At 41.3% G+C, this 130062-nt stretch overlaps 2 pseudogenes; both read left to right on the forward strand.

Moving 5' to 3' along the window:
• Positions 1–30204, forward strand: part of LOC108633331 — a 54691-nt pseudogene extending 24487 nt beyond the window's left edge.
• Positions 44592–121556, forward strand: LOC102185252 (annotated as a pseudogene).

Here is a 130062-nt window from a genome sequence, read left to right on the forward strand (position 1 = left end):
CTACGACCAAAACACCTGTATGATCTGTGCTGACGCCCCTGTTCATTCTTGGTGTTGTTAGCTGCATTTTCTCTCTGCTCTGCATTAGTGTTGCTCAGTGTTCATCAGTTTTCAATGAGCCACGTTTAAAGGGTTTTCTTCTATATTTTCTATTTAATGCTTACCTTCTTTATTAATTTTTGTTCCTTTCTAAATTAACCCCAACATTCTATATTCTTGACTTTCTCATCTAGTTTCTTAATTGGAAGCTTACTTTTTTTCACTTTCAGTCTTTCCTCTTCCCTAATTCTAGGGTATAATTTTCCCTTAGGCACTACTTGAGTTTCATTAGAAGAATTTATCATACCATTATTTTGTGTTTATTATCGTTATTTCACAATATTTTGTAAGGTTTAAATTTATTCCCAGACTCAGGTGATGCTTGGAAGGACCTTGCTGAATTTCCCCAAATAGAGGTGGCTATAAATATTTTCTTATTAGTTCTTAATTTTATTCCACTGTGGTCAGAGTAAATATTCAAAGTATGAATTCAAATATTCAAAGTATAAATTCAAAGAGTGAAAGATTTTGTCCTATTATGTAGTCATTTTGGTAAAAGTTCCGAGTGCATGTACAGCAATGTGAACTCTTGCGGTGTTGGGTGCGTTGCTCTTTGTGTTACTTAGTTAAACGTGCTGACTACGTTGTTGTACATCTACTGAATTATTCTCTGTTTTTTGTATGTTTGGTCTGCATGCTACTGAAAAAGATCTGGTAATAATCCCCCATTTTGATTGTGATTTTGTCTATTTCTTCTTTTCACTCTGTCAAGTATGTTTCAAAGTTATGTTCTATTACCTTTCTTGAATTTTGTTGTCTAAAATATCTTTATTAAGGGTGCATCTCATTATAATCATGAAGATTCCCTCTTTAATTCAATTAGTGTATCTTGACTTAAAGTCTACTTTCTGGGACATCGATATAGCTACTCCAGTTTTGTTACAGTTAGTACATTTTTTCCATCATTTTACTTTCAACCATTCTTTGCTTTAATAATATAAGGAGGGCATTTTGCAAGTAACATTTGTGTCAATTTTGTTTTATCTTAATCCATTCACTGTAAATGCAATTACTGATATTGATGTGTTGGTATCTGCCATTTGTTTTTAATTGATCCCCGTGTTTTATGTTCCTTTTTGTCTCTTTTTTTTCCTTCCTTTTGTATTAGATAAATCTGTTATTATTCCAGATTTTCCTTTTTCCTTTTGATTTTCAGCAGCTTTACTAGGAGTGGGGGTTTTCATACTCTTCCATTTATTTTTTTAAAAAGTTCTCTATTGCTACATCTTTGGATATTACTTCTGCAGTTCTGTCTCTCTGTCTCTTATCTCTTCTCCCTCTCCTCCTCCTCTTTCTTCTCTTTCTCATCTCTCATCTTTAGGACTCCTCTAAATCACTATATTCTAAGTTCTATATAAAATTCTTTTAACTTATTCATTCACTTTTTAAACCTAGATATTTTATTTTAGGTTGGCAATAGTTCCTTAGACATTTTCATTTATTTATGATTTTTTTTCATCTTTTTACCTGTTTATTCTCTTCTTCTCTCTTTTCCCCTAAATACATTGATTGTAGTTAAAATCCTTATCTGCTAAGTCCAGCATTTCTATCATAGGTGTCTCTGCATTCTCTTATCTTTTTTCACTTTGGTCATTTGTCATGTTATCCTAGCTTCTCAAATGTCTTGTCATTTTTTATTGGATGCTACAAATTATATATGAAAAAGTAAGATACTCCTGATACATTTTCTAACACATAAAAGTATTTACCCTTTGTTTTCCTAGGCAGGTAGGGGGAAGGGGTGTGTATCACCCAAACTCCTAAATATAACCTAAAACTGAGCTATAACAAGTATGGGTTGCAGTTTTGGTAGCACTCAGTCCACCTCTGATTTCTCTGTTCCTATGACATAGCCTTTCAGAGATTTCAGTTCAGAGCCTATATTCTTTGGTAGCTAAGTACCCCAAATAATGAAAAAGACTCTGCTTTCCAAGTCTTTTTTATATAGTTCTCTAGCTTCCTGCCCTTCACAGCTTATATACTGGGCAAAGATCTGAGGAGAAAACCTGCTGTGTGAGAGAGGCTCTCAAGACTCTAATTTTGTCTCTCCAGCACCAGGTAACCCCCAGATTATGTAGGCTTCCTGTCACAACAGTAGTCCTCTGCTTGTCGGAGCCCAGATTCTGAATCATTAAATTATGCAATGAACTGGCAAATTCCCACAGAGAAAAAGAAGCTATAGATCCTGTACTAACATTGAAATACTCTCCACTCTTTAGAATTTTAGCATATTTAGTCCATGTTGTGTTAACAAATGTTGAATACACTTACTATTTCTTAAAAAACATTTTCCAGCTTTTAAAGTTGTATCCAGAAAGACCCAGCAAGACACATTGGCCTGCTGTGAACTCTATTCTCCCTGGAAGTGGAAAATTTTAGGTTTAATTCTCTACTTCATTATCCACTTAAAGTGCAGTACTGATAAACATTATTTAACCTTTGTTTACCTACTTTTTTTTTTTAACCTTTCCTCCTACTTTTCAACCTTATTAGTTCTCTTGCCACTGCTATAAGAAACCAGACCCAGCAGCTGCCCCAGTGCAATGCTGCTGCTGCTGCCAAGTCGCTTCAGTCGTATCCGACTCTTAGTGACCCCATGGACTGCAGCCTACCAGGCTCCTCTGTCCATGGGATTGTCCAGGCAAGAGTACTGGAGTGGGTTGCCATTGCCTTCCGCACGAGTGCAAAGACTCCATATCAGAACCAGCAGTCTGCAGCCTCAGAGGAGAGCGCCTCCTACTGCTCAGGTGAGGGTCCCACAGGGCAGAAGACCCTTATTCTTCAGGTCAACGCCCCGTGTCCCATTTCTCTCTCCTCAGGTAGCAGACAGCTCCGCCTGGTGGACGGGGGCGGTCCCTGCGCCGGGAGAGTGGAGATCCTTAACCAGGGCTCCTGGGGCACCATCTGCGATTACAGCTGGAACATGAAAGATGCCCACGTGGTCTGCAGACAGCTGGGCTGTGGAGAAGCCCTCGATGCCACTCGCTCTTCTTCCTTTGGGGCGGGATCAGGGCCCATTTGGCTGGACAACGTGAAGTGCACAGGAAAAGAGTCCCACGTGTGGAGGTGCCCTTCCCGGGGCTGGGGGAAGCACTACTGTGATCACAGCGAGGATGCAGGAGTCATCTGCTCAGGTATGGTCAGTTCATGCCCACCAGCGGGGAGAATGGAAAGTTCCAAGAAAGCTGGTGTCTGATCAGAGGGACAATAAGGGACAGGTAGGCTAGAGAGGACTGAGACAACTACCCATCCTCCCTGAGTGCCCCGTAGCTGTGAGCAATGAGCTTCATACACTTTCCTCTTACAAGTCTCTGCTTTTCTTTTCTTCTCCAGTGCTCTTACCTGACACTAAAATAGCTTTATTTATTCTCCCAATTAAAATAAATCCTCATAATTTTTTTTTCATAATTCACTATTTGTAAGAGTGAAACATTTGCTAACAGCCACATACACACTCCATTTGCACAGGAAGGCTATGAGAGGGAGGGACAAAAAATGAGGATGTACTTTCCTGGGTGAAGTTGTTTCTATACAAACAGTGTGAGACCTTATTTTGCACTAGGTTAGTATGAGTGTTAGTATGAGTGGAGGCTACTCCTACTATATCATTTATATGTATAGAGGGTATCCCTACAGAGGATATCATTTAACAGATCAGAGATTTTTATGGATTTGTGCCAGATTTCAAGTTTCCTTTGCAAATTTAGGCATAAATGTTCATAGTTCTTTTATGGTAGAGAATTGCTTATGGAATGCTCTGAGTCATATATTCTTCCATTGTTACTAGAAAAGTCTCTCTCTCAAATTTTTCCTTTAAAATATCTGTATAAATGCAAACTTTGGAAGAACACTTAGCCATGCACTGACAAGTCAAAGGTGGAGGTAATAAAACTTGAATTTCTGTGTTTTATGTTAAGAGATTATATAGTTTATATTTGATGACTTCAGTGACATAAGAGATTTGCATCTGGGGGCTTATTTGGAGTAATTGGACAAATATATATATTTTTTACAAATGTAATTTTTAAAGAAGTTGGAAAAGGTTTTATAGTAGCTGGGAGGAAGGCAAATGGCAATGGGAGCTGATGGAGGTAACTGTAAGGTTCTCTGAGCAGCACTGAGGGGCCAGGTGTGGTGTGAAGGATGCTACATGTGCCTAAGGACACAGGATGTGTACACAGCAAGAGACCAGACAAGGGTATGTCTTTACTATATTTAATATCTTCACTCACATTGGCCTTCTATTTAATAATTTTCTTGGAATTGTCACACACTTATTCTTCCATGTAAATTTTAAAAATCAAGTAGAAAATAAAAAAGATATACCATATCTCAGATCTCTATCCTGATATGTATAAGACTTTATTGAGTATTCAGCATATATTTGAATATTTTACATGTATCAGGGTATATAAAACAGAATACAAGAAATACCTTTTTCTTGTTCTTTCTAAATTTTTAATCTCATAGAATTACTGTAACAATATCAATAACCTCAGATATGCAGATGACACCACCCTAATGGCAGAAGGTAAAGAGGAACAGAGGAGAGCCTCTTGATGAAAGTGGGAGAGAAGAGTGAAAAAGCTGGGTTGAAACTCCACATTCAAAAAACTAATATCATGGCATCCAGGCTCATCACTTCATGGCAAAGAGATGAGGAAAAAATGGAAACAGCAACAGACTTTATTTTCTTGGGCTCCAAAATCACTGCAGACTGTGACTGCAGCCATGAAATTAAAAGACGTTTGCTCCTTGGAAGAAAAGCTATGACAAACCTAGACAGCATGTTAAAAAGCAGAGACACTACTTTGTGACAAATGTCCGTATAGTCAAAGCTATGTTTTTTTTCAGTAGTTATGTATGGACGTGAGAGTTGGGTCATAAAGAAGGCTGAGCGCTGAAGAATTGATGCTTTTGAACTGTGGTGCTGGAAGACTCTGGAGAGTCCCTTGGACAGCAAGGAGATAAAATCAGTCAATCCTAAAGGAAATCAACCTTGAATAACTCATTGGAAGGATTCATGCTGGAGCTGAAGCTCCAATACTTTGGCCACATGATAAGAAAAAATGACTCATTGGAAAAGACCCTGAGGCTGGGAAAGACTGAAGACCAGAGAAGAAGGGGACAACAGAGGATGAGATGGTTGGATGGCATCACTGACTCAATGGACATGAGTTTGAGTAAAGACAGGGAGATAGTGAAGACAGGGAAGCCTGGAGTACTGCAGTCCATGGGGTCACAAAGAGTTGGACACAACTGAGTGACTGAGCAACAAAAACAGCCAGTTAAATAAAAATGCTTTAATTTTTAATGTGTAGCCTGTGACCAAACTCCCAGTCAGAGGAGGCTAGGGGTCCTGACCTCGGCCTCTCTCCGGAGATGGAAATGGATAAATAACAAAAGGCAAGCAGATCATCCTCTCCCTCATCATTCATTCTTGTATCAGTGGTCAAGCTAATCCTTCAATTATTTAATTTCTGTGGTGTCTTTTCTGTTCTCTCCTGCTCTGTCTAGTAGATTTTTATTCTGTTACATCATTCTTTTTGAGACTTCAAAGTTCATATACTTACACAATCAGAGTCCTTTACCAGGACAAATTCCACCATTACATACATAACCATGAGCACACTCAGAAACCAGGCAAATTATTTTAAAAATTGTTCTTTATGATTTGCAGGGTTTTCCCCCATTGGATTACCTTTTCTCTGTCCAAATATGGTCCCTGAAGAATCAAATCATGATCATGAGTCTTTTCCTTGGTCTCTCTCATACTCCATCCACTCCCCATTTAACCTACCACTCACCCCACCTCACTCCCTACAGAAACTCTTCCCTTTTGTAGTGTCCTTTCCATCTATTTGTAGCTCTTAAGATCATTTCTTCTTTTCTGCATTGGGGGAATTAGGAAAGGGTAGCAGTGTTAGGTGAAAATGGGAGAAGCATAGGGGATAAAAGGTGTTAAAATCTTGTTGAACAAGTATTTGGTTTCCAAATCTATGTTTCAACACTACTGAGGCTTTTGCAATGTAGAAATCTCTAAAATATATACGGCTTGTTTGCTCTCTGCTATCGTCCTCTCACTGTCCTTTTTCGTAGCTTGCTGGCTTCTTATCTCAGAAACCCAAATAGGAAAGGAATATGCAGTTCGCATATAGTTAGGGTTAGAATACATTAAATTCTTATCACTCATTCACATTTGCTAAGAATCTCATGTCTAGGATGAAGTAATCAACTAACTCAGTTGTCTTGCATAATCCCACTGAGACTTCACTTTCTCTCAGGTGTGTTCATAAATCCTAGGTTTTTAAGAAAGATGGCTAGGATCATTCCCTCCCTCTCCTATGACTCTCTGAGCTTTCATCATTTCCAAACTTATCGGTGAACAACTTCTTTCACAATTAGGTTACCTAATTGTGACCTAATGCCTGCACTCAGATCCAGCCCGCATGATGTTCCCATCGCCAGTGACTTGAATATTGGCTCAGAGAAAATTGCCCAAAATTCTAGCCCCAGAAATTTCAGGATGACCTTCTAAACTTCTCTGGCTCTTAGGCCTCTAACCTCTTGAATCCCATGATCTTTTTCCACTCTCAGTTAGTTCAGCTCTGCACTCAAGTTTGAATGTTTACCACTATGCAGTTTCTTTGGGCCTTGTGATTTCCAGGCCCCCAGATAAGAATTAACATTCCTAACCAATATATATTCTCGGGATTCAGCCCTTACAAACTGACCCTGCAATCCTTCTGAATATCTCTTCAGAAATTTGCTCATGAAAACGCATTTTGACAATGACAGTCAAATTCTATCTTCTTATCCCCTCTTATTCCACTGCTGGAAAGAAAAGCTTTCCCACTTTTGCCTGTGAGGTGTTGTTTCCAATTGTCAAGCCAGGTTCATGAACACTCACTGGGTTTGTTTCTCTTAGGATTTGTGCGTCTGGCTGGAGGGGATGGACCCTGCTCAGGGCGAGTAGAAGTGCATTCTGGAGAAGCCTGGATCCCAGTGTCTGATGGAAACTTCACACTCCCCACTGCCCAGGTCATCTGTGCAGAGCTGGGGTGTGGCAAGGCTGTGTCTGTCCTGGGACAAGTACCCTTCAGAGAGTCCGATGGCCGGGTCTGGGCTGAAGAGTTCAGGTGTGAGGGGGAGGAGCCTAAGCTCTGGTGGTGCCCCAGAGTGCCCTGTCCAGGGGGCACTTGTCACCACAGTGGAGCTGTTCAGGTTGCCTGTTCAGGTGAGATGCATGTCAGAATTTAGCCTCTGTGTACATTCACTTCAAGCTAAAAAAGAAATAAGATTTTTCTGAAATCCTGTCTGTTTCTATCAGTGTACACAAATGTCCGGCTCTTGACAAATGGCTCCTCTCAGTGTGAGGGGCAGGTGGAGATCAACATTTTTGGACGATGGAGAGCGCTGTGTGCCTCCCACTGGAGTCTGGCCAATGCCAATGTTGTCTGTCGTCAGCTCGGCTGTGGAGTCGCCATTTCCACCCCAAACGGAGCAGAAGGAAGTGATCAACTCTGGAAAGCCCGATTTCACTGCTCAGGGACTGAGTCCTTCTTGTGGAAATGCCCTGTGACTGCCCTGGGTGTTCCTGACTGTTCCCATGGCAACACGGCCGCTGTGATCTGCTCAGGTAAGAGAGGGAAGGGCTACTGTACCTAGGATGCTCCTGGAGTGAAATTTCCCCAGAGCAGAGAGTAAGGGAAAACAGACTTAAAAAGAAAGATATTCTGTAGTGAAATGTTTAATCTTGGTACTGAACTCGGGTTTCAGCTGCTCATTACTCAAGAATCCAACACTGAGGGACAGTGTGGGGTAAAATTAAAGACAGCTTTATTGAGGATACCAGCAGTTCTGGGGAGACAGAGGACTAATGTACCAAAGAACCAGCTCCTCCTTGCTGATCACGGGTGAGTGTTTTAAATGGGAATTTCAGGAGTGCACAGGTGGAAGTCGAGGACAGTTTACCTGCAGAATAGCACAGGTAGCTCCGACAATCTTCTTGAAATAGGTCTGATCAGTATCACCTTTATTGTTTGAAATACGGTTAATCATCAGCTCTAGTGTCGGTCTGTTCCCATTTCCTTGAGAATTGTGTAAGATGAAGATTATGAATTTCCCTGTTGCCTCAGATGGTAAAGAACCTGCCTGCAATGCAAGAGTCTCAGGTTTGATCGCTGGCTTGGGAAGGTCCCCTGAAGAAGGAAATGGCACCCCACTAGTCTGGTCATCATATAATTTATTGCTACCACCTGTTTCGGATTTTAGTGTCTGCAAAATAACTCAAAAGATATGGCTGATAATGTTGTCCATAGCCCATGAGAAGGAACTAAAGGTCCTTGACTACTTTAGGGCTAAGCTATTATTATTTTGTCCTATTTGACTGTTTTCCTTTGTCTCTGATTTTTTTTTTCATTTCTATGATCAAATTTATTCTTTAGCTAGGTTTTTCTACAAACAGAGGCAGGTGGAGGACATGACGGTGGTCTGTCCTGAGAAGGCTCTGTAAGGTCCTGCTCCATAGCAGTCTCATTGTTCACTCATTTTTTCAGGGGAAAGAAATGCTAAGAAATGTTAAGAAGTGCTATGCCAGGGAAAGAAACACCTAGATGAATACCATTTTTTTAATGAAACATTATTATTTAAGGATAATAATAGAGAACAAAGTACAAACAATAAGTGTACACCTAGGTCATGTTCCCCAGCCCAGATCTACACAGAGAACATTCCCAGCACCACAGGATTACTACTGCCTCCCAATAGCCGTGTCCTCCTCCTCTCCAGGGAAGACTGCCTACCTAAGACTTGTACTGCCATAGAATATTTTTGTCAGTTTTTGAACTTTATGTAAAAGCATGCTGTATGTTTTCTTGTGTGTTTAATTTCTTTGACTCCAAACTGTGTTGAGATACACTCATGATGTTTATGGCAACATTTCATTCATTTTTATTATTATAGAGTATTCCTTTGAATGATCACATGACCATGTGTTGAACCATTCAACTAATAGCAGATATTTGAACTTATTTCCAGTTCTTGACTATTACAAATATAATGGTGCAAATTATCATGACGATGACTTTGGCAAAAGTGTTTATTATGATTTTTGTGTGTTTAATTCTTGGTCTTTTATTCTTATTTTCTTAATGGTATGCTGTACTTCAATGAGCCAAGTTACTCATCTTAGGTTTGACTTATCAACTTTTTTTTATATCCATGTAATGCTCTTTCAGACAGTCAGTTCCATTCAACCACTCAGCCATGTCTGACTCTTTGCAACCCCATGGACTGCAGCATGCCAAGCTTTCCTTTCCTTCACTATCTCCTGGAGCTTGCTCAAGCTCATATCCATTGAGTCGGTGAAACCATCCAGTCATCTTATTCTCTATTGTCCCCTTCTCCTCCTGCCTTCAGTCTTTCTCAGCTTCAGGGTCTTTTCTAATGAGTCAGTTCTTCCCATCATGTAGCCAAAGTATTGGAGCTTCAGCTTCAGCATCAGTTCTTCTAATGAATATTCAGGACTGATTTCCTTTAGGATTGACTGATTGGACCTCCTTGAAATCCAAGGGATTGTCAAGAGGTTTCTCCAACATCACAGTTCAAAAGCATCAATTATTCAGCATTCAGCTTGCTTTATGGTCCAACTCTCACATCCATACATGATTACTGGAAAAATCATACATTTGACTAGATGGTCCCTGCTTTTTAATATGCTGACTAGGTTGGTCATAGCTTTTCTTCTAAGCATCAAGCATCTTTTATTTTCATGGCTGTAGACATAATCTGTAGTGATTCTGGAGCCCAAGAAAATAAAGTCTGTCCCTGTATCCCCATATTTTTGCCATAAAGTGATGGGACCAGATGCCATGATATTAGTTCTTTGAATGTTGAATTTTAAACCAACAGTTTCATTCTCCTCTTTCAGTTTCATCAAGAGGCTCTTTAATATCTCCTCACTTTCTGCCATAAGGGTGGTGTCATCTGCATATCTGAGCTTATTGATTTTTCTCCCAGCAATCTTGATTCCAGTTTGTGCTTCATCCAGCCCAGCATTTCACATGATGCACTCTGCATATAAGTTAAGTAAGCAGAATGACAATATACAGCCTTGATGTACTTCTGTCTCAGTTTTGAACTAGTCCATTGATCCAGTCCCTAGAACTCCTTATATTCTTCTAAAATGAACTTTGTCTACTCCAAAATTACAAAAATGTTCTCTGAGAGTATCTCACAGAAGTGTAATTACTTTTTTTTTTCATATAATTGTACATTGCTTCTAGGATTGACATCTGTGTAGGATAAGAATCAAGTGTCCTATTTTCATATGGGTATCCAGTTGACTCAGAATCTTTTTCTGAAAAGACTATTCCCCACTGCAGTGCCACCTATGTGATAAGCAAAAGGGCACATATGTCTGAATACATTGTTTAGACTCTCTATTCTGTTCCACTGTATCCTTTTTCTCTCCTTGCACCTGTACCACATTTTCTTAATTACTGTAATTTTATAGTAAGTCTTTAACTTCTCTTGGTGTCTCAGAGAGTAAAAAATTTGCCTGCAAGGTGGGAGACCTGGGTTTGATCCCTGGGTTGGGAAGATCCCCTGGAGAAGGGCATGACAACCCACCCAGTATTCTTGCCTGGAGAATCCCCATGGACAGAGGAGCCTGGCGGGCTATAGTCTATGGGGTCACAAAGAGTTGGACAGGACTGAGTGACTAAGCACACATAGTAAGTCTGGGTAACTTTAATTTAAAGAAGTTATGTTGTTGCTTTTCTTGCCAACTGCTTTGGTCAGTCTTGGTTTTTGTATTTTGTATACATTTTTGAGCTGAAGCTCCAATACTTTGGCCACCTGATGCCAAGAGCTGACTCACTAGAAAAGACCCCGATGATAGGAAAGACTGAAGGCAGGAGGAGAAGGGGATGACAGAGGATGAGATGGTTGGATGGCATCTCTGACTCAAAGGACATGAGTTTGAGCAAGCTCCAGGAGTTGGTGATGGACAGGGAAGCCTGGTGTGCTGCAGTCCTTGGGGTCACAAACAGTCAGACACGACTAAGTGATTGAACAGCAAAGTAAATTTTGAATCAGCTTGTCGGGTTTCAGACATGCAAAAGCACAAGGGAATTTCATTGAGGTTAGATTTAATCTGTATATAAATTTGAGAATGACTGACTTTGACAACATTGAGTTTCCCAATTCACTGACAAAATATATCCCTTCATTGAGTTAGGTCTTGACTTTCTCTCAGATGTTTTGCACACATTTAACTAGGTTTTCTCCTAGGCATTTTATGGGTTTGATGTTATTAGTATTTCTTTTAGTGAAGGTTTTCTAGGAATGAACTATCTCTGAACTTTACCTGGATTCCCTGAATGTTGGATTAGTATTTTGCTTTAATCCTTCTTTCTTTCTTTTCTCTCTCTCTTGCTCTAGCTTTCCCTTTCTCTCCTTATTTGTCCCTCTCCTGCCCTGTTTTTCCCTGAGTATGTAAAATCTTTCTGGATTAGGTTGCAGACATGATGCTCCTTTATCCTTCCCTCCCAACAACAACAAAAATACTTCTGGGAATTTCCTTACATAACCACAGTTCAGTCAAACTTTTAAAAATGTCAGTCCCAGATGACATCTAAATGCAACCACATGAGAAACCCCAAAGATAGAACTGCTAAGTTGAGTCTTTCCCAACTTATTGACCCGGGAAATCATGAGCAAAATTTAAAAATAAATTCCTTTAACTACTAAATTTGGAGGGAAATTTTGTTATATAGCATTATTAACCAGGCACTTACCATAGGACCAGCATTTCTAAAGAGCGGAATATTTATCCTCTGATTTTTCCATTTTACTGTTTCTACTTTATGTTGATCTAATGTGCTGATATGCTCATTCTCTAGTTCTTAATTTCGGCTGTTAACTTTTTCAGCTGTAGAATTTTCACTTGTTTTTGTTATGATTCCTCTGCCAAGATACACATCGTGTCAATTAATTCTTTGTGCACTTTAATCATGGCTATTTAAATTCTCTGTCAGACTATAAAACTCTTAGAGGAAAACATAGGCAGAACATTCTTTGACATAAGTTGCAACAGGATCTTTTTGGATCAAATTCCTAAAGAAAATAAAAACAAAACAAAAAAATAGGATCTAATTAAACTTAAAAGCTTTCATATATTAAAGGAAACCATAAACAGAACAAAAAGACAACTCTCAGAATGGGAGAGAATATTTGCAAATGAAGTAATTAACAAGGGATTAATCTTCAAAATACACAAACAACACAATATCAACAAATCAAACAATCCAATGAAAAAATGGGAAAAAGACCTAAATAGACATTTTTTTCCAGACATACAGATGACTAACAAATACAACATCACTAATACTTAGAGAGATGCAAATCAAAGCTACAGTCAGGTAATACTTCACACCAGTTAGAATGTCTATCATTTAAAAAATCCACAAATAAATGCTGGAGAGGATGTGCCAAAAAGGGAATCCTCCTACATATGAATATGTAATTTGGTACAACTACTGTGGGTTGCCATGCCCTCCTCCAGGGGACATTCCAACCCAAGGATCAAAGCTAGGTCTCCCACATTGCAGGTGGATTCTTTACTGTCTGAGCCACCAGACTCAGAAGCCCTACACTATTGATACAAAGGATAAAATAGATATTGCTTGGAGAATCCCATAGCCATGGAGCCTGATGGGCTACAATCCATAGTGTCACAGAGTCAGACACGACTGAAGTGTCTTAGCAGGCATGCACACAGAAATAGACAAATAATAACTTCTTTATAGCACAGGGAGCTGTGCTCAGTGTTCTGTGGTGACTAAATAGGAAGTAAATCCAAGAAAGAGGGCAGATGTGTGTGTGTGTGTGTGTGTGTTTGTGTGTGTGTATGGATATATATAAATATAAATATAAATAGATAGATAGATACAGTTGTTGTTGTTTAGTCGCTGAATTGTGTCTGACTCTTTTGTGACCTCATGGACTGCCATGCTCCTTTATCCATAGGAATTCCTAGGCAAGAATACTGGAGTGGATTGCCGTTTCTTTCTCCAAAGGCTCTTCCCAACCCAGGGATGGAACCCCAGTCTCCTGTTTGGCAGGAAGATTCTTTACCACTGAGTCACCTGGGGAGCCCATATGTATATGTATAACTTACTAAATTTGCTGAACAGCAGAAGCTAGCACAACATTGTAAAGCAATTATACTCAAATAAAAATTAATAAAATTAAATAAAATAAATTCTCTGTCAGGTAACTTTAAGAGCCAGATACCCTGGGACATTTTTTAATGTTTCTTTTTGCTCTGGTGTTCCATGAGATCTCTTTTATATCCGTATTATTAAAACCACAAACATTGTAGATAAATAATTGCACAACTCCTTCAGAAAGGCTTTTTCTTTGCTTCTTCTATTTAGGGGTGGATTAAGGATGGAACAACTTGTTTACCTCATTCTTAGGGCAAAGCTTGGCTTAAAGCAGGAATCATGCCACTGTCAGGACCAGGGCTCTTCCTGCAGAAAGGGAACACCAAGATTCTGGCAACTTTGCCAGTGTGTTCCAGCTTTCATCTCAGCTCCATCACTAGGTCAGTTTTTTTTTTCTTTTAAACTTTCTACTTTCTATTGGAGTATAGCTGATTAACAATGTTGTTATCGTTTCAGGTGAACAGCCAGGGACTCGGCCATACATATACATGGATCCATTTTCCCCCAAACTTCCCTCCCCTCCTAAAAGTTATTTAATTTAACTGAATTTCCTGTCCTTTAACCCTCCCAACCCTCTAATCATCACTGTTTCTTCAGGAAACCAGACCCAGGTGCTGCCCCAGTGCGACCACTTTGTGTCTGAACCAGCAGGATCTGCGGCCTCAGAGGAGAGCGCCCCCTACTGCTCAGGTGAGGGTCCCACGGGACAGAAGACCCTTCTCATTCCCCAGGTCACCGCCCCATTGTCCCATTTCTCTCTCCTCAGACAGCAGGCAGCTCCGCCTGGTGGACGGGGGCGGTCCCTGCGCCGGGAGAGTGGAGATCCTTGACCAGGGCTCCTGGGGCACCATCTGTGATGACGGCTGGGACCTGGACGATGCCCGCGTGGTGTGCAGGCAGCTGGGCTGTGGAGAAGCCCTTAATGCCACAGGATGTGCTCACTTTGGGGCAGGATCAGGGCCCATCTGGCTGGACGACCTGAACTGTGCTGGAAATGAGTCCCAGGTGTGGACGTGCCCTTCCCGGGGCTGGGGACAGCATGACTGCAGACATAAGGAGGACGCGGGGGTCATCTGCTCAGGTCAGCACCCCACACTGTCCACAGGCTGGAGAAGGGGTGGGGACCTGGAGGATGGGGATCTGAGCCCTGAGAGAGAGATGCTGAAAGGACCAGAGGAGGCTTCCTCCCATGGAGCCTTCCTTTCCTGCAGATGTAAAAACGAGGTGCTTTCACTGCCTTCCTGCAGCAGCTGAGGTTCTGGTCCTTTCTTCTCAGTAGTGTTTCCTGGCAGAGCCTTTTCTCACAGTTTTTCTTGCAATCAGGGCTCACCCTTCTTGTACATAGAGCAGAGAAGTCTTAAAGCCACTGTGCTAGTTTTTGTTTGTTCTATAACAAATTGCTACATTGTTAGTGATTTAAAACAACATATTTATTTCCTTACACTTCTCTAGCTTAGATGTCCAGCAGGGATCTCACTGGACTGTGATAAAAGTTTCAGCAAGGCCACGTCACTTCTGAGTCTCTGGGAAGGAATCTGTTTCCTGTCTTTTCAAGCTTCTAGAAGCCATCTGCCTTCCTTCACTCATAACCCCCTTCTGTTCATCATCAGACCAGCAACGCTGCACCCCTCTGACCATTATCCATATTCACATCTCCCTCTAACCAGAATGAGGAAAAGGTTCCACTTTAAAGGATAGTGAGTCTAAGAATGTGATTAGACTGTGCTCAGGTGGTTAATCTGCCCACATTTCAGGTTACTCTTACCACCCCAAGGACCATACCTTAATCACATATGTAAAGTCCCTTTTGCCAGATAAGGAAACGCAGACACAGCTTCCATGTAGACATTTGTGGGTCCATTATTCTATCTGCCTCCACACTGTCCACATCACATCCCTTTCATACACTCTCTTAGATGTTTTGTCAGGAAGCAGGTGTCAGCTCCCTCTCCCTGCAGGTGTCCAGGTTGGTCTTCCTCTCATATCCACTACATCATGGTGGTAGAAATATTTAGAAAGGCAGACACAAATGGACAATGTCAGGTGAAGAGGAGACAAGTTTCACTCTGGTCATCTAATGGATTTGCTTCCTCAGCCTGGTCACAGATGAATGTTCACAATTTTGGGGAGAGAGGAAAATCCAGAGCACTGAGTGCAGTGCTCACTGTGTTCTGTCTCCTCTCTTTTGGTCTTAGAGTTCCTGGCCCTCAGGATGGTCAGCGAGGACCAGCAGTGTGCTGGGTGGCTGGAAGTTTTCTACAATGGGACCTGGGGGAGTGTCTGCCGCAGCCCCATGGATGATGTCACCATGTCCATCATCTGCAGACAGCTTGGCTGTGGGGACAGTGGAAGTCTCAACACCTCTGTTGGTCTCAGGGAAGGTTCTAGACCTCGGTGGGTAGATTTAATTCAGTGTCGGAAAACTGATACCTCCCTCTGGCAGTGTCCTTCTGGCCCGTGGAAATACAGTTCATGCTCTCCAAAGGAAGAAGCCTACATCTCATGTGCAGGTGACTTATGTCTGTTTCTGTGTCTGTCCCAACCCTGTAGGATGTTATTAATGAGATTTGATATTTCAAAATCTAAGTGATGGGTTTAAGTTGAGTTTATAAAATGAAGTTTGGATGGAGCTAATTTAATCTACATGTTCCAAACTTGCTTTATTAAATTTTTAAATTGATATAATTGATACATTATATTTTTTGCTGTGTACAACATAATGCTTATATGTTTGTGTGTATTGATAAATGATCACTACAGTAAGCCTAGTTTTATCTATATTTATGGATCTGAATATATAGATCCATATATATGGTTAAATATTTTTCTTACATGGTGAGAATGTTTCAGATGTATTTTCTTGCCATCTTTCAGATAGACAATACAGTATTCACTATAGTCACCATGCTGTATGTTATATCTCTTCACCTATTAATTTTATAATTCAAATTTATACCTTTTGATTACCTTTGCCTGCACCATATCCCCCACTTCTGGCAGCTGCCAACTACTCAGCATCTCTGAACTTGCTTTTTGTTTTAATATTACACATATAAATGAGATTACATGGTATTTTTCTTTCTCTGTCTGATTTGTTTCACTTAACATAATGCCCCTTGAGGTCCATCCATGTTGTTGAAACTGGCAAGATTTTCTTCTTTTTTATGGGTGGATATAAGTCTATATTACATTTTCTTTATCCATTCATCAGTGAAGACTTACATTGTTTGACTTACATATAAGACTTACATTACATATAGCAAATATATATTGCTATAAAATACTAAAAGGTAATATTGTTAAAGTGCTGCAGTCAATATGTCAGCAAATTTGGAAGATTCATCAGTGGCCACAGGACTGGAGAAGGTCAGTTTTCATTTAAATCTCAAAGAAGGGCAATGCCAATGAATGGTCAAACTATCTCACAATTGTGCTCACTTCACATGCTAGCAAGGTTATGCTCAAAGCTAGGCATCAGCAGTAAGTGAACTGAGAACTTCCGAGATGTACAAGCTGGGTTTAGAAAAGGCAGAGAAACCAGAGGTCAAATTGCCAACATTTATTGGATCATAGAGTAAACCAGAGAATTCCTTGACTACATTCCTTGCTTCATTGACTACATAAAGCCTTTGACCATGTGGATCACAATGAACTGCGGAAAATTCTTAAAGAGATGAGAATACCAGAGCACCTTACCTGTCTCCTGAGAAACCTGTATGCAGATCAAAACTCAGCAGTTGGAACTGGACATGAAACAACCGACTGGTTCTACATTGGGAAAAGAGTCCATCAAGGCTGTATATTGTCACCCTGTTTATTTAATGTATATGCAGAGAACATCATAGGAAATGCCAGGCTGGATGAATCACAAGCTGGAATCAAGATTGCTGTGAGAAATATCAACAACCTCAAATACACAGATGGTACCACTCTAATGGCAGAAAGCGAAAAGGAACTAAAGAGCCTCTCATTGAGGGTGAAAGAGGAGAGTGAAAAAGCTGGCTTACAGCTCACCATTCAACATTCTGAAAAATAAGATCATGAGCAGTTCAGTTCAGTTGCTCAGTCGGGTCCAACTCTTTGCGACCCCGTGAATTGCAGCACGCCAGGCCTCCTTGTCTATCACCATCTCCCGGAGTTCACTCAGACTCACGTCCATCGGGTCCATGATGCCATCCAGCCATCTCATCCTCGGTCATCCCCTTCTCCTCCTGCCCCCAATCTCTCCCAGCATCAGAGTCTTTTCCAATGAGTCAAGACTTCGCATGAGGTGGCCAAAGTACTGGAGTTTCAGCTTTAGCATCATTCCTTCCAAAGAAATCCCAGGGCTGATCTCCTTCAGAATGGACTGGTTGGATCTCCTTGCAGTCCAAGGGACTCTCAAGAGTCTTCTCCAACACCATAGTTCAAAAGCATCAATTCTTCGGTGCTCAGCCTTCTTCACAGTTCAACTCTCACATCCATACATGACCACAGGAAAAACCATAGCCTTGACTAGACGGACCTTAGTCGGCAAAGTAATGTCTCTGCTTTTGAATATGCTATCTAGGTTGGTCATAACTTTTCTTCCAAGGAGTAAGCGTCTTTTAATTTCATGGCTGCTATCAACATCTGCAGTGATTTTGGAGCCCCCCAAAATAAAGTCTGACACTGTTTCCACTGTTTCCCCATCTAATTCCCATGAAGTAATGGGACCAGATGCCATGATCTTTGTTTTCTGTATGTTGAGCTTTAAGCCAGCTTTTTCACTCTCCTTTTTTACTCAGATCATGAACTCCTTATTACCAAATTCCAACTGAAATTGAAGAAAGTAGGGAAAACCACTAGACCATTCAGGTATGACCTAAATCAAATCCCTTATGATTATACAGTGGAAGTGAGAAATAGATTTAAGGGCCCAGATCTGATAGATAGAGTGCCTGATGAACTATGGAATAAGGTTCGTGATATTGTACAGGAGACAGGGATCTAGACCATCCCCATGGAAAAGAAATACAAAAAAGCAAAATGGCTGTCTGGGGAGGCCTTACAAATAGCTGTGAAAAAAAGAGAGGTGAAAAGCAAAGGAGAAAAGGAAAGATATAGGCATCTGAATGCAGAGTTCCAAAGAACAGCAAGAAGAGATAAGAAAGCCTTCTTCAGCAATCAATGCAAAGAAATTGAGAAAAACAACAGAATGGGAAAGACTAGAGATCTCTTTAAGAAAATTAGAGATACCAAGGGAACATTTCATGCAAAGATGGGCTCCATAAAGGACAGAAATGGTATGGACTTAACAGAAGCAGAAAATATTAAGAAGAGGTGGCAAGAATACATGGAAGAACTGTACAAAAAAGATCTTCACAACCCAGATAATCATGATGATGTGATCACTCATCTAGAGCCAGGCATCTTGGAAAGTGAAGTCAAGTGGGCCTTAGAAAGCATCGCTATGAACAAAGCTAGTGGAGATGATGGAATTCCAGTTGAGCTGTTTCAAATCCTGAAAGATGATGCTGTGAAAGTGCTGCACTCAATATGCCAGCAAATTTGGAAAACTCAGCAGTGGCCACAGGACTGGAAAAGGTCAGTTTTCATTCCAATCCCAAAGAAAGGCAACGCCAAAGAATGCTCAAACTACTGCACAATTGCACTCATCTCACATGCTAGTAAAGTAATGCTCAAAATTCTCCAAGCCAGGCTTCAGCAATACATGAACTGTGAACTTCCTGATGTTCAAGCTGGTTTTAGAAAAGGCAGAGGAACCAGAGATCAAATTGCCAACATCCACTGGATCATCGAAAAAGCAAGAGAGTTCAAAAAAAAAAAAAAAAACACATCTATTTCTGCTTTATTGACTATGCCAAAACCTTTGACTGTGTGGATCACAATAAACTGTGGAAAATTCTTCAAGAGAAGGGAATACCAGACCACCTGACCTGCCTCTTGAGAAATCTGTATGCAGGTCAGGGAGCCACAGTTAGAACTGGACATGGAACGACAGACTGGTTCCAAATAGGAAGAGGAGTACGTCAAGGCTGTATATTGTCACCCTGCTTATTTAACTTCTATGCAGAGTACATCATGAGAAACTCTGGATTGGAAGAAACACAAGCTGGAATCAAGATTGCTGGGAGAAATATTTATAACCTCAGATATGCAGACGACACCACCCTTATGGCAGAAAGATCATCAGCACTTCATGGCAAATAAAAGGGGAGAAAGTTGAAACAGTGACAGATTTTTTTTTTTTTGAACTCCCAAATCACTGCTGATGGTGACTGCAGCCATGAGATTGAAAGAGTCTTGCTCCTCTGTGACAAACCTAGACAGATTATTAAAAAGAGACATCACTTTGCTGACAAAGGTCCATATGTTCAAAGCTATATTTTTTCTAGTAGTTATCTCTGGACATGAGAGCGGGGTTATAGAAGAAGCTAAAAAGAGTTGATTCTTTTGAATTGTGGTGCTTGGACGCCACAGTTGAATTGAGAGTCGTTTGAGCAGAAAGGAGATCAAACCAATCAATCCTAAAGGAAATCAACCCTGAATATTCATTGAAAGGACTGATGCTGAAGCTGAAGCTCCAATACTTTGGCCACCTGATGAGAAGAGCTGACTGATTGAAAAAGACCCTGATTCTGGGAAATATTGAAGGCAAAAGAAGAAAGGGGCCACAGAAGATGAGATAGATAGCATCACCAGTTCAGTGGACATGAATTTGAGCAAACTTTGGGAGTTAGTGAAGGACAGAGGAGCCTGGCATGATGCAGTCCATGGGGTTGCAAAGAGTTGGACACAACCTAGCAAATGAACATATGTTGCTGCAGTGAACACTGGGTTTTTAAGTTAGTGTTTTTGTTTTCTTCAGATAAATACTCCAAAGTGAAATTGCTAAATCGTATGGCAGTTCTATTTTTAATTTTTGATGCACCTCAATACTGTTTCCATAGGGGCTGCATAAATTTACATTCCCTCTAACTGTGCAAAAGCTTTCCTGTCTCTTCACATTCTCAACTCCTGTTATTTCTTCTTTTGGATAAAAGCCTTTCTAGAGGATATGAGGTGATATCTCATTGTGATTTTGAATTGTATTTTCTGATGACTAATAGTGTTGAGCACGTTTTCATGTAACTATTGGCAAGTTGTATGTATTTGGTAAAAAAAAAAATGTCTATTCAGGTTCTCTGCCCATTTTTAAAAAATCAGATTGTTTGTTTTTTTGCTACTGAGTTGTATGAGTTCCTTGTGTATTTTGGATAATAATCCTTACCAGAAATATAATATGCAAATATTTTCTCTTATTCAATAGGTTGCTTTTTCACTTTGTTCATGGTTTCCTTAATTGGGCAGAAGCTTTTTAGTTTTATGTCATCACAACTGCTTGTTTTTACTCTTGTTCCCTTTGCTTTTGGTGTCAAATCCAAAAAAAACATAACAAAGACTAGTGTCAAAGATTTTATTTTCTGTGTTTTCCTGTAGAAATTTGATGGCTTCAGGACTTTTGATCAAATCTTTAATTTATTTTGAGTTAATTTTTGTGAATGGTGTGAGTAGTTGTTCAGTTTCCTTTTTTTGCATGTCCAGTTTTCCCAATGCCATTTACTGAAAAAACTGTCCTTTCCTCATGGTACATTCTTGGCTTCTTTGTCAAAAATTAATTGACCATACAAATGTGGGTTTATTTGTGGACTCTCTATTCTGTTCCATTGATCTCTGTGTTCATTTTTATACCAATGGCATACTGTTTTGATTAATATAGCTTTGTAATATAGTTTAAAATCAGGAAGCATAACACCTCTAGCTTTGTTATTCTTTCTCAAGATTGCTTTGGTATTGAGTGTCTTTTGTGGTTCCATGCAAATTTTAGGATTGTTTCTTCTGTATCTGTGAAAATTTCCATTGGAATTTTGATAAGGATTGCAGTGAATCTGTAGATTGCTTTGGCTAGTATGGGCATATTAATAATATTAGATCTCCAAATCCATGAGCACAGAATATCTTTCCATTTATTTGAGTCATCTTCAGTTTCTCTCATCAATGTATAGTTTTCAGTGTACATCTTTTACCTCTTTGGTTAACTTTATTCCTAGGTATATTATTCAGTTTCATGCAAATGCAAATAGAATTGTTTTCTCAGTTTCTCTTATAGCAGTTTGTTGTTAGTGTAAAGAAGTGCATATGATTTTTGTATTCAGATTTTTCTTCTACAACTTTACTGAGTGTATTCATTCTCATATTTTTGCTGACGTCTTTAGTGTTTTCTACATATAATATCATGTAAGGGAGTTTCTTTCCTCATGACTCTGATGGTTGAGAATCTGACTGCAATGCAAGAGACCCAGGTTCAGTCCCTAGGTCAGGAAGATCCCCTGGAGGAAGGAATGGCAACCCATTCCAGTATTCTTGCCTGAAGAATCCCAATGGACAGAGGAGCCTGCCAGGCTGCAGTCATTGGGGTTGTAAAGAGTCAGACGCGACTGAGTGACTAACACTTTCACTTTTCAATCTGCAGATAGTGTCAATTTTGCCTCTTCCTTTCAGATTTGGATATCTTGATTTTCTTTTTATTGCCTGATGGATCTGGACAGGACTACCAAAACTAAGTTGAATAAAAGTGGTGAGAGTAGACATTTTTGTCTTGTGTCTGATTTCAGAGGAAAAGCTTTTGGTTTTTTACAGTCAAGTATGATGTTAGCTGTGTACTTTTCATATGTCCTTAATTATGTTGAGATGCAATCCTTCTATACCTACTTTGTAAAAAAGAGTTTTTACTGTAAGTGGATGTTGAATTTGTCAAACACTTTTTCTGTGTCCTTTGAGGATATGATTTTTACCTTCATTTTGTTTATTTGGTGTGTCACATTGACTAATTTGTGAATGTTGAACTTTTCTGTTGTTTTTTTTTGTTTATTATAGATTTATTATTTTAATTGGATTCTTTTAGTGTATTGTCAAATTCAGTTGTCTAATATTTTGTTGATGATTTTTGCACCTGTATTTATCAGAGTATTAGCCTGTAAATTTCTTTTCTCATGGTGTCCTTATTTGGCTTTGGTATCAGACTAATGTTGGCTTCAGAAAATGAATTTGGAAGTGTTCTTTCCTTCTGTTTTTGGAAGAGTTTGAGAAGGCTCCCCCACTAAATACTGTTACATTGGGAACTGAGATTTCAGCAATAAATTTTGAATGAAATAAATAAATGTTGGCGAGGGAGACAAATAGTCAAACCATAGCACCTTATTCCTTCAACATTTCTCTCTCTGTTTCTCTTTTCCTTCCCTCCCCCTCCACACACACACACACACACATATACACACACACACACACGCACTCCATTCAGGTACACCTTGAATGGTATGCTGGATGTTGCCTGAAACCCATAGCTAAGAGAATGTGGGATCAGATACTTCAAAAGCAGAGGCTCACTCCCTTCCTTGCCTCTCTTTGCTCATCTCTTTGTCTTTTTCATTTGGAGGCCAAAGAGGCATTAAACTATGAGACTTTTTATTGATGATGTTTTTCCTACAATTAAACACTGTGAATTGAGAGGTGGTAAAGTCTTTGATCATGGAAATGAGCAACCTGCCCACAGAGGTCCTGCCATCATTTTCTCAGAGGTTCTCTGCATAGAGTGGGTAGGAGTTTTGATAGGATGATCTGGAAAGAATATATAAATGTTGATACTTTATGACAAGTACTATTTACCCTTCTGTTTTTTAAAATTTATATTTATTTCTGTCAGCTTCAATTCTTTTATATATATATTTTTCAGTATTTTGTTTATTATTTCTGCATCTTCTCAATACAAATTTTTCTCAGTAGGCTTTTTTTAACTATTGCAAAAATTTCTGGCTTACTCAGTGTGTACATATATGTGTCCATATGTCTTCTCAGAATTCTACTAAGTCTTTCCTGTATACTTCATTTTTAAGAGATTCTTAACCAACACTATGGGCTTTTCTGGTGGCTCAGACAGCAAAGAAACTGCCTGCAGTGCAGGAGACCTGGGTTTGATACCTGGGTAGGGAAGATCCAGTAGAGAAGTGAATAGCAATCCACTCCACTATGTTTGTCTGGAAAATTCTATGGACAGAGGAGCCTGGTGGGCTGCAGTCCATAGGGTCACAAAGAGTTGGACATGACTCAGCAACTAACACACACACACACACACATAACCAACACTACATTGTGGGGCAATTATCTCCCAATTAAAAATAAATTTAGAAAAGAGGGTTTCCTTTTACAACAGTAGTCTTCACTTGCCCACTTGTCACACTGAATAATAGGTAAGAATAGTTTATAAACTATTTAATACTTTTCCATTAAAATTATGTACATGAGATTTTGAATATAAATTGACTCTGTGCTTCTGGACTGATTATTTTTAATGTGAACTATTATCATAGACTGTTACCATTAATTTATATTTGGATTACTATTTCACTGTTTAGTATGAATTTAAAAAAAGAAATGTTATTTCACTGAATTTTATTTGTCTATTCATTTAATAAATATTTTCAAGCCCCTATGTAAGTATTTAGAAAAGGTTTTCCATAGATATTTGTTGAATGAGTGCACACAATGTGCAGACACTGTCCTAATAGCAGAAACATGGCACATATAAGATATACAAGGTCCTTCTTCTAATGGAACTTTCATTCAGAGGGGTGTGTGTACATTTGTAGATGGCTGTGTTTATATTTGCTGTGGGGTGTGAAGACTGATAAACAAGTAAATATTTAAAGTAATTTCAGTTCATGATCAGATGCAGTGAATGTTTCAGCCCAGGAAATAATGAGCCTGTGTTTTCATTTGCCATTTGTACTGAGCCATGGACCTTAGATAATCTTATGTGGGGACAGGACCACCCTCAGCTGTTCCTGATCCACTGTTTCCCTATTGTTTGTAGGAAGAAGACCCAAGAGATGTCCAACTGCTGCCCCCTGCACAGGTACGTCAGCCTGCCCCCTCCCTTGTGGCTCCCAGGGGCTCCTCCCTCCCACCAGGGCAGTCACAGGAGGGGCTGCTGCCTTTTCAGACAGAGAGAAGCTCCGGCTCAGGGGAGGAGACAGCGAGTGCTCAGGGCGGGTGGAGGTCTGGCACAGCGGCTCCTGGGGCACCGTGTGCGATGACTCCTGGAGCCTGGCAGAGGCCGAGGTGGTGTGTCAGCAGCTTGGCTGTGGCCAGGCCCTGGAAGCCGTGCAGGCTGCGACATTCGGCCCTGGAAATGGGAGCATCTGGCTGGATGAGGTGCAGTGCGGGGGCCGGGAGTCCTCCTTGTGGGACTGTGCTGCGGAGCCCTGGGGGCAGAGCGACTGCAAGCATGAGGAGGATGCTGGTGTGAGGTGCTCTGGTGAGTGAGGGTCTCGGGGTCCACCCTGGGTGAGCTGGGGCAGTGCAGGGGCAGTGGGATGGACCAGGGGTGGTGGGGAGTTTGTATTCAGACAGTGTCCAGGTCCTGGGGCTCTGATCTAGGACGGGGGAGCTGGGAGGATGGGACACTGATGTTGTGGAGACTGAGGGGTGATTTCAGGCTCAGGAGGGAAAAGGTTTGCCTGCATTCTGGCCAATTCTTCTTCCCCACACTACTGTTTTTCTCTTTAGGTGTAAGGACAACATTGCCCCCGACTACGGCAGGTACTGTGATCCATCCATGGGCAGGGGAGAATACTCAAATACTGGGGACCTGTTCTGTGGGCTCTCTGACAACTCAGAAGAGGAAAGAGTCTGAGGAGCCGTGGCTGTTGGGGAGCAGCCAGGGCATTACACTGGGCAATCCCCTGCCTTGATGTCCACTGCCAAATGTTCTCATGCCCGGGGCCAAGGAAGTCTGGTTCCCATGTTGGAGAATCTAAGGAACTCCCACTTGCCCCTGTGTGTTGCTCCTCATCAGTGAGGTGCGGGTCCCAGGACTGTTTGATGCTCTGTCTCCTGAAGCCCAAGGAGAGGGGATGAGCTGGGTCCTCAGAGGCTGTCTCTGCAGGGCAGCTCCCTGACAATCCCCAGCTCTGCCTCAGGGCCACACTGGCCAGAGTGGAGTTCACTTGTCTCAGGACGAGACCCGGGGGAGCCCTGACACTGTCTGAGGCTGAGACGCCATTGTCCGGAGCTCCTGAAAATGCTGACACAGGAGATTTTTCTGTGCCCAAGACTATCTCCAGCTGTTTTTCCTGTTCTCCTTAGGGACCTCAAATTCTCTCCCTGGCATCTTCTCCCTGCCTGTGGTCCTCTGCCTCATCCTGGGAGCCCTTCTCTTCCTGGTCCTCATCATCCTGGTTTCTCAGCTGCTCAGATGGAGAGCAGAGCGCAGAGGTGGGCTGCAGGGGGACCTGGGGACCAGGGAGAGTATGGGCAGGCAGGAGATGGGGCAGGTGTGAGGAGGGGAACCTGGGCCAGGTACTGTTCTGAGTTGCAGACTCCATGTGCTCCGTGCTGAGCTCTAAGGGCTGAGTAGACAGAGGTTCTTAGGACTGGGGTGTGAACTCTCATAAGTCTTGGCCTCTCCTGTGAGAACAGACAGAGTTGGCACTGAGCTGTAATCAGGGTCAGACTAGGGGAGAAGGCACTGACATGGTGCATGGATAGGAGATGATGCTGAGGTCCTGGAAGCGCCCATGTGAGCACCAGGGAGATGAAGGTGGGCTGGCTGGATTGGGGTATCTTGGGAAGCTTCTCTGACCTGCTGAGTGATCTCTCAGCCTTATCTAGCTATGAAGATGCTCTTGCTGAAGCTGTGTATGAGGAGCTCGATTTCGTTCTGACACAGAAGGAAGGTCTAGGCAGCCCAAGTGAGTGCCTCTGTCTGCCTTCCTGGAATCTCTAGTTGTCACCACCCACTGGCTGTGCACATCTTCTCAGCATCTGCAGACCCCATGTGTGCCCTAGGCTCACAGAGACGGCTCCTCCAAAGGGGCAGGATGTCCTCTCAGAGCCCTGTGATCTCCCTGCCTCTGTCTACACTGCAGAAGCCAGGCCTGTCCCTTCTCAGCTTTAACACAGATCCCGTGGGTGTGGGGAGGGTCATTCTGTGTGTTGTGTGATGTTTGTCTCCACATGAGGCTTTCCCATCAGATTTCTTACTGACTAAACTGCCGTTTTACACCAGAGATGGTGAAGACAACAGTGACTACAGATCCGCTCCAGGAATGAGAGGTGGACCAGCCTCAGCTGGGCTTTGGGGAGGAGAGTTTCCCTCAGAGGAGATTTAAGGGGGATGGTTTTCCTTTGGTGGACCAGAGGCATCCCTTGTGTCCAGATGGGGTTTGTCCTTCTTCTCTGGCTGTTCTGTGATGTCTCACGTCGGGGCTGGTCTCTGTGTCCAGAATCACCACCGGCACACAATGTTTTAAAAACATAACATCTGTAAAGCACAATTTGTCAAAGTCCTTTAGCAATGCTCAAGGGTGGAAGAGTTGCTTTGAGATATGTAGTTTCCATCAGAAAATATTAAGATATCTAAAATCATGTTTTGGCTTATGGACACATCAAAATGAAACATGGTCTTAGAGAAAAAAGTCTTTTGAAACAAAGAGTGACTGGTGCCTCTATTCAGAAACTCAGAAACTCTGGGTCAGAAGGTATCTTAGGTATTCCCCAGACCAACCCACTTACTGTGGTTTCATACACTCCCTTGTCTGCTCTTGGAACCCCCAGATCGGACTGATGTCCCTGCTGAAAATTACGATGATGCTGAAGAAGTACCAGTGCCTGGAACTCCTCCTACTTCTCAGGGGAGCGAGGAGGAAGTGCTCCCAGAGAAGGGAGATGGGATGAGGTCCTCTCAGACCGGTGAGTGGGGTCAGTTGATCTCTTGCAATCTTTCTATCTGGAAATAGTGAATTTGTGTTCCTCAATGCCCAGCCTCCCTAGAGATTCAAAATATAAGTAATCTCATACATTTGGTAGCATCATCTTGACCATATGCCATATTTAATGCTGTCAGACTCCTTGCAAGGAGTGAGGAATCACTCTGCTTTTGGCATTTATGTCTCCATAATGTGACATAAACTTATCACTTTATATGTGATATACTTGCATGAAGATTTATAGATTAGGGAATTTCCTGGTGGTCCAGAGGTTAGGATTCTGCACTTTCACTGCTAGGGCCTAGGTTCAACCCTGGTCAAGGAACTATCCGGCAAGCATTATGTCATGGACGAAAGAGAAACTTATCAATTAACCCTAACCCAGTAATTTAAAGGAAATTAATCTTGAATAGTCATTGGTAGGACTGAGCTGAAATAGAAGCTCCAATACCTTGGCCAACTGATGTGAAGAACTGACTCCTTAGAAAAGACGCTGATGCTGGGAAAGATTGAAGGCAGGAGGAGAAGGAGATGACAGAGGATGAGATGGCTGGATGGCATCACTGACTCGATGGATATGAGTTTGAGCAAGCTCTGGGAGCTGGTGATAGACAGGGAAGCCTGGTGTGCTGCAGTCCATGGAGTCACAGAGAGTCAGGCATGACTGAGTGACTGAACTGAACTGAACCAAATTCAAATGTGGAACAAGTGTTTTAATAATATCTTTGCACTGTCACATAAATGAAGGCAAACCATTCAATATCACAGTAATCCAGGTCTATGCTGAATCAGTAATGCTAAAGAAGCTGAAGTTGCCATTCTATGAAGACTCTCATGACCTTTTAGAACTATCACCTAAAAAAAGATGTCCTTTTCATTATAAGGGACTGGAATGAAAAAGTAGGAAGTCAAGAGATACCTGGAGTAACAGCAAAATTTTGCCATGGAGTACAAAATGAGGCAAGGCAAAGGCTAATAGAGTTTTGCCAAGAGAACGCACTGGTCATAACAAACACCCTCTTCCAAGAACACAAGAGAGGACTCTACATGTGGACATAATCAGATGGTTAGTACCAAAATCATGTTGATGATATTCTTTGCAGCCAAAGATGGAGACGCTGTATACAGTCAGCAAAAACAAGACCGGGAGCTGACTGTGGCTCAGATCATGAACTCCTTATTGCCAAATTCAGACTTAAATTGAAGAAAATAGAGAAACCCACTAAACCATTCAGGTATGACCTAAATCAAATACCTTATGATTATACATAGAAGTGACAAATACATTCAGGGCTTTAGGTCTGATGGGCAGAGTACCTGATGAATTATGGATGGAGGTTCATGACATTGTACAGGAGGCAGGGATCAAGACCATCCCCAAGAAAAAGAAATGCAAAAAGGCAAAGTGGCCTCTTTAGAGGCCTCTAAACCACGAGGAGGCCTTACAAATAGCTGAGAAAAGTGGAGAAGTGAAACCAAGGAGAAAAAGAAAGATGTATCCATTTGAATATAGAGTTCCAAAGAATAAGAAGGAGAGATAAGAAAGACTTCCTCACTGATCAATGCAAAGAAACAGAGGAAAACAATGAAATGGGAAAGACTAGAGATCTCATCAAGAAAATCACAGATACCAAGGGAATATTTCAGGCAAAGATGGGTAAAATAAAGGACAGAAATATTATGGACCTAACAAAAGCAGAAGATATTAAGAAGAGGTTGCAAGAATACACAGAACTATACAAAAAAATCTTCATGACTCAGATAATCATGAAGGTGTGATCACTAACGCAGAGCCGGTTATCCTGGAATGTGAAGTCAAGTGGGCCTTAGGAAGCATCACTACGAACAAAGCTAGTGGAGGTAATGGAATACCAGCTGAATTCTTTCAAATCCTAAAAGATGATGCTGTGAACGTGCTGCACTCAATATGCCAGCAAATTTGGAAAACTTAGCAGTGGACATGGGACTGGAAAAGGTCAGTTTTCATTCCAATCCCAAAGAAAGGCAATGCCAAAGAATGTTTAAACTAATGCACAATTGCACTCATCTCAAACACTAGCAAAGTAATGCTCAAAATTCTCCAAGCCAGGCTTCAGCAATACATGAACCATGAACTTCCAGATGTTCAAGCTGGTTTTAGAAAAGGCAGAGGAACCAGAGATCAAATTGCCATCATCTGCTGAATCATTGAAAAAGCAAGAGAGTTCCAGAGAAACATCTATTTCTGCTTTATTAACTAAGCCAAAGCCTTTGACTGTGTGGATCACAATAAACTGATATTTCAGTAGCTGTGAGAAGACACTCATTGTCTAGAAAAGAGTGTTTCTCCATCTGAGGGCCTGTGTAGTTCCTGGGGAGGAGATATCTGTGGCTGCCATTGTCTAGAAAAGAGTATTTCTCCATCTGAGGGCCTATGTAGTTCCTGGGGAGGAGATATCTGTGGCTGCACCTGTGATACTATTTGTGGACATTTGGGAACAGGAGTCAAGTCAACTAAGAGCAGACTTGGGTTGTGAGTGAGGAATTCAGATTTTTCCTGTTTCCAGTCTCCCTCTTATTGTGAATTTGCATCTATCGCCTGTGAAAGGAGAACATTTAAATTCCTTTTTATGATTCTTACCATTGCTGGGCATCTCCTTGGTATTGTGTTGCATGGAAGCAGGTCTCTCAGAGCTCCTGAGCACAGGTCTCCTGTGATGCAGGATTTCCACATGCACTGAGGCCCAGGAGACCACATGCACTGGATCTGAGAGGACAACTGGGATCCATCCTCACTGGAACTCATGTGAAATAGCCTAAGCCTCCTTCCCCACACCTGGGGCACAGGGATGCTTTGTCATAAGCACTTGCTTATGACTACCTTCCACCAGAGGGTTCCGTCCCATCCGCGTGTCTCAGTTCTAATCAAACTTCTCTTTTCTATTTCAGGCTCTTGTTTGAACTTCTCCAGAGAGGCTGCTGATCCTGGGGAAGGAGAAGAGAGCCTCTGGCTGCTCCAGGGGAAGAAAGGGGATGCTGGGTACGATGATGTTGAACTCAGTGCCCTGGGAACATCCCCAGTGACTTTCTTGTGATGCTGTATCAAATATGAGATGAAGCCTCAGGTATTCTAATTGCCTGTATTTCAATAGAGTAGTGCTGACCCATAATTGTGTCATATGAAAATTGCTCAAAATGAAATATTCTGAATAAATAAACTTTTTGCTGTGCTGTTAATTTAGCAAGTTCCATGCCAAATGCTTTTAGAGGATTGGTCCTCAAATGCCATCTTCCTCAAAGGAAATCCAAGATGAGTGAGTTGACCTGCTTTCTCACCTATCTCAGAGGCTAATGAGGGTATGCTCACAAGTACTCCAGGTCACTCTTAAATAGAAAAGGATGTAAACTTGGTCTACATACACACACCCCTTCCTAACAAGATGAACTCATGGGAAAAAATAAAAACAGTTCTAAACATCTCTGAGTTTGTAGCTTGTTCTTGAAAACCAGACTAGGTGTGAGCTTCAAAGTGGAAGGTTGGCTGGTGGAAGAGAATGGATACAGCTTTCCTTATCCTGCCTCAATATTCACAGGCCAATTAAAAATCTAACTGTATATAACTGCCTCTTCCTTTTTCATCTCTCATTTATTCCTTTAGTGGATACAGACACCTCTTTGCTCGTCTCCCATGTCTTTTTGATTATCCAGTCTTTATAAATCCATTCTTTCTTCTCCATATCTTCCTACTATTTCTTCAGGATGCTGCTATTTCTTGTCTCTCTAAGGATCTCTCCTTCTAAGTGAATTATATCAGTTCATATACATCTTCAAGTTGATGGAGGGCAAATTGGTGCTCACCCACACCCTGTATTCAGGTGGAACAAGAGGGCAAGAAAGTGGAGACCTAGGCAGAGAGGATCCAGAAGAATGGATAGATAGAAAGATCAGGAACATTTGGCTATTTATGTTTCAGAGATATGCATGGAGGCATCTGACATGACTGATCTCTTAGAGGAAGAATTTTAGACCAAGGGGCTTCTTTGAAAACATCTATTTTTCAGATTTTTCAAGATTGCTTTAATCTGGTTACTACCAAAAATGTAATTGGGATCCTGCTGTGACTCCTCAAGGTAGAGAGAGGTGTCATGAAGAAGTGGCAAAGTAAAAATTATGTTTATACAGCACTACCCCCGCAAACCCCCTGAACCCCCACCCCCTGGCCAATTCCATTGTGGACATCTGGAGAAGCTGCTAAACTAATATAAAACCTGAGAGCGCTGGCCTGGTTGTGAGCTGGACCCACCCAGTTTCTTGGTTGATGACTCTGGGTGGTTTCTAGGGCTCCAACCTCCACTCACGCTTGCACTCTTCATAGTTTTAGGCTGTGCTTGGGGATGGGAAGATGCCCAGGGCTTCTTCCAGGGCAGCTCACATGGCTATTCACTTGGGAAGTGATGAAATAGATGACATATGATGAAATAAGGCACACATGCCAAGAAGCTCAGTGAACTCCAAGAAAACACAGATAAACAATTAAATTCAGGAAGACAATATATGAAGAAAATAAGATTAAAAAATTATCATCATCATTATTATTGTTTTTAATTTTTGGTTGCACTGAGTCTTTGTTGCTGCACATGGGCTTTCTCTAAATGCAGCAAGCAGGCACTACTCTTCTTTGTGGGCAGCAGGTTTCTTATGCTAGGGCTTCTCTTATTGTGAACAGGTTCTAGGCATCCAGGCTTCAGGGGTTGCAGCACCGCCTCCTACTTGTGATTTGCGGGTCCTAGAGCCTAGGCTCAGTAATTGTCGAGCTAGGGTGTTACTTCACAGAATAAATTCAGAATTTTTTTAAACAGAGATAGAAATCATAAAAAAAGGAAGTAAACAGGGAGTTTGCTGAAGGTTTTGTGGTTAGGATTCGATGCATTTGCTGCTGTGGTCTGGATTCAATGCCAGTAGGGGAACTGAGATCCCTCAAGCTTTGCAGTGAGGCAAAGAGAATAACAGAAGGAACAAAACAGAAAAATGAACCAAACAGAAACTCAGATGCTTAAGATTCAGTTCAGTTCAGTGGTTCAGTCATGTCTGACTCTGCGACCCCATGGACTGCGGCACACCAGGCTTCCCTGCCCAACACCAACTCCTAGAGCTTGCCCAAACTCATGTACATTGAGTCAGTGATGCCATCATCCAACTGTTTCATCCCCTGTTGTCCCCTTCTCCTCCTGCTCTCAACCTTTCACAGCGTTAGGGTCTTTCCTAATGAGTCGGTTCTTTGCATCAGGTTGTCAAAATATTGGAGTTTCAGCTTCAGCATCAGTCCTTCCAATGAATATTCAGGACTGATTTCCTTTAGGATGGACTGGTTGGATCAGTTGCTTAAGACTACAATGAATGAAATGCAATAAAATGAAAAATGCTGCCTAGAGCATCAACAACAGCAGAAGACTCTGTAACTCAGAAGGCAGGACCATTGAGATTACCCAGCCAGGGGACAAAGGAAAAGAGGAATGACCAAGTGTGAAAGAACCTGTGTGAACTATGGGGTAACATTCACAGAAACAACTTGCACATTCTGGAGCCCCAGAAGGTGAAGAGAAGGAGAAAGGGACAGAGATTGTACTTCAAGAAATAATACCAGAAAAGTCCCAAATCTGATGAGATTTAGACATCCAAGTTCATGTAGCTAATAGGTCACTCCTCAGAGTTCATTCAAAATGATCATCCCCAAGACACATTACATGTAATCCAGACAAAGAGAGAATTCTGTAAGCAGCAAGAGAAAAGTAAATGCTCACAAAGAAGAAATTCCCTTAAAATGTCAGTGGACTTCTTAGTAGAAACCTGACAGTCCAGGAGAGAAAGGATGATATATTCAATCTTATGAAAACAAACAAACAAACAAACAAACAGAACCTACCAACCAAGAATAATTTTCTCAGGAAGTTTGTTTTTCATAAATGAAGATGATATAGACTTTCCCAATATAAAGTCAAATCATGACTATCCTGTTGAAGAAAATAACAGTTGATGGAATTCACCAACATTAGGCTTGTCTTACAAGATTGCTGAGGGCTAATTTTTATATGAAAGAATTAGAAATATGCAACATACTTGTCTGGGTCCTTCCCCGGTGGATCCAGGGTAATTCCAAGGTGGGGACGGAATCGGAGTCCTAGGAAAAAACTTATTTAATTACAGATAGAGAGAGATTAGAAAATTAGTGGCGAAAAAGAAGCTGAATAACTTGGTTTACATGGAATACCAATCACCACCTACGTAGGCCACAGGCGTCTTTCCATTCTCCCGAAGGAGAGGAGGCACTGAGGCCTCCCCGGTCTGATCTTAGAAGCCCAGGCAAAATTAGTAGGCTTGGTGAGTACCCACGTACCAGATGGTAATTCAGCCAGAAAATAGTAGTAGAGAAAAAGAGGCTGAATAACTTGGTTTACTTGGGATACCAATAAAATTCCAAGACAAGGAATTTGCACCATATACGTTGGGCCACCGGTGCCACTTGAATATTGGAAGGTGCCCCTCCTTGGGCTCCTTCTCATATGGAACTTAAAAACCGGGGCAAGTAAGTAGATGTGGCGGGCACCCACGCTCCAGATGGGAATTTAGCCAGAAAAACGGGGAGCAAGAAAGAAACGACATGGGGGAATCAGTCTTTCCAGAAACTGATCCCATTTCTTTATTTTTTAGGTTTGCTTATATACCTTTTGTTACATGTAGGGATGAATCCAGAGTCATGCGGGGGTCAGCAGACCTGACCCTTGTCAAAATCAGGTGCTTCACATAAATGTATAAAAAAGGTTTTAGGGGTTTTACATCATCTTCTGGCCATGAGGCCTGCTGACATTTTATGATCCTTTCTTTTTGATAACCAAAAAACTTATTTTTTCCAAGAGTGTTTTTTCTTAAACCCTGGTTTAAGAAAACCTCACCCTCCAAATAAAGTTGCATTCCTATAGGGTGAGGGTGTAGTGGGTTACAATCAAGAAAGGAATTTATTTAACATAAGGTTAACATGATTAATCTTAAAGGTTAATACTTATTTCTCCTACATGCTAGTTATATTCATTATAAGGGCAGGGAATATGTATATTTAGCAGCAAACATCAGCCCAACAAATGAAAATGCTTTCACCAATGTTCCCCTTAAGATCTATTTAGTCTTAAGATAGTGATAAAGTTACATTTTTGCATAGCAAGGACACAGTGATTTATAACAAAGTACAGTGATCTATTACAAAAAAGAAAATTCATTAACTCAAAAGGTCTAGTATTGCTAACATCAAAAACTACTATATTTCCTTTTCTATATTCCAAATACATTGATTAATATATTCCCAGGTGCCTAAGGATATGGAGGCCTGGTGGCAATCATCAAATCAACAATGAGAAAAGCCCTATGCTAATTAAGACTTTCAAAATACTCCAAGCTCTCTGTGCTGTTTATGATTGAGAGGTAGTAAACAATCATGTGCCTAGTGGCAGGAGTATGGATAATCCTGTCACACAAGCTAGTCTGCTGGCAGAGAGATTTGACTTGAGACACCCTTGTCACACCCAAGGTAGGGAATTAGCAGCAATTATTGGCACAAAAAATGAGAAACCCTTCACCAATATAATTCCTAACCAACCCACTATACTAACAATTTCCAACTTCCCAAAAGAATCTGCCTTTAGTATGTCTAAAACATCTCATGCCTCTCATGATTGGGAGGCTGTAAACAATCACATGTGGCCTGACGAACCCCTACAGGCAGGCTAGATAACCTTCAGAGGAGTTCCTAAGTTGAAACACTCATGTCACGCCCAGGAATTTTTATTGACTTGGAGCTGTAAGCTAACTCCTTCCCGGAGAGAGATAATGGGGGTCAGTCCCCCATAAAGTAAGAGGTATAGGTGAGAGCATAAAACAGTAAAGTAGGTAGACTCTGGTTTTGGGGGTAGATGCTCGGGAAGAGGGGGTTTCCTGAGGCTTGATCATGCCTTTTGCTTATGCCAAGCCTCCTTCCTCATGACCTTTGCCACGGGCGGAGTTCCTCAGGCACAGACTTGTAAATGTAAATACTGAATCCAATTCAGCATACTCTAACACTGTAATATGGTAGTGTGCTAACCAGTTAGCTTTAGTCTAAAGTATTAAAATAGCTATAGAGAAAAATATTTTGTTAGTGGATACACAATATAGAGAGAGGTAAATTGACATCAAAAACAAAATGTGTAGAAGAGGATAAAAAGGTAGAGCTTTTGCATGTCATTGGAATTAACTTGTTATCACTGTAGTATATACTATTGTCTCTCTAAGATGTTTTATGTGACCCATGTGGCAACAAAAATGTAAAAACCTACATTTTTCACTAAAAGTAATAAGAAGGGACTCAAAGAGCAACATTATCCAAAATTATCAGTTCTCAGTTCTAACTGCTGTGCAGAACAGTTGAGTTGTCCTGGTCTCCACATCATCTTTCAAGATCAGCCCAACAGGACTCTCCTTCAAAAAGTTAAAGACTAATTAAGCTGTCTGTTATTTTAAGCCAAAGAAATCTTTTGGCCCCTCATCTCCTTCCTTATGTCATATTGATGGTGCAGCTGTACTTTTTTAATTGCAAATTTTCTTCCTCTGATATTGCTGTGTGATTTTAATGAAAAAAACTGCCAATGATAAACCATATGAATATCCTGTCTCCTCAGTTGGGTTTGATTAAGACTTATTAAGAAGCCATATGTAGGTACTTTGTGGTTTCTCTTGTGTATCCTTAGAGATAGAGATGTGCAGTGTTTGTTGTGACATATTTGTTGGTGATAAGCTGCTTGTTTGTGAAAATCAAATCTTGCTAATTGCAAGAAACATATGCCTTTAAAACAAAAAAAAAATTAGCTAAGTGATGTTCTCAGAAAGATTTCTTTATGTTTAAGACAATTTCTCTTCAACATTTAGTACAGTGCCACTCAGCCATTAAATAAATATTAGCTCAGCACCTGTTAAGTTATAGAGAGGGGAAATACAGAGCTTATACACAGGCACAGGCCTCACTCCAATCCTGGGCCCTGGCAAGGCCTCAGACAATGCCCACAGACTGCAGGCACCTTGGTTAGCATGCCCAGATTGGGAAGCATTCGATGACAAGGAAAAGAGATCTGTTCACAGAGTCTTTGATGTTAAAGGAGGAACACATTTTGCTGTATTTCTAGCACTCTGAGCCTGGTCTGCGGGCAGGACTCAGCTGCACCAAAGCTCCACATGCGATAGAGCCTCAGTTCATAGACTTTGAGTCTGAGCAATCACTCAGGCTTTGAACTCTGAGTGCCACCCCAGAGGCACTAACCTTAGGTCTCAGTAGTTTAAGAATCACCACCCACAAGAGCTCAATAGCTCTGCAGTTGGTAATTACATCAGCTCTGAACAGAGGTGGATTAATCATGAAGTTAATGAAGCGTGTTCTCCAGAGCCTCTCCTTGCTCCAGCCCCTTCCAAGTCCCAAGGGGCCCCTATGGCTGTGGTTGAAACAGAGAGGACTCTATGATCCTTGCCCCTCACCGTGTCTTCTGCCTGCCTTTTGCCTGTGGAAAACTTTAGTCAAAGAATACGTTTAAATTGGAGAAGCGAGAAACATGGAAACAAAGGTAAGCAGTCAGAGGAGACTAAATAATAATAATGTGGTCATTAAGCACAGTAAGGACCTTTAGTTCTTTCTCAAGGGTTATGGATGATATTCTGAGCCATGTCCTGGGAGCTTCTTATAGATACAGAACACCAGGTGGAGCAGTGACTAAATGATGACCACACTGTACCCAGGACTTGAGCACCCACATTTCTGAGAATTGACCGGAAAGCAATGGGAACAAAAGATTAACTGTACCTAAAACAACCCATGGGTGTTTTGGATGGTATCACCGACTCAATGGACATGAGTATGAGCAAGCTTTGGTAGTTGGTGATGGACAGGAAAGCCTGATGTGCTGCAGCCCCTGGGGTCGCAAAGAGTCGGACTCCACTGAGCAACTGAACTGAACTGAAAACAACCAAGATGATGCTATTCAGACCACTGATGACCAATTTGAAGATGCCTGTTAGAGATGACTGTGCTGTTTCTGCATATAACCTCCCCCAACTCCAGCTCTGTCTATAGAAGCTCTCACCCTCTTCTTGTCATGGGGTGGGCAGAGTCGGCCCTTGTACAGATGTCCACCACCATCCCCAGCAGTTGCCAGCATCTGAGATAAAACAAACTTTCCTTTGCACCAACCTGGCCTTTATACTGGCTTTTGAGTGGTTAGCAGCCGGACCCCTCACATATACCTTTCGGTTACATGGTCACAAGGAGATAGGTTTTGAATGTGCCATTTTCTTCAGGTGAGGAAAAAAAAAATCAGCAAAACTATTTCTTACCCAAAGGTGAAGAATTTAATTAACTACATGGAGAACTTAATCCAGGAATCAGATTTGTTCTGGAAATCAAGAAGAAACAGAAGAGGTTTGGAAAGTACATGCTGCTTTTTCATTAGTACAGGATTGGTGGAATGTAAAAATAAGATCAAAGATGATGAACTGACTAACTCAGAGCAAAGGAGAGCTGTTTCAGGATGAAGGTCAAGATGCTCAGAGACAAAAATGGGGAAATGGAAGCACAACAGTCAGCACAGACTGATGTAAAGGGAAGAGGGGCTGCACCAGCTGTGGACGCTCTTAAACAGAAGTTTAGATCTAGTTGTTGGTCAGTCAGTCATGGTGGCTAGGAATCAACCAAGCCCCCAAGAAGAATCAAGGTGGGACCTGAGGGAGCAGCTTGGGTTGAAGACACAGAAGGAAGAGGAGATCCAGGAAAGTACCTGCTTCATGGGACAGATTCTGTCTTCCTTTCAAGTCTTAAGAATAGGCTCTGATCTGAGGCTGGAACAACTGACTCCCAAGTCTCAGAAGGAACACAGACGTGCACACACACATTCATCACCAACCTGCAAATGTGCTGTGGGCAGTGAGGCTCCACAGGCTCACACGTGTACCAAGTGGAACACGCAGCTTCTGGGGCAGGAAAGAGAGAAACTAGAGAGTGGCACGGGGTTTCCATGCCTCTGCTCAGGAGTGACACAGGTGGCAACACCCACGTTTCATTGGCCAGAATGAGTCACTGGGAGATAGAAAAACAGCTATTTGATGAATATTACTATTGATGCCACATCCTTGGTAGCAATGCTGTCAGTTATTTTTTTCATGCCTTGGTGAAGTTTTTGAGGTACAATTTTGTGCAGAAATTAAATGCCATTAGACCGTCCCCAGAATGGGATTTTTTAAATTAATTTTTTTAAATTTTACTTTATAATACTGTGTTGGTTTTGCCATACATTGACATGAATCCACCACAGGTGTATATGAGTTCCCAATCCTGAACCCCCCCCTCCCACCTCCCTCCCCATATCATCTCTCTGTGTCATCCCAGTGCACCAGCCCCAAGCATCCTGTATCCTGTATCAAACCTAGTCTGGCGATTCATTTCTTACATGATAATATACATGTTTCAATGCCATTCTCCCAAATCATCCCACCCTCTCCTTCTCCCACAGAGTTCAAAACTCTATTCTATACATCTGTGTCTCTTTTGCTGTCTCACATACAGGGTTATCATTACCATCTTTCTAAATTCCATATATATGTGTTAGTATACTGTATTGGTGTTTTTCTTTCTGGCTTACTTCACTCTGTATAATCGGTTCCAGTTTCATCCACCTCATTAGAACAGATTCAAATGCATTCTTTTTTACTGGCTGAGTAATACCCCATCGTGTATGTGTACCACAGCTTTCTTATCCATTCATCTGCTGATGGACATTTGAAGAAGGCCTTCTGTATCCGGTTCCTTCGTCTGGTGTGTTTCTGACTCCTCACTCCACTTCTGTCTGTGCTGAGTGGGAGTAGTCAGATTCGTGTCTCCCCTGCCCCCCAACCCACCCTTCCCACTCAGCATCACTAACTGCAGGGTGATTTTCAGCATTTGTTTATGCATTCATTTCTTTATTTATCCACTATTTGTTAAGCTCTCTCTACATGTCTTTACTCGACTTTAAAGAGATATTGAAGAGTAAGACACAATACTTCCTCTCAAGAAGCCCCCACTTTAGAGACAGTGACCAAAGTTTTACAGATTAAATAAACAAAACAGTAATTTTGAGCTGGAGGAATTAGAAAGAGTTCACAGATGTGACAACTCTGTGCTTTTAAAAACAAGAGAAAATTTATGAATTTTTTTTCAGTAATGGACTTAAAAATGTGTCCTCTAGAATTGAAATATATATAAATGTAATATTCTCTATTTTTATCACTGATTTCATCTTGTGCACTAGAAAGGGATGTTTGTGTGGACTGAAAGTTCCATAAAGTTGACACAGACTCTCCCATTTAAAATTTATCCCTCAACTTAGCTCGGGTTCATGGTAATAACTATCTTGTCATTTCTAGTTCAAGCTCCCTGCTGAGGCTGGTTTTCCTCTATTTCGAGAGGCGTCTTCGTGTCTCTCTGGGTACCTGATGTTGCAGTATGGAGGAATGAATGAGGCCAATTCAGTGCCACACTCTTTGTTAGATGTTTCTGGTTATAGACTGTAAAGGGCTGAACAGAGATGATGGGCTGGACCTCAGCCAGCTCATGAACTTTTTCTTTCCTTCATGCTCTTGTGATGAAGTGGTCTTTGGTAAACGAGTCTTTACTAACCTTGGTCCCATCCATGCAAGGAACACATATGGTGAAGGAGGTCTCCAGCGCTTTGGTGTAACAACTCAGTTAATAATTTTCCTTTAGAGTTGTATACTTCTTTTTTAATTTAAAAATATTTTGTATTTTAGTCTGTCTGATTGGTCCTGAGGAAATTTTCCTCAAGCAAGCAGGTTTAATTATTAACTTTCCTAGCAAAGAGATTACTGAACCTCTGACCACCATATTCTCATGGTGATTTGGAAATAATAATGCTACATGTTATATTGCTTTAGAATCCATAAGGACAAATACTTAGCCTAAGTAAAAGAACAAGATTCTTTCTCCTTACTTCTGTACTTCTAATTCAACATGGAAGCTGTTTAATTTTTTTTACAACAAAATTGCTTCCTGTTACAGTTGTGTGTGGTTTGAATTGAAAATGTGTCAGATGATAAATACATAAACATCCTGACCACTCAGCCGTATCTGATTAAGACAGAACAGGAGGCTTCATGGTCCTCACCTGTCAGTGTTCTGTGGCTTGTCTTCTTTATCTTCAGATAGAGAAATTTGCAGCATTTACACATGTTTAGAGCTGGCTGTCTCAGCACTGCTCTTGTACTGGGGCTAGGTTGTTTCTAGTTATTGCAATTTGCTGCATTCATTGCAGAAAGATGTTGAAGTGAACCACATATAGCTCGTACCATTTAACAGTACTGAAATATCATTCAAACGAATGATGCAGCTTGCATTGTGCTGTTACATCCTCACAACAAGTTAAATTATTTCTCAAAAGATTTCTTTTGATTGAAATGACTTGTGTAAAATACCAGGCTGACATTCATTCATTCAGGTATACAAGAGATATCATTACTATTTTGAGTTAGCCAAGCACTGGGGATGTGGAAGTGAATTAGACACAAAATGTTTTACCAAGTACATTCGAGTTTATAAAGTAAAATGATGAAGTAAACAACTTAATTCACAAAAGCTCACCAATGGTAAGGTAGAGGTTCTTGAGCAGTTACATGGGGCACAGAGAGAAGGGGTGATGTGTGGAAGACTCACAACTCTGAATGGCACCAATGACCATCACAGCATGTGGTTCCTGGGAGAGTTCTGACAGCCTCAGTCAAGGCTCCAGGAAACAGAATTGAATTCCTGGTCTAGAGTCCTGGGGTTCCTGGGATAGGATGGTGGAGATGCCCTAACACTGTTTCTCTACTACTACATCTGTGTGTGTGTGTGTGTGTGTGTGTGTGTGTGTGTGTGTTAGTCGCTCAGCTGTGACCAACTCATTGCGACTCCATGGACTGTGCCCTCTTCAGGCTCCTCTGTCCATGGGATTTCCCAGGAAAGAATACCGAAGTGGGTTGTCATTTCCTTCTCCAGAGAATCTTCCTGACCCAGGGATCGAACTCAGATCTCCTACATTGCAGGCAGATTCTTTATCATCTGAGCCATCAGGAAAGCAAGTTAACAGTACTACATACTACTACTATGTACTACTGCTATTGCCTGGAAAGTTCCATGGACAGAGGAACCTGGCATGGGTTCGCAAGGTGTTGGCCACGAGTGAACACATCAGCATCAGCACATGTACTACTGTCAACTAGTGTTGTCATATCACATACTGATGCCAACTCACTTAATCCTCACCAAAATCAGTCATCTTGGTAGGATCACAACCCTCCTTTTACTAATCAGAGTGTAAGAACCCTATTCAAGGCCCACACTTGGCATGTGGCTAAACTGTGAGTCAAGACCAGGCAGTCTGGCTCTCCAGCCTGTTTTCCTGACCCCTGTACTGCACTCTCTCATGTTCATTGTGAACACAGCTGGGTTAGTGTCCTCCCTAAAACTTTCCTCCTTCAAATCTTTGATGAGATTGGCTACTGAGATTTCTTTATGTGTCAGAAAGATGTAGCTTCATCCAAGGGTGAGCTGGTCCATGTTGACCCTGCACCCCCAGCTCTGGGGTAGAGGGTGCTGTGGGGACAGGTTGCCAGCCCTGAGTTTGCCACTCCTTATAGCCCATCCCTTTCTATAAAGTGTCTGGAGCTGCTGACAGCATCTTCCCTGTGAGATCTCCATCCCAAGTTGAGACCACGTGTACCTGGTTCACTAAAGGCATCCCTGTGTCATCCTGTGGGAAGGATACTGGACCCCAGGAAGCATGTCCCGTGTTCTAGATATCTGGCTGGTGGTTTCTGGTGATGGTGTGGAGTCCACAACTGGGTAAGGAATGATAACTCTGGGCCCAGAGGGAGTAGAACATCATTCCAAGTGACTGAGCAGATCCTGGTCTTACTTCAGCAACTGAGTGTAAATTTTTATTTTGATATTTATAATCAGTTTTTATCATCAGTCTGTTAAATGTCCAGATATAGAAGGAGGTGGGGTCAGGTACAGTCATGGGGCTTGAGAGTGAGAGGACCAGATGACAAGGAAGTGATTCTTGCATAAATAATGGGTAAATATTAGCCTATTTAGAGGAAGAAAAGCATGTGTTCAGCTGTCTTTTCTCCCAAGTCTCAAGTAGGAAAGACAGGCATGGCGGGACAGAGAAATTGGGTCTGCTGACTGGGATGAGGGGTCCCTCTGGTGGGGGATGTGGCAGGGCTGTGGACTAACCTGCAGCTGCCCTCAGTGTTGGCCCTACTGAGACCCTAAGGGGGCCGTGGGTGGCTCCTGAAGCTGTCTCTGAGCTCCAGTGGGGCCTCTGGGGCCTGTGTGTCACAGATGTTTCCTTCCACGTCTGTGTTGAAAAGACAGAGTCAGGGTGAGGGGGCCTCAGGGTGGGCTTGTGTGGACCACAGGGCTGCATCATGGGAATCTTGAGCCTGAGGGGGCATGAGGAAAGGGGGCAGCACATTAGTGACCTTGATTTCGATGGGGGAGCTCTATCTTGCATCCCTTATGGCCCTTCTCAGTCTCTCTATTCATCCCTGGGGTACCTTCTGGGAGAGCGTCTGGGAGCTTCTCTGATGAGTGGGAACAGAACAAGGCAGCAATGGCTACACTGGACACCATTCCTTCTGCTTGTATCTGTCCCCTCAACCCACCTGGGCTTCCATTTTTGCTGCCACCTTTCCTCTTAAATGCAGAACAGAGGAGGTGGGTTCATTGGTGGTTTCAGGCAGCATGAACCCCTTTCTCTTCTCTGCTTCACTCACCCTTTCTTTGCCCCCCATCTGCAGCTATCATGTAGCAGACTTTCTATTTCCCCATCTCTCTGGAGCTGTTCCCTTAAATTATATTTTGCGTCTTCTTTAGTTATGGTTTAAAATACAAATGTATCCTGATTCTTATCAAACCACATTCAGCATATAAAGGGGGTACATGTGAGGTTTAGAAAATGTTAGTCTTTCTAAAGTATAATTTTCTTGTTTTCGTTCTTTCGTCACTTAGTCATGCCCAACTCATTTCAACACAGTGGACTGTAGCTGGCCAGGCCATTCAGTCCATGGAATTCTCCAGGCAAGAATACTAGAGTGGGTTGCCATTTCCTTCTCCAGGGGATCTTCCCGACCCAGGGATCGAATCCTTGTCACTTGCTTTGTGGGGAGATTCTTTACTGCTGAGCCATCAGTGAAGCACCATGCTTTCTTCTAGAGATCCCTGCTCCTATTTTGGGGGGCTAGAGTTGATTGATGACTCCTACTTGCTCTTTGTTTCTTTTAATAGCAATCTCTTTCTCTCTGTCAGCTTCATTTAGTGACTAGCTGAAAGAGATACTTCACATAAATGAAATGCAATAAAGGGAAAGGGATTTAACCCGTCTGAATGTCCTTATAGGGAACCCAAATGCCAATGCAGGAGAAGCAGATCTGATCCTTGAGTCAGAAAGATCCATTTAGAAGGAAATGGCAACCCCCCTCCAGTATTCTTGCCTGGGAAATCCACTGGACAGAGGAGGCTGGCTAGCTGCAGTCCATGGGTTGCAAAGAATCAGACACGACTCAGCATGCAGGCACTTGCTCCAGGACCCAGTCTCCAGATCATTCTGAGAAGGGGGAAAACCCTGCAATCTCATCCTCCCAACTTGATGGGTCTCACTTCATGCCTTCACAGTCACCTGTGAAATCCTGTACTCCTGGTCCTCATTTTCTGCTGACCTGATAAATACATTCATATTTCAAGGTGTGCTTCTCAAAAACTTATACATGCATATATACACATCCTTATGCACATACTGATTTTCAATTTATAATAATTCACTGAACTGAAAATTTATGCTTTGGGAACTTTTTTGTATGTATGCTATCCATCAAATTAAAAAGCTAAAAAACTAAAAAAAAAAAAAAAAAAGACTTCTTGTAGTTCTCTGCTTCCACCCTGAGCTCAGTGCTGGGGAAGATCAATACTTGATTCTACAAAAGTTATTATCCATGGGTCAACAGATCCCACACTCAGACCCTGTGAGATCTCACAGTCTTCAGATATTGACCAGGGTGATCGGGGAGAGAAAGGCACTCATGATTTTTGATGAACCGTTTCTACCCCAGTCCCAGTGGTAGGACCCAGCATTTAGGACTACGGAAACAGGAGGTCAAAGGACCGTGTTGCGCATATAAGGAGATTTTGAAGATTCAGAAGCTCATTGGTGTCTGAGCTACAGAAAGTGGCAGATGCAGCCTCCAATAGTACCTGAAATGGTGAAAGGTGTCGCTATTGGCTCTCAGGAGGGAGGGTGTAAGGGGTGGTCTATAGACCCTGGTTGGCACCCTGACGCCTCCTCACAGGCTGATCCTGCAGCTGGGACTGTGACCTTGAGTACATGGGGTCAGGATGGCTCTGGGCAGACACCTCTCCCTGCAGGGACTCTGTGTCCTCTTCCTCGGTACCGTGGTGGGTGGTCAAGGTAAGAGCTGCCCCTCTGTCCTGGGTCCACAGCAGGCAGGTGTCTGGAGTTCTGGAGCTGAGCCTCAGTGTTTCTGACCAAAAAAGAACCATGCTGATGTGAATACTGGTCCCTCTCCTATGGTGGGGGGGGGTCCATTGGTCATAGCGGCAGATTTTACAGAGCACTGAGGTTTTGTCTGGACCGAGCTGGGTCAGCCTGAGTCCCTCCACTGTCTCACTTGTTCTCAGGGAGCTTCTAGGAGTCCCAGTGGCTCCCAGTGTGTGGAAGTTCCAGTGACTGAGCTCAGCGGGGACTCTGGGCTGTTCCCACACGCCCCACATGCCTGGTGTGTGAGCACTGCCCCTGGGTCCCCGTGTTTCCTGTGTTTTCGCTCCTGTAGGCTCTGTGTGTGTGTATGTGTGTGTATGTGTGCAGGTGAGGAGTGTGTGAGAGTATGTGTGTGTGTGTGAGGGTATGAAGAGTGTGTGTGTGTAAGTGTGTGAGGGTGTGTGTGTGTGAGGATGTATGTGGGTGTGAAGAGTGTATGAGTTTGTGGAGTGTGTGAGGAGTGTGCAAGTGATGTATTAAGGTGTGTGAGGAGTATGTGTGGGTGAGTGTGGGTGAGCGAGGGTGAGTGAGGAGTGTGTGAGGGTGTGTGAGGCTGTGTGTCCATGTGAGGGGAGGTGGAGCGTGTCTGTGTGAGAGGAACAGAGCTGCTGAGCAGGGACTGAGTCCGTTGGTCTGTGAAGCACACAGGGTGTCCACAGGGCTGGGTGTCACGGCCGCTGCATGTAACTGGATCAGAGATAATTGTGCACCTGCCTGCCTCTCTCTGGCTCCTCTCCCCCATCTCTCGGGCTCCCCTCTGCTTGTTGCCATGTCTGCCTAGCACTGGGCTCTGTGAGAGGCTCTACCTGCTTGCCTCACCCGTTCCCACCAGGTGTCCATTAGGGAGCAGAGAAGCCCGCATCCAGGAGAGGGGCCTCTTGTCTGTTCGGTTCAGTTCAGTTCAGTTTAGTTCAGTTCAGTCGCTCACTGGTGTCTGACTCTGTGATCCCATGGACCACAGCACGCCAGGCCTACCCTGTCCATCACCAACTCCCAGAGTCTACCCAAACTCATGTCCATTGAGTTGGTGATGCCATCCAATCATCTATTCCTCTGTCGTCCCCTTCTCCTCCCACCTTCTCTCTTTCCCAGCTTCAGGGTCTTTTCAGATGTGTCAACTCTTCACATAAGGTGGCCAAAGTATTAGAGTTTCAGCTTCAACATCCGTCCTTCCAATGAACAATTTGTCCCTCTGTTTGTAAAGATTAGTTGATGTGCAGCCCCATGTGTATAAGTTCCTGAGTCCCTGTCCTGGTCCCCGTGACTCATTTCCTGATGTGCTGGGGGCCTGGGACGGTCCTTTCCCCTCCCAGGATCTGCTGTGACTCTGTAGGGAGCCCTTTCTCTTGTGCCCTCTACTGTCCCTCCCTGGAGCTGCTTTCCCCTGAGTGAGGGTGGAGTATGTTACTAATCCTTCTTCATGGTCTGCAGGGTTTCTTTGGACAAATCCGCTGATCTCCTTACGGGAGTCCTCTTGGGTGACATAATTTTTTCCTTCTCTTTAGACTTAGAATTCTCTCTTTCTCTTTGCTTTTGGATACTCTGTGCATCTTTTGGGGTTACTTTTTAGCTTCTTGAACTTAGATGTCCGGATTTCCCCTCAGGTTTCAGAAATTCTCAGTCTGTCTTTCTTTCTTTGCTAGGTCTCCTTGCTGCCTGCGGGCTTTCTCTAGCTGCAGTGAGCAGGGGCTACTCCTCGCTGCAGTGCACAGGCTTCTCACTGCAGTGGCTTCCCTTGGTGCAGAGCACAGGCTCTGGACGCACAGGGTTCAGCAGCTGTGGCATACAGGCTTAGTTGCTCTGCAGCATGTGGAGACTTCCTGGACCAGGGATTGAACCCATGTCCCCTGCATAGGCAGGCGTATTCTTATCCACTTCACCACCAGAGAAGTCCTCAGCCATTATTTCTTTTCTCCTTCACTTCTCCTGTGACTCCATTCAATACATTGTTTCTCTTTATGGTGTACATATTTCCACTGCTTTCTACATTCCTTTCATTCTCTTTTTGTTTCTCTAATTGGATACTTTCAACTGATCTTTCTTCTAACTTATTGGTTCTTTTTTTTCTTTTCCTTGGTCAAGTTTGGTGTTGAATCTTTGTACTGAATTCTTCAGTTTACTCATTGTATTGTGTTAATGCTTAATCGCCTCTGTCATGTGTGACTCTTTGTGACCCCATGGACTGTAGCCCACCAGGGTCCTTTGTCCATGGGATTCACCAGGCAAGAATACTGGAGTGGGTTGCTATGTACTCCTCCAGGGGATCTTCCAGACCCAGGGATCAAACCTGAGTCTCTTACATCTCCTGCACTGGCAGACGGGTTCTTTACCCCTAGCGTCACCTGGAAAGCCCATTCATTTATTATTCAGCTTCAGAATATCTGGTTAGTTCTTTTTTAAAAAACAAATTTATATGTCTTTATTGCTCTTAATGATTCTTCAGGGCTCAGCCTTATTTACTGTCCAACTCTCACATCCACACAGGACTACTGGAAACCATCATCTGTGCTGGTTATTAATTCTTTCAGGGGTAAAATCTGCTGCATTTGTCTGGAGAGCAGGTCACGTTGAACTGTGATTTCTCCTGCCATGTGGTTGCTATTGGTCTTTGCTCTTCTTTCTTATGCCTAGCCAGCTCTATAAGACTGGCTGAGCTTTGCAGGTCTGCGTGAAGAGAACCTGAAGCAGGACTTTCATATGGTGCCTCCAAAGGCTAGGGACACTGGTTACTCAGCCTGATCTTACCCTCCTGGTGAGAAGAACTCTCCTGGCACCCCTGACACTGAGTGATTCTGGTTTGGAGGATGTAATGATCCCTCCAAAATGATAGTATCTTGGCGTGGTCAAACTTCTTAGGGTACTCCAGATCTTTCTGGAGCTGTTTTTGTTACTGATTGCTGTCTAAGTTTGGTCTTTTTTAAGAGGATGGGGGCTGCTGTCTCCTACAGCAGCATTTTGGTAATGGCACATTTGAGGTCTTTATTCTTTGAGAGAATGGTTTTGAGTGTAGAATTTGAGATTGGCAGCTTTTTTTTTTTTTTTTTTCAGTAAATCTAAGGCTTCAGTCTACTCTACCCTGACATCTCTTTTTGTTCTTGGGGTTTTAAATGTCAGTATAGATGTTTCTCAATTTTATATACCTAGTCTTTATCTTAGTATTTTTCTTTCTGTCAATTTTCTGCTGTCATTTTCCATTTTAGTGAGAGTAAGCTAGGTGTGGTGTAGTGAAAAAACAAGATGTATCCTTATATAACATGTTCTGTTCACTTTGGCAGGACTTCTGCTATCATAATTCTTCAAGCACTCAGGTTGTTGAATTCTCCACCATTGTATTATGCTCCCACTGCAATACAAGGCTGCAGTATTTGCTGTGGTAGAAAAATATAGTGGCTCTTAAATGTTTCTATGTGGAAGTGACATCATTTGTTCTGCCACTTTGTTGAATGAGCCAGATCACATGGTTATGCTTAACTTCAAATAAGTAAGGAAGTATTACTATTTCCACATGCTCACAAAAAGAGAATTTTAAATGTTGCTGAACACTAGTAATGTCTCCATCTATAATGTTCCTACAAATGAACTCCTTTTTAACGCAGAAACCAGAGTCGTCTTAAAACTTCATGGCTAAAGTGACATCTGATCACTTTTGTCAAATTCCATTTGTTAGATGCATGTTACTAGGTACATTCGAGTGTGGGTTACACAAGGACATGAATACCAGGCGGCTGGAATAGCCAGGACATTTCAGAGCCTGTTCCCCAGCCCTCTGTTCCTGAGCTGGATGAGATGCTCCCTATGGACAAGGAAGGAGAGGGAGGGTTCTTCCCTAGATCCCGGGCCATGAGCTGTAACTGAGATGGGGAAGCTGGGCCCTAGAGGCCTTGGGTACATCTACAGGGAGGGCAGTGTCCAGACTCCCTGAGGGCCTGTCCTTGGTGGTATCCATGGAGCTGATTCTATAGGATTGTGAGAAATACCTGGTGCCTCTCTTCCTGCTCCAGGTTCAGTGATGGCACATTGGGAGCTTCGAGTTGGCCATTGTGGGAATGTTTATATCACAGAGGTCAAGAAATACTATATCCCATGCACTCTTTCACTCCTCAGAGAACTTATGTTTTAAATATTATATCACTTCAAGCCTCCTAAAATCTCTCCTGTTTCCTGTGTCTGTTCTCTCTTGCAGCTCTGGAGCTGAGGTTGAAGGATGGAGCCCACCGCTGTGAGGGGAGAGTGGAAGTGAAGCACCAGGGAGAATGGGGCACGGTGGATGATGACCGCTGGAGATTGGAGGATGCATCTGTAGTGTGCAGACAGCTGGGGTGTGGAGCTGCCTTTGGTTTTCCTGGATGGGCTTATTTTGGGCCAGGACTTGGCCCCATTTGGCTTTTGTATACTTCATGTGAAGGGACAGAGTCAACTATCAGTGACTGTACGCATTCCGATATTAAAGACTATCATAATAATAGCTGTTCCCATGACCGGGATGCTGGAGTAGTCTGCTCAGGTAAGTCCTGTCTGATCTGAGAAAGGATCTCTAGCAGGAAAAGCCTCTGTCTTATCACCAGAATGACTCGAGATTATGGATTATAGCCTTTAGAACATGCTTGGGTGAAGGGTCTGTGTGATGCATCACAGAAGGTAGAGAAGTCAAGTCAAAAGTTTCATACAGATACAGCTGCTGTGTTTGACCTCTGTGACATAGTCTCATCATGGTAATTGTTCTGTATTCTTTGGCATAATGGTCAGTATGGTGTGGCTACGTGGTGGGGTTGGGGGCGGTCACAGGAGAGTTGTAGGCAACAAGGTTTATCATGCTCATAGGTGCTAAAACTCAGAGTCACACACTCCATCAGGTTGGTATGTGGAGGACGTGACAATAGAATAGGCTCAACCAGGCAATGGTGACCCAAAAGGGCATGTGAAGACCCGTGGATAAGTGATCATACTGGGGGTCAGGATGCAGTTACACAAAGAAAAGGTGTGAGGGGATTTCGCTGGTGCATTTAAATGTCTCTAGGTCACAGTCAGAGGAAGCCAGAAGTGGGACTTGTGGCAGAAAACAGTCTCATCATGCTGGTGCACCTGATCAACTGAGTGGGGAGCTCACACCACATTTGCAGGGATGTTGAGGGAGCAGGGAAATGAAGTCTTGAAGTTTACAACACAGCAGCTGAAGCGCATCACGTGTAAGAGGCAGTGAAGCTCAGAGGACCTGAAGTGACTCCTATGAAGTGCTCAGTGCTGTCTATGTGTTTGATCTGTGCCAAGGTGGATGCAGGAAAGACAGCAGTGAAACTAGGGTGTGAGTGGGTGGTCACAGTATTTGGCAGAGGCTTCTAGGTGTTATCATAATTGTGGATTGGATGTCCAGGATATTAATCCCATCAGAGCAGCTGGACTGGAGGAAGATATTGTCAATTATCACAGTGAGTTCCCTCAAGTAGGGAGCTGGTCTTAGGCAAGAATCACCCCATCTGATGTGACTGTGGGACAAGGGAGCCCTGAGTACATCTCCAGTAGGTCCTTACTAGCCACAGCCAATCAGCTCTTGGGTGTTTATGTTGAAGAAGATCATTGGAAAAGTGATCTTTTCTAATCTCACCTCCAGCAGATCTTTGATGATTCTAGTTGAAGCCCTTAAAAAAACAATTCTTTTCCTTTTTAAAAGGGACTTTATTGAGGTATGACTGACATACAAAACTCCTTGATAAGTATGCATTTGTGAAACCATTACAGCACTTATGTCATAAATCTATTCATCTCTTCAAAAAGTTTTCTTCCATTCTCTTTATCATTCTTATTAAAAATAATTATTGTCAAGGTGCTGGTAAATTTTAGTTAGAAACTTTTGTTTTAAGCAAACCCATTTTCTGGCATCTCAAGTAACCTTCCTTCCTTATTGTCACAATGTCCTAATCATGGTTCTAACTGTAGATAAATTTGTGGAAGCACTACAGGTGTCTTTACCATATTTTGATAAATCAGCATCTGAATGAAAATGGAGTGTGTGATGTTTGAACTTTCTGTGAAATTAGAACTTCCAATGTTATCATCCTAAGAAGATTGATGTCTTGATATTAATTCCAGTTAAAGGTAAAGAAGTTGTAGGCAACAAGGTTGAAGGTAAAACGCTTAAAGGTAAAGAAGTGGAGAGTGCTCTGATATTTAAATATTTAAACCCTGATTGTGGTTTGTACTCCCTGACTACCATTGCTCTAACTTAGGCTCTCACATTTTTACGAATGGTTTCAGGTTCCTTCTATTTTTTTTTTTTTTTATTGTTGTTGTCACTAGTTTCCTTACCTTGGTCTGTCTTTTCAGACATGTTTTAATGATGCGAAGATAAGTTAAAATGGTGGTGATGTAGTAGAGATAAGATTAGAATAGCTTGTCTTTTCATTATCTTAGTCAAAATTGAATTCTTGGAGTTTATTCTGCTTAATCTTAGGAGTCAGGTATGGAAGAGAAATTTCAGCCTCAGTAGTGGATTGTTGGAAGTGGAGTGCTGTGTTTAGAAGAAATCTAGAGTAGAAACAATGACCAGAGAAGAATGTAGAGAAGCTTGTTTGAAATAAGGAGGAGATTTCAATGAGGGGCTAAACAAATTGAGAAGGACTGTGGTTCAAGTGTTCCAAGTTGCTTCAGTCCTGTTCTACTCTTTGTGACACCGTGGACTGTAGCCCACCAAGCTCCTCTGTCCATGGGATTCTCCAGGCAAGAATCCTGGAGTGGGTTGCCATTTCCTTCTCCAGGGGATCGTCCTCACCCAGGGATCAAACCTGGGTCTCCTGCATTGCAGGCAGAGTCTTGATTACCTTCTGAGCCACCAGGGACTACAGTACTGAAGTGCAAAATGGTGAGGGGATGAAGATGCAAGGATTGCAGGAGGGGAGGGTTGGAAAGATGCAGTCAACTCATACATTCACCACAGCCTCTGTGTTACACTTCCTTCCTGCCCCCATTCCTTCCCTCCCTCTCTTCTTTTATCCTGTTGTGGGAGTCATTTCTGAGCTCTGTGGAAGTGCTAGCATTTGGAGGTTGCAGTTTTCTTAGAGGAAAGTTTTAATAATATGGATTCTGTTTATTTAACAAATATAAGTTTTCTCATATTTTTCTCTCTTTTTTTTGTATCAGATTTTGGTGAGTTGTGTTTCACAAGTAATGTGTTTTCAAAGACTAGGCCCGCTTTACAAAAAAATTTCAAATTAGAAGAACACTGGTTCATATCTCTTATCTTTAGATGCTGGGAAGATCTATAATAATATTCCTCCTTTTGTTACTGGTGGTGTTAATTTGTGTTCCTTCTTTTTTCTTAATTGGTTTTGCTAGAAGATTATCCATGTTAATGTTCTTTTTAAGAAAATCACTAATGGACCTTATTGATTTTTTTGATTTGTATTTGCTTTCTACTTAATTGATTTCTGTACTCAGCATTCATTCCTCTTTTTCAGTTATGATTTTCCCTGGTAGCTCAGTTGTTGAACAGTCTGCCTTACAATGCAGGAGACCCCTGTTTGATTCCTGGGTCAGGAAGATCTCCTGGAGAAGGGATAGGCTACCCACTCCAGTATTCTTGGGCTTCCCTTGTGGCTCAGCTGGTAAAGAATCTGCTTACAATGCGGGTCACTTGGGTTCAATCCCTGGGTTGGGAAGACCCCCTGGAGAAGGGAAAGGTTACCCACTCCAGTATTCTGGCCTGGAGAATTCCATGGATTGTATAGACCATGGGGTCACAAAGAGTCAGACACGACTGAGCAAATTTCACTTTCCAGTTATGATTGTTGTTGCTTTTGTAGATTCTTGAGTCTTGGGTCATTTTCTTCTTTTTCTATTTTTATTCTAATGTAGGCATCAAGGAAGCATCAAGGTTCTAAATTTTCTTCTAAACATCACTTTATTAAGCCACCAGTTTTGCTAGTCTATAATTTCTTTTGTATTTTATTACCATAAAATGTTTCTTTTTCTCTGAATGTATTCTTTGTCTTATAGTCTGACTTTGTATGATATTAATATAAATAAACTGTATACAGTCTTCTCTGATTTGTGTTTGCATAGTATGTAATTTTTTACCTTTTTAATATGTTTCTGTGTTTATATTCAAACACATATATATTTATAGACAGTATATTGTTTTGTCTTATTTTATCTGGTCTGATCATCTTGTTTTTTATTTGGAGTATTTAAAATATTTACATTTAATGTAATTATTGATATAATTGGGTTTAAGTGTACTTGCCTGCTATTTGTTATATCTTTGTTCTATTTTAATCTTTGAGTATATTATTTTATCTTAAAATTCTATTGGCTTATTAATCATATCAGATTTTTAAGTGATAATGTTGAATTGTTTTTTAATTTTAAAATAATTTTTATTTATTTTTGGCTGTGCTGGGTCTTCATTGCTGCATAGATTTTTCTCTAGTTGTGGAGATCAGAGGCTACTCTCTAGCTGCAGGCATGAGGTTCTCATTGCGGTGGCCTCTCTTGCTGTGGAGCACAGGCTCCATGGTGCTCAAGCTTCAGTAGTCATGGCCCCCGGGCTCTAGAGCACAGGCTCACTAATCGTGGTGCATGGGCTTAGTTGCTCCATGGTATGTGGGATTTCCTAGACCTGGGATTGAAACTGCATCTCCTGCATTGGCAGATGGATTGTTCACCACTGAACCACTGGGAAAACCCATGTTGAATTACTAATCTTTAATTACATTCCACCTTGAAATGGTGTTATGTCACAACATGCAATGTCAGTCACTATAGTTTTCTTCCACTTTGGTCATTGGTGCTATCACTGTCACACACTCTACTTATAAATTTATTATGAATCTTATAGTTTGTTGCTAATATTTTTGCCTTAAATCTTCTAACAGAGAATCAACATTTAGCAGAGACTCTATACCATTGAGTGGATCCCTGTTTTCATCTGCTGTCATCTCCCTTTAGCTTGAAGAACTTTCTGAGGCAGTTTTGTGTAGTTGTGTCTTCTGGCCTCCAGTTCTATTATTTTTTCATTTACCTGAAGTCATTTTAATTTTCATTCAGTTTTGAAAATTATTTTTATAGGTGATTCAATTCTAGAGTAACAAGTGCCCAACCCCAATACTTTACATATGTTTTTACATTGTCTTCTGACTTTCACTGCCTCCAACAAAAAGTCAGTAAATAATACTTATCCTTTTGTTTTGCTGTATATAATGTGTCAAATTTCCCTGGCTGCTCTTAAGATATTTTTGTTTGTTTGTTTATCACTGAATTTCAGTATTTACATTGTCATGTTTTCTGAGAATGATTTCATTACCTTGTTCAGCGTTTGTTTAGCTTTTTGAATCAGTGGATTTATAGTTTTCAATAAATTTGCAAAAAATATCATTTATCTTTTCTTAATATTTTTCAGCACATCCCTTATTCTGAATCTCCAAATACACATATTTTATATATTTTTATATTATCCTACATGCCACTGTGTTTCCATTCATATTTATCTGCCTTTTTACTCTCTTTGGTTCAGTTTAGTTAGTCTCTACTGCTGTGTTTTACTTCCCAGTTCTTTTATTCTGCAATGTCTAGTCTCTTGTGTAACTAATCCAAATAACTGTTCATTCCAATGCTACATTTTTTTTCAGTTTTAGAAGTCTTATGTGTTTATTTTTCCTAGTTTTCTTCCCTGTTTATTTTTTTTTCTTCATTAAGCATATTGATGTTAGTGGTTTAAAGATCTCTTCAGCCAATTCAGTAATTTCTGTAATTTCTGAAGTTGATTTAAATGATTATTTTTGGAAATTCTAATAATTTTTTGGTTGGATGTTGGGCATCACTAAGCAGTCCTTTACCAGTAAGAACTTTAGAAATAAATAATCAGAACACATCTAAAAATCAGGGAATTGTACTTGATGAATCAAATAAAGTTTTTTCATTGGGTTATTTTCATTCTGTTCAAAATGTTTTCCTCTGATGACCAAATGATGAACTTTGATTTTGGTTTCTCTCCTTTAGTTTTAAAAATTCCTTGATCTCACCTTGCCTGCCATATGCCCCACCTACACCCTACTTCTACAGCAGTAGCTATCCTTTCTGATTTTCTTTTCCATTCAGCTGTGTCTTTTAAGATTGTGTTTGCTTGTCTGAAGTGGGAGAAATGAAAAAGGATAGCAGCTTAAGCGGTAGATGGGAGGAGCAGAGGGTGATGCAATATGCTAACAACCTATTCAACAAGTGTTTCCCACAAATATTTACATATTTTGTCCATATTGAGGCTTTTTGAACTTGTAACTCTCCAAATTATGGCTTGTTTGCTCACTTCCTCCTCCTTCTCCTTATTCTTCCTCCTTTTAGAATTGTAAAACATTCAACATGCCATCTTCTTTTAGAATTGTAAAACATCCATGAAAGAAATTAAAGATACCACATTAACAAATTGAAAAAATAAAAGCCATATGATTATCTCAATAGATGCAGAGAGAGCCTTTGACAAAATTCAACATCCATTTATGATAAAAACTTTTCAGAAAGCGGGAATAGAAGGAACATACCTCAACATAATAAAAGCTATATATGACAAAACCCACAGCAAACATTATCCTCAATGGTGAAAAATTGAAAGCATTTCCCCTAAAGTCAGGAACAAGACAAGGGTGCCCACTTTCACCACTACTATTCAACATAGTTCTGGAAGTTTTGGCCACAGCAATCAGAGCAGAAAAAGAAATAAAAGGAATCCAAATGGGAAAAGAAGAAGTAAAACTCTCACTGTTTGCAGATGACATGATCCTTTACATAGAAAACCCTAAAGACTCCACCAGAAAATTACTAGAGCTAATCAATGAATATAAAGTTGCAGGATATAAAATTAACACTCAGAAATCCCTTGCATTCCTATACTGCAATAATGAGAAAATAGAAAGAGAAATTAAGGAAACAATTCTATTCACCATTGCAATGAAAAGAATAAAATACTTAGGAATATATCTACCTAAAGAAACTAAAGACCTATATATATATATATATATGTATATATATATATATATATAAAGCTATAAAACACTGGTGAAAGAAATCAAAGAGGACACTAATAGCTGGAGAAATATACCATGTTCATGGATCGGAAGAATCAATATAGTGAAAATGAGTATACTACCCAAAGCAATCTATAGATTCAAAGCAATCCCTGTCAAGCTATCAACGGTATTTTACATAGAGCTGGAACAAATAATTTCACAATTTGTATGAAAAAAAAAAAAACTCGAATAGTCAAAGCAATCTTGAGAAAGAAGATAGAACTGGAGGAATCAACCTGCCTGACATCAGGCTCAACTACAAAGCGACAGTCATCAAGACAGTATGGTACTGGCACAAAGACAGAAATATAGATCAATGGAACAAAATAGAAAGCCCAGAAATAAATCCACGCACCTATGGACACCTTATCTTTGACAAAGGAAGCAAGAATATACAATGGATTAAAGACAATCTCTTTAACAAGTGGAGCTGGGAAAACTGGTCAACCACTTATAAAAGAATGAAACTAGAACGCTTTCTAACACCATACACAAAAATAAACTCAAAAAGGATTGAAGATCTAAATGTACAATCAGAAACTATAGAACTCCTAGAGGAGAACATATGCAAAACACTCTCCAACATACATCACAGCAGGATCCTCTATGACCCACCTCCCAGAATACTGGAAATAAAAGCAAAAATAAACAAATGGGACCTAATTAAACTTAAAAGCTTCTGCACAACAAAGTAAACTATAAGCAAGGTGGAAAGACAGCCTTCTGAATGGGAGAAAATAATAGCAAATGAAGCAACTGACAAACAACTAATCTCAAAAATATACAAGCAACTCCTGCAGCTCAATTCCAGAAAAATAAATGACCCAATCAAAAAATGGGCCAAAGAACTAAACAGACATTTCTCCAAAGAAGACATACAGATGGCTAACACATGAAAAGATGCTCAACATTACTCATTATCAGAGAAATGCAAATCAAAACCACAATGAGGTACCATTTCATGCCAGTCAGAATGGCTGCAATCCAAAAGTCTACAAGTAATAAATGCTAGAGAGGGTGTGGAGAAAAGGGAACCCTCTTACACTGTTGGTGGGAATGCAAAGTAGTACAGCCACTATGGAGAACAGTGTGGGGATTTCTTAAAAAACTGGAAATAGAACTGCCTTATGACCCAGCAATCCCACTTCTGGGCATACACACCGAGGAAACCAGAATTGAAAGAGACACATGTACCTCAATGTTCTTCACAGCACTGTTTATAATAGCCAGGACATGGAAGCAATCTAGATGTCCATCAGCAGATGAATGGATAAGAAAGCTGTGGTACATATACACAATGGAGTATTACTCAACCATTAAAAAGAATACATTTGAATCAGTTCTAATGAGGTGGATGAAACTAGAGCCTGTTATACAGAGTGAAGTAAGCCAGAAAGAAAACCACCAATACAGTATACTAATGCATATATATGGAATATAGAAAAATGGTAATGATAACCCTGTATGTGAGACAGCAAAAGAGACACAGATATATAGAACAGTCTTTTGGACTCTGTGGGAGAGGGCAAGGGTGGGATGATTTGGAAGAATGGCATTGAAACATGTGTAATATCATATATGAAATGAATCGCCAGTCCAGGTTCGATGCATGATACTGGATGTTTGGGGCTGGTGCACTGAGACGACCCAGAGGGATGGTACTGGGAGGGAGGTGGGAGGGGGGTTCAGGATGGGGAACACGTATATACCTGTGACGGATTCATATTGATGTATGGCAAAACCAATACAATATTGTAAAGTCATTAGCCTCCAATTAAAATAAATAAATTTATATTAAAATATTCTGTGATAACCTATTTAGAAAAGAATCTGAAAAAGAATGAATATATGTACATGTATAACTGAATCTATTTGTTGTATGCCTGAAACTAACATAACACTGTAAATCAACTATAATCCAATAAAATTTTAAAGGGGAAAAAAAAAGAAATTAAAGACAATATAATCAATGGAAAGTCATTCTGTGCTTCTGGCCTGGAAGAAGTAATATTGTTAAAATGCCTGTACTTGTCAAAGTGATCTACAGATTTAATGCAATTCCTATCTAAATCACAATGGCATTCTTAATAGAAATAGAGAAAACAGTCTTAAAATAGGAGTGTGTGGTTTAATTTTTATATTCATGAATTTCCTGTTTCCTTATCACTATTGAGTTTTAGTTCCATTCCATTATGGTCATGAAAAATACTTTGAATTATTTTAATATTTTTGAATTTGTTAAGGCTTATTTGTAACCTAGCCTGGAGAATATTCCATGTGTGCTTGAGAAGAATGCATGTTTTTCTGTGGTTAGAATTAGTACAATGATAGTATTAAAATCAAATAGCATTTTCTATGAGTCTTGTTTCAGAAGAAAAACCTTTTTTTTTTAAATTTTTTTTAAGTTGTCATACATCAACATTTTATTTTTTTTATTTTTTTTCATATTTTTTTTATTTTATTTTATTTATTTTATTTTTTTATTTTATTATTTTTAATTTTTTTTAAATTTTAAAATCTTTAATTCTTACATGTTTGGGAACGCATGTAAGAATGTAAGAAAAACCTTTAATAGGAGATGATCTGGAAACTCAGCTGTCTGGTAAGCTCCCACTGAGAACACACACTCTACCAGGTCCTTTAACAAATTCTAGGATTTCAAGAGAGATGGCTGGGCCTCTCTCTCTATGACTCTCTGAGTTTTCTTAACTCATCTTCTTTCCCACTAAGGTCACTGAAGAAATTCAAGAAATTTTTGCCATTAAAAAGACAAGATGTGGTGACATAAACACGAGTTAGTGATAGCATCTATATTTCTTCTCTGGAGCTGTCACCGTCTACAGATTGGCATCCCCTCATGGATCCAGCCTCAAGACTTACCCTCACCTAAGTCACTTGAGGATTAGCTCCTGGGAGAGAAAACTGATTAGGATATTAGCCCCACAAGTTCCAGGAAAGCTTTCTAAGCTTGTCTGGATGTAGGTCTCTCATCTCATAGTCCATGTTCCTCTGGGTGGGTTCTGTTCGGCATATCTCTACTTTCAAGTGCCTGCATATTATATATTATCCTTGGATCTGTAGGTCCTAGGGTGCTAAATGAGAAATTCACTTCTTCAACCAATGCTAAATGATGTGTTTCCAGTATCCAGCCATTCCAATGATCTGAATTGCGCTCTGTAGTTTCTAGGCTCCTAGACCAAGGAATTCAGATTTCTAACCAGTCTCAACTTGTATGTTCTTGGGATTCAGCCATTCCAAACTGACCTTGTAATCCTCCTGGATTTCTCTTTAGAAACATGCTCAAGAAAATTCAATTATGACACTAACTGTCAAAGACTCTCTACATGCTCCACTTCTACAAAGAAAAACTTTCACATCATGGCCTGTAATGTGCGGTTTCAAGTCAGCACCATGTAAACTCACTGGTTTTGTTGTTTCCTCTTAGGATTTGTGCATCTGGCTGGAGGGGATGGACCCTGCTCAGGGCGAGTAGAAGTGTATTCTGAAGAAGACTGGATCCCAGTGTCTGATGGGAACTTCACCCTCCCCACTGCCCAGATCATCTGTGCAGAGCTGGGGTGTGGCAAGGCTGTGTCTGTCCTGGGACATGAGCTCTTCAGAGAGTCCAGTGCCTGGGTCTGGGCTGAAGAGTTCAGGTGTGAGGGGGAGGAGCCTGAGCTCCGGTTCTGCCTCAGAGTGCCCTGTCCAGGGGGCACTTGTCATCACAGTGGAGCTGCTCAAGTTGTCAGTTCAGGTGAGATGCAGGTCAGGCCTTTCACCTCTGTGACCACCCTGCTCAGGTGAGAAAGTCATATGATTTTGCTGAAACTCTGTCTTCTTCTACCAGCATACTCAGAAGTCCGGCTCATGACAAACGGCTCCTCTCAGTGTGAGGGGCAGGTGGAGATGAACATTTCTGGACGATGGATAGCGCTGTGTGCCTCCCACTGGAGTCTGGCCAATGCCAATGTTGTCTGTCGTCAGCTCGGCTGTGGAGTTGCCATCTCCACCCCCAGAGGACCACACTTGGTGGAAGGAGGTGATCAGATCTCAACAGTCTGATTTCACTGCTCCGGGGCTGAGTCCTTCCTGTGGAGTTGTCCTGTGACTGCCCTGGGTGGTCCTGACTGTTCCCATGGCAACACAGCCTCTGTGATCTGCTCAGGTAAGAGCAAGGGACAAGGGCTACTGGTGCTCAGGATGCTCCTGGAGTGAAATGTCCTCAAGAGCAGAGAGGGAGGGAAAATGGACTTCAAAGTCAGATATTTCATGGTGAAATATGGATCTTCTCATTGTTCTTTCATTTTTCAGGTCAGGGCAAGAAGTGTGAAGGGGAATAATATATTTTTAAGCTACATTGTTGCTTACATGTAATCATAGAAAACAATGTAGGAGTAGTAAGTATAGACCTCAGTATGAACCCCACCTCAGAGCAACAGAAAGAATGTCACTGTCATCCCCTCTCCTCAACAGGGAAAAGCACTTACCAACTTCTGCTAATGTAAAGAGTTTTATCAATTTTTGAACTTTATATAAAATGATGCAGTATGTTGCAGCTTTTGTATCTAATTGCTTAGCCTCAAAATTATGTTTGGGATTCACTCATGATGTTGTATACTGTAGCACTTTATTTATTTATTTTTCTTACCGTAGAGTATGCCTTTGAATTTTCTAGGTTAGTCATAACTTTTCTTCCAAGGAGTAAGCGTCTTTTAATTTCATAGCTGCAGTCACCATCTGCAGTGATTCTGGAGCCCCCCAAAATACAGTCTGACACTGTTTCCACTGTTTCCCCATCTATTTCCCATGAAGTGATGGGACTGGATGCCATGATCTTCGTTTTCTGAATGTTGAGCTTTAGGCATACTTTTTCACTCTCCTCTTTCACTTTCATCAAGAGGCTTTTTAGTTCCTCTTCACTTTCTGCCATAAGGGTGGTGTCATCTGCATATCTGAGGTTATTGATATTTCTCCTGGCAATCTTAATTCCAGCTTGTGTTTCTTCCAGTCCAGCGTTTCTCATGATGTACTCTGCATATAAGTTAAATAAGCAGGGTGACAATATACAGCCTTGACATACTCCTTTTCCTATTTGGAACCAGTCTGTTGTTCCATGTCCAGTTCTAATAAAAAAACACTTACTCCTTGGAAGAAAGCATATTCAAAAGCAGAGACATTACTTTGCCAACTAAGGTCCATCTAGTCAAGGCTATGGTTTTTCCTGTGGTCATGTATGGATGTGAGAGTTGGACTGTGAAGAAAGCTGAGCACTGAAGAATTGATGCTTATGAACTGAGGTGTTGGAGAAGACTCTTGAGAGTCCCTTGGACTGCAAGGAGATCTACCAGTCCATTATGAAGAAGATCAACCCTGGGATTTCTTTGGAAGGAATGATGCTAAAGCTGAAACTCCAGTAATTTGGCCACCTCATGAGAAGAGTTGACTCATTGGAAAAGACTCTGATGCTGGGAGGGATTGAGGGCAGGAGGAGAAGGGGACGACAGAGGATGAGATGGTTGGGTGGCATCACGGACTCAAGGGACGTGAGTCTGAGTGAACTCTGGGAGATGGTGATGAACAAGGAGGCCTGGTATGCTGTGATTCATGGGGTCACAAAGAGTCGGACACGACTGAGTGACTGAACCGAACCGAATGCCTTTGAATGATCACATGTCCATGTACTGATCAGTTCTACTGACAGTATAAATCTGAGTTGTTTCCAGTTCTTGACTATTACAAATATGATACTACAACTTACCGTGACAATGTCTCTGGATGCAAATATGTGTTACTTACTTTCCATGTTTAACCCTTGGTCATTTATTTTCTTTTTCTTAATCAAATGGTGTCCTTTGATGAACTCATTTCTAAATATTATGGAAACATAACTTGCCAACTTTTTCCTGTACATTTAATGCTTCTTATATCCTTTAAAAAAGAATTTTTGCCTAGTCCTAGATCATAAAAATATTCTCCAAGAGTGTCTTATGGAAATTTTAATATTTTTCTCTTGCGTATAATTGTGCATTTCTTCTGGTATTGATATGGGTGTAAGATAAGGGTCAGTGTTCATATGGACATCCAATTGGCTCAATCTTTTTCTGAAAAGATTCTTTTCCCGAAAAGATTTTTTTCCCCACTTCAGTGCTGCCTTCGTCATAAGCAGAAGGGCAAGTATGTCTGTCCTTTTTAAGACTCTCTATTCTGTTCCACGTTATCATTTGTCTATCCTTGCACCAATAATGCATTTTCTTAATTATCACAACTTTGTCGTGTTTTGTTGTTCAATCGCTAAGTCACGTCTGCCTCTTTGTGACCCCATGAACTACAGCTCACCATGCTTCTGTGTCCTTCACTATCTCCCAGAGTTTCAAACTTTGCAGTTAGTGTTAATAATTTTAATTTACAAGAGTTACTTTATATTAACTCCTCTAACTTTGTTGCTTTTCTTATCAACTGTGATGGTCATTCTTGGTTGCTTGTATTTTGTATGAATTTAGAAACCAGCTTGTCATTTTCACCAAAAGAAAAGCTTAAGGGTATTTTTTTGAGATTAGATTTAAAAATTTGAGAGGAGACAAAGAAATTTGAGGATGACTGACACTGACAATGTTGAATTTTCCAAATCATTGACATAATACATCCCTCCATTCAGTTAGATCTTGAATTTCTCTCAGAGATTTTGCCCATCTTCTACTAGGATTTCTCCTAGGTATATTATTTTTGATATTATGAGTATTTTTTTTTTGTGAAAGTGTCCTGGCAATGAATTCTCTTTGACTTGTTTTCATCGCTTAGTTTTTTAAATTTTGATGTCACTTGACACATTAAAATGTTGCGAAAGTAATATAAAAATTCCTTTACGACCTTTACCTGGGTTTCTAAATGTTAGTATCAATATTTTGCTTTAATCTGTGTGTGTGTGTGTGTATGTGTGTGTGTGTGTGTTTCCTTCTCAATTCCCCTTCTGTCCCATTTCTTCCTGAATATGTAAAATCTTTCTGAATTAAGTTGAAGGCATGACGTTCCTTTACCCTTAGGACACTTCTGGGAATTTCCTTACAGAACCAGAGTTCAGTCAAGTCTTTAAATGACTTCAGCCCCAGGTGACATCTAATTGCAGCACTAAAAGACCGGACTGAAAGCCTGCCAAACTGAGTTTCTTCCTGATTAATGACCCAAAGTCATAAGCAAAATGAAATATATATTCTTTTTCTTCAGCTAAAAGTTTTGCCTTATCATATTGGTCAAATTGCTAACATCCGTTGAATCACAGAAAAAGCAAGAGAGTTCCAGAAAAACATCTACTTCTGCTTTATTGACTATGCCAAACCTTTGACTGTGTGGATCATAACAAACTATGGAAAATTCTTAAAGAGATGGGAATATCAGACCACCTTACCTGGCTCCTGTATGCAGATCAAGAAGCAATAGTTAGAACTGGACATGGAAAAACAGACTGATTCCAAACTGGGAAAGGAGTATGTCAAGGCTGTATGTTGTCACCCTGCTGTGAAGTCACTCAGTTGTGTCCGACTCTTTGCGATCCCATGGACTACAATCTACCAGGCTTCTCTGTCCATGGGATTTTCCAAGCAAGAATACTGGAGTGGGTTGCCATTTACTTCTCCAGGGGATCTTCCTGACCCGGGATCAAACCCAGGTCTCCTGCATTGCAGGCAGACGCTTTACCCTCTGAGTCTAAGCGTCTGCCTATATGCAGAATACATCATGTGAATTGCTGGGCTGGATGAAGCACGAGCTGGAATCAAGGTTGCCAGGAGAAATATCAACAACCTCAGATATGCTGATGATACCACCTTTATGGTAGAAAGCAAAGAGGAGCCAAAGAGCTTCTTGATGAAAGTGAAAGAGAAGAGTGAAAAAGCTGGCTTAAAACTCAACATTCAAAAAACTAAGATCATGGCATTTGGTCCCATCTCTTCATGGCAAATAGATGGGGAAACAATGGAAACAGTGACAGACTTTATTTTCTTGGGCTCCAAAATCACTGTAGATGGTGACTGCAGCCATGAAATTAAAAGACATCTACTCCTTGGAAGAAAAGCTATGACAAACCTAGACAGCATATTAAAAAGCAGAGACATTACTTTGCTGACAATTGTCCATTTAGTCAAATCTATGGCTTTTCCAGTAGTCATGTATGGATGTAAGAGTTGGACCATAAAGAAGGCTGAGTGTGAAGAATTGATGCTTTTGAACTGTGGTGTTGGGGAAGACTGCTTAGAGTCCCCTGGACTGCAAGGAGATCAAATGAGTGGATGCTGATGGAAATCAGCCCTGAATATTCATTGGAAGGACTGATTCTGAAGCTGAAGCTCCAATACTTTGGCCACCTAATGAGAAGAACTGACTTGTTGGAAAAGACCTTGATGCTGTAAGATTGAGGGTGGGAGGATGAGATGGTTAGATGGCATCACCAACTTGATGGACATGAGTTTGAGCAAGCTCTGGGAGTTGGTGATGGACAGGGAAGTTTGGTGAGCTGCAGTCAATGGGGTCACAAAGAGTTGGACATGACTGAGTGACTGAACTGAACTGGGCTAAATTTTAGGGGAAAATCTTCTATACAACAACATAACCAGAACTCTTTTCATGTGCCCTGAAATTCTGGATTGCAGAATATCCTCTGATATTTCACTGTGATGTTTCTACTTTATGCTGAGCTAGTGCATGGCTACTATTATTCTTTAGTTCTTAATTTCAGCTAACACATTTTTCAGCTCTAGAAGTACTTCACTTTTGTTATCACTTCTCTGCAAAGATACACATTTTGTCTATTATTTCCATAAACACTTTAATCATGGCTATTTAAATTCTCTGTCAGGTAAATCTAGCAGCTGGAGAACCTGGGAAATTCTTTCCAATGTCTCCTTTTTCCCTTCTGTTTTTCATGAGATCTATTTTATTTAAGTGTTTGTTTTAAAGTTAGACATTGAAGAAATAGTAGAAATCTTTCAGAAAGAATTTTGTTTTGCTTTTACTTAGGGATAGATTTGGCCTTTCCTGGTGGCTCAGATGGTAAAGAATCTGCCTGCAATGCAGGAGACCTGGGTTTGATCCCTGGATTGGGAAGATCCCCTGGAGGAGGGCATGACAACCCACTCCAGTATTCTTGCTTGAAAAATCCTATGGGCAGAGGAGCCTGGTGGGCTATAGTCCATGGGGTCACAAACAGTCTGAATTACTGAGTGACTAAGCACAGCACAGGGATAGATTTAGGAATACAACAACTTACTTAACTCATTCTTATAGCAACACTTGAGTTAAAACAAAAATTGTGATACTGTCAGAATCAGAACTCTCCACGGAGATGGTGAACAATAAGAGTATGATAATTTTACTGCCGGGTCACAGCTTTCATAGCAAACATCCTCTTCCAACAACACACGAGAAGATTCTACACATGGAGATCACCAGATGGTCAACACCGAAATCAGACTGATTATATTCTTTGCAGCCAAAGATGGAAAAGCTGTATGCAGGGAGCAAAAACAAGACCTGGAGCTGACTGTAGCTCAGATCATGAACTCCTTATTGCCACATTCAGACTTGAATTAAAGAAAGTGGGGAAAAACACTAGACCATTCAGGTATGACCTAAATGAAATCTTTTATGACTATACAGTGGAAGTGAGAAATAGATTTAAGGGACTAGATCTGACAGAGTGCCTGATGAACTATGGACGGAGGTTCATGACACTGTACAGGAGACAGGAATCAAGACCATCCCTATGGAAAAGAAATGCAAAAAAGCAAAATGGCTGTCTGAGGAGGCCTTACAAATAGCTGTGAAAAGAAGACAAGCAAAAAGTAAAAGAGAAAAGGAAAGATATACCCATTTTAATGCAGAGTTCAAAAGAAGAGCAAGGAAAGATAAGAAAGGCTTCCTCAGCAATCAGTGCAATAAATAGAGGAAAACAATAGAATGGGAAAGACTAGAGATCTCTTCAAAAAAAATTAGAGATACCAAGGGAACATTTCAAGCAAAGATTGGGTCAATAAAGGACAGAAATGGTATGGACCTAACAGAAGCAGAAGATATTAAGAAGAGATGGCAAGAATACACAGAAGTACTGTACAAAAGAGATCTTCATGACCTGGATAATGATGATGGTGTGATCACTCACACTCACCTAGAGCCAGACATCCTGGAATGTGAAGTCAAGTGGGCCTTAAGAAGCATCACTATGAACAAAACTAGTGGAGGGGATGGAATTCCAGTTGAGCTCTTTCAAATCCTGAAAGATGATGCTGTGAAGTGCTGCACTCAATAGGCCAGCAAATTTGGAAAACTCAGCAGTAGCCACAGGACTGGAAAAGGTCAGTTTTCATTCCAATCCCAAAGAAAGGCAATGACAAAGAATGCTCAAACTACCGCACAATTGCACTCATCTCACATGCTAGTAAAGTAATGCTCAAAATTCTCCAAACCAGGCTTCAGCAATACATGAACCGTGAAATTCCTGATGTTCAAGCTGGTTTTAGAAAAGGGAAAGGAACCAGAGATCAAATTGCCAACATCCACTGGATCATCAAAAAAGCAAGAGAGTTCCAGGAAAATATCTATTTCTGCTTTATTGACTATGCAGAAGCCTTTGACTGTGTGGATCACAATAAACTGTGGAAAATTCTGATAGAGATGGGAATACCAGACCACCTAACCTGCCTCTTGAGAAACCTGTATGCAAGTCATAAAGCAACAGTTAGAACTGGACTGGACATGGAACAACAAACTGGTTCCAAATAGGAAAAGGAGTACATCAAAGCTGTATATTGTCATCCTGCTTATTTAACTTCTATGCAGAGCACATCATGAGAAATGCTGGGCTGGATGAAGCATAAGCTGCAATCAAGATTGCCAAGAGAAATATCAATAACCTCAGATATGCAGATGACACCATCCTTATGGCAGAAAGTGAAAGAACTAAAGAGCTTCTTGATGAAAGTGAAAGAGAAGAGTGAAAATGTTGACTTAGAGCTCAACATTCAGAAAACGAAGATCATGGCATCCGGTCCCATCACTTCATGGGAAATAGATGGGGAAACAGTGGAAGCAGTGGCTGACTTTATTTTTTGGGCCCCCAAATCACGGCAGATGGTGACTGCAGCCAAGAACTTAAAAGATGCTTACTCCTTTGAAGGAAAGTTATGGCCAACCTACGCTGCTTATTAAAAAACAGAGACATTACTTTGTCAACAAAGGTCCGTCTGTCTAGTCAAGGCTATGGTTTTTCCAGTAGTCATGTGTGGATGTGAGTTGGACTGTAAAGAAAGCTGAGCAATGAAGAATTGATGTTTTTGAACTGTGGTGTTGGAGAAGACTCTTGAGAGTTCCTTGGACTGCAAGGAGATCCAACCAGTCCATCCCGAGGAGATCAGTCCTGGGTGTTCATTGGAAGGACTGATGAAGCTGAAACACCAATGTTTTGGCCACCTGATGTGAAGAACTCTATCATGTGAAAAGACTCTGATGCTGGGAAAGATTGAGGGCAGGAGGAGAAGGGGACGACAGAAGGTGAGATGGTTGGATGGTATTACCAATTGGATGGTCATGAGTTTGGGTGGACTCGGGGAGTTGGTGATGGACAAGCAGGCCTTTCGTGCTGCAGTTCATGGGTTTGCAAACAGTCAGACATGACTGAGTGAATGAACTGAAGTGAACTGAACACAGCTTTCATATAAGGTCCATTACCAGGTCATTATTTCCCTTAATTCAGTTTCTTGTTCTTCAACCGTTCCAGACTTCTGATCATTGTTGTTTCTTCAGGAAATCAGATCCAGGTGCTTCCCCAGTGCAACGACTCCCTGTCTCAACCTGAAGGCTCTGTGGCCTCAGAGGAGAGCGCCCCCTACTGCTCAGGTGAGGGTCCCACAGGACAAAAGATCATTTTCATTCCCCATGTCACCGCCCCATTGTCCCATTTCTCTCTCCTCAGAGAGCAGGCAGCTCCGCCTGGTGATCGGGGGCGGTTCCTGCGGCGGCAGAGTGGAGATCCTTGACGAGGGCTCCTGGGGCACCATCTGTGATGACCCCTGGGACCTGGACGATGCCCGCGTGGTGTGCAGGCAGCTAGGCTGTGGAGAAGCCCTCAATGCCACGGGGTCTGCTCACTTTGGGGCAGGATCAGGGCCCATCTGGCTGGACAACCTGAACTGCACAGGAAATGAATCTCACGTGTGGAAGTGCCCTTCCCGGGGCTGGGGGCGGCACGACTGCAGACACAAGCAGGACGCGGGGGTCATCTGCTCATGTCTGCGCTGCACACTGTCCACAGGCTGGGGGAGGGGTGGGACCCTGGAGGACGAGGGTCTGAGCCCTGAGGGAGAGATGCTGAAAGGACCAGAGAAGGAGGCTTCCTCCCATGAAGCCTGTTTTTCCAGCAGACGTGAGGACGAGGTGCTTTCACTTCCTTCTGCAGCAGCTGAAGATCTGGTCCTTTTTTCTCAGCAGGTTTCCTGGCAGAGCCGTTTTTTACAGTTTTTCTTGAAAGCAAGGCTCTCTCTCCAGTTACATACAAAAAATTTAAACCCACGGTACTAGTTTCCGTTTGCTTCAGTAACAATTTACCAATTAGTGGGTTAAAACAACATAAATTTATTTCCTTACACTTCTGTAGCTTAGATGTCCAGCAGGGATCTCACTAGGCCTGGATCAAGGCTTTAGCAGGGCTGCATCACTTCTGTGTCTCTGGGGGAGAATCTATTTCTTGTCCTTTCAATCTTCTAGATTGAAAAAAAAAAAAAAGGAAAGTCACATAGTCGTGCCTGACTCTTTGTGATCCCATAGACTCTATGTTGCCCTGCCCCTCTGTCCATGGAATTCTCAAGCTTCCAGAAACCGCCTACATCCCTTGGTTCACAGCCTCCTTTATCCATTATGAGACCAGCAATCCTGCAGGCCTCCAGATATTATCCAGAGTCACATTTCTCTCTCTAGGAAGAGCTAAGAAATGTATTCCATGTTTAAGGATAGTGGGTCTAAGGATGTGCTCAGACTGGGCTCACATTGTTAATACAATATTCTAGGTTTTTCTAGGACATCCCAACGTCCTTACCATAATCACATCTGTAAATCCCTTTTGTCAGGTATAGTAACATATTCACAGGTTGCAGAGTTTGGGATGTGGACATTTTGGGGTTAACTATTCTGCCTATCTCCCTAATATCCACATTACATCCCTTAACATACTCTTCAAAGATTTTGTTAGGAAGCAGAATTCAGCTGCCCCTCCCTACTAGCACCCACACAGTTTGGTCTTCCCCTCAGTTCATATCCACTACACCATTGTGGTAGAAATAGAAATACAGACACAAATGGACAAGGTTAGTTATAAGGGAGGCGATGTCAGTCTTGTCATCTAGTGGGTATCTCTTGAGCAAGGTCAGAGATGACTGTTCACCATTTCTAGAAGAAAGGAAAACCTAGAACATGCAGCAAAGTTTTTACTGTGTCCTGTCTCCTCCCCTTTCAATCTTAGAATTCCTGGCCCTCGGGTTGGTGAGTGAGGACCAGCAGTGTGCTGGGTGGCTGGAAGTTTTCTACAATGGGACCTGGGGCAGTGTCTGCCATAGCCCCATGGAAGACATCACTGTGTCTGTGATCTGCAGACAGCTTGGCTGTGGGGACAGTGGAATCTTCAACTCTTCTGTTGCTCTTAGAGAAGGTTATAGACCCCAGTGGGTGGATGGAATCTGGTGTTGGAAAACTGACATCTCTCTCCGGCAGTGTCCTTCTGACCCTTGGAATTACACTTCATGCTCTCCAATGGAGGAAGCCTATATCTTGTGTGCAGGTGACTTACTGTCTGTTTCTGTGTGTCTGTCCCAACCCTGCAGGATGCAGTGAGATTTGACATTTTAAAATCTAAGTGATGAGTTTAATTTGGGTCCCCAATATGACATTAAGTGAAAATGTTAGTCACTCAGTCATGTCCGGCTCTTTGCGTCTGCATGGACTATAGCCTGCCAGGCTCTTCGGTCCATGGAATTCTCCAGGCAAGAATACTGGAATGGGTTTCCATTCCCTTCTCCAGGGGATCATCCCAACCTAGGTATTGCAATTGAGTCTCCCACATTGCAGTCAGATTCTTTACCGTCTGAGCCACCAGAGAAGCCTAAATGAGGTAAGGATGAAATTAATTTTATCCACATATTCCAATCTTGTTTGTTAAAATATTTAATTGAGATGTAATTCTTGTAATATTATATTAGTTCTAAGTGTAAAATATAGTGTTTATGTTTTTGTACATATTGGTAAATCATCACCACATGCACAGTAATATCCATCACTACATGTAGTTACAATTTTTTTTCTTATGATCCCACAAGTAAGAATTTGCATGTTGCAACTAAGACCCAGGACAACCAAATAATTAATTTTAAAAGAGAGTATTATTCTCTTCATAGTCTTGACATAAGAACATGCATCATGCTTTTTTTTTTTTTATCCACATGAGGGCTTCCCTGGTAGCTAAGCTGGTAAAGAATCTGCCTGCAATGCAGGAGACCCCGGTTTGATTCCTGGGTCGGGAAGATCCACTGGAGAAGGATAGGCTACTCACTGCAGTGTTCTTGGGCTTCCCTGATGACTCAGCGGGTAAAGAATCTGCCTGCAATGTGGGAAACCTAGGTGTGATTCCTGGCTTGGGAAGACCTCTGGAGAAGGGAAAGGCTACCCACTCCAGTATTCTGGCCTGGAGAATTCCATGGACTGTATACTCCATGGGGTTGTAAAGAGTTGGACACGACTGAGCGACTTTCACAAACATTATATACAAAAATATTATCTTCTTTCCTATATTACAGTTTTAAGATATCTTTCATGACAGTATTTTTTTTCTCTAGAATGTTTTAAAATTTTTTATTTATTTATAGGGACTCTCTATAAACAAACATCACTTCAGTTGCTCAGTTGTGTCAGCTTCAACATCAGTCCTTGCAATGAACACTCAGGACTGATCTCCTTCAAGATGGACTGGATGGATCTCCTTGCAGTCCAAGGGACTCTCAAGAGTCTTATCCAACACCACAGTTCAAAAGCATCAATTCTTCAGTGCTCATCTTTCTTTATAGTCTTATAAAGAAACATCACTTACTCTTTCTTAAATATTTTTGTAAATATTTCCCCCATTTTTTGCATATATGTTTAAAGTTATATACGTGAATGGGGGGGTTATGTTATCGAATCTATAATGGTTTACTTTTTTGACTTCTGCCTTTAATGAAATGTTTCATATGCCATTCTTAATCTCAAAATAACATTGAATCAAGTTTTATTTTCTGCAAATGATTTTATAGTTCCACTAAAGAATATTCAAAATCTAATTTTGAATTCACTTATTTATCTGAATTTATTTTACTATGTGTGATTGTACAATATCATCACCAGATAAGAATTATATTTTAGATATATGATAGATTCATCACAAAATAAAAACACATTGCTTAATGATTTCATGGATATGATGTCAAAAGTACAGGCAACAAAGCAAAAATAGACAAGTGGGAATATATCAAACTAAAAAGCTTCTTCAAGCCAAAGGAAACATCAACAGAGTGAAAAAGCAAGCTAGCACAAACTATATAAGGTATTAATTTCCAAACAAATAAGGAACTCCTGCAACTCAAGAAAAAAAAATCCAAAACCTAATAACTCAATTAAAAAATTGGCCAAGGGCTTGAATAGACATTTCTCTAAAGAAAACACACAAATGGCCAATGGGTATATGAAAAATGCTTGACATTGTCAATCATCAGGGAAATGTAAATCAAAACCACAAAGAGATATCACACATGTCAGAATGACTGTTTTTTTGAAAAGACACTTAAGTGTTTGCAAGGCTGTGGAAAAAGACACTTTCTGTGTACTTATCCACATTAAATGTATAAATTACATTAATAAAGCTATGCAATCCAGGGGTTAAATCTCTGGACTTTCACTGCCGTGGGTCCAGGTTCAATCCCTGACCTGGGAACTAAGATCCCAAGGGCCACAGCACAGCCAAGAACAAACAAACAACACAAAAACTATGACCAAAAAATCTGTATGATTTATAGTGATGTCCCTTTTCATTCTTGCTATTGTTAACTTCATTTTCTCTCTGCTCTTCATTGGTATTGATCAGTGTTCATCAGTTTTCAATGAGCCACGTTTAAAGGGTTTTCTTCTATGCTTTCTATCTTATGCTTACCTTGTTTTCCATCCATTTTTGTTCCTTTTTAAATTAACCCCAATGTTCTATATTCTTTAGGCTTTCTCATCTCCTAGTTTCTTAACCGAAGCTTACAATTTTTTCACTTTCAGTATTTCCTCTTCTCTAAATCTACAGTATAAATTTCCCTTGAGTTTCATTAGAAGAATTTATGATAATATCATTATTTTGTGTTTATTATCATTATTATTGTATTTTTATTATCATTATTTCACAATATTTAGTAAATTTTAAATTTATTCCCAGACTCAGGTGTTTTTTGGAAGAGTGTTGCTGAATTTCCCAAAATGGGGATGGCTAACAATATTTTCTTTTTAATTCTTAATTTCATTCCACTGTGGTCAAAGTAAATACTCTGTATGAATTCAAAGAGTGAAAGATTTTGTCCCATTATGTGGTCATTTTGGTAAAAGCTCCGAGTGCATTTACAGTATTGTGAACTCTTGCGTTGTTGGGTGCATTGCTGTATGTGTTACTTGGTTAAATGTGCTGACTATTTTGTTGTACATCTACTGTATCCTTTGCTTTTTGTATGTCTGGTCTGTATGCTATTGAAAAAGACACAGTAATAATCCCCCATTTTGATTGTGATTTTGCCTATTCTTTTCATTCTGTCAAGTATATTTCAAAGTTATGTACTGTTACCTTTCTTGAATTTTGATGTCTATATCTTTATAAAGGGTACACCTCATTATGATCATGAAAATTCCCTCTTTAATTCAATTCGTGTTCAGTTCAGTTCAGTTCAGTTGCTCAGTTGTGTCTGACTCTTTGCGACTCCATGGACTGCAGCACGCCAGGCCTCCCTGTCCATCACCAATTCCCAGAGTTTATCCAAACTCATGTCAATTGAGTCAGTGATGCCATCCAACAATCTCATCCTCTGTCATCCCCTTCTCCTTCTGCCCTCAATCTTTCTCAGCATCAGGGTCTTTTGAAATGAGTCAGCTCTTCACATCAGGTGGCCCAAATATTGGAGTTTCAGCTTCAACATCAGTCCTTCCAGTGAATACTCAGGACTGATCTCCTCTAGGATGGACTGGTTGGATCTCCTTGCAGTCCAAGGGACTCTCAAGAGTCTTCTCCAACACCACAGTTCAAAAACATCAATTCTCCATTGCTCAGCTTTCTTTACAGTCCAAATCTCACATCCATACATGACTACCAGAAAAACCATAGCTTTGACTGGATGAACCTTTGTTGGCAAAGTAATGTCTCTCCTTTTTAATATGCTGTCTAGGTTTGCCATAACATTCCTTCCAAGGAGCAAGCGTCTCTTAATTTCATGGCTGCAGTCATCATCTGCAGTGATTTTGGAGCCCCCCCAAATAAAGTTAGCCACTGTTTCCACTGTTTCCATATCCATTTTCCATGAAGTGATGGGACTGGATGCCATGATCTTAGTTTCCTGAATGTTGAGCTTTAAGCTGACTTTTTCATTCTCCTCTTTCACTTTCATCAAGAGGCTCTTTAGTTCTTCTTCTTTTTCTGCCATAAGGGTTGTGTCATCTGCATATCTGAGGTTATTGATACTTCTCCCAGCAATCTTGATTCCAGCTTTTGCTTCATCCAGCCCAGCATTTCTTATGATGTACTCTGAATATAAGTTAAATAAGCAGGATGACAATATACAGGCTTGATGCACTTTTTCCTATTTGGAACCAGTCTGTTGTTCCATGTCCAGTTCTAACTGTTGCTTCCTGACCTACATACAGGTTTCTCAAGAGGCAGCTCAGGTGGTCTGGTATTCCCATCCCTTTCAGAATTTTCCACAGTTTATTGTGATCAACACAGTCAAAGGTTTTGGCATAGTCAATAAAGCAGAAATAGATGTTTTCCTGGAACTCTCTTGCTTTCTCCATGATCCAACAGATGTTGGCAATTTGATCTCTGGTTCCTTTCCCTTTTCTAAAACCTGCTTGAACATCTGGAAGTTCACGGTTCATGTATTGCTGAAGCCTGGTTTGGAGAATTTTGAGCATTACTTTACTAGCATGTGAGATGAGTGCAATTGTGCGGGACTTTGAGCATTCTTTGGCATCGCCTTTCTTTGGGATTGGAATGAAAACTGACCTTTTCCAGTCCTGTGGCTACTGCTTAGTTTTCCAAATTTGCTGGCATATTGAGTGCAGCACTTCACAGCATCATCTTTCAGGATTTGAAAGAGCTCATCTGGAATTCCATCCCCTCCACTAGTTTTGTTCATAGTGATGCTTCTTAAGGCCCACTTGACTTCACATTCCAGGATGTCTGGCTCTAGGTGAGTGTGAGTGATCACACCATCATGATTATCTTGGTCAAGAAGATCTCTTTTGTACAGTACTTCTGTGTATTCTTGCCACCTCTTCTTAACATCTTCTGCTTCTGTTAGGTTCATACCATTTCTGTCTTTTATTTACCCAATCTTTGCTTGAAATGTTCCCTTGGTATCTCTAATTTTCTTGAAGAGATCTCTAGTCTTTCCCATTCTATTGTTTTCCTCTATTTATTGCACTGATTGCTGAGGAAGCCTTTCTTATCTTTCCTTGCTCTTCTTTTGAACTCTGCATTAAAATGGGTATATCTTTCCTTTTCTCCTTTGCTTTTCACTTCCCTTCCTTTCACAGCTATTTGTAAGGCCTCCGCAGACAGCCGTTTTGCTTTTTTGTATTTCTTTTTCTTGGGGATGGTCTTTATTTCTGTCTCCTGTACAGTGTCACGAACCTCCGTCCATAGTTCATCAGGCACTCTATCTATGAGATATAGCCCTTTAAATCTACTTCTCACTTCCACTGTATATAGTCATAAGGGATTTGATTTAGGTCATACCTGAATCGTCTAGTGTTCCCCCCTCCTTTTTTTTTCAATTTAAGTCTGAATTTGCAATAAGCAGTTAATTATCAGAGCCACCGTCAGCTCCTGGTCTGGTTACTGTATAGAGCTTCTCCATCTTTGGCTGCAAAGAATATAATCTATTGGATTTCAGTGTTGGCCATTTGGTGATGTCCATGAGTAGAGTCTTCTCTTGTGTTGTTGGAAGAGGGTGTTTGCTATGATCAGTGCGTTGTCTTGGCAAAACTCTATTAGCCTTTTCCCTGCTTCATTCTGTAATCCAAGGTCAAATTTGCCTGTTACTCCAGATGTTTCTTGACTTCATACTTTGGGATTCCAGTCCCTTATAAGGAAAAGGACATCTTTTTGGGGTGTTAGTTCTAAAAGGTCATGTAGGTCTTCATAGAACCATTCAACCTCAGCTTCTTCAGCATTACTGGTTGGGGCATAGACTTGCATTACCATGATATTGAATGGTTTGCCTTGGAGATGAACAGAGAGATCATTCTGTTGTTTTTGAGACTGTATCCAAGCACTGCATTTCAGACTCTTTTGTTGACTATGATGGTTACTCCATTTCTTCTAAGCGATTCCTGCCCACAGTAGTAGATATAATGGTCATATGAGTTAAATTCACCTATTCCAGTCCATTTTAGCTCACCGATTCCTAGAATGTCGACATTCACTGTTGCCATCTCCTGTTTGACCACTTCCAATTTCCCTTCATTCATGGACCTAACATTCCAGGTTCCTATGCAATATTGCTCTTTACACCAGTGGACCTTGCTTCTATCATCAGTCACATCCACAACTGGGTGTTGTTTTTGCCTTGGCTCCCTACCTTCATTCTTTCTGGAATTATTTCTTCAGTGATCTCCAGTAGCATATTGGGCACCTACTGACCTGGGGAGTTCATCTTTCAGTGTCCTACCTTTTTGCCTTTCATACCGTTCATGGGGTTTTCAAGGCAAGAATCCTGCAGTGGTTTGCCATTCCCTTCTCCAGTGGACCACATTTTGTCAGAACTCTCCACTGTGACCCATCTGTCTTGGTTGGCCCTACACGGCATGGCTTAGTTTCATTGAGTTAGATAAGGCTGTGGTCAATGTGATCAGGTTGGCTAGTTTTCTGTGATTGTGGTTTCAGTCTGTCTGCCCTCTGATGCCCTCTATCAGGACTACTGTCAATTAGTGTATCTTTTCTACTTTCTGGGACATCGATAAAGCTACTCCAGCTTTCTTACAGTTGGTACATTTTCCCCATCATTTTACTTTCGACATTTCTTTGTTTTCATAGCGTAAGGTGATTATTTTGCAAGTAACATTTGCATCAGTTGTGTTTTATCTTAATCCATTCACTGTAAATGCAATTACTGATATTGATGTGTTGGTATCTGCCATTTGCTTTTAATAGATCCACATGAATTATGTTCATTTTTCTCTCCTTTTTTCCCTCTTCCTTTAGTATTAAATAAATCTGTTATTATTTCAGATTTTCCTTTTTCCTTTTGATTTTCAGCAGCTTTATTAGGAGTGGGGGTTTTCATACTCTTTAGTTTATATTAAGTTTTCTCTTATTATATCTTCAAATATGACTTCTGTAGTTCTGCCTCTGTGTCTCTGTATCTCTTCTCCCTTTCCTACTCTTTATTTTCCTTCTCATCTCTCATCTTTATGACTCCTCTAAATCACTATATTCTAAGTTCTATCTAAAGTTTATTTGACTTATTCATTCACTTTTTAAACCTAGATATTTTATTTTAGGTTGGCAATGCTATTTTTACTTGTTTATGATTATTTGTTAACTTTTTCATCTTTTTCCCTGTATATTCTCCCCTTCTCTCTTTTCCCCTAAACACATTGGTCGTAGTTAAAATCCTTATGCATTTCTATTATGTGTGTCTCTGCATTCTCTTATCTCTTTTTTTCACTTTGGTCATTTTTCATGTTATTCTAGCTTGTCAAATGTCATGTTATTTTTTATTGAGTGCTATAAATTATATATGAAAAGTAAGATACTCCTGATACGTTTTCTAATACCTGAAAGGATTTATCCTTTGTTTTGCTAGGGAGATAGGGGGATGGGGTGTATATCACTCAAACATCTAAATATAACCTAAAACTGAGCTGTAATAAGTGTGGGTTGTCGTTTTGGTAGCACTCAGTCCACCTCTGATTTTTCTGTCTCTATGACAGGGACTTTCAGAGATTTCAGTTCAGAGCCTGAATTCTTTGGTAGCTCAGTACCCAAGAGAATGAGAAAGACTCTGCTTTCCAAGTCTTTTTGTATAGCTCTTTAGCTTCCTGCCCTTCACAGCTTATATACTGGGCAGATATTTGAGGAGAAAATGTGCTGTGTGAGAGAGGCTCTCAAGACTAATTTTGTCACTCCAGCACCAGGTAACTCCCAAATTATGCTGGCTTCCTGTCACAACAATAGTGCTCTGCTTGCCCAAGCCCAGATTCTGAATCATTAAATTATGCAATGAATCAGCAAATTCCGAGAGAAAAAGAAGCTATAGATCCTTGGGTAACATTGAAATAACCTCCACACTTTAGAATTTTAACATATTTAATCCATGTCAGTTCAACAAATGTTGAATACATTTACTGTTTCTTAAAGAACATTTTTCAGCTTTTTAAGCTGTATCCAGCAAGACCCAGCAAAACACATTGGCCTGCTGTGAACTCCTCCATTCTCCATGGAAGTGGAAAATTTTAGGTTTAATTCTCTACTTCATCATTTACTTAAAGGGTAACATCGATAAACATTCTTTAACCTTTCTTTACATCACTTTTATGTATAAAAGGAGAGGAGAATACAGTGAGCTTGTTAATGTTATTTGTTCAAGGGCTTGCAGAAATGTGACCTATTTCTGCTCATTGATAGAACTAGAAGGGTTCGCCGGTGGCTCAGCTGTAAAGAATCCACATGCAATGCAGGAGATGCTGGTTAGGTCGCTGAGTCAGGAAGAACCCCTGGAGGAGGGCGAGGCCACCCACTCCAGTATTCTTGCCTGGAGAATCCCGTGGGCAGAAGAGCCTGGTGGGCTACAGTTCATAGGGTCTTAAAGAGTTGAACATGACTGAATTGACTAAGCAAACATACACACTATTTCCCCCTGAAGATCACATAACTCCAAAATTTGAATAACAGAGATTCTTGACACAAAGTCCAAGGAGAGATTATATATTTTGGGGGAGAGGAAGCAACATTCTATGATTCCCAGTGGAATCTGACCAGTGTCGATGTTCCCTGACATCATCTCTCGTGCAAAGCTGTTCAGTCTACTCAAACAGATCACATTGTTTAAAAGTAAGTATCCAGATCTGAAGTCTGAAGCTCAGAACTGCAAATGAAATATTCTGGGGTAAACCAAGATATCACAGAATCCATTTGTTTTTCAGTTCTGAATGACTGTACCAGGAGGAAGGAGTCTAATGGTAGAGGATTCATGGCTGCTACCTAAGGCATCTGATAAGGCCAGCTCCTGACTCCATTCCCTTTAATTAACCCCTTTAACTCATAGGTCAATCGCATCAAAATGTGTGTGCTTTGAAAGGAATCCATCCCTCTGCCAGCTCATTCCTGTGACTCTGAACTCATTTAACTGCTCCTGGTAGAGAGACTAACATTTCCTATAAATCTTTCTCTGATGCTGTACAGAACTCAGATCAGAATGTTAACTCTGATAGGACCTTGCACCACCTGCTGTCTCAGACTACTCACTAGAGTGTTTTCAACTTAATATTTCCTGTTTTATTTTCTTCCCATTTTTCAACCTTATTATTCTCTTGCCACTGGTATAAAGTGTTATGCTCCGAGTCTGTATCTCCAAACCGACCGAGAGAGCAAGTCCACCACAGTATTGCAAACGCAAGAAGGGAGTTTGTTTATTCCTAGCACGCTAGGGCCCAAGTCTCATCCCACACAAGGGAATCTGACAAGAGCCCCGAACAAAGGAGTATGGCGGCTTATATACAGGCAGTTCTTTGTCTCAGTTACAGGAGTAGCTGGCGTTACATGATTGGCCAGGCAGGATGAGCGCATATCCTGTCTCTTTCTGGTAAACATGACTCAGGTCCTAGAGACCGTCGTTTGGTCCCTAACATAAAGAACTGGACCCAGCTGCAGCCCCAGTGCAACCACTCCATGTCTGAACTGGCAGCGTTCAGAGGAGAGCACTCCCTTCTGCTCAAGTGGGCATCCTACAGGACAGAAGACCTTTCTCAACCCTTGGTGTCATCACCCCATTGTCTCATTTCTCTCTGCTCAGACAGCAGACAGCTCCGCCTGGTGGACGGAGGTGGTCGCTGCTCTGGGAGAGTGGAGATCCTTGACCAGGGTTCCTCGGGCACCATCTGTGATGACAGCTGGGACCTGGACGATGCCCGCGTGGTGTGCAGGCAGCTGAGCTGTAGAGAAGCCCTGGATGCCACTCTCTTTTCTTCCTTCGGGACGGGATCAGGGCCCATCTGGCTGGATGAAGTGAACTGCAGAGGAGAGGAGTCCCAAGTGTGGAGGTGCCCTACCTGGGGATGGCAGCAACACAATTGCGATCATCGAGAAGATGCAGGAGTCATCTGCTCAGGTGTGGTCAGTTCTTTGTCCACCGGCTGAGAAAATGGGAAGTTCCAAGAAAGCTGGTGTCTGATCAGCAGGGCAATGGGAGATAGTGGGCTAGAGAGGACTGAGACACCTACCCATCCTCACTGAGTGCACTGTGGCTATGAGTGATGAGCTTCATCTACTTTTCTCTTATAAGTCTCTGCTATTCTTTTCTTCTCCAGTGGACTTACCTGATGCTAAAATAGCTTTATTCATTCTCCCAATTAAAATAAATCCTCATAATTTTTTTTCACAATTCACTTTTTGTAAAAGTGAAACATTTGCTAACTGCCACATACACATTCTCTTTGCACAGGGAGGCTATGTGAAGGAGGGAACAAAAATGAGGATGTACTTTCCTGGGTGGAGTTGTTTCTGTACAAACTATGTGAGACATTATTTTGCACTGGGCTAGTAGGAGTGGAGGTTACTCTTACTATAGGAGGATATCATTTACATATATAGAGATGATCCCTAAAGGGATAGCATTTAACAACTCAGAGATTCTTATGGATTTGTGGCAGATTGCAAGTTTCCTTTGCAAATTTATTTTTGTTTATTTATTTTTAATTTTTTTTTAAATTTTAAAATCTTTAATTCTTGCATGAGTTCCCAAAAATGAACCCCCCTCCCACCTCCCTCCCCATAACATCTCTCTAGGTCATCCCCATGCACCAGCCCCAAGCATGCTGTATCCTGCATCAGACATAGACTGGCGATTCGATTCTTACATCATAGTATACATCTAAGAATGCCATTCTCCCAAATCATCCCACCCTGTCCCTCTCCCTCTGAGTCCGAAAGTCTGTTATACACATCTGTGTCTTTTTTGCTGTCTTGCATACAGGGTCGTCATTGCCATCTTTCTAAATTCCATATATATGTGTTAGTATACTGTATTGGTATTTTTCTTTCTGGCTTACTTCACTCTGTATAATCGGCTCCAGTTTCATCCATCTCATCAGAACTGATTCAAATGAATTCTTTTTAACGACTGAGTAATACTCCATCATGTATATGTACCACAGCTTTCTTATCCACTCATCTGCTGATGGACATCTAGGTTGTTTCCATGTCCTGGCTATTATAAACAGTGCTGCGATGAATATTGGGGTACATGTGTCTCTTTCAATTCTGGTTTCCTCGGTGTGTATGCCCAGAAGTGGGATTGCTGGGTCATAAGGTAGTTCTATTTGCAATTTTTTAAAGGAATCTCCCCACTGTTCTCCATAGTGGCTGAACTAGTTTGCATTCCCACCAACAGTGTAGGAGGGTTCCCTTTTCTCCACACCCTCTCCAGCATTTATTGCTTGCAGATTTTTGGATCGCAGCCATTCTGACTGGTGTGAAGTGGTACCTCATTGTGGTTTTGATTTGTATTTCTCTAATAATGAGTGATGTTGAGCATCTTTTCATGTGTTTGTTAGCCATCCGTATGTCTTCTTTGGAGAAATGTCTATTTAGTTCTTTGGCCCATTTTTAGATTGGGTCATTTATTTTTCTGGAATTGAGCTGCATAAGTTGCTTGTATATTTTTGAGATTAGTTGTTTGTCAGTTGCTTCATTTGCTATGATTTTCTCCCATTCAGAAGGCTGTCTTTTCACCTTGCTTATATTTTCCTTTGTTGTGAAGAAGCTTTTAATTTTAATTAGGTCCCATTTGTTTATTTTTGCTTTTATTTCCAGAATTCTGGGAGGTGGATCATAGAGGATCCTGCTGTGATTTATGTCTGAGAGTGTTTTGCCTATGTTCTCCTCTAGGAGTTTTATAGTTTCTGGTCTTACATTTAGATCTTTAATCCATTTTGAGTTTATTTTTGGGTGCGGTGTTAGAAAGTGATCTAGTTTCATTCTTTTACAAGTGGTTGACCAGTTTTCCCAGCACCACTTGTTAAAGAGATTGTCTTTACTCCATTGTATATTCTTGCCTCCTTTGTCAAAGATAAGGTGTCCATATGTGTGTGGATTTATCTCTGGGCTTTCTATTTTGTTCCATTGATCTACATGTCTGTCTTTGTGCCAGTACCATACTGTTTTGATGACTGTGGCTTTGTAGTAGAGCCTGAAGTCAGGCAAGTTGATTCCTCCAGTTCCATTCTTCTTTCTCAAGATTGCTTTGGCTATTCGAGGTTTTTTGTATTTCCATACAAATCTTGAAATTATTTGTTCTAGTTCTGTGAAAAATATGGCTGGTAGCTTGATAGGGATTGCATTGAATTTGTATATTGCTTTGGGCAGTATACTCATTTTCACTATATTGATTCTTCCGATCCATGAACATACTATATTTCTCCATCTATTACTGTCCTCTTTGATTTCTTTCATCAGTGTTTTATAGTTTTCTATATATAGGTCTTTAGTTTCTTTAGGTAGATATATTCCTAAGTATTTTATTCATTTCGTTGCAAAGGTGAATGGAATTTTTTCCTTAATTTCTTTTTCTATTTTCTCATTATTAGTGTATAGGAATGCAAGGGATTTCTGTGTGTTGATTTTATATCCTGCAACTTTACTATATTCATTGATTGGCTCTAGTAATTTTCTGGTGGAGTCTTTAGGGTTTTCTATGTAGAGGATCATGTCATCTGCAAACAGTGAAAGTTTTACTTCTTCTTTTCCAATTTGGATTCCTTTTCTTTCTTTTTCTGCTCTGATGGCTGTGGCCAAAACTTCCAGAACTATGTTGAATAGTAGTGGTGAGAGTGGGCACCCCTTTCTTGTTCCTGACTTTAGGGGAAATGCTTTCAGTTTTTCACCATTGAGGATAATGTTTGCTGTGGGTTTGTCATATATAGCTTTTATTATGTTGAGGTATGTTCCTTCTATTCCTGCTTTCTGGAGAGTTTTTATCATAAATGGATGTTGAATTTTGTCAAAGGCCTTCTCAGCATCTATTGAGATAATTATATGGCTTTTATTTTTCAATTTGTTAATGTGGTGAATTACATTGATTGATTTGCGGATATTGAAGAATCCTTGCATCCCTGGGATAAAGCCCACTTGGTCATGGTGTATGATCTTTTTAATGTGTTGTTGGATTCTGATTGCTAGAATTTTGTTGAGGATTTTTGCATCTATGTTCATCAGTGATATTGGCCTGTAGTTTTCTTTTTTTGTGACATCTTTGTCAGGTTTTGGTATTAGGGTGATGGTGGCCTCATAGAATGAGTTTGGAAGTTTACCTTCCTCTGCAATTTTCTGGAAGAGTTTGAGGAGGATAGGTGTTAGCTCTTCTTGAAATTTTTGGTAGAATTCAGCTGTGAAGCCGTCTGGACCTGGGCTTTTGTTTGCTGGAAGATTTCTGATTACAGTTTCAATTTCCATGCTTGTGATGGGTCTGTTAAGATTTTCTATTTCTTCCTGGTTCAGTTTTGGAAAATTGTACTTTTCTAAGAATTTGTCCATTTCTTCCACGTTGTCCATTTTATTGGCATACAACTGCTGATAGTAGTCTCTTATGATCCTTTGTATTTCTGTGTTGTCTGTTGTGATCTCTCCATTTTCATTTCTAATTTTATTGATTTGATTTTTCTCTCTTTGCTTCTTGATGAGCCTGGCTAATGGTTTGTCAATTTTATTTATCCTTTCAAAGAACCAGCTTTTGGCTTTGTTGATTTTTGCTATGGTCTCTTTTGTTTCTTTTGCATTTATTTCTGCCCTAATTTTTAAGATTTCTTTCCTTCTACTAACTCTGGGGTTCTCCAGTTCTTCCTTTTCTAGTTGCTTTAGTTGTAGAGTTAGGTTATTTATTTGACTTTTTTCTTGTTTCTTGAGGTATGCCTGTATTGCTATGGACTTTCCTCTTAGCACTGCTTTTATAGTGTCCCACAGGTTTTGGGTTGTTGTGTTTTCATTTTCATTAGTTTCTATGCATATTTTGATTTCTTTTTTGATTTCTTCTGTGATTTGTTGGTTATTCAGAAGTGTGTTGTTCAACCTCCATATGTTGGAATTTTTAATAGTTTTTCTCCTGTAATTGAGATCTAATCTTAATGCATTATGGTCAGAAAAGATGCTTGGAATGATTTCGATTTTTTTGAATTTATCAAGTTTAGATTTATGGCCCAGGATGTGATCTATCCTGGAGAAGGTTCCATGAGCACTTGAAAAACAGGTGAAATTCATTGTTTTGGGGTGAAATGTCCTATAGATATCAATTAGGTCTAACTGATCTAATGTATCATTTAAAGTTTGCGTTTCTTTGTTAATTTTCTGTTTAGTTGACCTATCCATAGGTGTGAGTGGGGTATTAAAGTCTCCCACTATTATTGTGTTATTGTTGATTTCCCCTTTCATACTTGTTAGCATTTGTCTTACATATTGCTATGCTCCTATATTGGGTGCATATATATTTATAATTATTATATCTTCTTCTTGGATTGATCCTTTGATCATTATTTAGTGGCCTTCTTTGTCTCTTTTCACAGCCTTTGTTTTAAAGTCTATTTTATCGGATATGAGTATTGCCACTCCTGCTTTCTTTTGGTCTCTATTTGCGTGGTATATCTTTTTCCAGCCCTTCACTTTCAGTCTGTATGTGTCCCTTGTTTTGAGGTGGGTCTCTTGTAAGCAGCATATAGAGGGGTCTTGTTTTTGTATCCATTTGGCCAGTCTTTGCCTTTCGGTTGGGGCGTTCAACCCATTTACGTTTAAGGTAATTATAGATAAGTATGATCCTGTTACCATTTACTTTATTGTTTTGGGTTCGGGTTTATACACCCTTTTCGTGTTTCCTGTCTAGAGAATATCCTTTAGAATTTGTTAGAGAGCTGGTTTGGTGGTGCTGAATTCTCTCAGCTTTTGCTTGTCTGTAAAGCTTTTGATTTCTCCTTCGTATTTGAATGAGATCCTTGCTGGGTACAGTAATCTGGGCTGCAGGTTATTTTCTTTCATCACTTTAAGTATGTCTTGTCATTCCCTCCTGGCCTGAAGAGTTTCTATTGAAAGATCAGCTGTTATCCTTATGGGAATCCCCTTGTGTGTTATTTGTTGTTTTTCCCTTGCTGCTTTTAACATTTGTTCTTTGTGTTTGGTCTTTGTTAATTTGATTAATATGTGTCTTGGGGTGTTTTGCCTTGGGTTTATCCTATTTGGAGCTCTCTGTGTTTCTTGGACTTGGGTGATTATTTCCTTCCCCATTTTAGGGAAGTTTTCAACTATTATCTCCTCAAGGATTTTCTCATGATCTTTCTTTCTGTCTTCTTCTTCTGGGACTCCTATAATTCGAATGTTGGAGCGTTTTATATTGTCCTGGAGGTCTCTGAGATTGTCCTCATTTCTTTTAATTCGTTTTTCTTGTTTCCTCTCTGATTCATTTATTTCTACCATTCTATCTTCTATTTCACTAATCCTATCTTCTGCCTCCGTTATTCTACTATTTGTTGCCTCCAGAGTGTTTCTGATCTCATTTATTGCGTTATTCATTATATTTTGACTCTTTTTATTTCTTCTAGGTCCTTGTTAAACCTTTCTTGCATCTTCTCAATCCTTGTCTCTAGGCTATTTATCTGTGATTCCATTTTGATTTCAAGATTTTGGATCATTTTCACTATCAATATTCGGAATTCCTTCTCAGGTAGATTCCCTACTTCTTCCTCTTTTGTTTGGTTTGGTGGGCAACTCTCCTGTTCCTTTACCTGCTGATTATTCCTCTGTCTCTTCATCTTGGTTATATTGCTGCGTTTGGGGTGGCCTTTTTATATTCTGGTAATTTGTGGAGTTCTCTTTATTATGGAACTTCCTCAAGTGGGTGGGGTTCTATCAGTGGCTTGTCAAGGTTTCCTGGTTAGGGGGGCTTGTGTTGGAGTTCTGGTGGGTGGAGCTGGGTTTCTTCTCTCTGGAGTGCAGTGGAGTGACCAGTAATGGGTTATGAGACATCAAAGGTTTTGGAATAATTTTGAGCTTCCTGTATATTGAAGCTCAGGGGAGTGTTCCTGTGTGGCTGGAGGATTTGCGTGGTATGTCTTGTTTTGGAACTTGTTGGCCCTTGGGTGTAGCTTGGTTTCGGTGTAGGTATGAAGGCATTTGATGAGCTCCTATTGCTTCATGTTCCCTGAATTCAAGAGTTCTCTAATGTTTTCAGGCTTTGGATTTAAGCCTCCTGCTTCTGGTTTTCAGGTTTATTTTTATAGTAGCCTCTAGACTGCTCCATCTATACAGCACCGATGATAAAACATCTAGGTTAAAGATGAAAAGTTTCTCCACATTGAGGGACACTCAGAGAGGTTCAGTGAGTTACAAGGAGAAGAGAAGATGGAGGCGGTAGTTAGAGGTAACTAGAATAAGATGCGGTGAGATCAAAAGAGGAGAGAGCAAGCTAGCCAGTAGTCAATCCTTATGTGCGCTCTATAGTCTGGACCACTCAGAGGTATTTACGGAGTTATACGGGGAAGAGGAGAGGGAGGAAGTAGACTGAGGTGGCCAGGAGGATAAGAGAGAGGAATGAGAAGGAGAGAGACAAATCCTGCCAGAAACCAGTTCTTTAGGTGTTCTCCACCGTCTGGAACACACAGAGATTCACAGAGTTGGATAGAGAAGAGATGGGGGAGAAAAGAGACAGAGGCCACCTGGTGGAGAAAAAGGAGAGTCCAAAGGAGGAGAGAGTGGTCAAGCCAGTAATCTCGCTCTCAGGTAAACTTGGGTAGTGAAGTTTGGGTTTTTAAATGTACAAAATTGGCAACAAAAACCTAAGAGCAAAGATTAAAAATCTAGAGTAGAGGTTGGATTTTCAAAAATACAATATTAAAGAAAAGAAGCAGAAGGAAAAAGGAAGAAAGAAAAAAAAAGAGAAAAAAGAGAGAGAAAAAAAACAAGAATTATTAAAAAAAAAAAAAAACACCAACAACCATCCAAAGATTATATATGGTGTTTGCCTTAAAAAAAAAAAAAAAGTCTTTTTTTTTAATAGTAATAGTAGGTTATAGAAATAAAAATTAGAGGAGAAATAGAAGACTTAACAATTTTTAAAAAAGCTAGAAAAAAAAAAGAAATGATTTTAAAAATAGTAAAAATATATCTAGCCCTTCTCTGATGTTGTGGGCCATGTGGGATCACTTCCAAGGTGGTTCCCTCTGTTTAATTTCTTCTGTTTGCTGATTTTTTAGGCTCACTAGTTCAGTCGCGCTGTGGGGAAGGGAGATGCTGCAAACAAATAGCGCTGTCGTGTGCACACAGTGTCTCAGCCCCGCTTGACCTGTCCCTTCTCACGGTGCACAAACCGCTCCGGCTCTACGATGCTCAGCCGGGAACCATCTGGGGCCAGCCCTAGGCTGCGTGCACTTCCCTGGTCCAAGCCGCTCAGGTTCGGTGCTCAGGTAGCCCTCAGAGGCACAGATTCAGCTGGGACTGTGCTTTGTGCCCTTCCCAGGTCCGAGTAGCTCAGGAGTTTGGCGAGCGCGATCGCCGCGACTTGTCACCTTTTCTGCCGCTGCTGCTCAGCTTTCTGGGTGGACTGCTGGCGCCCCCCGTGAGGCAGACGGTGACTGTCCAGCACCCCCTGAAGTCTTAGCAAAGAAGCCTACTTGCAGTTAGGTAAGTAAAGTCTCTCCGAGTCTGCAATTGTCCCTTTCCAGTCCTTATGACTCTGGCTGCCTGTCCCCGGCAGGGGATGGTCTGCAGCCGGCTTATTCCATTTCGTCCTTTGTTCTGTGCTCGGTCCTGGCAGTGTCTTACGTTCGAGCTTTTCGCGTGGTAGCTATCCCACAGTCTGGTTTGCTAGCCCAAGTTAGATCGTTCTGCTTGCATGTGGGGCATTCCTGCCCGATTCTTACAAAGCACTGCAGCCCGCGCCTCCCGCGCTTCCCTGCCCTGCCCCCACTAGCTTGTGGCGGATGCAGGCGTCTGTGCTGCTTTTCCGCTGGGGGAGTTACTGTTGGGCTTGTAATCTGTTGGTTTTAATTATTTATTTATTTTTCCCTTCCTGTTATGTTGCCCTCTGTGTTTCCAAGGCTCGCCACAGACTCGGCAGGGAGAGTGTTTCCGGGTGTTTGGAAACCTCTCTTCTTAAAATTCCCTTCCCGGGATGGGCTTCCCTTCCTGGGATGGGCTTCCCTTCCTGGGACGGAGCTCCCTCCCCACCTCCTTTGTCTCTCTTTTCATCTTTTATATTTTTTCCTACCTGTTTTTGAAGACAATGGTCTGCTTTTCTGCTTGCTTGATGTCCTCTGCCAGCCTACAGAAGTTGTTTTGTGGAGTTTGCTCAGCGTTGAAATGTTCTTTTGAGGAATTTGTGAGGGAGAAGTTGGTCTTCCTGTCCTATTCCTCCGCCATCTTTGAAAGTCCTCTATCCTTTGCAAATTTAGAAGTAAATGTTCATAGTTCTTTGATGGTAGAACTAGAGAACTGTGAATGAAATGCTCTGAGTCATATATTCTTTCATTGTTACTAGAAAAGTCTCTCTCCCTAATTCTTCCTTTAAGATATCTGTATAAATGCAAACTTTGGAGGAACACTTAGCCATGCACTGGCAAGTCAAAGGTGGAGGTAATAAAACATGAATTTGTGTGTTTTATGATAAGAGATTATGTAGTTTATATTTAATGATTTCATTGATATAAGAGACTTGTGTTTGGGGGCTTATTTGGAGCAAGAGGACAAATGTAATTTTTGAAGAAGGTGGAACGGGTCTTATAGTAGCTGAGAGGAAGGGGAATGGCAGTGGGAGCTGATGAAGGCAACTGTGAGGTTCTCTGAGCAGCACTGAAGGTCCAGGTGTGGTGTGCAAGATGCTATGTGTGCCTAAGGACACAAGATGTCTACACAGCAAGAGACCAGACAAGGATAGATCTTTATTATATTTAATATCTTTACTCATTCACATCAGCCTTCTATTTCATAATGTTCTTGGAATTTCACACTTATTCTTCCATGTAAATTTTAAAATCAAGTAGAAAATAAAAAAGAAATAATATATCTCAGAAGTCTCTATCCTAATATATCCTAAGACTGTATTGATTATCCAGCACATATTTGAATATTTAATTTTTATCAGTGTATATAAAACAGAATACAAGAAATACTTCTCTCATTTTCTTTCTAAATTTTTAATCTCGTGGAGTTAATATAACAACATCAACAATCTCAGATATGCAGATGACATCACCCTAAATGGCAGAAAGTGAAGAGGAACTCTTGATGAAAGTGAAAGAGGATAGTTAAAAAGCTGCCTTGAAACTCAGCATTCAAAAAACTAAGATCATGGCATCCTTTCCCATTGCTTCATGGCAAACAGATGGTAAAAAAATGGAAACTGTGACAGACTTTATTTTCTTGGGCTGCAAAATCACTGTGGACAGTGACTGCAGTCATGAAATTAAAAGATGCTTGCTCCTTGGAAGAAAAGCTATGACAAACCTAGACAGTATATTAAAAAACAGCGACATTACTTTGAGACAAAGGTCCATCTAGTCAAAGCTATGGTTTTTTTCAGTAATTATGTATGGATGTGAGAGTTGGGCCATAAAGAAGTTTGAACACTGAAAAACTAATGCTATTGAACTGTAGTGTTAGAGAAGACTCTTGAGAGTCCCTTGGACTGCAAGGAGATCAAACCACTCAATCCTAAAGGAAATACAGCCCTGAATATTCACTGAAAGGAGTGATGCTGAAGCTGACGCTCCAATACTTTGGCCACCTGATATGAAGAACTGATTCACTGGAAAAGACCCTAATACTGGGAAAGATTAGAGGCTGGTGGAGAAGGGGACGACAAAAGATGAGATGGTTAGATTGCATCACTGACTCAATGGACATGAGTTTGAACAAACTCGGGGAGATACAGAAGGAGAGGGAAGCCTGTCGTTCTTCAGTCCATGGGGTAGCAAAGAGTCGGACATGACTGAGTGGCTGAGCAACAACAATAACAACAACCAGTTAAACAAAAATGGTTTATCTAGAATGTGTAGCCTGTGACCAAACTCCCAGTCAGTATAGATTAGGAGTCCTAACCTGGACCTCTCTGGGGAGATGGAAATGGATAAATAATAAAAGGCAAGCAGATCATCCTCTCTCTCATCATTCATGTATAAGTGGTCAAGCTAATCCTTCAATTCTTTAATTTCTGCAGTGTCTTTTCTGTTCTCTCCTGCTCTCTATGCTGCTGCTGCTGCTTCTGCTGCTGCTAAGTTGCTTCAGTCGTGTCCGACTCTGTGCGACTCTATAGACAGCAGCCCACAGGGCTCCGCCGTCCCTGGGATTCTCCAGGCAAGAACACTCGAGTGGGTTGCCATTGCCTTCTCTGCCTGCTCTCTATAGTAGCTTTTTATTGTTATGTTATTCTTTTTGAGGCTTCAAAGTTCACAAACTTGTGCAATCAGAGTCCTTCACCAGGACAAATTCCACCATGTACATAAATAATTATGAGCACACTCAAAAACCAGGAAAATTATTTAAAAAGTTGTTCTTTATGATGTTCAGGGTTTTTCCTATTGGATTAATTTTTCTCTGTCCAAAATAGGGTCCCTGAAGGATGAAATCATAATCATGAGTCTTTACTTCGGTTTGTCTCTCATACTCCATCCACTCCCTGTTTAACCTGCCACTCACTCCACCTCACTCCCTACAAAAGTTCTTTCCCTTTGGAGTCTCCTTTCCATCTATTTGTAGCTCTTAAGCTTGTTTTTTCTTTTCTGCATTGGGAAAAATGGGAAAGGGTAGCAGGGTTGTGTGGCAAATGGGAGGAGCACAGGGGATGGAATGTGTTAAAATCTTGTGGAACGAGTCTTTTTTCCCCCAAATCTTTCTGTTTCATTCCTATTGAGGCTTTTTCAGTTTAGAAATCTCTACAGTATATATTAAAAGATGCTTACTCCTTAGAAGGAAAGTTATGACCAACCTAGACAGCATATTATAAAGCAAAGATATTACTTTGCCAATAAATGTCCGTCTAGTCAAGGCTATGGTTTTTCCAGTGGTCATGTATGGATGTGAGAGTTGGACTGTGAAGAAATTAAGTGCCAAAGAATTGGTGCTTTTGAACTGTGGTGCTGGATAAGAATCTTGTGAGTCCCTTGAACTGCAAGGAAATCCAACCAGTCCATTCTAAAGGAGACCAGTCCTGGGTGTTCATTGGAAGGACTGATGCTGAGGCTGAAACTCCAATACTTTGGCCACCTCATGCAAAGAGTTGACTCGTTGTTAAAGACTCTGATGCTGGGAGGGATTGGGGGCAGGAGGAGAAGGGGACGACAGAGGATGAGATGGCTGAATGGTATCACTGATTCGATGCACATGAGTTTGGGTGAACTCCTGGAGTTGGTGATAGACAGGGAGGCCTGGCGTGCTGTGATGCATGGGGTCACAAAGACTCGGACACGGCTGATTGATTGAACTGAACTGAAAGTATATATGGGTTGTTTGCTGTCCACTCTCCTCCTCTCATTCTCCTTTTTTATAGCTTGCTGGCTTCTTATCTCAGAAATCCAAATAGGAAAGGCATATGCAGTTAGCATATAGATAAGGTTAGAATACATTAAGTTATCATTACTCTTTCACATTTGCTGAGAATCTCCTGTCTAGTATGAAGTAATCAACTAACTCAATAGTCTTGCATAATCCCACTGAGACCTCACTTTCTCCCAGGTGTTTTGATAAATCCTAGGTTTTCAAGAAATATGGCTAGGACAATTCCCTCCCTCTCCTATGACTCTCTGATCTTTTGTCATTTCTAAACTTACTTGGCTGTCTGGGGAGGCCTTACAAATAACTGTGAAATGAAGAGAAGTGAAAATCAAAGGAGAAAAGGAAAGATATAAGCATCTGAATACAGAGTTCCGAAGAATAGCAAGAAGAGGTAAGAAATCCTTCTTCAGCGATCAATGGAAAGAAATAGAGGAAAAGAACAGAATGGGAAAGACTAGAGATCTCTTCAAGAAAATTAGAGATACCAAGGGAATATTTCATGCAAAGATGGGCTCGATAAAGGACAGAAATGGTATGGACCTAACAGAAGCAGAAGATATTAAGAAGATATGGCAAGAATACACAGAAGAACTGTACAAAAAAGATCTTCACGACCCAGATAATCATGATGGTGTGATCATTCATCTAGACTCAGACATCCTGGAATGTGAAGTCAAGTGGGCCTTAGGAAGCATCACTACAAAAAAATCTAGTGGAGGTGATGGAATTTCAGTTGAGCTCTTTCAAATCCTGAGAGATGATGCTGTGAAGGTGCTGCACTCAATATGCCAGCAAATTTGGAAAACTCAGCAGTGGCCACAGGACTGGAAAAGGTCAGTTTTCATTCCAATCCCAAAGAAAGGCAATACCAAAGAATACTCAAACTACTGCACAATTGCACTCATCTCACATGCTAGTAAAGTAATGCTCAAAATTCTCCAAGCCAGGCTTCAGCAATATGTGAACTGTGAACTTCCAGAACAGAGATCAAATTACCAACATCCGCTGGATCATCAAAAAAGCAAGAGAGTTCCAGAAAAACATCTATTTCTGCTTTACTGACTATGCCAAAGCCTTTGACTGTGTGGATCACAATAAACTGTGGACAATTCTGAAAGAGATGGGAATACCAGATCACCGGACCTGCCTCTTGGGAAATCTGTATGCAGGTCAGGAAGTAACAGGTAGAACTGGACATGGAACAACAGACTGGTTCCAAATAGGAAAGGGAGTCCGTCAAGGGAGTCCTGCTTATTTAACTTACATTCAGAGTACATTATGAGAAACTCTGGACTGGAAGAAACACAAGCTGAAATCAAGATTGCTGGGAGAAATATCAATAACCTCAGATATGCAGATGACGCCACCCTTATGGCAGAAGTGAAGAGGAACTGAAAAGCCTCTTGATGAAAGTGAAAGAGGAGAGTGAAAAAGTTGGCTTAAAGCTCAACATTCAGAAAACGAAGATCATGGCATCTGGCCCCATCACTTCATGGCAAATAGATGGGGAAACAGTGGAAATAGTGTCAGACTTAATTTTTTTGGGCTCCAAAATCACTGCAGATGGTGACTGCAGCCATGGAATTAAAAGACACTTACTCCTTGGAAGAAAAGTTATGACCAACCTAGATAGCATATTCAAAAGCAAAGACATTTTTGCCGACTAAGGTCCGTCTAGTCAAGGCTATGGTTTTTCCTGTGGTCATGTATGGATGTGAGAATTGGACTGTGAAGAAGGCTGAGCGCAGAAGAATGGATGCTTTTGAACCATGGTGTTGGAGAAGACTCTTGAGAGTCCCTTGGACTGCAAGGAGATCCAACCAGTCCATTCTGAAGGAGATTAGCCCTGCGCTTTCTTTGGAAGGAATGATGCTAAAGCTGAAACTCCAGTCCTTTGGCCACCTCATGCGAAAAGTTGACTCATTGGAAAAGACTCTGATGCTGGGAGGGATTGAGGGCAGGAGTAGAAGGGGACGACAGAGGATGAGATGGCTGGATGGCATCACTGACTCTGTGGACGTGAGTCTGAGTGAACTCTGGGAGTTGGTGATGAACAGGGAGGCCTGGCGTGCTGCAATTCATGGGGTGGCAAAGAGTCAGACACGACTGAGTGACTGAACTGAAGTGAACTGAACTGAAATTTACCTGCGGACAACTTCTTTCACAATTAGATTATAATACCTGCACTCAGATCTAGCCCGTCTGATTTTCCCTGTCCTCAGTGACTTGAATATTGGCTCTGAGAAAAAACTGGCCAGAATTTTAGCCCCAGGAATCTCAGGATGGTCCTCTAAACTTCTAAACTTCTCTGGCTCTGAGGCCTCTAACCTCTTAAATCCCATGGACATTTTTCACTCTCAGTGCAGCTCTCTACCCACGTTTGAATGTTTACCAAGGTGCAGTTTCTCTGGCACTGTAGTTTCCAGGCTCCCAGATAGGAATTTACATTTGTAATCAAAATGTGTATTCTCAGGATTCAGCCATTCCGAACTGATTCTTCAATCCTTCTGGATACCTCTTCAGAAACTTGCTCATGAAAATGCAGTTTGACAACGACAGTCAAATTCTCTTTTCTTATCCCCTCTTATTCCACTGCTGGAAAAAAAGCTTTCCCACCATTGCCTGTGAGATGTTGTCTGCAATTGTCCAGCCAGGTTCATGAACACTCACTGGGTTTGTTGTTCTTTGTTTCTCAGGATTTGTGCGTCTGGTTGGAGGGGATGGACCCTGCTCAGGGCGAGTAGAAGTACGTTCTGGAGAAGCCTGGACCCCAGTGTCTGATGGGAACTTCACACTCCCCACTGCCCAGGTCATCTGTGCAGAGCTGGGGTGTGGCAAGGCTGTGTCTATCCTGGGACATGTGCCCATCAGAGAGCCCGATCACCGAGTCTGGGCTGAAGAGTTCAGGTGTGATGGGGAGGAGCCTAAGCTCTGGTCATGCCCCAGAGTGCCCTGTCCAGGGGGCAAGTGTCACCACAGTGGAGCTGTTCAAGTTGTCTGTTCAGGTGAGATGCATATCAGGACTTAACCTCCGTGTACAATCAGGTCAAGCTAAAAAAGAAATCAGATTTTGCTGAAATCCTGTCTTTTTCTATCAGTGTACACAGATGTCCGGCTCATGACGAATGGCACCTCTCAATGTGAGGGGCAGGTGGAGATGAATATTTCTGGACAATGGAGAGCTCTGTGTGCCTCCCACTGGAGTCTGGCCAATGCCAATGTTGTCTGTCGTCAGCTCGGCTGTGGAGTCGCCATCTCCACCCCAAATGGAGCAGAAGGCAGTCATCAACTCTGGAAAGCCCGATTTCACTGCTCAGGGACTGAGTCCTTCCTATGGAAATGCCCCGTGATTGCCCTGGGTGTTCCTGACTGTTCCCATGGCAACACAGCCTCTGTGATCTGCTCAGGTAAGACAGGGTAGGGCTACTGTACTTAGGAAACTCCTGGGGTGAAATGTCCCCAGAGCAGAGAGTAAGGGAAAACAGGCTTTGAAAGGAAGATATTCTGTAATGAAATTGTGGAACTCAGGTTTCCTCTCCTTATTACTCAAGAATCCAACACTGAGAGACAAGCGTGGGGTAAATTTAAAGATAGCATTATTGAGAAAACCAGCAGTTCTGAGGAGACAGAGGAGTAATGTACCAAAGAACCAGCTCCCCCTTGCTGATCAGGGATAAGAGTTTTTAAACGGGAATTTCAGGAGTGCACAGGTGGAGGTAGGGGACAGGTTACTTGAAGAATAGCACAGCTAGCTCCGACAATCATCTTGGAATAGGTCTGATCAGTGTCACCTTTATTGTTTGAAATGTTGTTAATCACCAGTTCTAGTGCTGGTCTGTTCCCACTTTCTTGCGGCTGATTCTTGGAATTGTGTAAGGTGACGATTATGGGCTTCCCTGTTGGTGCAGATGGTAAAGAACCTGCCTGCAGTGCAAGAGTCTCAGGCTTGATCCTGGGTTGGGAAGATCCCCTGGAGAAGGAAATGGCATCGCACTAGTCTGGGCATCATGTAATTTACTTCTACTACATGGTTGGGATTTCAGCATCTGCAAAACAGCTCAAAGGATATGGCTCAGAATGTTAGCTATAGCCATGAGGAGGAACTAAAAATCCTTGACTTTGTTTAGGGTTAAACTATTATTATTTTGTCCTATTTGACTGTTTTCCTTTGTTTCTGAAATTTTTTCATTTCTGTGATTAAATTTATTCTTTGGCTAAAGTTTTTCTACAGACAGAAGCAGGTGGAGGACATGAAGGTGGTCTGTCCTGAGAAGGCTCCGTAAGGTCCTGCTCCATAGCATTCTCATTGTTCACTCATTTTTTCAGGGGAAAGAAGTGCTAAGAAATGCTAAGAAGTGCTATGTCAGGGAAAGAAATACTTGGATGAATAATATTTTTATGAAACATTATTATTTAAGGATAATAATAGAGAACAAAGTACAAACAATAAGTGTACCCCTAGGTCATGTTCCCCAGCCCAGATCTACACAGAGAGCATTCCCAGCACCACAGGATCACTGTTGCCTCCCAATAGCCGCGTCCTCCTCCTCTCCAGGGAAGCCTGCTTACCTAAGCCTTGTACTGCCATAGAGTATTTTCTCAGTTTTTGAACTTTATGTAAAACCATACAGAATGTTTTCTTTCGTGTCTAATTTTTTTTTATTTCAAACTGTGTTTGAAATTCACTCATGATGTTGTTTATGGCAACACTGTATTCATTCTTATTACTATAGAGTATTCCTTTGAATGATCACATGACCATGCATTGATCCATTCGACTTGCGGCAGACATTTGAGTTTGTTGCCAGGTCTTGACCATTACAAATACAATGGTGCAAATTACCATGATGATGAATTTTGGAACAAATATTTATTATGTCTTTTGTGTGTTTAATTCTGTCTGATATTTTCATTTTCTTAATGGTATGGTGTACTTCAATGAGCCCAGTTACTCATCTTAAGTTAATTCATTCACCTTTTTTACTGTACATGTAGCGCTCCTTCAGTCAGTCAGTTTGGTTCAGTCACTCAGTCATGTCTGTCTCTTTGCAACCCCATGGACCGCAGCACATCAAGCTTCCCTGTCCTCCCTCATCTCCCGCAGCTTGCTCAAACTCATACCAATTGAGTTGGTGATACCACCCAATCATGTCATCCTCTGTCATCTCCTTCTCCTCCTGCCTTCAGTATTTTTCAGCTTCGGGGTCTTTTCCAATAAGTCAATTCTCCCCATCATGTGGCCAAAGTATTAGAGCTTCAACTTCAGCATCAGCCCTTCCAATGAATATTCAGGACTGATTTCCTTTAGGATTGACTGAAGTCCAGGGGACTCTCAAAAGTCTTCTCCAACACCACAGCTCACAAGCATAAATTTTTCAGTCCTCAGCTTTCTTTATGGTCCAACTCTCACATCCATACATAACTACTGGAAAAACTATAGCTTTGTTGGACCTTTGTCAGCAAAGTAACGTCTCTGCTTTTTAATATGCTATCTAGGTTTGTCATAGCTTTTCTTCCAAGGAGTAAGCATCTTTTAATTTCATGGCTGCAGTCACCATTTGCAGTGATTTTGGAGTCCAAGAAAATAAAGTCTGTCACTGTTTCCATTGTTTCCCCATCTATTTGCAATGAAGTGATGGGACCAGATGCCATGATTTTCCTTTTCTGAATGCTGAGTTTTAAGCCAACATTTTCACTCACCTCTTTCACCTTCATCAAGAGGCTCTTTAGTTCCTCTTCACTTTCTGCCAGAAGGGTGGTGTCATCTACATATCTGAGGTTATTGATATGTCTCCCAGCAATCTTAACTCCAGCTTGTGCTTCATCCATCCCAGCATTTCACATGATGTGCTCTGCATAGAAGTTAAATAATCAGAGTGACAATATACAGGCTTGACATACTCCTGTCTCAGTTTTGAACCGGTCCATTGTTCCAGTCCATAGAACTCCTTAAATCCTTCTAGAAAGAACTTTGTCTACTCCAAAACCACAAAAATGTTCTCTGAGAGTATCTCACAGAAGTGTAATTACTTTTCTTTTGCATATGACTATACACTGCTTCCAGGATTGATAACTGTGTAGCGTAAGGGTCAAGTGTCATGTTTTCATATGGGCATCCAGTTGACTCAGAATCTTTTTCTGGAAGGCTGTTTCCTACTGCAGTGCCACCTTTGTGATAAACAAAAGGGCACATATGTCTGGGTACTTCTTCTAGACTCTCTATTCTGTTCCACTGTGTCATTTGTCTATCCTTGCACCTGTACCACATTTTCTTAATTATTGTAACTTTATAGTAAATCTTGAACCTTCCCTGGTGGCTCAGATAGTAAAGAATCTATCTGTAAGGCGGGAGACCTGGGTTTGATCCCTGGGTTGGGAAGATCCCCTAGAGAAGTGCATGGCAACCCACTCCAGTATTCTTGACTGGAGTGTCCCCATGGAGAGAGGAGCTTGGTGGGCTATAGTCTATGGGGTCACAAAGAATCAGACATGACTGAGTGACTAAGCACACATAGTAAGTCTGGGTAACTTTAATTTAAAGAAGTTATGTTGTTGCTATTCTTCCTAACTGCCTTGGTCATTCTTGGTTTTTGTATTTTGTATACATTTTTGAGCTGAAGCTCCATACTTTGCCATCTGATGTAAAGAGCTGACTCATTAGAGAAGACCCTGATGCTTAGAAACATTGAAGGCAGGAGGAGAAGAGGACAACAGAAGATGAGAGAGTTGGATGGCATCACTGACTCAATGGACATGAGTTTGGGTAAACTCTGGGAGTTGGTGATGGATAGGGAAGCCTGACGTGTTGCAGTCCATGGGATTGCAAAGAGTCAGACATGACTGAGTGACTGAACAACAACATAAATTTTGAATCATCCTGTCATGTTTCACACACAAAATAACCATCAGGGAATTTTATTGAGGTTAGCTTTAATCTGTATATAAATTTGAGAATGGTTTATTTTGACAACATTGAGTTTCCCAATTCATTGGCAAAATATATCCCCTCATTCAGTTACATCTTGAATTTATCTCAGATGTTTTGCGCATCTTTACCTAGGTTTTCTCTTAGGCATTTTATGGGTTAGACGTTACTAGTATTTCCTTTAGTGAAGGTTTTCTAGGAACGAATTCTCTCTGAACTTTATCTGGTTTCCCCAAATGTTAGGTTAGTATTTTGCTTTAATCCTTCTTTCTTTCTTTTCTCTCCCTCTCTCTCTCACTCTGATTTTCTCTCTCTTTCTCTGTCTTGCTCTAGCTTTCCCTCTCTCTCCTCCTTTGTCCCTCTCCTGCCCCATTTTCCCCCTGAGTATGTAAAATATTTCTGGATTAAGTTGCAGACAGGGTGCTCCATTATCCCTCTCCCTCCCCAACAACAACAACAACAACAAAATACTTCAGGGAATTTCCTTACATAACCACAGTTCAATCAAACCTTTAGAGATATCAGCCCCAGATCACATCTAAGTGCAACCACATGAGAGACCCCAAAGATAGAACTGCCAAGTTGAGTATTTTCCAAATTACTGACCAGGAAATTATGATAAAAAAAATTCCTTAAACTGCTATGTTTGGGGGGAAACTTTGTTATACAGTATTGTTAACCAGGCACTTACCATGAAACCAGCTTTTCTATATAGAGGAATATTTATCCTCTCATCTTCCATTTTACTATTTCTACTTTATATTGATCTAATGTGCTGATAGACTCATTCTCTAGTTCTTAATTTCAGCTGTTAACTTTTTCAGCTGTAGAATTTTCATTTGTTTTTGTTATAATTTCTCTGCCAAGACACACATCTTCTTAATTAATTATTTCAGGACTTTAATCATGGCTATTTAAATTCTCTGTCAGACTATAAAACTCTTAGAGGAAAACATAGGCAGAAGATTCTTTGACATAAATTGCAACAAGATCTTTTTTGACCAACCTTCTAGAGTAAAGAAAATAAAAACAAAAATAAACAAATAAGACCCAATTAAACTGAAAAGATGTTCAACATCACTAATTACTAGAGAGATGCAAAACTGCAGTCAGGTATTACTTCACGCCAGTCAGAATGTCTATCATTAAAAAATCTACAAACAATAAATGCTGGAGAGAATGTGCAGAAAAGGGAATCCTACTACATACGGGTATGTAAATTGGCACAACTACTATGGAGAATAGTATGGAGGTTCCTCAAAAAACTAAAAATAAAACTATCATATGACTCAGCAATCCCACTCCTGGGCACATACCTGGAGAGAATCATCATTCAAAAAGACACATTCATCCTAATGTCCACTGCAGCACTATTTACAACAGCCAGGACATGGAAGCAACCTAAATGTCCCTCACAGGAGGAATGGATAGAGAAGATGTTGTACATATATAAAATGGAATATTACTCAGTCATAAAAGAATAAAGCTGTGAAATTTACAGAGACATGGATAGACCTAGAGATTGCTATGTTCAGTTTAGTTCAGTTCAGTCGCTCAGTCATGTCCAGTTCTTTGTGACCCCATTGACTGTAGCACAAGAGGGCTCCCTGTCCATTACCAACTCCCGGAGATTACTCAAACTCATGTTCACTGAGTTGGTGATGCCATCTAAACATCTCATCCTCTGTCGTCCCCTTCTCCTTTTGCCTTCAATCTTTCCAGTATCAGAGTCTTTTCAAATGAGTCAGTTCTTCGCATCAGGTGGGCAAAATACTGGAGCTTCAGCTTCAACATCAGTCTTTCCAATGAACATTCAGGACTGATTTCTTTTAGAATGGACTGGTTGAATCTCCTTGCAATCCAAGGGACTCTCAAGAGTCTTCTCCAACACCAGAGTTCAAAAGCATCAATTCTTTGGTGTTCAGCTTTCTTTATAGTCCAACTCTCACATCCATACATGACTACTGGAAAAACTATAGCCTTGACTAGATAGACCTTTTTTGGCAAAGTAATATCTCTGCTTTTGAGTATGCTATCTAGGTTGGTCATAACTTTTCTTCCAAGGAGTAAGCATCTTTTAATTTCATGGCTTTGGTCACCATCTGCAGTGATTTTGGAGCCACCAAAAATAAAGTCTGACGCTGTTTCCATTGTTTCCCCATCTATTTCCCATGAAGTGATGGGACCAGATGCCATGATCTTCGTTTTCTGAATGTTGAGCTTTAAGTCAACTTTTTCACTCTCCTCTTTTACTTTCACCAAGAGGCTATTTAGGTCTTCACTTTCTTCCATAAGGGTGGTGTCATCTCCATATCTGAGGTTATTGATATTTCTCCCGGCAATCTCGATTCCAGCCTGTGCTTCATCCAGCTCAGTGTTTCTCATAATGTACTCTGCATATGTTAAATAAGCAGGGTAGCAATATACAGCCTTGACATACTCCTTTTCCTGTTTGGAGCCAGTCTGTTGTTCCATGCCCAGTTCTAACTGGGCATACAGATTTCTCAAGAGGCAGGTCAGGTGGTCTGGTATTCCCATCTCTTTTAGAATTTTCCACAGTTTATTGTATTGCACATAGTCAAAGACTTTGGCATAGCCAATAAAACAGAAATAGATGTTTTTCTGGAACTCTCTTGCTTTTTCGATGATCCAGCTGATGTTGGCAATTTGATCTCTGGTTCCTCTGACTTTTCTAAAACCTGCTTGAACATCTGGAAGTTCACAGTTCACATGTTGCTGAAGCCTGGCTTGGAGAATTTTGAGCATTACTTTGCTAGTGAGATGAGTGAAATTGTGAGGTAGTTTGAGCATTCTTTGGCATTGTCTTTCTTTGAGATTGGAATGAAAACTGACCTTTTCCAGTCTTGTGGCCACTGCTGAGTTTTTCAAATTTGCTGGCATATGGCGTGCAGCACTTTGACAGCATTATCTTTTAGGATTTGGAATAGGATTTTTTTTTTTTTTGTAGAATGAAGTAAATCAGAAAGAGAAAAACAAATACTGTATAACATCACTTATATGTGGAATCTAGAAAAATGGTAGAGAAGAACTTACTGCAAAGCAGAAATAGAGACACCAACATAGGGAACATCATATGGATACTAAGAGGGGAAATGAAGAGTGGGATGAATTGGAACATTGAGATTGACATATATACACTATTGATGTGCTATGCTGTGAACTTAGTTGCCAAGTTGTATCCGACTCTTTGCAACCCCATGGTCTGTAGCCTGCTCATCTCCTCTGTCCACGGGGATTCTTCAGGAAAGAATTGTGGAGTGGGTTGCCATACCCTCCTCCAGGGGATCTTCCCAACCCAAGGATCAAACCCAGGTCTCTCGCATTCCAGGCAGATTCTTTTTTTTTTTTTTTTTAGATTTTATTTTATTTTTTATTTTTTAATTTATTTTTTAAATTTTAAAATCTTTAATTCTTACATGCGTTCCCAAACATGAACCCCCCTCCCACCTCCCTCCCCATAACATCTCTCTGGATCATCCCCATGCACCAGCTCCAAGCATGCTGTATCCTGCATCAGACATAGACTGGCGATTCAATTCTTACATGACAGTATACATGTTAGAATGTCATTCTCCCAAATCATCCCACCCTCTCCCTCCCTCTGAGTCCAAAAGTCCATTATACACATCTGTGTCTCTTTCCCTGTCTTGCATACAGGGTCGTCATTGCCATCTTCCTAAATTCCATATATATGTGTTAGTATACTGTATTGGTGTTTTTCTTTCTGGCTTACTTCACTCTGTATAATTGGCTCCAGTTTCATCCATCTCATCAGAACTGATTCAAATGAATTCTTTTTTACGGCTGAGTAATATTCCATTGTGTATATGTACCACAGCTTTCTTATCCATTCATCTGCTGATGGACATCTAGGTTGTTTCCATGTCCTAGCTATTATAAACAGTGCTGCGATGAACATTGGGGTACATGTGTCTCTTTCAATTCTGGTTTCCTCGGTGTGTATGCCCAGAAGTGGGATTGCTGGGTCATAAGGTAGTTCTATTTGCAATTTTTTAAGGAATCTCCACACTGTTCTCCATAGTGGCTGTACTAGTTTGCATTCCCACCAACAGTGTAGGAGGGTTCCCTTTTCTCCACACCCTCTCCAGCATTTATTGCTTGCAGATTTTTGGATCGCAGCCATTCTGACTGGTGTGAAGTGGTACCTCATTGTGGTTTTGATTTGCATTTCTCTAATAATGAGTGATGTTGAGCATCTTTTCATGTGTTTGTTAGCCATCCTTATGTCTTCTTTGGAGAAATGTCTATTTAGTTCTTTGGCCCATTTTTTGATTGGGTCATTTATTATTCTGGAATTGAGCTGCATAAGTTGCTTGTATATTTTTGAGATTAGTTGTTTGTCAGTTGCTTCATTTGCTATGATTTTCTCCCATTCAGAAGGCTGTCTTTTCACCTTGCTTATATTTTCCTTTGTTGTGAAGAAGCTTTTATTTTTAATTAGGTCCCATTTGTTTATTTTTGCTTTTATTTCCAGAATTCTGGGAGGTGGATCATAGAGGATCCTGCTGTGATTTATGTCTGAGAGTGTTTTGCCTATGTTCTCCTCTAGGAGTTTTATAGTTTCTGGTCTTACATTTAGATCTTTAATCCATTTTGTGTTTATTTTTGTGTGTGGTGTTAGAAAGTGATCTAGTTTCATTCTTTTACAAGTGGTTGACCAGTTTTCCCAGCACCACTTGTTAAAGAGATTGTCTTTACTCCATTGTATATTCTTGCCTCCTTTGTCAAAGATAAGGTGTCCATATGTGTGTGGATTTATCTCTGGGCTTTCTATTTTGTTCCATTGATCTATATGTCTGTCTTTGTGCCAGTACCATACTGTCTTGATGACTGTGGCTTTGTAGTAGAGCCTGAAGTCAGGCAAGTTGATTCCTCCAGTTCCATTCTTCTTTCTCAAGATTGCTTTGGCTATTCGAGGTTTTTTGTATTTCCATACAAATCTTGAAATTATTTGTTCTAGTTCTGTGAAAAATATGGCTGGTAGCTTGATAGGGATTGCATTGAATTTGTAAATTGCTTTGGGTAGTATACTCATTTTCACTATATTGATTCTTCCGATCCATGAACATGGTATATTTCTCCATCTATTAGTGTCCTCTTTGATTTCTTTCATCAGTGTTTTATAGTTTTCTATGTATAGGTTTTTAGTTTCTTTAGGTAGATATATTCCTAAGTATTTTATTCTTTTCGTTGCAATGGTGAATGGAATTGTTTCCTTAATTTCTTTTTCTACTTTCTCATTATTCGTGTATAGGAATGCAAGGGATTTCTGTGTGTTGATTTTATATCCTGCAACTTTACTATATTCATTGATTAGCTCTAGTAATTTTCTGGTGGAGTCTTTAGGGTTTTCCATGTAGAGGATCATGTCATCTGCAAACAGTGAGAGTTTTACTTCTTCTTTTCCAATTTGGATTCCTTTTATTTCTTTTTCTGCTCTAATTGCTGTGGCCAAAACTTCCAAAACTATGTTGAATAGTAGCGGTGAAAGTGGACACCCTTGTCTTGTTCCTGAATTTAGGGGAAATGCTTTCAATTTTTCACCATTGAGGATAATGTTTGCTGTGGGTTTGTCATATATAGCTTTTATTATGTTGAGGTATGTTCCTTCTATTCCTGCTTTCTGGAGAGTTTTTATCATAAATGGATGTTGAATTTTGTCAAAGGCCTTCTCTGCATCTATTGAGATAATCATATGGTTTTTATTTTTCAATTTGTTAATGTGGTGAATTACATTGATTGATTTGCGGATATTGAAGAATCCTTGCATCCCTGGGATAAAGCCCACTTGGTCATGGTGTATGATCTTTTTAATGTGTTGTTGGATTCTGATTGCTAGAATTTTGTTGAGGATTTTTGCATCTATGTTCATCAGTGATATTGGCCTGTAGTTTTCTTTTTTTGTGACATCTTTGTCAGGTTTTGGTATTAGAGTGATGGTGGCCTCATAGAATGAGTTTGGAAGTTTACCTTCCTCTGCAATTTTCTGGAAGAGTTTGAGGAGGATAGGTGTTAGCTCTTCTCGAAATTTTTGGTAGAATTCAGCTGTGAAGCCATCTGGACCTGGGCTTTTGTTTGCTGGAAGATTTCTGATTACAGTTTCAATTTCCATGCTTGTGATGGGTCTGTTAAGATTTTCTATTTCTTCCTGGTTCAGTTTTGGAAAATTGTACTTTTCTAAGAATTTGTCCATTTCCTCCACATTGTCCATTTTATTGGCATACAATTGCTGATAGTAGTCTCTTATGATCCTTTGTATTTCTGTGTTGTCTGTTGTGATCTCTCCATTTTCCTTTCTAATTTTATTGATTTGATTTTTCTCTCTTTGCTTCTTGATGAGTCTGGCTAATGGTTTGTCAATTTTATTTATCCTTTCAAAGAACCAGCTTTTGGCTTTGTTGATTTTTGCTATGGTCTCTTTTGTTTCCTTTGCATTTATTTCTGCCCTAATTTTTAAGATTTCTTTCCTTCTACTAACTCTGGGGTTCTCCAACTCTTCCTTTTCTAGTTGCTTTAGTTGTAGAGTTAGGTTATTTATTTGACTTTTTTCTTGTTTCTTGAGGTATGCCAGGCAGATTCTTTACTGCCTCAGCCACCAGACTCAGAAGCCCTACACTATTGATACTAAGTATAAAATAGATATTGCTTGGAGAATCCCATAGACATGGAGCCTGATAAGCTAAAATCCATAGTGTCACAGAGTTAGACACGACTGAAGTGACTTAGCATGCATGCACACATAAACTTTGCCAATAAAGATCTGTCTAGTCAAGGCTATGGTTTTTCCAGTGGTCATGAATGGATGTGAGAGTTGGACTGTGAAGAAAGCTGAGTGCCAAAGAATTGATGCTTTTGAACTGTGGTGCTGGAGAAGACTCTTGAGAGTCCCTTGGACTGCAAGGAGATAAAACCAGTCCATCCTAAAGGAAATCAGTCCTGGGTGTTCATTGGAAGGACTGATGCTGAGGCTGAAACTCCAATACTTTGGCCATCTGATGCAAAGAGCTGACTCATTGGAAAAGACACTGATGCTGGGAAAGATTGAGGGCAGGAGGAGAAGGGGACGACAGAGGATGAGATGGTTGGATGGCATCATCGACTTGATGGACATGGGTTTGGGTGGACTCCGGGAGTTGGTGATGGACAAGGAGGCCTGGCGTGCTGCAGTTCATGGGGTCACAAAGAGTCGGACACAACTGAGCAACTGAACTGAACACACAAAATAGATAAATGATAACCTATTGTATAGCACAGAGAACCCTATTCAGTGCTCTGTGGTGATCTAAATAGGAAGTAAATCCAAGAAAGAGGGATATATGTGTGTGTGTGTGTGTGTGGTTGTTGTTTGGTTGCTGAGTTGTGTCTGACTCTTTTGTGACCCAATGGAGTGTAGCTGCAACACTCCTTTGTCCATAGGATTTCCCAGGCAAGAATATTGGAGTGGGTTGCCATTTCTTTCCCCAGAGGATCTTCCCAACCAGGGATGGAACCCCAGTCTCCTATTTGGCAGGCAGATTTTTTTACCACTGAGTCACCTAGGAAAACCTTACATGTATAAATAATGTATTAAATTTGCTGTACAGCAGAAGCTAACACAACGTTGTAAAGCAATTATGCTAAAATAAAAATTTATAAAAATAAACAAAATAAACTCTCTGTCAGATAACTCTAAGAGCCAAATACTCAGGGAAATTTTTTTAATGTTTCTTTTTCCTCTTGTTTTCCATGAGATCTCTTTTATATAAGTGTTTTTAAAATCACAAACATTGTTGATAAAAAAATGTACAAATCCTTCAGAAAGGATTTTGTTTTGCTTCTTCTATTTAGGGGTAGATTAAGGATAGAGCAAATTATTTAACTCATTCTTAGGGCAAACCTTGGCTTTAAACAAGAATTGTGGCATTGTCAAGACCAGGGCTATTCATAGAGAAAGGAACACTAAGATAACGGTAACTTTACCAGTACATTGCAGCTTTCATCTCAGCTCCATCACTAGGTTGTTATTATTATTATTATTATTATTATTATTTTGAACTTTTTACTTTGTATTGAGTTTGGCGATTAACAATGTTGTTACAGTTTCAGGTGAAGCAGGCAGGGACTCAGCCATACATATACATGTATCCATTTCCCCCCAAACTTCCCTCCCCTCATAAAAATTATTTTACTTAACCGAGTTTCCTGTTCTTCAACGCTCCCAACCCTCTAATCATCGCTCTTTTGTCAGGAAACCACACCCAGGTGCTGCCCCAATGCAATGACTCTGTGTCTGAACAAGTAGGGTCTGCAGCCTCAGAGGAGAGCGCCCCCTACTGCTCAGGTGAGGGTCCCACAGGACAGAAGACCCTTTTCATTCCCCAGGTCAACGCCCCATTGTCCCATTTCTCTCTCCTCAGAGAGCAGACAGCTCCGCCTGGTGGACGGGGGCGGTCCCTGCGCCGGGAGAGTGGAGATCCTTGACCAGGGCTCCTGGGGCACCATCTGTGATGACGGCTGGGACCTGCACGATGCCCGCGTGGTGTGCAGGCAGCTGGGCTGTGGAGAAGCCCTTAATGCCACGGGGTCTGCTCACTTCGGGGCGGGATCAGGGCCCATCTGGCTGGACGACCTGAACTGTGCAGAAAAGGAGTCTCACGCGTGGAGGTGCCCTTCCCGGGGCTGGGGGTGGCACGACTGCAGACACAAGGAGGACGCAGGGGTCATCTGCTCAGGTCGGCACTGCACACTGTCCACAGGCTAGGGGAGGGGAGGGCCCAGGGGGACGGGGGTCTGAATCCTGAGGGAGAGACGCTGAAAGGACCAGAAAAGGAGGATTCCTCCTATGGAGCTTGTCTTTCCAGCAGATTTGAAGACTAGATGCTTTCACTGCCTCCTGCAGCAGCTGAGATTCTGTTCTTTTCTCCTCAGTAGTTTTTCCTGGCAGAGCTTTTTCTCAGTTTTCCTTGAAATCGGGGCTCACTCTTCTGGTACATATGGTAGAGAAGTCTTAAAGCCAAGGTGCTAGTTTTTTTGTTTTGTAACAAATTACCACATAGTTAATGGTTTTAAACAACACATTTACTTCCTTACACTTCTGTAGCTTAGATGTCCAGCAGGAATCTCACTGGATGGAGATCGAAGTTTCAGTAGGTCACATCACCTCTGAGCCTCTGGGAACGAATCTGTTTCTTGTTTTTTCAAGCTTCTAAAAACTGCCTGCCTGCCTTCATTCATAACCGCCTTCTGTCCATCATCAGACCAGCAACGCTCCACCTCTCTAACTGTTATCCATATTCACATCTCCCTCTAACCAGAACGAGGAAGTGTTCCACCCTACTGTGATTAGACTGTGCTCAGGCGGTTAATCCATCATATTCCAGGGTAATCTCAGTCCTTACCTTAATCATATCTGTAAAGTCCCCTTTTCCAGATAAGGAAACAGTCACAGGTCCATTACTCTGCCTCTGCACTGTCCACGTCACATCCCTTTCATACACTCTTTTAGATGTTTTGTCAGGAAGCAGGAGTCAGCTTCCACTCCCTGCAGGTGTCCAGGTTGGTCTTCCTCTCAGTTCATATCCACTACATCATGGTGGTAGAAATATTTAGAAAGACAAACACAGATGGACAAAGTCAGACAAAAAGGAGACAGGTTTCACTCTGGTCATCTAGTGGATTTGCTTCCTCAGCTGGGTCACAGATGAGCGCTCACAATTTTGGGGAGAGAGGAAAACCCAGAGCACTGAGTGAGGTGCTCACTGTGTCCTGTCTCCTCCTTTTCAATCTCAGAGTTCCTGGCCCTCAGGATGGTGAGCGAGGACCAGCAGTGTGCTGGGTGGCTGGAAGTTTTCTACAATGGGACCTGGGGCAGTGTCTGCCGCAGCCCCATGGAAGACATCACTGTGTCCATGATCTGCAGACAGCTTGGCTGTGGGGACAGTGGAAGTCTCAACACTTCTGTTGGTCTCAGGGAAGGTTCTAGACCCCGGTGGGTAGATTTAATCCAATGTCAGAAAATTGATACCTCTCTATGGCAGTGTCCTTCTGACCCTTGGAAATACAGTTCATGCTCTCCAAAGGAGGAAGCCTACATGTCATGTGCAGGTGACTTATGTTTGTTTTTGTGTCTGTCCCAACCCTGTAGGAAGTTATTAGTGAGATTTGATATTTTAAAATCTAAGTGATATGTTTAAGTTGAGTTTATAAAATGAAGTTGGATGGAGCTAATTTAATCTGCATGTTCCAAACTTGCTTTATTAAAAGTTTTTAATTGATATAATTGACATAACATTATATTGTTTGCTGTGTAGAACATAATGCTTATATATTTGGTATATTGATAAATGATCACTACAGTAAGTCTAGTTATATCCATAACCATATATATAGTTAAATATTTTTCTTGTATTATAGGATGTTTAAGATGCATTTTCTCATCATCTTTCAAATAGACAGTATGGTATTCACTGTAGCCACCATGCTGTATGTTATATCTCTTCACCTATTAATTTTATAACTCAAGTTTATACCTTTTGACTACATTTGCTCACACCAAATTCCCCACCTCTGGCAGCCACCAACTACTTAGCATCTCTGAACTTGCTTTTTGTTTTAAGATTACACATATCAATGAGATTTTATGGTATTTTTCTATCTCTGTCTTATTTGCTTCACCTAGCATAATGCCCTCAAGGTCCATCCTTGTTGAAACTGGCAACATTTTCTTCTTTTTTATGGGTGGATATATGTCTGTATTACATTTTCTTTATCCATTCATCCATCAGTGAAGACTTACCTTGTTTGGCTCTTGTATATATTGCTATAAAATACTAAAAAGTAATGCTGTTAAAGTGCTGAAGTCAATATATCAGCAAATTTGGAAAATTCATCAGTGGCCACAGGACTGGAGAAGGTCAATTTTCATTCCAATCCTGAAGAAGGGCAATGCCAAAGAATGTTCAAACTACTGCACAATTGTGCTCATTTCACATGCTAGCAAGGTTATGCTCAAAGTCTTTCAAGCTAGGCTTCAGCAATAAGTGAACTGAGAACTTCCAAGATGTACAAGCTGGGTTTAGAAAAGGCAGAGGAACCAGAGATCAAATTGATTTGTTGGATCATAGAGTAAGCAAGAGAACTCCAGAAAAACATCTGCTTCATTGACTAGACTAAATCCTTTGACTATGTGGATCACAACGAAAATTCTTAAAGAGATGAGAATACCAGAGCACCTTACCTGCCTCCTGAGAAACCTGTATGCAGGTCAAGAAGCAACAGCTGGAACTGGACATAAACCACTGACTGGTTCAAAATTGGGAAAGGAATTTGTCAAGGCTGTATATTGTGACCCTGTTTATTTAAGTTATATGTAGAGTACATCATAGGAAATGCCAGGCTGAATGAATCACAAGCTGGAATCAAGATTTCTGTGAGAGATATCAACAACGTCAGATATGCAGATGACATCACTCTACTGGATGAAAGAGAAGATGAAATAAAGAGCTTCTTGTTGAGGGTGAAAGAGGAGAGTGAAAAAGTTGGCTTAAAGCTCAACATTCAGAAAACAAAGATCATGGCATCTGGCCCCATCACTTCATGGCAAATAAAAAGAGAGAAGGTGGATACAGACATATTTTCTTTTCTTGGGCCCCAAAATTACTGCTGATGGTGACTGTAGCCATGCGATTAAAAGAGGCTTGCTCCTTGGAAGAAAAGCTATGACACACCTAGAAAGAGTATTAAAAAGCAGAGACATCACTTTGCTGACAAAGGTCCATATAGTCAAAGTTGTGTTTATTTCAGTAGTCATGTATGGATGTGAGAGTTGGATTATAAAGAAGCTGATTGCCAAAGAATTGATGCTTTTGAATTGTGGTGCTTGGATGCCACAAGTGAATTGTGAGTCCCTTGGACAGTGAGGAGATCCAACCAGTCCATCCTGAATGAAATCAACTCTGAATATTCATTGGAAGGACTGATGCTGAAGCTGAAGCTCCAGTACTTCTGCCACCTGATGAGAAGAGCTGACTCATTGGAAGATACCGATGCTGAGAAAGACTGAAGGCAAAAGGAGAAGTGGGCCACAGAGGATGAGATAGTTAGATAGCATCTCCAGTTCAGTGGACATGAATTTGAGCAAACTCTGGGAGATAGTGAAGGACAGAGGAACCTGGCGTGCTGCAATCTATGGGGTTGCAAAGAGTCAGACACAACCTAGCAACTGAACAAATATTGCTGCAGTGAACATTGGGTTTTCAAGTTAGTGTTTCCTTCAGATAAATACCCCAAAGTGAAATTGCTAAATCGTATGGCAATTCTATTTTCAATTTTTGATGCACTTCAATACTGTTTCCATAGGGGCTGCATCAACTTACATTCCCTCTAACTGTGCAAAAGCTTTCCTGTCTCTTCACATTCTCCTCAACTCCTGTTATTTCTTCTTTTTGATAAAAGCCTTTCTAGAGGGTATGAGGTCATATCTCATTGTGGTTTTGATTTGTAATTTCTGATAATTAGTAGTGTTGAGCATGTTTTCATGTACTTATTGGCAAGTTGTATGTATTCTTTAAAAAAATTATCAGTGTCTCTGCCCATTTTTTGAAAGTCATATTATTTGATTTTTGCTACTAAGTTATGTGAGTTCCTTGTGTATTTTGGATAATAGTCTTTATCAGAAATATAACATGTAAATATTTTCTCCAGTTCCATAGGTTGCTTTTTCATTTTGTTGATGATTTCCTTAATTGGGCAGAAGCTTTGTAGCCTTATGTGGTTCCAGCTGCTTGTTTTTACTCTTGTTCCCTTTGATTTTGCTGTCAAATCCAAAAAATCCTCATGAAGACTGATGTCAACGATTTTATTTTCTGTTTTTTTCCTGTAGAAATTTTGTGGCTTCAGGACTTATGATCAAGTCTTTAATCTATTTTGAGTTAATTTTTGTGTGTGGTGTAAGACTGTGGTTCAGTTTCATTCTTTTGCACATGGCAGTCCTGTTTTCCCAATGCCATTTACTGAAAAAACTGTCCTTTCCTCATTGTATGTTCTTGGCTTCTTTGTCCAAAACTAATTGACCATACAAATGTGGGTTTATTTCTGAGCTCTCTATTCTGTTCCATTGATCTCTGTGTCCATTTTTATACCAATAACATACTGTTTTGATTAATATAGCTTTGTAATATAGTTTGAAAACAGGAAGTATGACACTTCCAGCTTTATTACTGTTTCTCAGGATTGCTTTGGTATTCAGCATCTTTTGTGGTTCCATGAAAATTTTAGGATTGTTTGTCTGTATCTGTGAAAATTTCCATTGAAATTTTGGTAAGGATTGCAGTGAATCTGTAGAATGCTTTGAGTAGTATGGGAATGTTAATAATATTAGATTTCCAATCCATGAGTACAGAATATTTTCCATTTATTTGAGTCATCTTCAGTAAGTTTCATCAGTATCTTATAGTTTTCAGTGTACAGGTCTTTCACTTCCTTGGTTAAATTTTTTCCTAGATATTTTATTCATTTTCATGCAAGTGTAAATAGAATTGTTTTCTCAGTTTCTCCTCATGGCAGTTTGTTGTTAGTGCATAGAAATGCAACTGATTTTTTTATATAGATTTTTCATTCTACAACTTTACTGAGTGTATTATTCCTCGTATTTTTGGTGAAGTCTTTGGGGTTTTCTACATATAATATCATGTAAGGGAGTCTCCTTCCTCATGACTCTGATGGTAAAGAATCCATCTGCAATGCAAGAGACCTGGGTTCAGTCCCTGGGTTGGGAAGATCCCCTGGAGGAGGGAACGGAAACCCACTCCAGTATTCTTGCCTGGAGAATCCCAATGGGCAGAGGAGCCTGGCAGGCTGCAGTCCTTGAGGTCACAGAGTCAGACACGACTGAGCGACTAACACTTCACTTTTCAATCTGCACATAGTGTCAGTTTTGCCTCTTCCTTTCAGATTTGGATTCTGATTTTCTTTTCATTGCCTGATGGATCTGGACGGGACTGCCAAAACTAAGTTGAATAAAAGTGGTGAGAGTAGATAATTTTGTCTTGTGTCTGATTTCAGAGGAAAAGCTTTCGGTTTTTTACAGTCAAGTATGATATTAGCTGTGAACTGCTCATATGGCCTGAATTATATTGAGATTCAGTCCTTCTATAACTACTTTGTAAAAGAGTTTTTATCATAAATGGATTTTGAATTTGTCAAACATTTTTCTGCATCCTTTGAGATAGGATTTTTCCTTTCATTTTCTTTATTTGGTGTATCACATTGATTAGTTTGTGAATGTTGAATTATCCTTGCATCCTTGGAACAAACATCACTTGATCATGGTGTATGATTCTTTTAGTGTATTGTCAAATTCAGTTTTCTAATATTTTGTTGAGGATTCTTGCACCCATATTTATCAGAGTATTAGCCTGTAATTTTCTTTTCTTGTGGTGTCCTTATCTGGTTTTAGTATCAGAATAATGTTGGCCTCATAAAATGAGTTTGGATGTGTTTCTTTCTTCTGTTTTTGGAAGAGTTTGAGAAGGCTCCACCACTAAATATTGTTACATTGGGAACTGGGATTTTGAAAATGAATGCGGAATGAAATAAGTAAATGTTGGGGAGGGCGACAAATAGTTAAACCATAGCACCTTACTTCCTTCAACATTTTTCTCTCTCTCTCTGTTTCTCTCTCTTCTTCCCTCCCCCTCCACATACACAAACACACACACCCCATTCAGGTACACCTTGAATGGTATGCTGGATGCTGCCTGAAACCCACCGCTAAGAATGTGGTGAGAGATATTTCAAAAGCAGAGGCTCACTCCCTTCCTTGCCTCTCTTTTTTCATCTCTTCGTCTTTTCCATTTGAGGCCAAAGAGGCAGTAAACTATTAGACCTTTTATTGATGATATTTTTCCTACAATTAAACACTGAGAATTGAGAGGTGGTAAAGTCTTTGACCATGAAAATGAGCAACCCACTCACAAAGGTCCTGCCATCATTTTCTCAGAGATTCTCTGCATAGAGTGGGTAGGAGGTTTAATAGGATGATCTGGAAAGAATATACAAATTTTGATACTTTATGACAGGTACTATTTACCCTTCTGGTTTTTTTTGTGTGTGTGTGTGTGTTGCTTTGAATTTGTATTTATTTCTCTTGGCTTCAATTCTTTTATATATACTTTTCAGTATTTTGTTTGTTATTTCTGCATCTTCTCAATACAAATTTTTCTCGGTAGGTTTTTTTTTTTTTTTACTCTATTGCAAAAATTTCTTCCTTACTCAATGTGTACATATATGTGTACATATATCTTCTTAGAATTCTACTAAGTCTTTCCTGTATATTTCCTTTCTAAGAGATTCCTAACCATCACTATGGGCTTTTCTGGTGGCTCAGACAGCAAAGAAACTGCCTGCAGTGCAGGAGACCTGGGTTCGATTCCTGGATAGGGAAGATCCAATGGAGAAAGGAATAGCAATCTACTCCAGTATTCTTGCCTGGAAAATCCTATGGACAGTGTAGCCTGGTGGGCTGCATTCCATAGGTCACAAAGAGTCAGACACGACTGAGTAACTAACACACACACACATAATGAACACTGCATTGTAGATCAATTATCTTCCAATTAAACATAAATTTAAAAAAGAGTTTCCTTTTACAACAGTAGTCTTCACTTGCCCACTTTTCACACTGAGTAGTAGGTAAGAGCAGCTTATAATCTATTTAATAATTTTCCATTAAAATTACATATGTGAGATTTTGAGTATAAATTAACTCTGTTCTTCTGGACTAATCATTTTTACTATGAGCTATTATCATAGGCTATTACACTCACTGATATTTGGTTTACTATTTCACTGATTAGTGTGGATTTAAAGAAGTTTTATTTTACTGAATTTTATATATCTATTCATTCATTCAGTAACTATTTATCAAGCCCTTATCTAGGTATTTAGAAAAGGTTTTCCATAGATACTTGTTGGATGAGTGCATACAATGTGCAGGCACTGTCCTAATAGCAGAAACATGGCACATATACGATATACAAGGTCCTTCTTCTAATGGACCTTTTATTCAGAGGGGCATATGTGTACATTTGTAGATGGCTATGTTTATATTTGCTGTGGGATGTGAAGACTGATAAACAAGTAAATATTTAAAGTAATTTCAGCTGGTGATCAGATGCAGTGAAAGTTTCAGCCCAGGAGTTAATGAACAAGCCTGTGTCTTCACGTGTCATTTGCACTGACCCAAGGGCCTTAGATAATCTTATTTGGGGACAGGACCACCCCCAGCTATTCCTGATCCACTGTTTCCCTATTTTGTGCAGGAAGAAGACCCAAGAGCTGTCCAACTGCTGCCCCCTGCACAGGTACGTCAGCCCCGCCCCCTCCCCTGTGGCTCCCAGGGGCTCCTTCCTCCCACCAGGGCAGTCACAAGAGGGACTGCTGCCTTTTCAGACAGAGAGAAGCTCCAGCTCAGGGGAGGAGACAGCGACTGCTCAGGGTGGGTGGAGGTCTGGCACAACGGCTCCTGGGGCACCGTGGGTGATGACTCCTGGAGCCTGGCAGAGGCTGAGGTGGTGTGTCAGCAGCTGGGCTGTGGCCAGGCCCTGGAAGCCGTGCAGGCCGTGACATTCGGCCCTAGAAATGGGAGCATCTGGCTGGATGAGGTGCAGTGCGAGGGCTGGGAGTCCTCCCTGTGGGACTGTGCTGTGGAGCCCTGGGGGCAGAGCGACTGCAAGCACGAGGAGGCTGCTGGTGTGAGGTGCTCTGGTGAGCGAGGGGATTGGGGTCCACCCTGGGTGGGCTGGGGCAGTGCGGGGCAGTGGGCTGGGCCAGGTATGGTGGGGAGTTTGTATTCAGACAGTGTCCAGGTCCTGGGGCTCTGATCTAGGATGGGGGAGCTGGGAGGGTGGGACACTGGTGTTGTGGAGACTGAGGGGTGATTTCAGGCTCAGGAGGGAAAAATCAGTTTGCCCTGCATTCTGGCCAATTCCCTTTCCTCACACTGCTGATTTTCTCTTTAGGTGTAAGGAAAACATTGCCCCTGACTCCAGCAGGTACTGTGAACATCCATGGGCTGGAGAGGATACTCAGGTCTGGGGACCTGTTCTGTGGCTCTCTGACAGCTCAGGAGAGGAAAGAGCCTGAGGAGCCCTGGCTGGTGGGGAGGAGCCCAGGGCGTTATGTTGGGGAACTCCTCTGCCTTGGTTCCTGGGGCCACATTTTTCTCATGACTGGGGTCCAAGGGAGACTGGTTTCTGTGTTGCAGAATCTAAGGTTCTCCCACTGGCCTCTGTGTGTTGCTCCTCATCAGCAAGGTGTGGGTCCCAGGACTGTTTGACGCTCTGTCTCCTGAAGCCCAAGGAGAAGAGATGAGCCAGGTCCTCAGAGGCTGTCTCAGCAGGGCAGCTCCCTGACAATCCCCAGCTCTGCTTTGGGGCCACTCTGGCCGGAGTGGAGTTGACCCATCTCAGGATGAGACCTGGGGGAACCAGGTCACTGTCAGTGAACTTGTGTCTGAGGCTGGGATGCCATTGTCTGGAGTCCCTGGAAATGCTGGCACAGGGGGTCTCTCTGTGCCCAGGACCTTCTCCACACCCTGTTGCCTTGTTCTCTTTAGGATCCAGACCAGTTTCAAGTCCTCTCCCTGGCATCTTCTCCTTGCCTGGGGTCCTCTGCTTCATCCTGGGGTCCCTTCTCCTCCTGGTCCTCGTCATCCTGGTGACTCAGGTGTTCAGATGGAGAGCAGAGCGCAGAGGTGGGCTGCAGGGGGAACTGGGGACCAGGGAGAGTGTGTGGAGGCAGGAGATGGGACAGGTGTTAGGAGGGGAACCTAGGCCAGGTCACTGTTGTGAGTCCGAAGAACTCTATGCACTGTGTGCTGAGCACTAAGGGGTGAGTAGACAGAGGTTCTTAGGACTGGGGCGTGAACTCTCATAAGTCATGGCCTCTCCTATGAAAGCAGACAGAGTCAGGGCTGAGCTGTTAATTGAGGTCAGATGAGGGGAGAAGGTGCTGACATGGTGCATGGGGTGGAAGATGATGCAGAGGTCCAGGCAGCCTCCATGTGAACATCAGGGAGATTAAGAGTGGGCCTGCTGTACCAGGGTGTCTGGGGTGGCACCTCTGACCTGCTAGAGAATCTCTCAGCCTGCTGTATCAGGGTGTCTGGGGCAGCATCTCTGATCTGCTGGGGGATCTCTCAGCCTCATCCTGCTATGAAGATGCTCTTGCTGAAGCTGTGTATGAGGAGCTCGATCACCTTGTGACTCAGAAGGAGGGTCTTCTGGGCAGCCCAGGTGGGTGTCTCTGTCTGCCCTCCTGGGACCCCTGGTTGCCACACCCACTGGGTGTGTGCATTTCCTCAGCATCTGCAGAACCCATACGTTCCCCAAGTTCACAGAGGTGGCTCTCCAAAGTGGCAGGATGTCCTCTCACAGCCCTGTGAGCCCCCAGCCTCTGTCTACACTGCAAGAGCCAGACCTGCCCCTTCTCAGCCTTAACTCAGGTCCTTTGGGTGTGGGGAGGGTCCTTCTGTGAGTTGTTTTTCTCCACTCTAGGCTTCCTGTCAAATGGTGAGGACAACAATGACTCCAGATCTGCTCCAGGTAATAGAGGTGGACCTGCTTCAGCTGAGTGTTGCGGAGGAGAATTTCTCTCCTCATAGAGAGGAGATGTAAGGGGAACAGTCTTCCTCTGATGGACTGGAGGGATCCTTTGTGTCCAGATCGGGTCTGTCCTTCTTCTCTGGCTGTTCTGTGATGTCTCACATTTGGGGCTGGGCTCCCTGTGTTCAGAATCACAAGAGACACACGCTGGTTTTAAAAATAACATCTGTAAAGCACAGTTTGTCAAAATACTTTAGTAATGCTCAATGGTAGGAGAGTTGCTTTGAGATCTATATTTTCAGTTAGGAAATATTAAGATATGTTAAATCATGTTTTGGTTTATGGACACATCAAAATGAAACATGGTCTAAGAGAAAAAAATCCTTTGAAACAAAGAGTGACTCGTGCCTCTATTTAGCAGCTCAGAAACTCTGGATCAGAAGAGATCTTAGGTATTTCCCAGACCAACCCACTTACTGTGGGTTCATCTGACCCCTGCTATGCTCTCAGAAGCCCCAGATCAGAAGACCTATGCCCTTGGTGAGGGTTATGATGATGCCGAAGAGGTACCAGTGCCTGGGGCTCCTCTTACCTCTGAGGGGAGTGAGGAGGAAGTGCCCCCAGAGAAGGAAGATGGGATGAAGTCTGAGATAGGTGAGTGGGGTTAGCTGATCCCGTGTAATCTTTGGTCTCTGTCCTGGAAAGGGTGAAATTGAGCTCCTCAGTGTCCAGCCTCGCTACAGTTTCTCATGCATTTGAGTGGTACCTCATTGTGGTTTTGATTTGCATTTCTCTAATAATGAGTGATGTTGAGCATCTTTTCATGTGTTTGTTAGCCATCCGTATGTCTTCTTTGGAGAAACGTCTATTTAGTTCTTTGGCCCACTTTTTGATTGGGTCGTTTATTTTTCTGGAATTGAGCTGCATAAGTTGCTTGTATATTTTTGAGATTAGGTGTTTGTCAGTTGCTTTATTTGCTATTATTTTCTCCCATTCAGAAGGCTGTCTTTTCACCTTGCTTATATTTTCCTTTGTTGTGAAGAAGCTTTTAATTTTAATTAGGTCCCATTTGTTTATTTTTGCTTTTATTTCAAGAATTCTGGGAGATGGATCATAGAGGATCCTGCTGTGATTTATGTCAGAGAGTGTTTTGCCTATGTTCTCCTCTAGGAGTTTTATAGTTTCTGGTCTTACATTTAGATCTTTAATCCATTTTGAGTTTATTTTTGTGTGCAGTGTTAGAAAGTGATCTAGTTTCATTCTTTTACAAGTGGTTGACCAGTTTTCCCAGCACCACTTGTTAAAGAGATTGTCTTTACTCCATTGTATATTCTTGCCTCCTTTGTCAAAGATAAGGTGTCCATATGTGTGTGGATTTATCTCTGGGCTTTCTATTTTGTTCCATTGATCTATATGTCTGTCTTTGTGCCAGTACCATACTATCTTGATGACTGTGGCTTTGTAGTAGAGCCTGAAGTCAGGCAAGTTGATTCCTCCAGTTCCATTCTTCTTTCTCAAGATTGCTTTGGCTATTCGAGGTTTTTTGTATTTCCATACAAATCTTGAAATTATTTGTTCTAGTTCTGTGAAAAATATGGCTGGTAGCTTGATAGGGATTGCATTGAATTTGTAAATTGCTTTGGGTAGTATACTCATTTTCACTATATTGATTCTTCCGATCCATGAACATGGTATATTTCTCCATCTATTAGTGTCCTCTTTGATTTCTTTCATCAGTGTTTTATAGTTTTCTATATATAGGTCTTTAGTTTCTTTAGGTAGATATATTCCTAAGTATTTTATTCTTTTCATTGCAATGGTGAATGGAATTGTTTCCTTAATTTCTTTTTCTACTTTCTCATTATTCGTGTATAGGAATGCAAGGGATTTCTGTGTGTTGATTTTATGTCCTGCAACTTTACTATATTCATTGATTAGCTCTAGTACGATGATGTTGAACTGAGTGCCCTGGGAACATCCACAGTGACTTTTCCATGATGTTGTATTAAATACAAAATCATGCCGCAGATATTCTAATTGCCTGTATTTCAATAGAATAGTGCTGACCTGTGATTGTGTTATATGGAAATTTCTCAAAATGAAATATTCTGAATAAAGTAAATTTTTCTTTTGCTTTGTTAATTACTACCAAGTTCCATGTCACATGCTTTTAGAGGACTGGTCCTCAAACACCATTTACCTCAAAGGAAATATACGATGAGTGCACTGCCCTGTTTTCTCACCTTCTTCAAAGGCTAATGAGGGCATGAATTTGCCCGGAATCACAGATGCTCCAGGTCACTCTTGCTTAGAAAACGTATCTAAACTTGGTCCACATTCACACCCTCCTTCCTAGCAAGATGACCTTGTTGACCGAAAAGTATAGTCAGAACCTGGTTATTTTATTTTATTTTATTTTATTTGGTGGGAATACTTAGGACTCTAAGCCCTGGAGGCAGCATCTCAGTAGCTCTGAGAAAACTGCTCCAAAGAGGCAGCAGGGGAAGTCAGGCTGTATACAAGTCTGCAACAAAGGGAGCAGGGAGTCTGAACATCAAAGATCAGGTGTCAAGTTAAGGAATGTAGCGTTCTATGTGTGGGAAGATGCAAGCCTCTGGACTCACTGGATTCAATGCTTCCACATGCAGCTCAGCTATCTGGGGCAACCCTGGTTCCCTGTTCACCTTAAGGAGCGGCAGACAGCTGCTGCTTGCATTCCCCAGCTCCTCAGCAATCACCATGCGGGGTGGCAGCATCCCCTGGATCAGTTTTGGGAGCCCTCATTCACAGCTGGAGACCAGAAATCATTGATGGCGGTGACATTTCTTGTTTATTGATGTGGCAGGAGATATTTTCATTTCACAAACTCATGGGAAAAACCCAATCCTGAACATTCCTGTATGTTCTTCCCTGAGATGTCACATCATCTGTTTTTAACCTGTCCTTGGGCACCAACTTGGGTGTGGATTTCAAAGCAGGAATTTGCTGGTGGGAGAGAATGGATACAGCTTTCCTTATCCTGCTTAAGTGTTCATGGATCAGTTAAAACTCTAACTCTAGGTATCTACCTCTGCCTTTTCATCTCTCATTCTGTAGGTTACTTGATCTGTTTATTCCTCAAGCAGATATAGATTCCTCCTTGCTCTTCTCCCATGTCTACTTGGTTATCAAATCCTTATAAATACATTCTTTCCATCCTTGCCTACTGTTTCTTCAGAACGTTGCCATTTCTTGTCTGCCCAATTATCTATCCTTCTGAGCAAATTATATCAGCTCATATCTCTCTCTAAGTTGATGGATGGCAAATTAGTGCCCACCCACAGCCTGAATGCACATGGGAGAAGAGGGCAAGAAGGTGGATACCTAGACAGAGGGGTTCCAGAAGAAGGGATAGATGGGAAAATCAGGTATGTTTGTCTATTTACATTTTAAAGATGTGGATAGAGGGGCCTGATATGATTGAATTCTTGAAGGAAGAATTTCAGACTAATTGACTCCTCTGAAAAACAAACTGTTTCAAGATTGCTTTAATCTGGTTACTACTGAAAAAGTAAATGTGATCCTGCTGTGATTCTTCAGGGTAGAAAGGGCTGTCATGTAGGAATGGCCAAGTAAAGATTACATTTCACAACACCCCCTCCCCCCCAATTCCATTTTGGACACGTGGAGAGGCTGCTGAACTAATATAAGACCTGAGAGTGATGGCCTGTTGTGAGTTGAACCCACCCAGTCCCTGGCTGATGGCTCTGCATGGTGTCCAGGGCTCCGATCTACAGTCACGCTTGCAGTCTTCATAGTTCTAGGCTGTGCTTGGGGATTAGAAGATGCCCAGGATTTCTCCCAGGGCAGCTCACATGGCTACTCACCATTGGGAAGTGATGAAATAAATGACATATGATGAGAGAAATTAAGTATACCCACCAAAAAGCTCAGGGAACTCCAAAAAATGCAGATAAACAATCAAATCCGGGGAAAGAATATGTGAACAAAATAAGATTGAAAAATGATTATTTATTATTATTATTGTTATTATTGTTTTCAATTTTTGGTTTCCTTGGGTCTTGGTTGACACACATGGGCTTTCTGTAGTTGCGGCAAGCAGGCACTGCTCTTCTTTGTGGACAGCAGGCCTCACTGTGGGGGCTTCTCTTGCTGTGGAGCACAGGCTCTAGGTGCACAGGCATCAGTAGTTGTAGCATGCCGGCTCCTATTGGCAGTTTGCGGGTCCCAGAGCAGAGAGTAGTTGTGCCCAGGCTCTGAGGTGCTCTGCAGAATAAATTCAGTTTTTTTTTTTTTCAGTACAGAGACTGAAATCATAAAAACGGAAGCAAACAGGAAGTTTGCTGATGGTTTAGTGGTTAGGATTCGATGCTTTCACTGCTGTGCCTGTATTCTATCCTGGTCAGGCAACTGTGCAACGAGGCAAAAAAAGAGATCCCTCAAGCTGTGCAATGAGGCAATAAAAGAGAAGGAACCAAACAGAAATTATGTTGCTTAAGATTACAATGAATGAAATGCAACAAAATAAAAAATGCTACAGAGAGCAGCAGCAACAGCAGAAGAATTTTTGAGGCACAAGACAAGAAAATTGAAATTAGCCAGCCAGAGGACAAAGAAGAAAAAAGACTAAAAAGGTGTGAAAGAACCTGTGCGAACTCTGGGATAACGTTCACAGTAACAACCTGCACATTATTGGAGTCCCAGAAGGAGAAGAGAGGGAGAAAGGGACAGAGATTGTATTTTAAGAAATAATACCAGATAAGTCACACATCTGATGAGACTTAGGCAACCAAGTTCATGGAGCTAATAGGTCACCCCTCAGAGTTCACTTAAAATGATCGTCTCCAAGATGCATTGTTTATAATCAAGCCAAAGAGAGAATTTTAGAAGCATCAAAGTAAGAGCAAACACTCACAAAAAAGAAATTCCCTTGAGAATATCAGTGGACTTCTGAGAAGAAACCTGTCAAGCCAGGAGAGGAAGGGATGATATATTCAAACTGATGAACCTGCCAGCCAGGAATACTTTTTTCAGGAAGGTTGTCTTTCAGAAATGAAGACAAGAAAAAGACTTTCCCAAACAAACAACAGTTGAAGGAGTTCACCAACACTGATTTGTCTTACAAGGTTGCTGAAGCGAGTTCTTCAAGCTAAATGAAGGATGTTAATTATTACATGAAAGAAGTGAAATTATATACCAGACTTGTAAATGTAAATGTGTAATCCAATACAGAATACACTGAATATGGTAGTGTGTTAACCAGTTAGCTCTAGTCTAGAAAGTGAAAGTGAAGTCGCTTAGTCCTGTCCTACTCTTTGTGACCCCATGGACTGTAGACTATCAGGCTCCTCCATCCATGGGATTTTTCAGGCAAGAGTGCTGGAGTGGATTGCCATTTCCTTCTCCAGGGGATCTTCCCGACCCAGGAACTGAACCCGGGTCTCCCTAATTGTAGGCAGACACTTTACCGTCTCAGAGAAGGCAACGGCAAACCCACTCCAGTGCTCTTGCCTGGAAAATCACATGGGTGCAGGAGCCTGGTAGGCTGCAGTCCATGGGGTTGCGAAGTCGGACATGACTGAGAGACTTCACTTTCACTCTCATGCATTGGAGAAGGAAATGGCAACCCACTCCAGTGTTCTTGCCTGGAGAATCCCAGGGACGGGGGAGCCTGGTGCGCTGCCGTCTATGGGGTCTCACAGAGTCAGACGTGACTGAAGCTACGTAGCAGCAGCAGTAGCTTTACCGTCTGAGCCACCAGGGAAGTATTAAAATAACTACACAGAAAGATATTTTGTAAGTGATATACAATATAAAGAGAGGTAAATTCTGACATCAAAAACAGAAAGTGTAGGGAGGGGATCAAAAGGTAAAGCTTTTATATGTGATTGAAATTCATTTGTTTTCAGTGTAATAGAGACTACTGTGTCTATAAGATATTTTATGTGAACCATGTGGCAACGAAAATGTGAAAACCTACAGTAGATCCACAAAAAGTAAAGAGAAAAAAATTAAAGCACATCATTATCCAAAATTGTCAGTTCACAGTTCTAACTGTTGTACAGAACAGTCGGTCTCTACAGCATCCTTCAAGATCAGCCCCAGAGGACTCTCCTTTCACAAAGTGAAAAACCAGTTAGTCTGTCTGTTATTTTAATCCAAAGAACTCTTGCTGAACCTCATCTCCTTCCTTATGTCATATAGATGGTGCAGCTGTACTTTTTTTAATTGAAAATTTTCATCCTGTGACAGTCCTGTGTGGTTTTTATTGAAAAACTGTCAAATGATAAATCATCCCAATACCCTGTCTCCTCTGTTGGTTCTGGTTAAGACTTAATCAGAAGCCACATGTGAATGTGTTGTGGTTTGTCTTGTGTATCCTTAGAGATAGAGATTTGCAGAGTTTGTTGTGATGTATCTGATGGTGATATGCACCTACTTTTTGAAAATCAAATTTTGCCCTGTTAATTGCTGAAAGCATTTGCCTTTAAAACAAAGGTATCAATTAGCTAAATGATGTCCTCAAAACTAGTTCTTTATATTTAAGATACTTTCTTTTAAAAGTCTAGCATAAGACAGTTCTATTTGCAATTTTTTAAGGAATCTCCCCACTGTTCTTCATAGTGGTTGTACTAGTTTGCATTCCCACCAACAGTGTAGGAGGTTTCTCTTTTCTCCACACCCTCTCCAGCATTTATTGCTTGCAGATTTTTGGATCACAGACATTCTGACTGGTGTGAAGTGGTACCTCATTGTCGTTTTGATTTGCATTTCTCTAATAATGAGTAATGTTGAGCATCTTTTCATGTGTTTGTTAGCCATCCGTATGTCTTCTTTGGAGAAATGTCTATTTAGTTCTTTGGCCCATTTTTAGATTGGGTCGTTTATTTTTCTGGAATTGAGCTGCATAAGCTGCTTGTATATTTTTGAGATTAGTTGTTTGTCAGTTGCTTCATTTGCTATTATTTTCTCCCATTCAGAAGGCTGTCTTTTCACCTTGCTTATATTTTCCTTTGTTGTGCAGAAGCTTTTAATTTTAATTAGATCCCATTTGTTTATTTTTGCTTTTATTTCCAGAATTCTGGGAGATGGATCATAGAGGATCCTGCTGTGATTTATGTCAGAGAGTGTTTTGCCTATGTTCTCCTCTAGGAGTTTTAGTTTCTGATCTTACATTTATATCTTTAATCCATTTTGAGTTTATTTTTGTGTGTGGTGTTAGAAAGTGATCTGCCTTATGACCCAGCAATCCCACTTCTGGGCATATATACCGAGGAAACCAGAACTAAAAGAGACACATGTACCCCAATGTTCATTGCAGCACTGTTTATAATAGCCAGGACATGGAAACAACCTAGATGTCCATCAGCAGATGAATGGATAAGAAAGCTGTGGTACATATACACAATGGAGTATTACTCAGCCATTAAAAAGAATACATTTGAATCAGTTCTGATGAGATGGATGAAACTGGAGCCGATTATACAGAGTGAAGTAAGCCAGAAAGAAAAACACCAATACAGTATGCTAACACATATATATGGAATTTAGAAAGATGGCAATGATGACCCTGTATGCAAGATAGCAAAAAAGACACATATGCGTATAGCGGACTTTTGGACTCAGAGGGAGAGGGAGAGGGTAAGATGATTTAAGAGAATGGCATTGAAACATGTATACTATCATGTAAGAATCGAAGCACCAGTCTATGTCCGATGCAGGATACAGCATGCTTGGGGCTGGTGCACAGGGATGACCCAGAGAGATGTTGTGGGGAGGGAGGTGGGAGGGGGGTTCATGTTTGGGATCGCATGTACACCCGTGGTGGATTCATGTCAATGTATGGCAAAACCAATACAGTATTGTAAAGTAAAGTAAAGTAAAAATAAAAGTTTAATTTAAAAAAATGAAAAAAAAAAAGTCTAGCATAGTACCATTCAGTCATTCAATAAACATTAGCTGAGCATCTATTAGTCAAGACTACGGTTTTTCCAGTGGTCATGTATGGATGTGAGAGTTGGACTGTGAAGAAAGCTGAGCGCCGAAGAATTGATCCTTTTGAAGTGTGGTGTTGGAGAAGACTCTCGAGAGTCTCTTGGACTGCAAGAAGATCCAACCAATCCATTCTAGAGATCAGTCCTGGATGTTCATTGGAAGGACTGATGTTGAAGTTGAAACTCCAATACTTTGGCCACCTCATGCGAAGAGCTGACTCACTGGAAAAGACCCTGATGCTGGGAGGGATTGGGGGCAGGAGGAGAAGGGGACGACAGAGGATGAGATGGCTGGATGGCATCACTGACCTGATGCACATGAGTTTGAGTGAACTCCAGGAGTTGGTGATGGACAGGGAGGCCTGGCATGCTGCGATTCATGGGGTCGCAACGAGTTGGACATGACTGAGAGACTGAACTGAACTGAACTGAGCATCTATTAACTTACAGAGAGTGGAAATACAGATCTTATACACAGGAACAGGCCTCTCTCCCCTGGGCCTTGGCAGGGCCTCAACAGATGCCTGTAGCCTGTAGAAGTCTTGGAGAGCACACCCAGATGCGGAAGGATTCGATGATAAGGAAAAGAGAATCTGTTCACAAACTTTTAGATGTTAAAGGAGGAACACATTTTGCTGTGTTTCCAGTGTTCTTAAGCTGGTCTGCAGCCTGGACTCAGCTGCATGAAAGCTCCATGTGCATTAGAGCATCAGTTCATAGAGTTCAAGTCTGAGCAACCACTCAGCCTTTGAACTATGAGTGCCATCCCAGTGGCACTAATCTTAGTTTAAGAGGCTTAGGAATGACCACCCACAGGAGCTCAATAGCTCTGGAGTTGGTCATTACATCAACTCTGAGCAGAGGTGGATTAATCATAAAGCTAATGAAGATTAACTTTCACAGCCTCTCCTTACACCAGCCCCTTCCAAGTCCCACGAGGGAAGCCCTAGGGCTGTGCTCACAAGGATATAGGTTTTGAAACAGCCATTTTCTTGAGATGAGGAAAAAAAAGTCAGCAAAATCATTTCTTAACCAAATGTGAAGTAGGTTAACTGCGTGGAGCACTAAATCCAGGAATCAAGTTTGTTCAGGAAATCAAGAAAAGACTTAGGGGGCTTAGACAGTACATGCTGCCTTTTCATTAGTACAGGATTGGTGGAAGGTAAAAACAGGATCAAAGATGATGAACTGACTAACTCAGAGGAAAGAAGAGCTGTTTAAGGATGAGGGTCAAGATGCTAAGAGACAAATTTGGGAAACTGAGCCTGACTGTCAGCACAGTTCAGTTCAGTCCAGTTCAGTCACTCAGTCGTGTCCGACTCTTTGCGACCCCATGAATCGCAGCATGCCAGGCCTCCCTGTCCATGACCATCTCCCGGAGTTCACTCAGACTCACGTCCATCGAGTCTGTGATGCCATCCAGCCATCTCATCCTCGGTCGTCCCCTTCTCCTCCTGCCCCCAATCCCTCCCAGCATCAAAGTCTTTTCCAATGAGTCAACTCTTCTCATGAGGTGGCCAAAGTACTGGAGCTTCAGCTTTAGCATCATTCCTTCCAAAGAAATCCCAGGGTTGATCTCCTTCAGAATGGACTGGTTGGATCTCCTTGCAGTCCAAGGGACTCTCAAGAGCCTTCTCCAACACCACAGTTCAAAAGCATCAATTCCTCAGCGCTCAGCCTTCTTCACAGTCCAACTCTCACATCCATACATGACCCCAGGAAAAACCATAGCCTTGACTAGATGGACCTTAGTTGGCAAAGTAATGTCTCTGCTTTTGAATATACTATCTAGGTTGGTCATAAATTTTCTTCCAAGGAGTAAGAGTCTTTTAATTTCATGGCTGCAGTCACCATCTGCGGTGATTTTGGAGCCCAAAAAAATAAAGTCTGACACTGTTTCTACTGTTTCCCCATCTATTTCCCATGAAGTGATGGGACCAGATGCCATAAAATTGTTTAGTTATTTTTTAATCCAAAAATATTTTGCATATTAGTCACTCTGATTGGTCCTGAAAATATCCCTCTCCCAAGGATATTTAATTATTAATTTTCCCAGCAAAGAGATTACTTAACCTCTGAAACCTCCATATTTTCATGGTGATTTGGGTGTAATAATGCTACGTATTGTATTGCTTTACAATCCATAAGATGAAATAAACAGTCTAAGTTAAAGAACAGGATTCTTCCTGCTCTTTACTTCTGCACTTCTAATTCAATACAGAAGCTGTTAAACTAAATTTTTTTATAACAGAATTTCTTCCTGTTACAGTTATGTGTGGTTTGAACTGAAAATATGCCAAAAGATAAGTATATAAACATCTGGACCACATGGCCATATCTGATTAAGACCAGAACAGGAGGCTTCATGGTGTTCACCTGTCAGTGTGCTGAGGTCTGTCTTCTTTATCTTCGGATATACAAAGATGCAGCATTTATACATGTTTAGAACTGGCTCTCTCAGCACTGCTCTTGGAATGGGGCTAGCCTTGTTTCTGGCATTGCAACTGACTGCATTCATTGCACAAAAGTGTAGAAGTGAACCATACCTAGCTTATGTCATTTAATCTATTGAAATAGCATTACAACAAGTGACACAACTTGCATTGTGCTGTTAAGTCCTCACACCAAGTTAAATTATATCTCAAAAGATTTCTTTTGATTGAAATGATTTGTGCAAAATACCTGGCTGACATTCATTCATTCAGGTATACAATAGACATCGTTTAGGATTTTTAATTTGGAGAAGGCAGTGGCACCCCACTTCAGTACTCTTGCCTGGAAAATCCCATGGACGGAGGAGCCTGGTGGGCTACAGTCCATGGGGTCGCTAAGAGTGTGGACACGACTGAGCGACTTCACTTTCACTTTTCACTTTCATGCATTGGAGAAGGAAATGGCAACCCACTCCAGTGTTCTTGCCTGGAGAATCCCAGGGACGGGGGAGCCTGGTGGGCTGCTGTCTCTAAGGTCGCACAGAGTCGGACATGACTGAAGCAACTTAGCACCAGGATTTTTAATTAACAGGCATTGGGGATAAGGAGGTGAATTAGACACAGAACCTTTGCCAAGTTCATTTATAAAGTAAAATTAGCAGGTAAACAACTTAATTCATGAGGTTCACAGTTGGTAAGATCGAGGTTCATGAGCCTCTCTTGGGGCACAGAGAGAAGGGGTGATGTGTGGAAGACTCACAACTCTGGCCCCAATCACCGTCACAGCGTGTGTCCTGAGAGAGTTCTGACAGCTCCAGTCAAGGCTCCAGGTAACAGAATTGAATTCCTGTTCTAGAGTTCTGGGATTCCTGGGATGGGATGGAGAGAGGGGCCCTAATATTGCTTCTCTGCCACGACGATATACTACTGTTCACTAGTGGTTGTATCTCTTACTAATGCCAACTCATTTAATTCTAACCAAAACTCTCCCATCTATACACAAGTATAACTCTTCTTTTACAGACAAAGCCACTATACAGAGAGTGTAAGGACCCTGTTCAAGGTCACACACATGGTATGTGGCTGAGCTCTGAGTCAGGCCGGGGCAGACTGGTTCCTGAGCCTGTTCTCCTGACCCCTGGAGTTCACATGGACACAGCTAGGTTAGTGTCCTCCCTAAAGCTTTCCTCCTTCAAATCTTGGATGAGGTTAGACACTGAGATTTCCTTATGTGTCAGAGAAGATGAACCTTCATCAGAGGGTGAGTTGGTCCCTGCTGACCCTGCATCCCCAGCTCTGGGGTAGAGGGTGCGGCCTGAGCACAGCATGCCAGCGCTGGCTTAGCCCCTCCTTCCAGCCCACTCCATCCTTATAGCAGGGTGTGGAGTCCCTAACAGTATGTTACCTGCAAGGTCTCCATCCTGAGGTGAGACCACGTGTACCTGGTTCACTAAGTGCATCCCTGTGTCATCCTGTGGGAGGAATGACTGGACTCCAGGAAGCGCATCCTGTATCTAGGTGTCTGTCTGGTGGTTTCTGGTGATGCTGTGGAGTGGAGTCCATAACTGGGTAAAGAGTGGTGACTCTGGGCCCCAGGGGGAGTAGAGCATCGACTCTAGTGACTGAGCATGTCCTGTTCCTACTCCAGTGCCTGAGTTTATGTTCTGGTTCTGACATTTATAATCAGTGATTATCACTCCTGTGTTAAGCATCCAGAAGGAGATGGGGTTCATGCACAGATGGGGGCTCGGAAGTCAGAGGAACACAGGACAAGGAAGTGTTATGAAATAACAGGTTAATATCACCATATATAGAGGGAGAAAAGCATGTGTTCAATGGACTTTTCTCCCTTTTTCATTTACCTGAATCTCAAGTAGGAAGGATGGGTATGGCAGGACAGAGAAGCTGTGTCTGCTGACCGGGATGAGGGGTCCTTCCAGTGGGGGATGTGGCAGGCCTGTGGACTGGTCCACAGCTTCCCTCAATGTTGGCTTCATGAGACCTTCAGGTGTGGGTGGGGAAGGGTGTGACGCCATCTCGGGGCTCTGGTGGGCACTCGGGGGCATGTGTGTCACAGACGGGTCCTTCCCAAGTTTGTGCTGAAATGATGAGAGTCAGGGTGAGGGGGCCTCAGGGTGGGTTTGTGTGGACCAGAAGGTGCATCATGAGAGTCTTTAGCCCGAGGGAGTATGAGGACTGAGACAGTATGTTAGTGACCTTGAATTTCGATGGGGGAGCTCTGTCTTTCATCGTTACCGCCCTTCTCATTGTCTATACTCATCCCTGGGCTGCTTTCTGGAGAGCATCTGGGAGCTTCTCTGATCAGTGGGACACAGCAAGGCAGCCGTGGCCACTCTGGACATCAGCCCCTTCTGCTTGGCTCTGTGCCCTCAATCCACCTGGGCTTCCATTCTTGCTGCCAACTTTCCTCTTGAGCTCAGAATGAATGATCCCTCTTCTCTTTTCTGCTTCATTCGCCTCTTCTTTGCCCCTTGCCTGTAGCCACTGTGCAGCAGAATACTTCCTATTTATCCTTCTGTCTGGGGGCAGTTCTGTTAAACAATATTTTGCATCTCCTTTAGTTATGGCTTATAATACAGGTCGGTTCTGAATCCTATCAAACCAAACTCTCAATATCCAAAGGGGGAAATTGTGAAGTTTAGAAAATGTTAATCTTTCTAAGCTACATATTTTCTTCTAGAGATTTCCACTCCTATTTTGTACGGCTAGAGTTGAATAATGACTACTACTTTATCTTTGTTTCCTATAACAGCAATCTCTTTCTCTCCTGAAGCATCATTTGTTGAATAGCTGAAAGGGGTATTTCCCATAAAATGAAATGCAATAAAGGGAAAGGGATTTAGCATGTGTGAAAATCCCTTATAGGGCTTCCCAGGTGGTTCAACAATTAAGAACCCGCCTGCCAATGCAGAAGACACAGGAGACACGGGTTCGATCCCTGGCTTGGGAAGATACCCTCGAGAAGGAAATGGCAACACACTCCAGTATTCTTGCCTGTGAAAGCCTACGGAGGAGAGCCTGATGGGTTACAGTCCAGGGGTCACAAAGAGTAGGACACAATTAAGCACACATGCACCTTCTGCAGGACCCAGTCTCCAGATCATTCTGAGAAGACACCTACAATCTCATCCCTTCAACTTAATGGTTTCCATCTCACCCTCTCCATGGTCTGTGATTTCCTACAATCCTTGTCCTCATTTTCTGCTGGCCTG

This window comes from Capra hircus, chromosome 5, assembly GCF_001704415.2.
Source record: "Capra hircus breed San Clemente chromosome 5, ASM170441v1, whole genome shotgun sequence".
NCBI lineage: Eukaryota > Metazoa > Chordata > Mammalia > Artiodactyla > Bovidae > Capra > Capra hircus.